The sequence below is a fragment of the Rhinichthys klamathensis genome, unplaced genomic scaffold, assembly GCF_029890125.1.
Source record: "Rhinichthys klamathensis goyatoka isolate OS25496 unplaced genomic scaffold, OSU_Roscu_1.1 h1tg000133l_1, whole genome shotgun sequence".
Lineage (NCBI taxonomy): Eukaryota > Metazoa > Chordata > Actinopteri > Cypriniformes > Leuciscidae > Rhinichthys > Rhinichthys klamathensis.
Genome location: NW_026606668.1, coordinates 2,438,882 through 2,560,519, shown reverse-complemented (window position 1 = coordinate 2,560,519; position 121,638 = coordinate 2,438,882). Strand labels below are relative to the sequence as shown.

The following is a 121,638-nucleotide window of genomic DNA, read 5'->3' as shown; positions in this document are numbered from 1 at the left end:
ACACTCTATTCCAATGCCTCAAATACTTTTGTTCAGATATACAATATGACCTTTACATAATCTTATTTTATAAAGCTTAGTTCTATTTGTAGGATGAGGTTCCTTTTTGTTGTTATTATCACTACAAACTCTATTCTGAATGGCGCATCCCTTGACACACTGTACAGAATTTGCAGTGAATTTTGTTGGTGTAACATAATGCAAAAATTACTTTTGTCAGTGTAACATAATGTCAGATTATTCTAGGGTATATTAAATAATATTCTAGACTTAATTAAACCAGTTAATTTAATTAAAGCACATTTTAGGTTTTAGCCATGTTGTTGTCAACTACAAAAAAATGAAATAAAGCTGAAATGAAATGAAATGAAATAATAGATGAAAAACTTAAACTTAAAAAAAAACTGAAAGGGAAATAATAAATGTTGCTTCGGCAACTAAGATAAATAAATAAGTTAAAATTTTAAAATAATCAAAAATAATATAAAATCGAATAAAAATTACAAAAGCACATACAAATGACTAAAACTTTAATTAAAATGAAACCTGAAAAAAGACAAATTCAAAATATTAATAAATAATAATATTATATATAAAATACTAAAATAACAGTTTTTAGCCTTCCTGACTTTTCTTAAAGTGATAAACTTTGTCTATTTTTTTTTTTTTTATATGTTTGACTATCATTTGGTACCTTATCTAATGCAAATTTAAAGAGCAACAAAAACAAAGAATTATTATGACATTTTATTAATATTATATCATTTTTAGACAACTTTGCTTAAAGCTGAAAGAGGCCAGGAATTCTTTGCCTGCATGTGTTCCTTTCCAGTAAGCTGTTTTATTCCCCTGCGAATGACAGAGTTGAGGTGGTAAATGTTGTAGAAGTTGTATGAAATACCTTCAATGTTTCTTTTCACAGAACCACCTGCTTCATTTATGTTGGTGTTTTTTTTAATGTTCTTGACGAGGTTATACCTAGTTCCTCATTTTTTTGATTAGGAGCATGGAGGGAATTTGTTTCGAGGTCAAACCCAGAGATGACCCAATCAAAGATCATCCTCTCTCTGCCCTTACACAAACACTTCCTGGATCAGTGGATAAGAGGAAGAAAGAGGAAGGGGAAGAGGAGATTAAGTACAGGCTAACTCTGGTTGGATCTTTGGCCATCCATCCACAGACCACCATGACCATGCTCCCCTGGGTAGTGGCTGAGATACGGAGGCCCCGGCCGGGGGAGAAGAACGGAAACCATGAATTTAATGGCACTTACTCTCCAGAGGTCAGTTTATTTATACATGTTGGAAGAAAATACTTTACAGAAAAACACAGCAATGTAAAGCCTAATTGTAAATGTATTGTAAACATATACACTACTGTTCAAAAGTTGGTGTCGGTAGTTTCTTATGCTCACTATAAAAACACAGTAAAAAACGTATTATAATTTCAATTAAAAATAACTGTTTTCTATCTTAATATGTTTTAAAATGTCTGCAGTTTCACATGATCCCTCAAAAATCATTTTAATATGCTGATTTGGTGCTAAAGAAACATTTCTTATTATCAGTGTTGAAAATAGTTGTACTGCTTAATATTTTTATGTAAACCATAATATGTTTTTCTTCAGGATTATTTGATGAATGGAAAGGTCAAAAGAACAGCATTTATTTGAAATATTTTATATAACGTTAACTGTCACAATATAATACATCCTTGCTAAATAAAATTGTTAATTTCTTTAAAAAAAATCTTACTGACCCCAAACTTTTGAATAGTTGTGTATATGAAACATCTTGTAGAGTAGAATTATTGAAGACGGTGTGTACAATCAGGGACACAAAAGTGTTTTTTTATTATTTAGATGAATACTATGGCATAGTATAACAGTATTCGTGTACGTACATAGAAGAATACCATGGTAGCACCATAGAACTATTTTTTCTTCTTCCCTCTGATGGTCCAAGGTTCGAGATCAACCTGTGGTATTGCAGATTTCAGCCAATTCAGTGAGCTGCATTCTGGACACGGCAGGACCGGGGAAGCCATGGGACCCATTGCAACATATGGTTCTGTTTGATCACAGGCCACATCGTATCACCAAACTCATTCACAACAGCCAGGAGCCCAGCTATTTTGGCTGTTTGCTCAGAGAGGAGAATAAAGCAGCCTGCTATGTATTCCGCTGCCAGGACCAGCTGAAGGTAAGGAGACATTTTTGGATTACTGTAGCTGCATTTGAACTCTGGATTGATTCATTAATATGGACTGATTAATGTGAACTTCAAATTCAGTTAAGCTAAATCGAAATGTAATGGACTCCAAGCAGTGTCACACAATTCTTTGTGGACTATGACAAAACATTTTGTAGTTTTGAGTTTGTGGCTCTTAGAACTGTTAGAGGGTTTGCCGTATAGGTGTTATTTTCACACATAACTTTGAAGTGAATCTCTTTTGATGAGGGAAAGCTCAGAGGTTTAAATGTCAATCCTCCCTCCTAATGGGTGTGTGCATTTGTGCAAGTATGAGTTTTGTGTAAATAAGATATAGTACCATAACAACACAATGACAATCAGAGAGAACAACTAATTTTATTTTTATTTTTTACCAGAGTGGAGCCCATGCATAACATTCCGTCACATGGTGGGTCGATGCCGTGCTATTAATATGCGGTTGCTAAGGTGTTTTAGTGGTTGCTAGGTGACTTCTTATTGGCCCACCCCAATCTTAAAGGGATAATCCACCCGAAAATGAAAATTTACTCACCCTTATGTGGTTTCAGACCTGAATGACTTTCTATCTTCTGTGGAACACAAAAGAAAGATATCTTGAAGAACGTTTTGATCTATTGAATTCTATTTTATGGACAAACAGAATATTTTTTCAACAGACTTTTATGTCCTTTTAAGTCTTGAGGCCAATTCACACCACACAGACAAACACCAACAAAAAAGTTGGTCGTTGCATTTAGAATTTTATGAAAAATAACTCTCATGTTCACACTGCCGTAAAACGGAGGTTTAACATTAACTCAAAGTATGAGCAATAATAATTGTGATTCTTGCCTTAACAAGCAACCTTAATCATAAAGGTAAATGAAAAGGTACAAATTTCACTAGGTTATAAGGAAATGTAAGACAGAGGAATAGTGTATTCTTCACATAAAGGTTAGCACATGTGGCTAACCTTATAAAAAGCGCTTCATGTGTATGTATGTGGGTTTACGAGAGAGACTGATTCTTGTTCCAAATGTGTTGTAACATGATGGCCAGTAGCACATATTCATTTAGCTGTCTGTCTGTAATAAAGCTAAAACCCAGTACAAATCAAAACAGGTTTGTGAAATAAGAGTAGCCTATAAGGTGTCTTTATTGTAGTGATAAACAATGGTGGTTTATTACAATGGACTGATTGTTTTTGAATATTGACTCGTAATGATGGATTGTCTGAGATATAGATTGTGAAGCTTCCTTCATAAACCTGCATTTAGGCAGGATGTAAATCTAAGTTGTCATAGTAACCATTTCCTGTGTCAGTGAGCCAACCGCAATGTGTCTACGGACTCTCTGCGACTGTCTATTGACTTGATAAACAAGACAACGAGATAGAAAAAGAGATAGACAGGTGTTCATGTCACTGTCTTCTGACCACCTGTCACTCATGTGCTTCCACTTCCCAAAATCAGTGTGTGCGTGCATGTCTGAATGACTGAGATTCAGATCATAGTGATGTTCCCTCAACTTCACACGCTCCATGTTCTTTTTTTAAACTGAAAAACAACAAATGACCTCTTCAACCATAAATTATTTTCTATCAGCTTTCATGTCACCAGCCAATTTAAAATAACTTAATTCCATTTACTCTGCCTTTCATGTGAGACCCTACAGCTGTGCTTAAGCTCAACAGCTTAGCTTAGCATATAGCTAACACCTTTGTATCGTTTCTTGTTGTTCATTATGTCTTTGTAATATGGTGACAGCTGTGAAAAGTCACATTTAAGCTGTGAAAGTTTGTGAAAGTTACATTGTAGTTATGGATAACTTAAAGTCACGATGAAACAGAAGAAGCGACAGATATATTCGTCTGTATTGTGACGTCCTAAAAATGGCAATATTTTTCCTTTGCGTTCTTTTGCGTACACAACACCATTGTCAGAATGTTCCCAGTTCACATGGATCCACGAAAATGACAAAAAACAGTGAAAATATTTTATAGACTGGATGGAGTTTTGGTTCCTTGCCACTGTTGCCTTGGCTTTTGGCTTGCTTAGTTGGGGGCATTTAATATTCAACAATATTATTGATCTGCCTTACTTAAGGTGGACGTTGATGCAATTTTCTTCTAGAAACAAACTTCGTTGTATTATTTTCATGTTATCACTGTGAAGCTGCTTTGATACAATCTGTATTGTAAAAAGCGCTATATAAATAAAGGTGACTTGACTTGACTGAACACATAATACGCATGTGCATGATGTCACAGTTTTCACAAATTCACGTTAGTGTAGTTTACACAGAGACTTTAATGACTTTATTGTAGAGACACGGAGACTTTAGGACATCGTTGTCACAGTCTGTACAACTTTTTGTTTCGCAGGTGTTGAAAAAAATTATTTTTGACCAACTCCAGTTTTTTCTAAAGTGCAATGGAATTTCTGAAAGATTTCAATCTGGTTTTAAGTCTGGTCACAGTACTGATTCTGCCCTCTTGAGAGTTTTAAATGACATCTATCTATCCACGGACACTGGTGACTCCGTGGTTCTTGTACTCTAGATCTATCAGCAGCCTTTGACACTGTTGACCACTCTACCCTGATATCCAGTATTATCTGGGGATAAAAGGTATCGTCCTCCAGTGGTTCCAGTCCTATCTCTCTGATCGGAATTTCCTTGTCAAGTTAGGCAATTTCTGTTGCGCATCTAACCTGTGGTCTTCCTCAAGGATCTATCTTGGCGCCTTCTCTCTTTTCTCTGCATATGTTACATTGGGCACCATTCTAAAAAGACATGGGGTATCTTTTAACTGTTATGCGGACGATACACAAATGTATTTACCAATTAAGAGAAAGGATCCTTTTGCTTTTTCATCATTACTAAGTTGCCTAGATGAAGTTAAATCTTGGCTGGACCAATTTTTTTTATTTTTAAATGAAAACAAAACCGAGGATCGTTTTTGGGCCCACTGTTAATTCTCAGGCTGATTCTGCTTTTAGATCTTCACGTGTACGGAACCTGACCGTTTTACTAGATGAGTCTTTAAACTTTGACAAACAAATTTCCTCTGTAATAGGCTCTAGTTTTTATCAACTTCGTCTTCTGTCTAAAGTCAAACCTTTTCTTAATCATAAAACTCTAGAGATGGCTGTTCATGCTTTTATCACCTCACGTTTAGACTACTGCAATTCACTTTACTGCGGCATTTCAAAGTCTCAAATTACTCGTCTTCAATTAGTGCAAAATACTGCTGCAAGATTCCTTTTTAATAGTGTTCCTTTTTAAATATAAAAATAAAATGAACTTGAACTTTAACGTATGAGTTAATCTGATCTCATTGGTATGTTTTCATACGGTACGCGCCCCAGTCACTGTTAGTTTTAAGGGTTGGGTTAGGGGAGGACCATCATGCTTTTTTCAAAAAATCGTACATTTCCGTATGATTCACATTGTATGAATTTATACGTAATTATACGTAAAAAGGATTCTTTATTCACCTCAGAAATCTAGCAAGATTGCACCCTAAATTTCTCTGTAGCTGAAAAGCTGATGAAATTATTTGTTGTCTCTCGGATAGATTACTGTAATGCCCTTTAAGCCAGAGTCTCTAAATACACACTTAATAATCTCCAATATGTACAAAACTCTGCCGCCAAGATCCCGACTGGGACCAGGACATGCATGCAATCATATTACTCCTGTTTTGGAGTCCTTGCACAGGCTCCCGGTCGGGTTCTTTGTCGATTTTAAAATTATGATGCTGAGCTGACATACAAAGCATTACATGGCTTGGCTCCTCATTATTTGCAATGCAAATCCCTTACACCCCAAATCGCAGACTACACTCCTCACAGTCTAATTTGTTGACTGTTTCACAAACCCGCTTAAGATCTATGGGTGACAGGGCTTTTTCTGTCTAAGCTCCTACCCTTGGAACTCTCTTCCTCTTGAACTCAGGAAGCTCAGACCTATGACATATTTAAAGCTCAACTCAAGACATATTTTTTTAAAACTAGCATTTTGCTTGTTGATGCTTATTTTGTGCACAGCGATTTGAAGCTGCTTTTAAAGGCTCTCTATGAAATAAAATCTATTATTATTAGTAGTAGTTGCCACCTTGATAAAAATCAATTTTATCAGATTTAGGTTAAACAAGAACACATACTAATGACATAGCCTACAGTTGTGAAAAAAAATCTAAATTTATATTAAATGTTATAAAACAACATGTCTCACTGAATATATTTCATTTGGGGAATTTGAAAGAGTCCCTTCATTTGTTTAACTTGTGGGGTCCAAAAGCCTGATTCTTGCCTGAATCTTTTTTTTTTTTTTTAAACCTAAAAATAATTTAATTTAAACCAAAGTTATGTTGTAAAATGAAGAAATATTTAGAATGGGTCACTATATCTAGGTCACTAAGCAAAAAATAAGCATGCGAAATCCTCTAAAGTATTGTTTTTTTTATTATTGAAGTACAAGATTCTTTGAACCATTCTCAAATTATGCTGGATAACATGATAGTTAGCTTCTGTCATTAAAGCAAATGACAGGTTAAAAATGTATAGGCCTATTTAATATTCAATTAAACTTTTTACTTAAATTATTAAGCTTAGCTATAATATAATAGCTATGTGATGAAAAATATTTTACTAAATAGGAGAAAAATGCTATATGTTAATACAGTTTGTCAGATTATACGGTGTTATAATTTGTGATGAAATGTATTTTATTAGGCTATTTAGAACTATTTCTGTTGTGACTTTAAAATCCTATCTGCCAGTGCCACCAGGTGGTGGTCAAATCCTGAACATGGAAAATCTCTTATGCATGGAGAGTCAATTATTATTTCAGTCAACACCTTTTAATATTTATAAATAATCTTAAACCCAGTGTAAACTAAACTAAATTATGCTCAATTTATATTGCAACTAGTAATTTTTCATCTCCCTTCCCATATGATCTAAACGAAAATTATTTTTCAAGCTTACAAATTAGCATTTACCACTGAACACAAGATAGTTTACTGACAAGCCGTTTGTATTCCCATGGATGTGATATGATCTGCTACCTCAGTGTAGTTTTCTCGCAACATCATGTGAATGTTACCGTCACATCCCACTGAGCGCCGCTCAAACGGTCACACACACTACAAACTCCCACTAGTTTCACTTTCTCCATGAGATCTGGATGGCTGAAGCGATGAAAGCGCGCTTTCACATCTTTCATTTACTGCGGAGGGATGTGAAAAGCGAGCAGGAGACAGTGAGTACCTTTATAAAGTTTCTTTGGAATTTGTTTAGTTGGAATTGTATGTGTGTTAGCATACTTAGCTAGTCGGTTAGCCACTAATGAGAGATTTTAGTGAACGTTAGCCCATTGCACCATAATTTACTTTATTTTTATTTAATTAAATTATACAGTTTTCTCTCTCGTGAAAAGTGAATAACGAGTTGTTTATGTAAAGCATTAAAGTAACGTTACATCTAGATAATTAACTTAGTAAAGTTGTCTTGGCTGTGTTTCAAAAACTTACCGAGCTGCCTATCAAGACAGCATTTCTGGACATTGATTCAAATGTTCATGAAGATAGTGATGCCCACAATGCTGTCAAGGTAGGTAGGTCACTATGTTTTGAGACAGGCAGTCTATCTGCTAACGTTAGTTTTTTAATAAAGTAATATTCAAGTATTAGGCTATATTCAAAAAGTTTATTTGTACTAGCCTATGGTCTAAATCTAGGTAAACAAACACTGTAAATGGCGGTTATTTGAGAGGTCAACTGTAACAGTAGCTGTAATAGTCCTTTATCTCTATGTAGAAAGGGATTTGTTGAGATGGTTTAAAGCAGTTTTGCAATGTACTAAATTCAACATATTGTATCAAACATGCTGAAAAATGACTCGAACAGAGATAAAGTTACTGTTGAGAATAAAAGGGTGGTGCAGTTTGTTCAGTTCAGTAAGTGTTTTCATTCAAGCAGCAGTCTGTTCCTATATAGACTAATGACACTCAAGGCATTGTGTAGAGTAAGATTGATGGTGTGTCAGAAACATCAAGAACAAAATGGGGAATGTGCATGGGAAATGTCAATCATTTACATGGACTTTAAAGCTGTTTTTGTTCATGAATGAAAGAGGGCAATTAATATAATTTATCATTTTTCTCCCAGCCTGCCATAATATGTTGTGTGTTGTTCACTTTTGTAGAGTTCATTTGATTGTTCGGCTCTTTTAACTTTTTAGATGTGTGTTGCTCAGTGTAGTTTCATTAGGTTTTCCTTTGTGTTTTTGTGCTGCCAGTAATTCTTCAGTAGTAGCCTAAATAGAACCACTTCATTTTTAGGTGTGTTGTCACATGTCCCGCACTCGGTGGCACCTCATGTGACCGGTGCTCCCTCCTTCTTTTAAAGAGTTACTTAACCTATGTGTCAGTGTATGCATACTTTTTAAGCTTTTAATTTTTAACACTGAACTTGAAACCCTATAGTGTTGTGCATGTGTGTTGTTCTTGCTGTGGAGAAGGGCTGGGTGATATACAGGACAGTCGCAACAAATATTATATTTTTCAGCTTTGTGACAATTTCAAAATGTGAGCAAATACAGCCATTGTTGCAAAAAAATGTGCAACAATGTGCAACAAAATGTGTCATTTTCATTTATATGCAGCAATATAAGAAAGCAGTAATATTAATGGTTGAATTGGAATCATGAATCAATTCATAAATGAATCATTAGTCTAGTCCAAGTTTTACATTTACATTTATGCATTTAGCAGACGCGTTTATCCAAAGCGACTTACATTGCATTTTAATGAACACATTTACATTCTTATCAATTCTTGCTTTCCCTGGGAATAGAACCCGACATTGGCATTGCAAGCACCAACGCTCTATTGTTTGAGCTACAGGAAAGCTTTTTTGAGCTATAAAGTTTTAATGGAACTCCATCCATCCATCCATCCATCCAACCATTTTCCTGCTTATCCTCTCTAGGGTTGTTGGTTTTAATGGAACTATTCTAATTATTTTAATTTATTTTTATTTTGTTTTATTAAAATAAAATAAAAAATGTTTTATTCAATTATTCACATAAAAGAATCAAACTTTGATCGAAATAATTGAACTTTTAAACTATTAACTATTAGTCTGTCATTTAAATTGTTTATTGTTTTGATAGCCTAAATGTTGTTATTCACTTTTTTTTTTTTTAAGCAAACATTTTTTTACTTTTTGCTAACTTTTTAATTTTTCTTCCCGGTTTTTATCTTTGTTTATACTCTGTAGCACTTTGGGATTGTTTTTAACTATGAAAAGTGCTTTGCAAATAAAATATATTATTATTATTATTATTATTAAACAAAATTATTTGTAGGTCATAAAAATGCATGTACATTCTAGTAGTAATTATACAGTAATGATGTTTAAAACTTTTCTATAAATAAATATAGCATTTAGCACAACTGATTCCGGACATTGCATCCTTGCAGTTTATCTCATTATCATATGACTAATTATGCTGTTTTAGTTGAGTGGTGGTTGTGGCGATGAGATTACATCATTGTCTAGTATCTCCCTTCTTTTCCTGTGACTTAATGACCTCAAAAACCTGAACTTTGAGATTGTGGTCTTGTGAGTGGGTGTGCTGTGGAGTAATGGGCAATGTATGCTGGAAATCATTTTGTGTTTTCACACAGTTGTTTTAAAAGTCTATAACAAAGTAAATATGACAGATACATTCATGTAAATATTTGTAAAATGTCACAGATTTAAAGAGTGTTAAAGTAAATTATCTTTGACATTTGTTTGTCCCTCTTTCCCCAAAGTTTTCCAGCATTGTGTGTGTATAGGTGTGTGTGTCTGGACAAAGTCAAAGCTGTTTTTTTTCTCCGGGTTGGAGCTGTGTGGGATTTCCCAGACTCCCTTGTGTTCTGTCTATCTCTCTCCCCCTCACTTGTTTAGATGTTAATGGGTTTGGTGTGTTATCAAAGTGCTGAGACAAGCTATTTTTTTTATGATTATGCCAACAGTAAAGATGTTTAAGCTGTTTGTGAGTGTGACTGTCTAGGTATTTAGTTAAAAAGGTTGACTGTTTGTTGACTGGTTTAAGTCTCTGGTTTAATGATCTGAGCTTCACCAAAGCTGCTCGCCACTTTCACTCTTCCATCGCGGGACAGGAGCTGTTTGTTAGGGTGTTTTCTGCTCTTCTGTGTTAATGCCAAGCTGAAAGGGTACTGACTTCTCTTTATTTTTGGATTACTCACTGTTCCAGCCCTCCTGACTTCCTCTATGTGAGTGAGTGTGTGTGTGTGTTACTAAGTAAGAACAGACCATGTGTTTGTCTGTCTTAAGTGTTCTTGGGCACAGAAAACCATGGCTGGTTGTTCACGACAGAGAGGGATGCATATAAGCACAAGTCATACTGCATCAAACAGTGAAATATGTGAAAAGTGGCTAACTTTGAAAAAGTGCCGTTCACATCATTAACATGTCTAGAGAAATTTCATTTTGATTGAATTTCTCTAAAGATGTGTATTACCGTAAGTGAGAATTGAATCATTAAGAATAATGGGAATAAAAAAAAAACCCTCAAGTATCCAGATGCATGCATTACAGTATGTCACAATACAAAAAATAATCCTAATTGTCATTATTTTATTATTTAAAATATTTTTTCCCCATTTTATTTGGTTTATATGACCTAGACCTTTTCGTGAGATTCACCCATGGGACACATGCCAGTAGTTCCAGTCTTTGGCAGGCTTGTATCTTTAGGCTGTAAGCAAACCTCCACACAATCAAACACTGTTACCCGAGATGAAGCCATCCCAGAGAGAGAAGAGAAAAGGAGGAGGAGGGTATGAGAGATTGTAACTTTGCTGTGTTTCTGAAGGTGATATTCCTAGAAAGATGTCATGGTGCGGCGCTCTGACTGAACCACATTGTTCTGAATCAGCATGGGAGGCGGAGCCAGAGTCTGCCTTAAGTCCCAAAACAGAGGAGCAGTAAGAGAGGGAGTAACATAAGAGAACAGAGAAAGCTTTGAGGGACTTGCGCTTAGCATTTGAAGGTACAGAAAAGTGAAGGTGAGGACGCAGGAAAGTGAAGAAAAGAGATATAGCTGAGATTGAGGGATGAGGGAGAACACAGGAAGGTGACGATCAGGTTTGGACATGCCTTCTCTGCGTAGATGGCTGAGTCAGGTAACTTATATGAGTGTGAGTGTGTCAAGGTCATTTTGTCCATTGTTGTCATTTATCATCACAGCATTTCCAATGTAAAGTAAATATCCGTATCATTTTATTTGTTTTTAAGAGTCTTTAAAGCTTTGCTGTTTGCTGGTCATATGCTTGACAGCATGGTTCCCATTGGTGTCTTCTTCATCGATTAGGCTGAGAGCAAAACTTTGACCCTTGAAGCATCTGAAGTTCTGAACTGTGTTGTGTGGTTAGTTAGATGTCTTATTTTTGCCTTTTCAACAGACATTATAGTCTGCTTATGCATAGTTTTAGATAGCAGCCAATTATTTTCTGATATTCCTGTTTGCAACAGGCTGTTATGCAAGACAAGTCTTGTTGATACTTGAATATGCAAGTTCATCATCTTTGGCACAAACGCTTGCAACCTTGACTTATGAGATTGTTAACAAAAAGAAGTGTCTTGTTTGAAGCGGACTGAAAGTCTAGCCTTTTTCAGGTCTGTTAAATATCATTAGACCAGATCTTCTGCTTTTTCCATTGCAGAACATCATTAACTAGAGTTCTGTCATTTTCACCATTAATCCAGCGTTGCAGCCTGTGAGATCTGTGAGAATTAAGTTGTTGGTCAAATTTATTCCCTTTCATTTGTTTTCTTCTTGTCATCCTCTTCTCATAAAAGATGGCCAATGAAATTACTCTCACACTGTGGTAGCCAATCAAATTATTTCCTTTAAACGCTGCACTAAATAGATTAAACCAATTTTTGGGTGAACTAACCCTTTAAGCAAGGTAAAAGCAGATCTTAAAATTAGATGAGGCATTACTGTAGCTTTATAAAATGCAATTATACAGATAAAAGCTATTTTGACTGGTCAAAATTGGTAAAAGCTTACGAATCCAAGTTCCGATTTACTCAATGGGCATTGGGCAATGACAGATCTAAGTGTTAAACTGCCTGCTCTGGTTTCAGACTGGATTTGGATGGGGTTTGAAGTCAACATGAAGTCAAACTTGGTGGTCATTTATACCTACTTAAAAGGACAGTTCACTCCAAAATGCAAATTCTTTCATCAACGACTTGAGGGTGAGGAAATGATGATAGAATTTTCATTTCTGGGTGAACTATCCCTTTAATACATGTTCCTAGTCGTATCGTGTACAGACAGTTCATCGGTGCATGTTACCCCCTAAGAAAAAATAAAATAAAATAATTATCATGAATTGATGGATAAAATCATGATTTTATCTTATATGGAATGTTTTATTTCAATATGAAATATGTAAAAGTATGAAAGTTAAATTGGTATAAAGATCTTATTTCGGATATGATAGCATTAGACAATGGTTGATTGTACTTTTGGATTCACAGTAAGACTTTTAACACCTTTATCTGATGAAGAGAAATGTGTTGATCATGATGAGTCAGTATCCATCACAGTATCCTGTTCTCGCATCCTGAAATTCTGATGATCAGGCCCAACCGTTTTACATAAACATGCACACACTTTGACTCACACATTAGAACATGCTGAATCAGACCCAGGCACATAAAAAAGATAATGCTTTGTTTGATATCTACATTCAACCACATGCACTGGATTGCTTTCTGACCAGTGCTCTAATGAAAAGCACTCATTTAGAAACATTCAGCTGTGCGATTGCTTTGATTAGCCAAAGGGTTTGTACTGGACTGCCCACATAGCAGCCTTTTGAAGAGTTCTTTAGCTGATCGCATGACTGGGCAACATCTCCACATGTACTGAGAGTTTAATACGTTTAAACCAGCACATATAATCACACCAGTTAACTACACTAGTTAACTACGCTCTCTTTTCTAATTGACTAGTCACCTTCTTTCCCTGTGTGTGTGTATATCACTGTGGCTACAAAACATATTTGCACACTATAATTAAAATATCAAACTAAGTTGCATCTGCAAACAAATGTTGCAAGAGCTTTTCTGAGAACTAATTTCACTTTTAACCAATTTCACCCAAGGTCATTTGTTGTAACATTTGAGAAGCAGAAAGTATCCAATTTGTGTCTTCATTTTGAACAGAATAACTATTGTTTTTGTGATTCAAAATGTAACAAATGTTTTGCTTGATGCAAAAATGCAACTGGGTCATTCCGTGTCAACTCAACCAGAGGTCCATGGCTCAAATTTCTGATTTAGTTAATATTTTTTTCTGTAGTAATCAGGAGTAATCCACTATTTTGTAGAGGGGTGTCAAAATGGCAATCTTCACCTGAGATTTGGATCTAAATGAGAGGGGTGTAAAATGACTTTAGAAAAATGCCAGCATCATTATTTTATTTTTACACAGAGATTTGTAGGTCTATTAGTAAAATCTGTTGACTTTATAGCAATCTTTGTTTCATTATATGCCAACGGTGAAAACAATAATGATCAAATAAAAAAATTTTAGTCAGGGAAGTTTCTGAAATTTGGTTGATTTGACAAGGAATGACCCAACTAGCTTTAGATGTTGTCTTCAGGCATTCGTATTGCTTTGATTAGTCGACTACTTGTTCAGACAACCTATAGACTAGTCAGTTTTGAAAATATGTAATTTTGCTGATCGTATGCATCTTGCTTTGATATCTTTTTAATGCTGTGTCATTTGTGTGTTTTTAAAGGCCCTGTTAGCGACATGTCCACCAACCCGATTCTTGCAAACCTGAGCATGAAAAATAATTTACAGGCAGAGAATGGCTGGTATGGGTTACGTTTCCTATACAACGACAATACAACACTGCTTAACTACCATAGTACAATTCTTCATTGAAGAAATCAACTAGCTAGTCACCACTGTTTCCTGAAACCGTATTGTCGCAAATTTGTTTGCTCAACAACATTGGTTGATGTCACACAGGTGTAAGAGTAATAACTTATTTTTTATTAATCCGCTTGAGACCAAATTAAAAGGGATAGTTCACTTTGAAATTAATTTTTGATATGTTTTAGCTTACCTCAAGGGCATCCAAGATGTAGGTGTCTTTGTTTCCGCAGTAGTTTCAATTTTGATAATTTTAGGTCAAACCGTTCTTGTCTGTCAGTCATATAATGCAGGTCTATGGTCACCACCTCAAAGAGCATGCACAGAGAAGTCCAAATTAAACATGATTTAATGACTTGTAAATGTAAGTACACATTGATGGCCTAAGACACGAAACGAGTGGTTTGTGTGAGAAAACGAACAGTATTTATATCTTTTTTACCTCTTGTAAACACAGCCACGTCCAAGTGATCTGAGGGTGCGGGCGCTTCGGTCTGTGCGTTACAAGAGGTAAAAACGATATAAATACTGTTCATTTTCTCACACAAACCGCTCGTTTCGTGTCTTAGGCCATCAATGTGTACTTACATTTACGAGTCATTAAATCATGTTTAATTTGGACTTCTCTGTGCATGCTCTTTGAGGTGGTGACCATAGACCTGCATTACATGACTGACAGACAAGAACGGTTTGAGCTAAAAATATCAAAATTGAAACTTCTGCGGAAACAAAAACACCTACATCTTGGATGCCCTTGAGGTAAGCTAAAACATACCAAAAATTAATTTCAAAGTGAACTATCCCTTTAATGCCAGATTTTTTGCTAACATTACAGGCATGGCAGCTGAGGACTAATTCTTATTTTTTCTCAGTTATTTTTTTAATTTCCAGATTCAGTAGTCTTTTTCTTACATAGGCCTACTAGAGCATGTACGCACGCACATGCACACTTCAAAAACGACGATTTAGATCTCTTGACAAACTAAAAGACGTAAATACAATTTTTATATTATTCAAAATGAAAGATATAAATTGTACTGAATGTCAGCAAACAATAAGCTATGCTTCCAACCACAGGTCGATAGTTGTTGTTTCCATCACGCAACTTTGCAATGCTGTTTGCGAATATTCGTTGAAACTATGGTTTCGGGAAACACTGACTCGTTGAACAATGTCGACAACGACAGAACTTGTGACCATAGATGGATATCGATGCTTTTGGGAAACGCACCCCTGATTGTTTTCTGATATGCAAGAAAAGCGTGGGCCATTCCCCAAATGTTTATTTTATTTATTTTTTGCTCTTTACAGAGAGCATGTGAAAAAATCAACAAAATCGGTTACAGCATCTTTATCTGGGACGTGTCCAAGTTTTGGTGCCACTGCACATACAGTCAGCCTTCCAGAAGCCTACTACGTAGTACACTGTTTTTGACCCTTTAATAATGTTTATTGCCCATGAAAGACTATCCAAAGTGGTGGCAATATTATATTTTCTTAGTTATTGAATGACAATACAAGAATCACTAGATTGTGTTGGAACTACATTGAATTTCTGGTCACATGCCTGTCCCATTCAGTGCTTATGAAACAACTCCAAATTGAGCTTGTACTATAGCCTGAGGTATTTTCCCAATGTTCACTGTTTTCTACTGGGCCAGCCTGTTTGACTTTTTGTTTTTTTTCTATGGATGTTGCTGAAATAGACTTTAACTTAGTTCTGCATACCAGTGAATTAAGATTTGATTATCAGAAAAATAAACTGTAGCTAAATTCTGCAGCTGTCTGAAGCAGCAGACACACTCTTTTTGCCCTTTACAGAGAGGTGACCATTTTTGCTGTAGTCATTCATTGAATTAGATCTGAAATAGCATGTTTTTAATACCATGATTTGTCTTGATAAATATAAGTACATGAGCATGATGGGATAAATACAGTGTAAACATGTTATCAAAGTTAACATGCATAAGTACACCTGACTTACATTAACTCAACCTCTGCTTGCTGAGAATAACAGAAGGCTCAGCCTTTGCAATTGAATAGATCCCTCTATTTTTTCGCCCTATTAAAAAAGGATTTTTCTACAGTCCTTTTTTGAAAATGCCCACCGTGGAGAATTTTCTGGGTTAGTGGTAAATTCTCCAGTAGTTTCACTCTTTTTAGATTAGTATCACAGGAAATAGTTATAGAGTGGTATTGCTTTGTTAGTGCGGAATAGCCTTTCTGCAAAGGAATTTAAATGTGTAGCTTTGTTACTTTTATGCATACATAAACAACTAGTCCAACCATTTGTCTTATGGACAGAAATGATACATGAAATTGTGTGTCTTTTGTGGTGAAGATGTATCAAATTCTATCATTTTCAATCTGATAAAGCAGGAAAAACAACTGAGGGATCATGGACCCAAGCCATATCATCAAAATGTAGTTAATTATTGTACATTGTTAATTTTTTTGGATCACCGTATTCTTTGACACTTCACATGAGCATTTTAATTATTCTCTAAATAATCTCATATTCATAACAGAGAAAACTATAGTAATTCACAATGCAAAAATACACCATGTAAGACTTCTAAGAGATAGCACAGTTCTTGTAATATAACAAAGTATTATCTTTATAATAGTCCTAGCTACTATGAATATTGTGAGGAAATGAAGTGTGAGTCTATCTGTCATGTTTCTCAATATGTTTTTAAACTAAAAGTGGTAGGCTAATGTTTTGCAAGACGTGGTTTCGGGCAGGTGTGCTTAAGTGTCTGTCACATTATCACAGATATTGAGGTTCATACAGTAGTTCTGAACCCTCTGCTTCTGGAGTGACATTTAGACTCAATTTTATTATGGTAATGTAACTGAAAGCTAATGAAATCATATTCCCTCCACGATTGTAATGATGTGCAATGGAAAAGATTCAGTGGATGATTCATGGAACCGTTGATGCCAATGCCAGCCCTTTTTTTTAGAGTATGGCTGAGGCTGACTGAGAGTAGAGAATACAGTTGCACTGGTAACTGAAAACTTTTGTGATGCATATTGGTCAGAGTGACTAGTTTACACTGTTTACTTGACCTCATTCTTTTTCTCTTTCACGTCTGTCCTCCAGGTTCCAGAGATCATCAGCACTCTCAGACAGGCCGGCAAAAGTTCTGCCCGACAAGAAGACACTACCTCACCTCTACCCAGCAACGATCAGCCAGATGCCTCCTGCTCCACGGCAATGACGGCCGATGCAGCAACAGCCTTTTCTAAGAAGTTTGAGGTGTTGTTCTGTGGGCGAGTGGTGGTGGCCCACAAGAAAGCACCACCCGCGCTGATAGATGAGTGTATTGAGAAGTTTGGACGTGTCAGCGTCACAGGCTCACTTGCAGCAGGCATCAGGCGGGCGTTCTCGCTCAATCAGGTTACACTCAATTTTTTTTACAATTTTTTTATTCCGAACACAATACTAGATTGTGGTTATAATACTAGATTAAACTTTCTGCACCAGGGGTTTTTACTGATGTAGAAAATCCTTTTGTTATGTGAATGTGATTTAGCATAAGCTCATAAATATCCTTTTTTTCTTCTTTTTTGTTAATATTATTGTTTTCCATATGTTAGAATCTTATCATTTTTCAATCAAAACTATATAATTAAATAAAACATCCCTCCCCACACTTTATGGACTTACTTTTCTAGTCATTATATTATATTATATTATATTATATTATATTATATTATATTATATTATATTATATTATATTATATTATATTATTTAAAGCAATATCATATTTTATATTTATTATATAATATTAAACGTCTACTTTTAATATTTATATTATATCTATTTTCATAGCACCATTTTCGTGACCATCCTAAAATTTCAAATATTTTTTAAGTACGTTTTGTCCTTAACTGATAATTGTTTCACTTCCAGGTGGTCAATGGAACAAACGAGGGAGCAGATGGAGGTGGAAAACGACCTCTATTTTTCAAAAGAGATCAGAGTTTTCCGTTTCTGCAAGGGTTGGATGAGAATGGCCTATCACCGGAGCTCCAGCGACGAGCAGCAGATGGAGCCACCGGGGTCCAACCCACCAGCCTACAGGAGAACAGAACCATGCTGTTCACAGTGAGTGCCACACACACACTCCCTCACACATGCAAATATAAACATCAGAAGCAGAGGTAGGAATGTGTCGATGTTTGCTAACCGCCACAACAGTAAAAAGAGCAGCAGAAGAAGAGACGATATTTGCACCAACCCAAAATAAGGGCGTTTCTCAATACCAAGTACGCAAAGTTTGGACTTGCGTCCTTGGAGGTTCGGACTTGCCAAGTTCAGCTTAGGAGTACAAACTGACGAGGACGGGAGTACGCAAGTTCTGTGATTCTGCAAATGGAACAGCAGCGTTTTTGATAATGTCACTCACCTCGCTTTGGCTACTCCGGTTATCTGTATGTATATTTACAATCAAATGGATATCCATTATATAAGTATAAAGTATAAGAAGAATAAATAAAGACATGCAAACAATTTAGTCAACTACTTCAGGTGGGACTAAATGCTGCTAGGTGGAACAGACTAATTTGCAATACTGTCTGCTCAAAATAAATGAAAAGAAACCTAGCATTGGGGATTTGTTGCTTTTTCCTGTTGTACCGAACTCGTATCGAACCGCGACTCCAAAACCGAGTTATGTACCAAACCGTGACTTCTGTGTACTGTTGCACCCATATAATATAATGATTCTTTTTGTACTGATACTTTAGTTTAAATCAGGGGTCGACATCCAGGTGCGAGATATCTGAATTAAATGCATGCGCCTCTCTCACTTTTTTGCTCACGTTCCGTTTTTAGAGTTAATTTAATGAAAAAGCTAAGTGTTGTCTCAACATATATTGGGATGTGTTGCTTATGGGTTAGTTGGCAATACACATTAGTAGTTTACCGTCAGCATTCAGCAAATACGCATTTATATAATTTAAACAAATCTTTGAATATCTAATAAACATGTTATTTCACAAACCTTGCAGAAGTAGTTGAATCCAGCTGTCAGATATTCTGAAGTGTGCATTTGTAGCCTGCATGAACATGTTCTCTGTGCATGACAGTCGGTCTGTATGAATTGAATGCGGACAGGAGAAGACTTCAGCTTCACTGGAGACGCTCGATCGACGCGCTATATTCAGTTGCCCACTTTCATATGTCATTTTCACTGTGTGCTGTATGTAAAATTAGCGTCTATATTTGAAAAAATATGATTCCCAGTGCGCACAAACGTACCAGATTACTGAGTGCCGTGTTGGTTACAGTGCTTACTTTTTATTCATATTTTTCAAACAATTTCTCTATTTGTGAAAAAAAACGTTAGATTAATTAGCTGCGAAGTACTTGGTAGCCTTGTCCGCCTAAATGAATTATAAATAAACATAAAAACTAGTAGGCTATTTGCAGTATATTAAATTGTTTTTGACCTAATTATTTTGCACTGAAATGACACTTGAGTCTGTCGGCTCTGACAGCGTTGCATCACGTGCAACTGTGCAATATTATAGCCTATGATTTAAAAAAAAAAGTACAACTAATGATATCAGCACAAGAACCGTTGAGGAATATGCGACATAATTTAGACAATTGTTTTTGTCATATGTTATAATCCATGTTGGGGAAGTTACTTTTAAAAAGTAGTGTTACTCGTTACTTCTTAAAAAAAGTAATCCATTACTTTACTTAGTTACCCCATCTGGAAAGTAACTTATTACGTTACTTGTTACTTTTACGTTACTTTTATGTTGCTTGACTTTGGGCAGAACCCAATATCTGTTCCTAAATGCAGGGCTTAAAGTATTCCGGCACCGTGACGGATCTCCGGCGTGCGGCCGTGAGGAAAAAATGATTATTTTCGCATGCGATTCATTTTTGTCCAGCTTTAACTGTTAAAATATTTAACGCAAAAACGCAGCATCCGTTCTTTCTGTCATCCTTTATCTAGGGCTATATGACCATGTTCTTGTTCACGCAAATGCTTTAAACCACTCATGCGCGACAAGACAAAAGAGAACGCGCTGTCAGTGAATGTCCTCCTGACACACGCGCGCACACACACACGGCGCACAGAAAGGCGCGCGCCAGTATCGAGTTCTCTTTCACGCTTGAACGAACAATAACACACACATTTATGCCAAAATGTCAGTTTTGTCGAGTAACCTCACAAGAACAGTCTTAAATGCGTTAAATAAAATCTTAAATGGAAGTAAATAGTAGTGAGAGAATGAGATGCATGAGATCCTGTCAGCAGCGACAGATCTTAAAGTGACAGGAGCCATTAATTATGTATGTCAGTAAAGTTAACCTAAAGAACAAAGGGAACAGAGAAAATTACTAACTGCTCTTGACTAAAGAACGCTTGTAGCTTTGATAAGGATTAATCTATATTTCATTTATAATTTATGCAGTGCAGACTGTTTTATAACCTTATTCAGTTTCTGTACGGTACAGGTAAATGACATTTATTATGGGTTTAATGAGGATCGTCTTAAGTTCACTTAAATTAAAGGTTTTTTATATTTTTTGAAGCCTAATGTTTAAATTTTGGGGGAAAATCATTTTCATCGAGACATCAGTAGCTATAATTTAGTGATACTGGCTTTCATTCATAAAAAGATGGCATTAAGATACAGCTTTAATACTTAATAAATGGTGCCATTGAAGATAAGTCCGTCTGCCAATCCCCCCCCCCCCCCCAAAAAAAAGTTCAGGCTCAGGAATTTTTTTCACTTTAACCCCTGTAAATGTGTATGCCTACATAAAGTATGGCATTGGGTTGGGCTAATCCAAAAAAGTGAAAACAAGGGGGGTGCTCTGAAAACACCCCCATTAGCAATTAGTGCTTTCCACCTGATGAAATTAACACGGCAAAAAATCGACCAATCAGAATTTTGGTAGAGCCTGAACGTATCGACCAATAAATTGACTAGTCGACTGGGAGATTACAGCCCTACTGTCGACCACTAATACACAGTCCTTCACTGAGGTTACTAAGCATTCACAGGGTCACAAAGAACAACAGCTTTTATGCCTTTGTTTAGCCCAGGCCCTTTTGTTTGTTCTTATGTGAATCACATCTAGATCCATTTCACATTGACCTTTTCACATAAAATCTGCTTTCCTAACATAATCCACAAATCGGATTTTAGTTGAAATGCTATCTTTTTTCATGAGAAACTTGCAATCCATGATTATATAATGATTCTCCCAAATATTTCATTGATATGTTACATGGACATGTATAACACATAAACATTACTCAACATTATCTCTAAAGCCATGTAGAAACCTGTTTGGACATCTGCTAAAGGCTTTCAAAGCAGCTCTCTTCGTCTTACTATTTCTCTGTAGAGATACGGCACACAATTAAACATTTTGAAGTGTGTGTTCTGTGGTGTTTTTAACATGGCTTGTGGTAATTGGGATGCTTGCAAGTGTGTGAGAGGTAAGCATGCCTTAAGCCTGTGTGCATGCATGGTCAATTGTGCAGGTGTGTATCTGTATGTGGCTCTTTTATGGTCATTTTTGAGTCACACTATGAGGCAATTCCTCTGTCTCTTCCTCTCTCATTCTCATTTTCCCTCTCTGTCTGTCTCTGTCTCTAATTTGAATTCCATGTTCCTCTCCCCTAAGTAGAGTGTGAAATGGTATGTCAGTGTTGTAGCCTGAAGCACATGTTGAAGCCTGAAGCACATATATATTCTCATTAAACAAGTCTCTGCTAAAATCACCACTGCTTCGATTCACACTAATCTGTACTCCTGCAGTGGCCTGAAAGTATTTGGACACATAAATCACACTTAAAAATGTATGGTTGTCATTGCATTACATCACAAAATATCAAACCAATTGGCATATGTTTTAATGAAATGTAGTACACTTTTCAAAAGAAATAAAAAAAAAACATTTCACAATTTTTAAAAAAAGATTTTTTGATGTTATTTGAAAGAAGTCTTATGCTCCACAAAGGCTGCATTTTATTTCTTCACAAATAAAAACAATAATATTGTTAACTATTATAACTAATTAAAATAATGGTTTATATATATATATATATATTTTAAAATATAATGTATTCCTATGAAATAGAAATGTTTTGTAATATTATAAATGTCTTTACTGTCACTTTTGAACAATTTGATGCATCCTTACTGAATAAAAGTAAGAAAAATCATACTGACCCCAAACTATTGAACTGTAGTGTTTAAAATGGATATAAAATAGAGTAGAGGTTTCCACCGGCTTTAAACTGTAGCCCGAACCCGATCCGTACCCGAGATCATTTAACCCATTATCATTTAACTCCGAAGCAAAAGAGAAAAAGCACATGCTTACCCATTTTGACACTTTTCTGGGTGAACATTCATTCCTCTGGAACTCAAACTTCAAAACAAAGTTTGCGCACAGTTTTTTTTCTTTAAAACTATTTTACGCATGTGCTCTTGTTCTCGCGTAGTCTTCCGGTCACAACACGGCAGACACCTCGCAAATCTATAGTTTTTGTTTAGTTCAGAACCCGAAGCTATTTATAAAACATACACCACAAAACCTTGAAAAACCCGCCGGGCTCGTGTCGGGTAGCAGAACTTTTACATTAGAAAACATTCTACATTAGCAGAAAATTACATATTTTACATATTTACAAATGACATACTGTGAAAAAAATTTCTTCGTGCCTTAAAGTAGCTTGAATGTAACTCTACACCCTTGCTTCATTTAGTATAAGCAGATGCATGAATATGCTAATTATCCCCGCCTCCACTCACTCACACCAGCTCAGAGATCCACTCGCTCAAGTTACTCAAGTTACTGTAGTAAATGCTGCACAATGGTATTACTCTTTGCCACGGTGGACACATAACTGTAATTAATATGATTTGATTTTGTTCCCGTTTGCCATCTCAGTCTGCCTTCTAAAAAATCAGCCTAGAAACACTTTGAACATCATAGAACGTCAGTGGAGAAAGGCCTATAGTTCATCATAACATCGTAATATACATCATATACATAATGCACCCGCAATACTTCATACCAGCAGAAAAATATACAAAGATAGCTGGCTTCTCTTGAGACTCCCCTGCTTCACAGAATAGTTAATGATGCTAATGCCCGCCTGCACATTGACATGATTGGTTCAAGGTAGTTTGTGACGTAAGAAACAGCATTGATTTCACACCGCGTTTTTGAGACTGTCTTTGGTTCACTGCAGTTTTGATGAGAAAATACTCAGTCAGCAATGGTGCACATGGTTTGTCTTAAAGCAACACCAAGTAACGTTTCCTCTGCGGTCGCCCTACAGGTTGGAAGCGGAATTGTCCATTACCGCTGTCGTAAATAATTTAGCCTACCGCAGCCTACTGATTTTTTACTTTTACCACAATTAAATCAAATAAATTGTATTTATTTATTTACCTTTATTTTAACAGGAAGTCTCATTGAGATTAAAATCTATTTTACAAGAGAGACCTGGCCAAGGTATCAGCCAGACAATAAGACAACATTTTTAAATACAAGTACACAATAGAACAGAAATATTAGAACATGTATCCTCTCAACAAAAACAATCACAAGCCTCCATTATCCCTAAATTCTTTTTATGATGCCTTTAAATTCACCAATAGACAAATTTGTCTAGTTTTAGATATTTTTGCTAATTATTCCATGCCCAGCCCAGGATGGAGGAGGCTGCATGCATGTATAATATGTCACCATAGTCAATCACAGTTTCTACAAGTTTCTTTTTGGTATTAAAAGTAAAATTTGAGTTTCCTGATTAGATTAGCAATATAGGCAATTAGCAAAAAGTTTATCGTCTATCCAAATGCCCAAGTACTTGTAAGATGGTTCCCTTTCAATAGTTTTACCATCAGATGTAGAAATGCTAAGGTTATCAAGTACTTATGAATGTGAATTTTTTTGTGAACTTTTTTCTGTGAATATAAAAGCAATTTTAAGCTCACCAGAGCACTTTGCAATGACTGTTAGACCAATTAATTCATGATTTGTTTGATGTAGTTTGATTAGTGCACATGAACAGGTTTGTATTTATATGGCGATTCACTGGGGTTGCACCCTTTTATATTGTTGTCGATTGTTTCAAAGGCACACAGAGTTAAAATGGGGATTGTGCTGAGTAATATATTGTTAAAAGATGCACACTGCAAGATCCGATCAGCACTTCCTGTTTCTCTGACTGGAAGCTGTCAGCTCCTCAGCAGGAAATTACATGGCAACAATGAGAGCAAGTTAAAAAACAAGTTTTTTAACTTGCTAACTTAACAAAGTAAGCAAGTTAAAAAAAAAATACTGAATTGCCTGCAGCAGCAGCCCCGGTGTTATGAAATTACATTGTGGTCATTCTGTTCCAGTTTTATTTGTTTGTTCTTTTCTTGATAAGGAAGTCACATCTAATATTTTTATCATCCACAGGGGAAGAAGTGTGCACTTATGTTTTTAATGCTCTCTAAAGTTGTGAAGTCAGTGATCCTATCTATGGTAACAGGATAGCATTTGCCCATAAATCAAAGCAGTGTTTCCTGTACTTTATTCAGTGGCTGTGCTGCAAAATAAATGATATTTTAGCCGAGTTGTGAGTTTGGAGTCTGAATTGGATGTATTATTATAAAGGACCCAGTCTCTCTCGTCACAAAGACAACACAAGTTTCCTGGCTGCACGCAGAAAGCAAACATACAGTGTGACAAGTGTTTTATGAACAAATGATTTCAGTTCTAAATAAAAAAGTTTCGTCTGAATGAACATACGGCACTTGCTGACTTGATGTTCATATGGCAATGAATTTTGATTCAGTAAATGGTATTTTAATTAGAACAGTACCTAAAGTATTATTGTATTTTAATGTGTAGCCAGCCATTCATTATAGCAAAATAAACTTAAAAGGGTGAACAGAGAAAATAAGCAACAACACAACGTTCTCTCTCATCTCATTCAATATCCTGGATGAATAAATGCTTGCTGTATCTAAAACTATGAAGTTATGATCTCATCTGTTACACTACAGAGGAAAACTGGAGGCGGGTCAAATAATATAGTGGTTGCACAGAGATCTTGTCTCACAGAGAAAATATGTGCATGGTTATCTGGTGAAACCCAAAACACACACACACACACACTGATTTGAATTTCAAACATGTTGTTTACTCTGTAAAAAAGCCTCAGCTCTGACATCATTTGGTCAGCATCCCAGGAAGAGCTATCATTAACGGCTTTGAGCGCACATGCATATATTTACTCTTTGAAAGGAGATTTTCACTCTCCATCATTTTTATCTACACATACACATTAATTTATTAATGTATGTCTGTCTGTTGCAGATTGGGCGCTCTCAGATCTTTCTTGTAAGTCCCGACACTAAGAAAGTGGCCATAGAGAAGAGCTTCAAAGAGATTTCCTTCTGTTCTCAGGTCTGTTTCATCATGTTGATGCTAAGCTGTTGTTGTGGCCAGTTAATTATCTTATGCCTACATAATGACTTTTAGTTAAATAGAGATCTGATCAACAATCGGCATGATTGAGCAAGACCTCAAGCAAGCTGAATTCCTAGTGTAATTAACATAGCTGTAAAGAAATCATCCCTTTGTCTTTGCACTTGTCTAAACCTGTTTTCTAAATATTATTATCCATATGCTGCATCATAGTATCTAAACAAGTATTTGACAAGTATACAAGTATTGTTAAAAGTATTTATATACTTATTTTGGGGTCAGTCATTGAAGTAATTGATAATAAATAAGAAATGTTTATTGACCAGCAAATCAGCATATTAGAATGATTTCTAAAGGATCATTTGACAAGAAATGGCTGAAAATTCAGATTTGCCATCACAGGAATAATTACATTTGAAAATATATTAGGAAACAGAAATTTTAATTTTAATAATATTTTACAATATTACTGTTATTGTATTTTTGATCAAATAAATGCAGTTCTTTCAACAACATAAAAAAAATCTTACTGACCCCAAATCTTTGAACGGTAGTGTAGTTGTCTAGGTGACCCTTTACATGTGGCTCCTTGGCTCTTTTTCCCCCTCATGAATTTCTTTTTCTTTTTTTAGGGTATTCGTCACGTGGACCACTTTGGCTTCATATGCAGGGAGTCGGTGGAATGCGGAGGCTGCCAGTTTGTTTGCTATGTTTTCCAGTGTGCTAACGAAGCTCTGGTGAGAATCATGGATGAATAGATGGCGGGATGAAAACATTGTTTCCATCTGATGAACGTATTCAGAATAGTTCCTTTAGAGAGGACAGAATAATTAGGATATTTGATAATGGTCTTTTTCAGTCAAGTGAGGTTGAAAATACAAAGTGCTATGAAACATCAGAAGGAAACTATAAGTATGTTGGAGATTATTTTGCACGGATTGTTTTTAAATTGAAGGCTGTCTACTCGCCTATCGCTATCTTTCTAACATCGGCTGATTGTTGGTTATCTTCCGTTGGACTTTACCTGGACTTCCCTGTCGTTCAGTGCTGCTACTGCGAGGCATATTCCTGGGGCAGCCACTCAGCTGTCCTGATGCAGTTTGGCCTTGAGCCTAGGACCGCTTCCTCTGTCAGCTGCTTCCAGCTAGTCCTCCATGACTCATGCACCTCACTGCTATGTTATGGACCATTTTCTAGCTGTGCCTGATAACTTTCCATCTATGTTTGGCCAACGGCTAGCTCCAGGCTAAACCTTTTGGCTACCGGCATGAAGCTCAAGTATTCCATCTCGCAGCTGCTGAATCTTAACAACCGCACCATTGCTGCCATTAAAGAACATGGACTTCTGAGCCGACCGCGATATATCCACAGAAGTTCCCGTGGAAAGTTTATTTACCATCAGCCTGGCCGCTCTGCTTCAGCCATTCCATCCATCTGGACCACTGTTGCACGTCTGCCGCGTCATCAGAGCAGTGTCGGTGAGACACTGTTCTCTTAACCCCAGTTCTCGGTGTTAGTAACACGGGAAACACCGCGAGATCTCTGCACGCTCTGCTGGACAGCACGGGAAACATCGCAAGATCTCTGCACACCAAGCAGGACAGAAAACGTGGAGTGGAATCCAGTGTATTATGGCCTTTAAATGGATTCACTATCTCATCAACGCTTAGAACTATTTTATACACAATCCCTCACAAATAAATCATCTTTTATACAAGATCACATCATAGACGAGGGATTAGACCTTATGTGCTTAACAGAAACATGGCACCAGCCAGGTGTTTATTCAGCATTAAATGAAGCCTGTCCCCCTGATTATAGCTATCTTGAGAAAGCTTGCAGTACTGGTCATGGTGGCAGCTTAGCTGTAATACACCAGCAGAAATTCGAGCTGTCCCCCCTCTCTCTGCCTACACTGTCCTCATTTGAATGCCTTGCATTTAAATGTAAACCCCCTTTTCGCATGACAATACTTCTTATCTACCGGCCCCCCAAACCATACTCAGTTTTTATTTCAGAGATGCATGATTTTCTCACAACACTGTGCACCACTTCAGCCAACATTATAATAATTTGAGATTATAATATTCATGTAGACACCCCCTCTTGTCATTTTGCAGCTGACTGTCTTAACCTCCTACAACATGTTGATGTCCCCACACATTCCAGGGGGCATACTCTTGACCAGGTAATTTCAAACTCCACCCCCATTTGCAACTTTCCTGTGTATGATCTGGGTGTGTCTGACCACAACTGCCACTCCCCCTTTCTTCACACCAAAAACAATCGTCGAATCTGCTAAAGGGACCTGAAAAACATTAACCTTGACACCTTGACCATAGACCTCCAGCATCTCTCCGCTGCTGATTGCTCTTCAGTCACTGAGTCGGTTGACTTCTACAATTGATCTCTGAGCAGTCTTCTAGATCTCCACACCCCTGTCAGAACTAGAACTGTCACCTTCTCGCGCTCAGTCCCTTACACCTGTGAACTGCGGAAGATGGGCTACAGCTGGGCGTGTCCTTGAGTCTTAGACAAGCTTATAGAGAACATCAGAAGGCCTATGCAAAGTCCTTGAGAGATGCACGATCACAGTTCTACTCTAATATCATCAATAATAACCATGGAAATTCCAAACAACTTTTCTCCACTATAAATTGCATCCTTAAACCGCAAACCTTTTATTCAGAAGCCCACAGAAGAGAGGTGCAATAATTGTATCACTTTTTTCAGACAAAAAGTAGACACCATTCGCTCTCTCCTTTCGTGCTCCTCTGCCTTACCTGTCCCGACTGTTGATCCACATCCTTGGACCTTCCAACCATTCTGTTGTTTTTCTGACATCTCACAACGAGAGGTTGAGGACCTCATCAGAAAGATGAAACGGTCCACCTGTGCCCTGGACCCTTTTCCCACAGCCTTGGTCAAATCTAACCTCTGTGTCATAAGTCCCATGATTTCTAAGGTCATCAACCTCTCCCTCCAGACTGGCCATGTTCCAGCTACACTGAAAACTGCTGTCATCAGACCACTTCTCAAAAAACCCACCTTAGACCTAGACGTTTTTGCCAACTACAGGCCCATCTCCAACCTTCCTTTCATTTCCAAAGTACTGGAAAAATGAGTTGCTGCACAGCTTCAGGTCCATTTAAAACAAAACAATTTGTTTGAGATATTCCAGTCTGGTGTCCGTTTTGGCCACAGCACGGAAACAGCTCTGGTCAGAAAAGACCTGCTGATGACAGCAGACGCTGGCTCCCCATCTCTTCCCATCCTTCTGGACTTGACTGCAGCATTTGACACTGTGGATCATAACTTTCTCCTCCATCGTCTACACTCCACTATCGGTCTATCTAACTCTGTTTAGAACTGATTTTCATCCTACCTTACTGGGAGAACTGAGCATGTTGCCTTGGGAGAGGCTAAATCCTTGACACACAACGTTACCTGTGGTGTCGCTCGGTGTTCGGCCCCACCCTGTTCATCCTCTATATGCTCCCCCTCGGCAGTGTCATCAGCCGGCATGGAATTTAATTTCACTGCTATGCTGATGACACTCAACTCTATCTCAGGACAAATTCAACCCCCTCCGCTCCATCATCCACTGTGACCACCTGCCTGGAGGAGATAAAGGCGTGGAGGAAGCAAAATTATATGCTCAAAGACAGAAGCTATTCTAGTCAGTACCCCACATTAGGTCCGGACATCTCACATTACCAGCAGTAATTTCCCTGGCCAGGATATTCTACTTTTAACATCTCACTTTTTAACAGTCACCAACCTGGGTGTTAAAATGGATTCTCATCTGAACTTTGATGTACATCTGAGTAAGACCTCCTTATTCCACCAAACTTACACTTACTCTTGCATTTGCGGAAAAGGTCGTCCTTTGTCTCCTCTAGACTGGACTACTGCAATGCGCTCCTCATCGGGATCCCTGACAAAAGCCTTAAGAAGCTGCAGTAGATTCAGAACAGCACTGCTAGGATCCTGATGAGGGTGCTCAAATACGACCATATCACCCCCATCCTCAAATCACTTCACTGGCTTCCTGTCTCACTCAGGATTGAGTACAAGGTGTCCCTCCTCACACACCAGTGCATTTATGGTGAGCCCCCCCATAAGTAGGTATTTTTACTTTTTATTTATGTATTTATGTATTTATTTATGTATTTATTTATTTATGTTATTATGTATTTATGGTGAGCCCCCCCCCCCCCACCCCCTTACCTTAAGGAACTCCTCATCCCACAAACATCTACACGTGTCCTCTGTTCTGTTTCAGCATATCTTCTGAAACCCCCCAGGACCAAGCTCCGTACTATGGGAGATTGGGCTTTCTTCCCAGCCGCTGTGGATGCTTTTAAATGCGGCCTTAAAACTAACCTTTTTAGAATGGCTTTTGGTTGATTTTTAATTTTGGTTGGTTGTTTTTAAATTGTTGCACTTTGGGATTTTGCTTTAATATAAAGTGCGTTACAAATAGAATGTATTCCTATTATTATGTTAGTGTTATGTGTATTATAGTATTATAATACTATAATATTCCTATTATAGTGTTATGTTAGTGTTATAGCACAGAGAACAATGCTAATTTACAGCCAAATGGAAATGACATGTTGCAAATGTCAATTCCTTCATGAGATTTATAACTATAAATAGTCAGAATATTTCCACAGGATGCAGGTATTGTTTTTTAAACTGTTTCCAAACGGTCAAGTTAGATGCTCAGAGCTGCTCTGTGTGAATGTCACTCTTTCATGTTCAGGTGGATGAGATCATGTTAACTTTGAAGCAGGCGTTCTCTGTGGCTGCCCTTCAACAGAACAGTAGGACCCAGAGTCAGCAGTGTGACAGCTGTCCCCTGCAGCAGCTGCACAAACTGTGTGACAGAATAGAGGGTGAGATGTCTACTTTTCGTCATATCACTCAAGTCTATCATGTTTTATCGGCGTATCAGCCCATTTCTCTTTCTTTTTGTATCTCTTCATGTTTTCCACCTAGGGTGATGAAAGGGATAGTTCATCCAAACAGTAAAATTCTACCAGCACTTCTTTTTTTCCCCCTTGGATCATAAAAAGAGATATTTTGAAAGAATGTCTCCATTTCTTTTTTCCATATATTGAAAACACACTATTGTTCAAAGGTTTGGGGTTGATAAGATTTTTTAAATGTTTTTGAAAAGTCTTTTATGCTCACCAAGGCTGCATTAATGTGATCAAAAATACAGTTAAAACAGTAATATTTTAAATTATGACTTAAAATTAACTGGTTTCTATTGAATATATTTTTAAATTAAATTTGTTCCTGTGATGAAAAGCTGAATTTTCAGCATTATTACTCCAGTCTTCAGTGTCACATGATCCTGAAGAAATCATTTTAATATGCTGATTTGCTGCTCAATTATCTTATTATCAGTTTTCATAACAGTTGTGCTGCTTAATATTTTGTGGAAATGGTGATTTCTTTTATGAATAGAAGAAAGTTCAGAAGAACAGCATTTATTTGTAATAGATTTATTTTTTGCAACAATGTGTAGGTCTTTACTGTCACTTTTGATCAATTGATTGTGTCCTTGCTGAATTTCTTTCAATTAAAAAAAAATCATACAAATCTGTATATAGTATCTTTATAGTACTACTTATGAGTTTCTTTTGCACTTGGTCACTACTATATGCTTTCATTGTATGGAAAAAGCAGTCAGATATTTTTTTAAAATACAGTATTCCCTTTTGTGCTCCATTTGAAGAAAGAAAATCATACCGTTTTGGAATTAAATTTGGATTAATTATGACTGAATTTTTTTTACGTTTATGTGAATTATTCATTATAAACACCCCAACTTAACCATAATGATGGCAGAATTGATGCATTGTTTATTCAGAACATGAATTAGGAGGTTACAACAGATTTTTAGTTCCCAGATTTCATTTCAGAGTTCTGCGGGCTGCAACAGTGCATACTTTGTGCTTGGCATGACACTGTATTTATGTGCAGGTCTACATCCATCCAAAGCTAAGCTGGAACTGCAGAAGCATTTGGCAGGTCTGGATAATCAGGAGCAGGCAGCTGTGTTTGAGAGCACCATGGTGAGTTATTTCAATTTTAAAACCGCTATAACACATTACACAAATACGCTTTAGCTCCCCAGTTCCCTGGATTACCAGTGTGTGCCAAATCCTTTAAGTGTGGCATTCAAGGAATGTGTGCTTTTCTGTTCAGAGGGTGTGACTGGTATAAATTAAACCAGTTTGTCCACTAGTCTAACATCCTGAAACCATAGTCAACCTGAACGACTGAACATTTATCAACCTGATGAATGGACCGATATCCTCAGAGCGTCAAGTGTTTTTCTTTTTTACTTGATAATTGTTTTTAATTTAATATCAGCTTTAAGGGTGCAACAAACAGAAAGTTGTCTTTACAATATTGATTATAATATAATTGATTTAAATATGCCCCCGTTTACACATAACTTTTATATGTCTTTAAAAGTTTTGATAACCTTAAAATGCTCAGACTAGTTGAAATTTGTGCTTTTGTGTAATAAATAGTGTAATAAATGAGTAATTTTGCTGAGTAAATTCCTTCTGCTCTCTGTTGGTCACATTTCCCACTAACCGTGAGTGTGTTTTGTAAGATTGCTGATGCCACCTTGTGGAAGTTTGGAGAAATAAAACCTTTGTTTGTGTGTTTGAACAGAAAGCCAGGCCTAAGTCAGATCAGGAAGAGAATGAGTTGGTTGTGTCATGTCTTAGACGACTGTATGAGGACAGACAAAAGACACACACACACAACAGACAAACAAAAAAGGTACACCACCATTTAATTATTTAAAATCCTTATGGACATATGAATGTTTCCATTATGTTAGTCTGTTACAAACTTGAATATTACAGCTGGGATCTTGGAGTATTGGTTGTGGATGCCTGTTCGTATACAATACTGTGTATACATGAATGTGTTTGACTTCTCAGGAGGTTGCTGTGAATGCTGAAAGCAGCACGAGTTCCAGTCGTGTGCGTCTGGAGGAGTTCAAGACTAGAGCAAAAAGGTCCCTCACCGAATCACTGGAGGGGATCTGGAAGGTATGTAAACATTTTATGTATTTGGAACATTTTGGCCCTCTCTACATTTTTTGTGCATCTAACATTCAAAGAATGCAGGCCTTGTATGTGTAGCACGATATGTGCTGCAGGGTCAATAGGTCCAAATGAACAAAAATAACTTAACTATGATATGGTTTATCTATATACATATAATTTATGGAAGATTTTATGTCTCCATGTAATAGGGCAGCAGTAAGTCCAAATCCCAGAGGGAGAACAGTGAAGGAGAGAGCAACTCCTCCAGCTCCACCACACTGAACGGCACATATCAGGTCTGCACAACACTCGCATCATCAATATATTTTCTGTCACATTGTCATTTAGGACTGGATAATATTTTGAATATTCACAATCAATTTGGGATGATTTTGTTGAGGATGTAAAATAAGCAAAATATTCTAATATTTGCTTTTTTACTTTGCAAAAGAGCAGAAATAGATCAAATTTGCAATCCTTGTTTCATGACTTGCATCTATGAAAAAACTACAGTAAAACATTAACATTGTGAAATATTTTTACAATTTTAAATAACTTTTCTATTTTAATATATTTTAAAATGTTATTTATTAATGTGATGAAAAAGCTGAATTTTCAGCATCATAACTCCAGTCTTTAGTGAGTGCGTTTACATGCACGTTCTAAACCCATTATGCTTAAAGGTGCTGTATGTAACTTTTTCACTCTACTAAAGCATAAATATACCATGTTTGCATATATTGAGGAAACATGCTCATGCTTCACATACTCTTTTCTCTGAAAAACACTTCTACAGCCAGTTATTTTACTTTGAAATGTGCGTTTCCAGGCTGGAATGTTTGTTATTGTTTTGGTCTGTGATACTGCACGTTGCCAATTTCCATTGTCCATTGCGCTCGTTCCTGTTGCATGTGCACAATCTGGAAACCCGTGTGAGCGCCGTCCAGTCTGAGGAGCAGGTGGCGATCTCCGAAATCTTGAATTCGACTGCAGTACCTATTTCGACCACTAGTTGTCATTCTTACATACTGCACCTTTAAAAAGCCAACAATGCATGTGATCATGTAAACATGTTAACCCGTTTTCCTTTATAAACCGATAGTCACAGCTAGATTTTTGCCGATTTCGCCCAGCATGTAAACACATTAACCTGCTTTCTGTCTTCTTATTGAAGTGCACATGTGTGATATGTGACAGGACATGAACGCGTCCTTACTGTGGATTTAAGCACATCCAGACAGAACAAGCGTTTTGCAGTAAGGGAGAAAGAAATATATTTCAAACTCAGATTTTTTCTTGACCCAAAAAATTATAAAAGTGCTCTCATCTCATGCAGGTGAAGAAGTGGTTCAGTCAAAATGCTGCATCTGTAACTGCATGAGAGGATAATATATGAGCCGCTGACATGTTGTGATACTCTTCTTCGGTTTTTAACACTAGAACGGCCACGACGGTCATTTTGACCATTTTGAATTTTATATCTGCAATAACTTTGTTGAAAAAATAAATAAAATCCTGCTGGTACCTGACTTTTCCTAAAAGTGTCTGTATTTTCATTTAAAATGTTTTTAATATAAATTACACATAAAGCAAAAAAACAAATGTACATATTTACCTATTTCGGCCATAGACGGCCATAATGACCGCACTGAATTTCGCGGTATTCTTGTTACATTTCTCGCGGTTGACCGTTGTCTGTTAGGAACTATGGTTAGGAAATAATCAGAAGATTCAATTGCAAAATGACAGATATGTTTATTGAGAGCTGGTCTGATGGTAGAGTTAAGGTGTAGGCTACAAATGTCTGGTATGAAGCCCTTGGCAGCACAGGGACGCTGCGTGAAGAACCAGGAGTGCTGAACACGGGATGACAGAAAACGGATACAGGCAGGGAACAAACACGCAGGAAAAATCCACAACGGTCTGACAGACAAAGCCTAGGCGACAACAGTAACACTAAAACGGGTCGAATCGCTGATCAGTTGCAGCTGGCGCGTTGATCAGAGCGGGCGTGCTTATCAGCTGCAATAATGAGTGATCACGCACACACACACACACACACACACACACACACACACACACACACACACACACACACACAAGACGCGAAAGGAGACAGCGAATTCATAAACCGTGACTCTCACTGTCAAAAGAATATCTAAATAAGATACTTTTAGTTGTTATTATCTTGTTCTGAGTTATGTTGAATGGATATGGAAATATAGCTATCTGTTGTGAATATGCGATAATTACGGGCTACTGATATTATTATTTATAAATGTATAATTAAACTTTTTTAAATGTACAGTTTGGTGTTATTTTGTTTTTAAAAGATATCATAATACAATAAATGCATTAATCTCTCAATTGGGTATTTATCATTAAAGATATAGAGTTTGCAATCTAACGGTCAAAATGACCGCTTGTGGCATTTCTAGTAGTTATGGAATTCTGGCACTTCTAGTGTTAACGTACATGTCTTTATTTAACATCACAACCGACATAACAAATGAAATACTCAGGGTCAGATATGCATATTATGACGGTTTGACATCACTGCCGGGAAAGTTCCTGATTTATTTATAAAGTCATGTAAAAGTGGTTTACTTGCGTTGTCGGCTTATTGGTTTGCATGTAAACCCGGATTACAGGTTTTAAATAAGGATTTTTTAATAAGCAGATTTTTGTGAGTTATTAGCGTACCGTACTGGTGAGCATGTAAACATGCTCAGTGTCACATGATCCTTCAGAAATCATTCTAATATGCTGATTTGGTGCTCAAGAAACCTTTTTTATTGTCAATGTTGTGGTGCTTAATATTTTTGTGGTAACTTTAAAAAAAATTCTGGATTCTTTGCTGAATAGAAAGTTAAAAAGAACAGCATTATTTGAAGTAGAAAACTTTTGTAACATAATAAATAGCTTTACTTTCATTTTTGATAAATTTAATGAATCTTTTCTGAATGAAATAATTTCTTAATAATTAGTAAAATTATTGTGAATGGTAGTGCAAAATGTGTAGGATAAAATGACCTTTTAGTCTTTTATTCAGATTATTTTATGGTCAGCACCTTATTAGTCCATACTTTAAGGGATAGTTAACCCAAAAACATAAATTCTGTCATAATTTACTCACCCTCGTGTTGTTCCATACCTGTATGACTTAAGTTCTTCTGTGGAATACAAGAGAAGGTAATTTGAAGTATGTTGATAACTTAACAGTTTTGTTTCCCATTGACCTCCATTGCATAGACAAAAATAACTTTTTTTGTGTCCAGCAGAACAAAAAAAAAATGCATTCAGTTTTGAGGGTGAGTAAATTATGACAGAATTTTCATTTTTAGGTGGACTATCCCTTCATCTGTGGTAATCTCTAGGAACTTAATGCTTTTATATAATGGTATCAACAGCAATATGATTTATAAGTGCTAATAATCACAATAAGTATTGTTAATTATTAGCGTAACTGTTAGCTATTTACTGTTTTACAACTTTGTATTTCGGTGATTTTAGAGCTAGAACTATCTGTCATATAAGATGTCTTTTCCTCTAACAGTTATAATCACTTACATGAACTTACTGCCTTTAAAAATCGTCTTTACAAGCTTTTTTGTTTCAAGAATGATTTATTCCATCAGAGTTGTTGACATTTTCTATTTTGTTTTTTAAGGAAACATCACTGGAGGAGCCCCTCTGCTCTCTCCTAACCTCCAGCCCACTCCGCTCTCACAATTCCACAGGGGATCTGAAGCATCTAGAAGGCTCAGCGAGAGGTCAGGAGGATCCTGAGAGCCCGCCTCAGGGTTTCAGGAGACGCGCAAGCACGATTAGTCACTCTCCCATGCTGTCGTCCTCTGAGCCAAGTCTCCCCCCTCTACAACCAACTGCCGCCACCAAGCCCAAACTGGTCCGACACTACTCCGTCAGCACAGACTCCCCACACCAGAGCAAGTGAGACAGTGTGTGTGTGTGTGAGCTAGATGATTGTTTTGTTTATTGTACATATGTTTAGTTTGTGTCTGTGGAATGATATTTAAGAAAAATGCGATTATGAGATAACTTGTTAAAAAATGCAATATTCGATATGCTATACAATAATCATGAGTAAAGTAAATTAATATTAAAACATATTTAAAAACTGATAATTATATAACCAACATAGTACAGTTTTCCAAACAGCCTTTTTTCAGCCAAAGCCTTCATGTAGTCTTGATCAGCTGATACTGTGTGTTTTTTTTTAAGCTTTAACTTTTAAAGGGATACTCCACTTTTTTTGGAAATAGGCTCATTTTACAGCTCCCCCAGAGTTAAACTGTTGAGTTTTTACCGTTTTTGAATCCATTCAGCCGATCTCCGGTTCTGGCGGTACCACTTTTAGCATAGCTTTGCATACATCATTGAAGTGGACAAGACCATTAGCATTTCTCAAAAAAAAATGACCAAAGAGTTTTGATATTTTTCCTATTTAAAACTTTACATCGTGCACTAAGACCGACGGAAAATGTAAAGTTGCGATTTTCTAGGCTGATATGGCTTGGAACTATACTCTCATTCCTGCGTAATGATCAAGAAACTTTACTGCCGTACCATGAGTGCAGCAGGCGTAATGATATGACGCAGCGCCTGAAAATAGGCCACCTTCCTTCAACACAACGGAACTATTTTCAGGCGCTGCGTCATATCATTACGCCTGCTGCTCTCATGGTACGGCAGTAAAGTTTCTTGATTATTACTAGAATATGGTCATTCAGAATAAGGCATTAATATGTGCTTTATAAGTACTAATAAACAGCCAATATCCTAGTAAAAGGCATGCTAATAAGCAACTAGTTACTAGTGAGAATTGGATCCAAAACAAAAGTGTTACTCTATCTCTTCAGCAAGCCTACGCACAAACTGCCGCAAATGAAAATGAAAGTTCAGCGTTGTCCTGGAGCTCAACAAACAATCGTCTTCATTAACAGTAGTGAGACTAAATGATCTTACCAGTGCTGATGCAGCTTTCTCTCGTATTGCGGTGTTTGATCTTGAAATTAGCTGATGATAAATAAATCCCAGCCCATATCTGTTGCTTTCGTTGACGTGAACTCGCATCGTCGAATTTCGCATATAATGCTGGAATTGAAGATCGGATTTATGTTTGTTGTGCGGAGACACATTTATGTGGTCAAGTGTAAATGTAAGAGATTTAACAAAACGGATGGCTATTCGATCAGTAAAAATGCATGATGACCAAGTGTAAATGGGCCTAATAAATAAATAAAAAAACATTGCAAACCGTAAGTGTGATCTATATTATGATATTTTTCCATATGAAGCATAGACTTTATCCCAGCCAACTTTATTTAAGTTGTGTTTTCTAGTTGTACATCCAATCTGTGACATAATTCAAACAGAATTAAAAGTTGAATATTTGAATTTTGTACATGTACAGGTATGTACAACATTTGTTAAATTCAAAGTCTGTTTGTTTGTTTATCACAGTGGCAGACTTTTGTCAATCAATTACTGTGGGTGGTATTTTTGGAGGGGGGTGTGTGGAAGTTTCCTATTTTTACATCATCACATTTCTTAGTCTGTAATGTGAATTCAGTTCACTGTGCTCCACTTTTTTCATTCTGTGTTTCTCTGCTTTTGTATTCCTTTGCACCCTCCTTTATCTTGTCGTTCCTTTCTGTATTTTCATCAGTCCTTCCTCCCCTCCGGCTTCTTCCTCTCCCGTGTGTCAACGGCCGTTGAGGCCTCATACTTTTGCTCATGATCTTTCCACCCGGCCCCTCAAGCGGAGGTGAGGTGTGTGTGTGTCTGTGCCATCTCTTTGTTCTACTGTCATTCACAAACGCGTCAGGGTACTTTTTTTTCCCATAAAATTGTTTTATTGTCTGTCTTTCTCTGAATTTTCTGTGCTTTCTGTGTAAAAGTTTGTGTGATAGCACAATGGGGAATTTCACTTAAAATGAAATGCACTAACAGGCTGATACTGAGTGCTGGGTTGTTGAGGACGCAGGAGACTACCATGATGTGGCCTGTTAGTCCTCTCTTCTACATCAGTACTGCGGCCTCGATTAATATAAATAAATAAAACAAATAAAATACCGTCAGTTTTCTGTGGGCATTAATTGCGTCAGGAAAAAAAATGCTGTTGTTTCTAATTCTGGTGCATAGAGCAAGGTTTGCCCAAAAAAATGACATCAATTTAAATGTCTCAAAGTCAACATAATGAAAAAAAATGACCCCTTATTTATTTTATTGCACTTTCAATATTTGATCAGTTTATGTTTGTCTTTATAAACTTTCTCCAAAAGATTAGGCTTGCATCGATATAAAAATTCTGACTGATAGCGATAAGTCATTCATTATTTTCATGTTATGGCCAATAACCAATAAATGGCCAAATGTGATTCTATTTTGTCTAAACAAAAAAATAAAACACTAAAAATAAAAATCAGTAATTTTACCTACATAATTTATTATTATTATAGTGTTTAACATCCACTTTCCACAATCCAGTCAATTCCTGGTGAATAAAAACAAATCCCAGTACTGGTAATATCATTTTTAATTCAATTATTTATATAATTAAATAATTATCATTATTACAGTCATATCTTAGTATTATTTATATACTTATTTATAGTATTTATTGCTTTTTTGTATTTTGCTTTTATTTGTATTTTTTTCACTTTATCTTTTAGTAATTTAATGTGCTTTTTTATAACTATTTGTTTTTTAGCTTTCTTTTTAGCTTTAATTTATTTAAACTTATTTCAGTTAGTTGCCATGGCAGAATTTCTCATTTTTAAGTTTCTCATATGATATTAATATTTTATTTTATTTCAACTTTATTTCAATTATCGCACACAATTTTTAGTTGTAGTTAACAATAACAACAATTTTCAGCATTATTACAGAAGTGTATTATATTATAATAATTAATTAATTATTATATGAATAAACCACAGGGTTTTGCCCACTCATTAAGCACACATCATGTGAAATCACCCCAGTGTGTTCTCAATTCTGCTCCAACAAGTGCAAGCTAGAGTTTGCTTTTGTTCTGGTTTCAGTGACTCTCTGTGTCTCACTCCTTTACTCTGTGGCCTCTGTCTCTCTCTTTCTCACGCTCTATCTCTCAGTCCATCAGGGCTGAGTGGCTTTAGAGCGAGATTACACTCCTCCTCCTCTGTTCCAAATTTCCTCAAATTTCTGGCCCCTGTAGTGGAGAGTGATGATACCTGTGACTCTCAGAGGAAGAGGTATTCTGTTCTTTTTCACATTCTGCCAATCCATCCATCTTTGGTCTAGGATTGCTTTTAAACAGATTTGAAATTTTGTTTGGTCTTGTGAAATGGGCTTTCGTATCAAATTAAATATGTTGTCTACTCTGACAGAAGTCTGTGACTCCCTTTTACTGCTGTCTGTCAGTGTTTGTGTTTATTTGTGAATGGGTGCCTATGCTTATTTATTTCTGTGTGTGTGTGTAGTGACGTGGCAGCCCTGTCCAGTCCTGGTGCGGTGTGTGTCGTTGGGGATGACAGTCCATTACGTAGCCGGAGACACTCCTGGAGACAACAGATTTTCTTAAGAGTCGCCACACCACAGAAGGGCTCAGACACCAAAGGTAATATTTGCCCTACTTATGGACACCATGTAGGTTACATCAATATAAAACATCACCTATATCAACTACACAGTGACAGTGTACAGTGCATTAAGTGCCTCTACATGCTGCAGTTACTGTTGGTGTCCTCCAGGTGGCGCTCTTGCTCTTAATGACTCGGTAAAGAACTCATTGGTTGAGTTTGACAGCTAACAGCCTATTTGGACTTGATGTATCTTTTGGCAGAGAAACAGAATTACATTGGTTTATGACTCTCTTCATCCCCCCCCCCACACACACACTCAGACATGACTCTGTCAATGTCTCGCTTTTCTTCTTTTCTTGACCTGTTTTGTCTTTCTTTCTTGAACTGCCAAAACAGCACATCAAGTCTGCTATTTTGAAATTGGTAGCTCGTTACACTTGGCAGTACTTCACAGTAAATGTTGATACAGATGTCAAAACACCCCTCAGGTGTGTGTGAGTGTGAATTAGAGAAACGATCATTAATTATAAACACTGTTGCTGAACACTTTAGGCCCAAAACATTAAATGCCTGGAAGTTATGGTGATGTAAAGCACAGGTTTAACAGTTGTTACAACCCAGTGCTTTTGCTAAAAAAGGCCAAGTGTGTTATTTCTGTGCAAAATGACCCATCTGTTTGAATGGCCATCAATCAATGTAGAACTTAATTGGGATTTTTTTTGGGTGCTTTCACACCAGAGCGTTTATTTCGGAAACTGGTGCGTTTTCTCCCTTGGTTTGGTTCGTTTAGACATGTGAACAAGGCAATCATGCTCGGATCCGCAACAAAACAATCGCTCCAAAAACCGCCTGAACGAGGATTGCAAATGAACACTGGGACGGTTTGCTTGAGGTGTGAAAGCAATCCAACCCAACGGACCAATGAACCAAATAGTATTATAACTCATAACGGGAAATGTGATATATAAATAGCAGTAGTGTCTGATTCTGTGAGTGAGCACATTAGTTACCACAGTTGAAAACCAAAAAAGCACCTCTTCAGCTTAAAATGTTGTTTAATTGCCCTTCTCCGTGTGAGAATGCTGTCCCGATGAAGCCGTGAGTCCTGCTCTAGCTGCATTATAACATTCGTGTAGTAGTAGAAACAAATTTATTCTTCAGGATAAACCCCTTGAGATGCATCATCTCGTTTTCAAGGAGGTCCTAATACACAAAAATTAGATAACAGAAGACAAAACTTTTAACTAAACAAAACAACAACAATAATCACCTTATTCAAAACAACAAACACACCACTACAAAATTAACACATAAAATATATATAAATATACAGTGTAGTGTTTGCCTGTGTCTTCTTGACACAGTTAACCTCTAGACAGCGCTGGGAGATCTAGAGAGAGCGCGTTTGAATTTGCTGCAGTATTAATACAAATGTAGTATATAATTTAACAGCGGGAATGATGACTACATTCGTATAGTGTTTGCGTGTGTCTCGACAGTTACAAATAAAGCCACAATAAGTTTGTAGAGCAAACTTGTCAATCATCTTGATGGATGACGCAGAGGAAACCAATAAGAGGACAGGTGTACTTGCATGTAACTTTCGTGAACACATTTTGGTAAGTTTTGAAAGGTTGCCTTGTGAAAGTGAAACGTAACAAATTAAGTCTCTGTTTCGGAAAAAAACAAACGATCTATAGGTGTGAAAACACCCTTTAAGAAATAGCTTATCCAAGTATAAAAATTCTGTCATTTACTCTTGTCATCATTAGACTTTTGTTCATCTTCGGAACAAAAATTATTCGTAACAAAAATAAAGCTATTTTTGATATTCTCTCATAATTTTTGTCCATCTTTTAAAAGTGTATGTAATTAACAAGTAAAGTGGATATAAAAAAATCTACACACCCCTGTGAAAACAGCTGGTTTTTGTGATGTAAAAAAAATTTGTATTGCGCTTTTCACAATACATACTGTTTCAAAGCAGCTTTACAGAAAATGCATGTGTCTACATTATAATTTAGAGTGGTCTGTTATCAGAGGTGACTGTGACCAAGTAATGCATTTCAGAAATGTACATATACAAATCATGCAGTTAGCTAACTTCATGTATAAATTCTAGGCAGAAACAATGAGCTCAAATTAATTATTACAAGTTAAATAATATCAGATATGATAAATCATATCAGAATATTTGCATGTTTATTGTAAAAATTATAATCTATGCAATACCATTTCAAAGTGACACATTTAAAAAAAAAAAACCTTGCAATAAATAACTGCATAAGGCCCTGCTCACATTTCGCGTCTTTTGCGCACTCAAGTTCGTTATTTCAAATGTAGGCGCGCAGTATGCGCTCTCATGATGGAACCGACGCGGTCGCGGTGCGACGCGCTCGTTTTTTACAAGCGCGTCCGCGCCGCATCGAGATAAAAACATCTCAACTTTTCAGAATGCCGCAAGCGCACCATAAGCGCACAGTAGGTCACGTGACAAGAACCAAGCGGAGCGCAACCGCCCTAGCGCTTTGGAAAAAGGAGAATGCGGCGCGCCCAGCGCTTTCTACGCGTTTTTAGGCGCTATATGTGAATCCGGCCTAAGGATGCACACACCTGAACTACTACTTCATTGAGGCCCCCTTTGATTTTACAGCACTCAGTTTGTTTGGATAGGAGCCTATCAGCTTGGCACATCTTGAGTTGGGAATATTTTCCTAATCTTCTTTGCAAAAAAAAGTTCCATATCTGTTAAATTGCGAGAGCATTTCTTGTGCACGGCCCGGTTCAGGTCCCCCCACTGATTTTCTACAGGATTCAGGTCTGGGCTCTGGCTGGGCCATTCCAAAACATTATTCTTGCTTTGCCGAAGCCATTCTTTTGATGATTTAGATGTGAAAGTGATTCCCTTCACCTTCACTAAAGCCTCATTTCCAGCTGAAGAAGAGCAGCCCCAAAAAATGAGGCTACTACCACTATGCTTCACCATGGAGCCGTATTTTGACGGCAAACATACCTTTCAAATGTGTCCAAAAAGTTCAATCTTGGTCTCATCAGACCATAACACATTTTTCCATATGGTTTGGGGAGACTGGATATGTTTTTGAAAAGTTTAGCCGGGCTTGGATGTTTTTTTTTTTTTTTTTTTTTTTTTTTTTTTTTTTTGTCAGACAAGGCTTGTGTCTTGCCTCCCTGGATGGCCTATTTTTGATAATGTCACTGTTGTGCCATACAATCTAATGCCTTAGAATTTTTTCTTGTAGCCATTCAACAATGATATGCTTTATAAGCTCTTTGTGGCCCATGGCACTTGTTGTATCATGCAACCAAGAACATGTCAGAAAAATCTTACAAGAACAGCTGAGATTTATTTGGAGTTAATCAGTGTCACTTCAGATAAAGGCTGGTGTGTACCATTTCACATGAGCTTGATGATTTATTAATTCTGAATCTGAACACAGACACATAACTATTTATAAAACGGTGTGAACATTGAAGCTGGGTACACACTGTTCGATTTATAATAGTCCTTTATGACCGTTGCTTGTCAGACTGTACGGAAATGATCCCCGCTGTAAGCCATGTCACACTGTGCGATCTCGGTTGTCATTAATGTCAGGCTGTACGGCAGTCAAGGCAAAGGCAAGGCCGTTAAACACGCAAGAAGACTTTTCAATCCGTGACCCGTTCAGTTATGTGGGCTACATTTACATGTGGTTTAGAAATGGTGGCTAGAAGACTAGCATTAATTTTGATCATGGCTTCTCACTCCTATTGGTTTTTTATTTAACGTTGTCATAGGAGAAGCCACGCTGCAGGACTGCGTCAAATCTTCGGACACTTTCAGAATAAAATTTGATCGCAATGTTCATTAATCGGCTGTTGGTGAACATGTCAAACTAACGATCAAAGACTTTAGATTTTTGCCTAGGATCCGAGGAATCTTTTAGAATTCACAAAAGTTTTCTTAGAGGGACAAATCATGGCCAAAATCATACAGTGTGAATCCGGCTTTATGCAGTTAGGTTATTTCAACCTTTTTTTTTTATCTTTTTTTTTTTTTTTATCTCTGAAAGTTGTCACTTTAGGTTTAGGGGCATTGCATAGGTTGTTATGTTTACATTAAAGGTTTAAAAGCTTTTATTCACATATTTGCATTGGTCAACTCAACATCAAATATGGTAAACAAGCTCAACCGAGCTTACGTAATGTGCCAGAAAAGCCTAATTGGTTCTTGCTGTTGTAACACACATTTGAGCTGCCGTTTACCATATTTGATGTTCTCTATTTATTGGGTGTACTGTATGTATGAATGAAATACATTATTTTCATTTTTGGACGAACTATCCCTTTAAAAAGGTCCTCATGACACTTCAAGCTGCTTTTTTCCATACAATATAAGTGAGTGAGGGTGCTTTGGATGCTGACAAGATCCAACAATGTCCTTCTCCTTCACCAAATCTGTGAAATCTCATTTGCACTCCTGCATATTCAAACTTGGAACAATGGATTCATTATTGTGGTCCCAGTTTGGTGGGCCCAAAATGGCAGTGGTTCCCAATCTGGGGTCCACACCCCTCTTACACGTCTACATCGGACATACATCGACATAATCCATAGTTATGTCGACTGTGTTTGTGTGCTCAATAAAAAGGTTTTCAGTATCTGATTCTGGGGAACTGGACGAATTTTGAATACTGTCATTTACAGAAAAGTGTGTGTTGATGTAAGTGCAGTAATATGAGTACACTTCCTTAAAGTAAAATGCGTGCCAAGAGGGCTGTTGTTGTATGTGTGTGTGTTTCTCTTGTGTATTTGGGTGTGTCTTGACAAGTGTGTCTCTGTGCTGAAATAGTAATGTTCGTGTTAATGAGGTAATATATGTGTGTGACGTGTGTGTGTGTGAGTTGGGTGTGGTGTTTTGCAGGAGGTCATGTTGACAGACATCTACAGGAAAGCACCGGCCTTATTGACCCACTTACATGTGTGTTTGCACACTCGCAAGGCGTTGGTCTGGGCAGAAACACCACTTATTTGCAGAGGGTGTGGCCAGTGTGCGTGTGTGCACGCGTGTGTGTTTGCAGAAGGAGTGACCGGCGCCCAAATGTCCGAGTGCGTCAGTGTCCGCTGTAGAAATCTCCACACATACACTCAAACACATGTGCTACTCCACCCCACTGGAACTGGGTCAGATGTGTGTGCGTATGATTCTGCACATAAGAAATTGCTGTTTTGACAGAAGTTTTATGGACCTTCTGCTAAAAGCTATGAATTATGCGATGTAGAGACATTGACTGACCAAGACCAAATGTGATTGTGTGTGTATGGAGGCACTTCAGTTCTCTCAGTGTCTTGAGAAGTTTGTTCATAGCGTACTTGACTTGTATACAGTATATTACTTTGTGTATGCAGGAATTTCAAGGATTGGGTGGGAATTAAGTTCTTTGTCCATCCGCCAATTTTACTATAATTTTATACAGTGTTCCAAATTATTATGCAAGTGCCATATCCGTACAAAAACATTCAGATTTAAAAATGTTCAAACAAAGTGTTTTTTCGTTTGATTACTCATATCTTTTAGATAACTGGTATCAATCTCAGACAGGTTTGTTAAGTAGTTTGCCTGGTCTTTTTAGGTAAATGGAAAACCTATTTACTGTAAAGAGGTTGTTCCACATTATTAAGCAATTTGCGGTTCTCATGCAATATGAGAAAACTACTAATATTTTGTGAAAACTGAATAGAGATTATCAAATTATCAAAAGATTTGTGAGTGATTTAAAACACAGAAGAACTCTGTCAGGAAAAGGCTTATTAAGGAAAGTTTTTTTTATTGTATTAGAAGGGAAGCTATAATAAACCACTCTTGAGCAGCAAACAGGTATTTGAAGCTGCTGGTGTCTCTGGAGTCTCAACCCCCTCTCCATGCAGGCTGGCAGTTGGATGGTTTTTTCAGGAACAAGTGGATAGTTGATTTTTAATGTCGGCCTAAATCGCATCGGAGGATTATGTTTATTCAGCGAATTTGACCGCAAATTGTTTTGTAAACGAGGCACAGTGTAATGGAGAGTTCGCAAAGAATCCATAATAAATCCATAATCAAAAAAAAAAAAAAAAAAAACCTTGTCATGACCCCTTTAAAGGTCCCCTGACATGAAATTTTCACTTTCTGAGGTTTTTTAACATTAATATTAGTTCCCCTAGCCTGTATTTGGTCCCCTCGTGTCTAGAATTTTCAATCGGTGTAAACCGAGCTTTGGCTATTTTTCTCTTCTCTGCAGCTCAGACGCGCTGATCTTGAATCTCCTCGTTATGACGTCATACCGAGGAAAGGTTACCTCCCCTTTCTCTGCTTTGCCCGCCCGGAGAATTTGGCTTGCCCATGAGAAAACGAGCTAGGAACAGGAAGTACGAATGCGCCGGCGCATTTGAGTTTTTCCTAGAGAAATAGCTTTGAGATTTGAGTTTTTCTTCGAGAGATATCATGGCTTGCAAACGAGCGAAGCATGGCAGTTGATCAATGTTTGGATGTACAAATGAACACAAAAGTATTTTTTAGTTACTTCATCCGAGCCTCTGAAGAAACAATGGGTTAATTTTATTTTCTCTGGAAATACGCCGACACAACTTCCCAAAGTTTTGTATGGTCCAAACATTTCACCGACGATTGTTTCCTCAACTTGATGAACGTCTGAAAATAAATCGATCGAGCTACCAAGCAACAATTTCTGATGTGTAGCCTAATTGTTCAAGTTCAGACAGGTAAGTTAATCTTTCTCTCAAAATCGTTCAATTCTGTTTATGCATCAGTAAGTCAAGCCAGTGACTAAAATATCAACTTCACATCGTTTCTTTTAGTAGGATGAAAATAATATTATTTAAATTCTGAACAAATAATACAGAAAGCGATCAAAGAACAATCTTTCCACACAGCGCGAGTTTATCTGGACAACTCGTTATGAAATCAATGACGCACGTTACACTGCACAACGAAGCTCTTACTGTATTAGGTATTTACATCGTGTTTGCATTGGGGAAAGCATTAGAGAGTGCAGAAACTGCGTTGCAAAGATAAGATCTTCATGCTCGCGATCAACAGACTGTCATCTGCTTGCTCAATGCTCATCACGGCAACATTTTATGTGATGGGAATAGATCTAAATACTTTAAAAACTAATCTCAATAGCTGTAATAGTAAAAACGTATAATAGCTGTAGTAAAAGTATTTGAGAAAGTTTCGCATGTAATACATAGCTATTTCATATGCAAGCATGTCAGCCAATCACAGCAGTGGGCGGTTCCACTGAATCCCACAGCAGACACGCCCCTTCAAACAGAGCGTTCAAATCAGAGGCTAAAATCAGGCTAGGAAAATTGCCTTTTATTTCTAAATTATGACTATTTTTGATCTAAAAAACATACTAACATTATAAGGGCAACCTAGGAAACATTATAAAATAATAAAATAACCCCATGTCAGGGGACCTTTAAGAGAATGTATTTTAACATAAAAAACTTACATATTTCACCTTTAGTTAAATTAGTTTTAGAAATGCTCTATTCACAGTTAATTATTCTAAGTGAATGTATGCAAAAAAGATTAAGCAGTATTTTGGTATTTGGCTTGTGATCTCAAGATGGCAGCCCCCATGCAGCGACCTGCTCCATGTGAAATAAAACTGCTTTTATTCTACTGATACTGTTTGACTGGAGTCTACAATCATATCAGTGTAACATATTTTTAAAGTATAACGTTTTTTTTACTTTGTTCTATTTATTTCTTTACGTGTGAACTTTTTAATGACAAAAAAAGAACATAGTTCTCTTTGCAAGACTTTTTTTCTTTGATCCACTTAGCTAAAACTGTAAACTTTCTCCTCACTCAGTTGTTGTTTGGCGAACAGTTAAGATTTCTAGTTTCTAACATTATGGTAGGTTTCCTGTCCAATTTTGCAATGAATAAGGATGAGTACACATGACAATTACAGTTACATTTACTGTCTGTTGCTAATATATACAGCCATAAATATTTGGCATTTCGAAATGTCACAATAATTCAGTGAATCTGAAGTGTTTTGTGACCACTGGAATAAAGAAAAGTAGGGGAAAAAACTCCCTTACATTTTGAAAATCGAACACGGGTTTGAAAATCCTGTAATCTTATGAGCCTTAAAGGCTGTTCACACTCACCAATTCTCACTGAAAAAGCTTCTGTTGTCATAGACCTTTCTGCAACATTTGTATTTATGCAAATGAGCCTTATTGCTGGTGCTGTCTGAACTGTACATTTAAATCCAGTCAATATTTGACATTTTTATCTTTTTTTTTTTAAACTGGGTGGGAAGACAGCTAAACTACAGCAGGTTTAGACAAGATCTAGTTGCATATATTACAGGAGGGAGATAAAAGAAACATGTGTTGTACAGTGTGTTGCTGAATGTCGTTTTATTTCAACACTGATTTGATTTTTCTTCCCCCTGTAATTTGCACCTCTTTATAAGGTGATCGCACATTATGTTTATTCCATGAATAACAGTACATTTTAGTTTTGCACATTTTCTCACTTTGTAAACAAAAGAGGTATTTTGACGTCTCGGATCCACCCTATAGTTTGGGTGGCGTTCGTTTTATTTTTAACACCTCTGCCTGTACTCATGGACACGTGTATATGAGTGTGATGTGTGTTTGTCTTTCTGTGTGCGTTTTGTGGTTTGCTCTTTTGTTAAGTGTTTATTTTTACAAACATGAGGGTAAACTACAAAATCTTGTGGAGGACCTGTTATCAATACACCAGTCGTTTATTAAAATGTGGTGAAATTACAAACTCATTTCAGGTTCTTTTAGTATCACCTTTTGAGCTGCTTACTGTGACTGTTAACTGTGGATGGTTTTAGTAGTTATAGACATGAATTTAAACATGTATTTTGTGTAGGCTTATTAGCCTATCTGAGTAATTTTGAAAATACATGAATGATTTTATGATTTTAGATTTTATATAGGTGATAATAAGTGATGGTGATGTTGGTAATTGATATAGGTGTTGTTGATTTAGGTTTTGTTGATTTAGAGAGATGTTTTTTTTTAGAATTGGTAACTACTCTTGGTGAAATTGCTTGTCTTGGCGAGACATTCAAGTAAACACAATCATGTTTGTCTTAAATGATAGTTAACAGCTGTACATTTTTTTTTACCGATATTTAAATGTAAGTAGTATTTTTTTTTTTACCTTTTATTACTTATGTTTTGAGTGTTTACTTGAAAACTTGGTGAAAACTTTTCTCATATTATTTGTCTTATTTGTAATTTCTGCCTGTCTTTATTTTATTAGTTTATGTAGTTCCTTGCAACACAATTTACTTGGAGACATGCATAGTAACAAAACATACTGGTAATAGATCCTACAATATGGCCAATACTCGTATAGACAGAGCTTTTTACTGAAGCATTTTACAGTCTTTTACCGACTACATACCAGAATGCAGAATCTTCATTGTTTTTGGTATTGACTGCTAAAATGATGATATAATGACAAACGTAGACATGATGATATTGGTAGTTTATGTAGATGTTATGTAGATGATGTTGGTAGCTAGTAATTTATCTAGGCAAACGTTGGTAGTTCATGCAGGTTGATTTTTGTCTTATGACAAACTGTTACGTTTTTCTTTATTTTTCAGAATCCGCTTTAGAGGTTGGCAGCAGAATGGCATTGGGGGGTGGGGACAGCACCCTGGGGGCGGTGCCAGAGGAGAGGAGAAAGACGAGTGGGGCAGAGCTAAGAGAGTTATGGAGAAAAGCCATTCTTCAACAGATCCTCCTCCTGCGGATGGAGAAAGAGAATCAGAAACTACAAGGTAAAACACAAACACATATGCAGTGACTCATTGTGAACACTTTCATTCAGCATGCAAATGGCCAAGTAATCCAACTAACATTAGGATGCCTTTGCAGACTCAATTAACAAAAATGAAATCAATTATGAGACTAATTTTGTATTTATTTTTTTTGGTAACGCTTCCTTTTACAGTACAGTACTTGCGTGTACTTACAGTGTACTTACCTAGAAAGTACTGGCTAATATAAGGTAAGTACATGGGTTAGGGGTAGGTTCAGGGTTAGTACCTAGTTATTACCCAGTAATTGTAATTATTATAATAGTAAGTACATGGGTAACAGGACTGTAAAAGGATGCGTTACCATTTTTTTTTTGTTGGTCAAAACAATAATCCCACTTGTTTTCCAATTAACTCTAGTTTGTTCACCATTGCATTATGGTCTTTATGTTAGTTTAAGTTTATTATTATTACTTTTTCTTAATGTTAATATTATTCTGCCTGTACAATATATATATATATATATATATATATAACATGCTTTTGTGAAATCGCAACATCTAGATTACTAGGTATTACGTGGCAATAAAGCTTAGTTTGTTCTTGCCCTTAAGATTTATTCAATTAATGTTTTCAGCATTAAAAATTATTTCCCTTCTGTGGTCCTTTGGAATTCGTTAGATGGATGATTTGTCTGGTTTACATTCAGCCGGCATACACAAAAGCATCTCCCATAAACAGTAGCGCACACACACACTTCTGCACAACTCGGCGCACCCATGCGCTGCCATACCTGGAAGTCCCTGCTGCAGGTTATGAGATGATCATGAAAGGTAAAGAAGTTTTCTGGCACAGATGCGTTCTGATTTGGGCGTGCTCATGATTGGCAGATTGTCACGTCCTGCCCTGCCATGCTCAGTCATGATTCTCATGACCTGAAAAAGAAAGAACAGAAGCTTGAAAAGAAAGCAGCCAGACCCATTGAATAGGGTGTGTGCATATAAAAGTGGGTCAGGAGGAGTGCACTGGGAAGACTGTCTGCCCTACTTCTAGCCTGTTTTTATTACCACGTTTCTTCTCAATCACAAGACATTTGATGTTTGACACTTTGGAGACTTCTATTTCTGTTTGTGTCTTTCTTTTTTTTATGGTTTCTTTTTTTCCCATGGGTAAGGATGGGTGGGGAGGGAAGGGTATTATTCTCCGGTTCCTGAAATTTCCCTTCTTGCTGTTATATCTCTTCCTGTGTTTGTGTGTGTGTCTGAATGAGAATTCTCACTGGTGCAATAAGAGCGATTACACTTACTCGGCTTACTACAGCTCGATTTTAATAACATAACAGCAAATGACAATAAAGCAGATATAAATGAAAGACCACATTGCAAGGAGAGCACGATCATGCAGGTTTGCACTGCACAACATCAGGAAGATCAGGCCCTTCCTAACGTAGAGCATGCTCCACAAATTCTCGTCCAGGCCCTTGTCATTTCTAGGCTGGACTATTGCTATGTTCTTCTGGTTGGACTTACATCATGTGCAACCAAACCTCTACAATTGATCCTGAACGCAGCAGCACGACTGGTCTTCGATGCACCCTCCTACCTCCACTCGCTCTTATGAGTCTACATCCCCTCCAGAAGCCTGAGGTCAGAAAGCGAGCGACGACGCCTCGTGGTACCTTCACTGAGAGGCACAAGATCACTTTCCAGGATGTTTTCGTTTAATGTTCCTTGCTTGTGGAATGATCTTTGCAACGCTACCCTGAACGCAGAATCCCTGACAGTATTCAAGAAGCAGCTGGAAACTCATCTCTTCCGCCAGCACTTGACTGCATCCCGCTGTGCTTTAATCTTTAATCTCTCCCTGTTCTAGCTTGTACTATTCTAAACGATGCCTGAAACTTTGCATTACCTGCACTTCTTGTGTTTATTGGCTCTATATGATGAATTGCTTGTTGTATTCCTTATTTTGTAAGTCGCTTTGGATAAAAGCGTCTGGTAAATGAATAAATGTCAACGAAAACAAATATGGACTTCACACAATATACTTTTTCCCAATTCTGTGTAGCACTAGGAGCAGGATTTCATAACAATGGGTTATACGACTAGTTCAAACTTTTAATATGGACGTTAATGTTCAAAAGTATGGAGTTAGTAAGATTACTCGTTGCTTTTTTCATCAAGCATTCATTCAATCAAAAGTGATAGTAAAAACATTTATAATGTTGCAAAAGATTTCTAATTCTTTTCAAGTATCAGTTTAAACAAAAACTATTAAGCACAAAAATACTGAGCATAAGAGACTTCAAAAACATAATAAAATCTTACACACCCCAAACTTTTAAACAGTAGTATATATGTTTGTGTTCGGTAACTAATATGTAAAACCAACTTTTAATTATAGTAATTTTTGATGGAGAAATAAACAGCTTGATTATGGCAATACAAATGTAATGTATCTCATAAAAATTTATTTAATAATAGCAACAAATACTATAGTTTATAGATTTTAATTTATTTTCATGCTGGTTTTGGGCTATGTGACTCTTAAGCTTAAGAGTTAATTTATCACATCAGAGCAGATAAATGTTACTGAAAAATTCATGCAAATATTAATTAAATGAATTAATAGCAAATAGTAATTAATTAATTGCTCAGTGGTATCATGCTGTTGTTAATGTGCTATTTCTTTAGCTCCACCATATTTATTCTGCACATTTTCAGTTTCTTAACCTTTCATTCGATGTGTGTACAGCATCAGAGAGTGATCTGCAATGCAGACGACTGAAGCTGGACTATGAAGAGATCACTCCATGTCTGAAAGACGTCACTCTGGTCTGGGAGAGAATGCTCAGCACCACTGGGAGGTCAAAGGTCAGATTCGACACAGAGGACATCCACACAGCTGTGGGACAAGGTGACTAAAATACACACACACACACACGGATACATAAGAATGTTGAAGTTGATGTGACAGTGAGTTGCATAAGGTTGGGCATCAGCCTATTCAATGAATATTTTGTCACCTGGATTAACTAAACTAAAACTGACTATTGAGTGAGGATTATGTAATATTTAGTTTTAGACAGTTTATGTATCAGTTTTCAGTTTAGAGAAGTGTCCATTGTGATACCTGTGTGAATTTGTTATTTTGAAGCCTTCAATTGACTTTTCCTGGAAAAAAAAGTTAATTATTGTTATTCATATTTGATGGTGTATGCCAAATATGTGCGTGAGTGTTTGATATGCATAGATAGAAGAGCTGTCTCGTTGATGGTCAGTTTTTTATAGTTGTAGTTCTGCAGAATGTTATTGTGAATGGTGAGCTTGCATGCACTAACGCGCACACACACCTGTTTGAGTTCAGTGGAACTGTGGCATTTGCATGAAATGCTCACGCACACCTACACATACAAAGATGTTACACATAGTTTACCATGCTATCACAATAGATCTGGTGTAATTCTTCACACAGTGATTTATCATACTGATTTATGTATGATATACTGCGGTGGAGACAAAATGATGAGTGTTTGCAATTCTGTTTGGTCACGCTAGTGGGACAGACTTTTCACGAGGAACCGTGTTTTAAGCTTGTGGTTGGTTTTTGGATTTGTGATGTTTGTAAATGTCATTTTCTGATGCGTGTGAATGGGGATGCGTGTTACCGTTTTACGTCAGTCCTTGCCAATGTTGACTTTGTCCTCTTAAAGTGATTGAATGGACTTCCATCTACATGTCAGATGAGATCACACATTACTGAAAAAAATCACTCACAAACTGTGGTGTTCTGCTCAAGGCATGTAAACATTCAAAGCTCCATCGAAGATCCATCAATTAATCTCTTTCTCCTCTTCGCTGTTTTTCTCTCTCTCAGGCGTTCCTCGTCAGCATCGAGGAGAGATCTGGAAGTTGCTTTCAGAACAGTATTTGCTGAGGAAGGAGGGGCCCAGCGCCAAACCTCCTAACAATAACGCTCCTTATAAAGAGCTTCTAAAGCAGCTCACATCTCAACAGCATGCCATCCTCATAGACTTGGGTTAGTATTACAAACACAATGGGTCTGTGCCAAAACCTAGTGAATTGCATTGCTGCCTACAGCTTACATAGGCACCATCTAACTAAAATGAAACCTCATAAGTGACCAAATTTAGGACATTCTTGATAGGCAACAACTGTGCTTGATGCACAAATATAGCTCCTCTCGTGAAGCACACAGGAGACTTGGCCCACAACTGATTCCGATAGAATTATACATTAGCATGTGTCTATGCTAACAATTCAGTATTTTTTTTAAACAGTGGTTCTCAACCAGGGGCCCGGTATCCACTAGGGGCCTCTGCAAACTTACAGTGGGGCCACAGTAAGACTTACAATTATTTAAATTATTTATATTTAGTTATATTAACATAATCTTTATTTAGATGCTCAAATAAAGATGTACATCATTAAACTGGTATTTTTGTGTGTGTTTTTGTTTGTTTATTTTTATTACAACAGCTTAAATAGGAGGGCCTTCAAATATTGTCTTGGACATAGTGGGACCGTGAGGTCAGAAAGATTGACTGTTCTAAAAAAAAAAAAAAATAGAATTCTAAAATGTCGGGTTAAATTGTAAATAAAATAGATAAAATGTAGTTATTTATAAATGTTATTTAAAAATATTTAAATTTACTCTTTGGGATCGAATGAAAATAAATTGTGTTATTTATTATGTTAATATACACTACTGTGTTAAAAAATGCTTGGGTCAGTAATATTATTATTTTTTTAAAGAAATTGATTTTATTCATCAAGGATGCATTAAATCGATCAAGTGACAGTGAAGACATGTATAATGTTACAAAAAAATTATTTCAAATAAATGCTTTCTATTCATCAAAGAATCCTGAAAAAAGTATCATGGTTTCCACACAAATATTAAGCAGCACAACTGTTTCTAACTTTGATAATAATAAGAAATGTTTCGTGAGCAACAAATCAGCAAATCAGGATGATTTCTGTCTGAGGGATCATGTGACTCTGTAGACTTTAAGTTGAAAATTCAGCTTTACCATCACAGGAAAAATTTACATTTTAAATATATTAAAATAGAAAACAGTTATTTTAAGTTGCAATAATATTTTACTGTATTTTCGATCAAATAAATGCATCCTTGGTGAGCATTATAGACTTCTCTCAAAAACATCCAAAGATCTTACCGACCCCAAACTTTTGCAATGATTTGATCAAATTAACCACTTAATGTCCCCATTAATTTTAACAATGTGTGATATTATTGTTTTCAATAATGTCAAATGCCCTTAAAATGCTGTATTGATAGGCAGTTAACTAGGTTTTGGAACAGAGTTACTGTTAACCTTTTGTATAGTCTGTAGTTGTTTGTTGCCTTTGAAGGTTGTCAGTTATCCAGGTCTTTTGTTGAATGTCTATCAGATTTATTCTAGTCAACTGGATGTATCTCGCTGTTGCTCAAGATGTTTTGCCTCTCAGAAATGTCTTGAGAAAGATATAAACTTGTCCGTTTGTAAGATAACTCAACTCAGTTAATTGTTGGGCTTGCTTAATGTTCCGCTCTAGCATGCCGAAAAACAACTATTCTGCTGTTCTATGTCTTAAAAACACACTAACTTGTTCATTCTTGCCCTGGAATGTTTTCAAAAATTGTCATTTGAATATACACAAAAGTCTCTATTGTTTGCAAAATGATCATTACCTCAGTTATTATAGAGAACAACTTCTGCAGAACCTCAGGCTAAATGAATGGTTGAGACACTAGCAGAGATGGACAGATGTGAAGATGGAGAGATTAATGGGGAGGCTCAGACAAAGAAAGGGAGGTGTTAGGCTCTCAGCACAGTGACAGCGGGAAGAAAGAGAGATAGATATCTTTACAACACAGGAAGACACCTAATCTTATAGGAATGTATATTGTTTCTAAGACAGGAACATAAAAGCTTATTCTATGCAGTACTGTGAATTCCTATATTGCAAGATGCTTGCATAATTCATGTTCTAAACATTTCCATACATTCGAGGTAGTCCAAGTATTTAAAGGTATAGTAAGATTATTGTGTCATTAAAGTGAGTGACACCATTTGCCATGCCCATTTTTATTTCATCTTATACTTCCAAAAGCAAATGACAAACTTTTCTTCTTCACTAAAGTACAAATCTACAGTTGTATACATTTAAACAGAAATTGAGATTTAGTCATAAATTTGGGCCAGATTACTGCCATCTGGTAAAAAAATTAAAATAACATCATGCCAGGTCAAAATCATGTTATGACAATAATGGCCTGTAAATGACTGAAGTGATCTATGCAAACACCTGGGGCCTCATGTACAAAGACTTGCGTTGAATTCATACTAAAACATTGCGTACGGACAAAGCTGTAAATGTGCGTACGCACAAAAAAAAGCAGATGTATGAATCTCTGCACGAAGGATCCCACGCATATTCTCTTTGTACATCCCAATTAACGTAAAATTGAGCGCACATGCACGAGCACAACGCCCCACCCAGTCTCCTCCTCCAATTAAATTAATTTAAATATGGTAATTAGTCCAATTTGGCAAAAGAAACCTGCAAGAACATGGCTAAAGCAAGCAAGAAACGAAATTTCACTGAAAATGTCTTCTATGTGAATATACAGTAAAGTGTAATTAATTCCTGTGATCAAAGCTGAATTTTCAGCATCATTTCTCCAGTCTTCAGTGTCACATGATCCTTCAGAAATCACTCTAATATGATGATTTGATGACCAAGAAACATTTTTGAGTATTATCAGTGTGAAAACACAGGTGTGCTTCTGCTTCATATTTTTGTGGAAACCGTGATATAGTATTTTCAGGATTCTTTAATGAATAAAAACTTAAATCAAACAGATATAGAAATCTTATAATCTTTTGTAACATTATAAATGCATTTACTCTCACTTTTAAACTAATTCAATGTGTCCTTGCTAAATAAAAATATTACTTTCTTTTTTTATCTTTACTGACCGAATTAATGAAGTTTATTTTTTATTCCTTAAGCCAACGCTGCCATTGCTAGACGGATTGTATCAATTTGGACATTTATATATGTTCTTACTTAATTGCATAATAGAATATTTTAATAAAACTCGTGTGACAATAATATGTCAAATAATTTATCAATTACAAATTATAAGCAATATCTGACAGCTGGTGGTGCGATAGAACAATTCGTAGTGTAATGTTTGCCAGTTCACTTTATTGCCTCTATGAGTCGCCAACGGACAAAAATCACGACAAATGTATGTACGCCAGACATGAAGTTTACTTGGAGGAACGCACATTCTTACGTTAATTTCACTGTTAGTACATCTGGCCGTGAACGTGAAAGCTGACGTACGCCGTGTTTTTGTGCGTACGCAGTGTTGATACATGAGGCCCCTGCTGAGTAAGAATTCTAGATTTTATGCTTTAGTTATATATTTGGATATTTATTTATACATTATCCAACTATTATTGGTTTACAGATTCCCATTTATTTTATTCTCACTCTCAAAGTATGTGTTAGGTGTGAAAGTTTTGGATTTTTTTTAGTCTCACCCATTTATGTCTGTGTATGATTGTCAACATTGTGGCTGATAGATTTTATTCAACACAGCTCTGTGATTGGGTCTTTCCCATTCATTACTATGGTCCCCAGTTTTGATTGCAAACAGGAAAGAGTATTGTGACTTTAAGACTCACTTATTTTTATCAGATTGCATATATAAAAAAGTCACCAAGTTTTGAACCACTCAGATTGAGCAAACCATTTTTTATTAAATCAACAAAGTGAAATTGGTCAAAAAAGACAGAACAGCTTAGGAGGGTAAATATCCCTACAGATTTAATGCATTTAATGAGTCATATCATTGTTTTAAATATTGTTTTCAATAATGTGAAATGTGTAAATATCTGTTAACATTGCAAAAATTTGTTTTAGGGTTTATTACAATTTAAAAGTAATTTATTTTGGGGAGACAATTAAAAAAAGAACATTATTAGTATAAGAAAAAGTCTAGCATAAAAAGTTTGCAGATTTCACTTAGTTTGGTATCTACTTATATAACACAATGAAATCAAAACCCTGAAATGTGACTTAAGTGTCAAAATACTGTACTTGCCCTCTGTATAAACTTACATGGGAGCGGCACTGTTGGAATATAAGCACATACAGTACTGTAGATATGCCTCAAATGTTTACTGAAAAACTAGCAACTGCCTTTGGTTGATGATGCTACATGTTTAATATTTGAGTCCTGGTCTGTCCTTCTGTCAGTTGGCTAAAGTGCCATACACCCATTGGATTAATCTCTGAATAGGTCTGAACACTGTAAAAGCAGACGGAAGTGAAGGAGATTGAGCTGAAGGGGGAGGGGGGTCATATGTCTCTGCCAACATCAACAAGAGCAGCAGCATTGTTTCATTTAAACTGCACTTTAAAAAAACGAATACTTGAATGATTATTCCTCTTCCTCTCCCAGGACGTACATTTCCCACTCATCCGTATTTCAGCGCTCAGTTGGGGGCTGGCCAGCTGTCCCTCTATAATCTACTGAAGGCATATTCTCTACTGGACCCAGAGGTGGGTTACTGCCAGGGCTTGAGTTTTGTGGCCGGCGTGTTGCTGCTCCATATGAGTGAGGAGGACGCATTCCACATGCTCAGATTCCTCATGTACGACATGGGGCTACGGAAACAGTACAGACCTGATATGATCATACTGCAGGTACAGTAACATTCACATGCTAACAAATATATCATCAAATGTTATTTTTTCCCACTTATTTTTTACACCTAAAGAGTGCTTTTGACATATGTTCAAAATGATGTACACTCACATGAGCTGAAGACTGCAGTCATATCAGTGGCCTTTATTCTACATATCAGTGGCCTCTATTTCCTTCACGGTGGCTGCAGTGTTTAATCACATGACCAGCCAAGTAGTAGCAAGCAGTACATTATTTTTCCATGGAAGAAAGCAAGTCAGACGATGTGGAACAACATGTCGAATAAATGATGACAGGATAAAGCCTTTTTAAATCACATTTTCTTGTAGGCATTTAAATGAGTTGATCTGTGATTGGATAAATGGTGAATTCCTTAGACAATTACTCAATTTTTTTGTACACTACTGTTCAAAAGTTTGGGGTCAGTAAGATTTTTTTAAATGAATACTTGTATTCAGCTATGATGTATTAAATTCATCAAACATGACAGTTGAGACATTGTATATTGATTGTCCAATGTCCAGCCAAATGGGTTTTCACACTCTGTTTTTCATATCTGAACATAGTTGAGAGACAAACCCATATATAAGAGGACAGATCATTGTCCCATAGACCCAATGTCAGTCATAACTTTTCCTAAAAAAGTAGTTCCTGCGTTTGGCTTTGTACGAAAGTATTCCTCTAGTTAAAGAGTTTATGGGATAGATTCTTTATGAAATCTTAACTTTAGCATGATCTCATTATTGTTTTTTTTTAAATAGTTCTGTTCACTTCCTTTTCAGTAATGTGTTGCATATAAATCAAATAAACTGTTAAACATAATTAATCACATAATATATCAACTTTGACACCCTCCCTCACAGCTAAGCATGTAAGAAGAATTAGATCAGATAACTGTAAGAGATGCCCAATAAAAACACCACAAGTAACCATCACGGTTTTTTAATGTTCATCAGATGAGAGATGTACAGTATACACAGTTTAGTGTATTCCACAGTATACCAGAACTCTTTATCCATGATAATCGGATGTTCTTTGTATTCTACTGACTTCTGTCTTGTGTATTCTCTCTTTCTTAGATTCAGATGTATCAGCTGTCTCGTCTGTTGCACGACTATCACAGAGAGCTGTACACTCATCTGGAGCAGTACGAGATCGGCCCCAGTCTGTACGCCGCTCCTTGGTTCCTCACTGCCTTTGCCTCGCATTTCCCACTTGGATTCGTGGCGCGAGTGTTCGGTGAATGCACACACCCTCACGCGCACTTTCATACGCACACACACTCGCAATACTCACTTTCCCAATCTAAATGAGTTCCTCAGAATACCCATTACCACAGTGCTTTTTACAATTATACATTTAGCAGAAGTATTTATTTAAAACAGGGACAGTCCCTTTGGACAAGTTCCTTTCTCAAGGGCATTATGGTTGTAGTTCATGAATTGCATACAACCTACAATCCTTGGGTTTTGTTACGACCTCAGATGTTTAACCACCAAGCCACACCAGCCACAGATAAAAAGCATCTTTTATTTAAGTAAAATGTAAAAACGAAAGCACGTTTGGAGATGTGAGCAGGCAGATCAGATAGTGATGCATTACCAATCTCTCAATTTCCATAGAAGTGTTTATGAAGATGGCCTGCATGTTTGGCATATTTTTGTTGTCTCGTCAGATACTGTGGAACACATACTGTACACAGCACATTCTCTCTCTTTTGTCGTTACCAAATACATTTAGGGGCACACACATGTCTGCTTGTACACAAACATACCCTGACCGCAGAGATATTAATGAAATGTTGCAAGCTGGCACTGGGTGCCAGGGTGGTTTTACAGGTTGGGGAATAATTTTTGCATCTGGGTTTTTCACTTTCTTTGTTATTTGTCTCTTTTAAGTGGTGCCTGCTATTGCACATACTTTCTCAAAACCCATAAATCTTAGTATTTAACTTTGGTTTAACACGCCCTGCACTGTTTGTTCTACAGACATGGATAATGTCTTAAATCTTGCAGCTTATTATGCTGTTATGTTTGGAATCACGGTTGCGATTTTCACAATTTTATTGTTAACTTAAACTATTACAAATTTCTTTGTGATAATGTAAATAAGTAGTTAAATAAACATTTTTTACCATGTAATAATTTATAATTTTATGATGTATTTTTTATACATTACATTTGAAAACGCAACCGCAATCTGCACAGAATTTTTTTTATTCCCACTGTATAATTTGCTGTATGAAAAATTTGGTTTAATCCAAAAGTTCCAAAAAATCAAAAATATAGTTTTGCTATAGTAAAATTACTTTCTACATCAGGGGTTCTCAACTCTGGCCCTCGAGGTCCACTAACCTGCCTGTACATTTCTAGCAATCCTAAAGACCTTGATTAACTTGTTCAGGTGTGTTTGATTGGGATTGGGGCAAAACTGAGCAGAAAAGTGGATCTCGAGGGCCAGAGTTGGGAACGCCTGGTCTACAAATGGTATAGTTTCCAATGTTACTAGTAAGAGTTTTTATATATATATATATATACACTCACCGGCCACTTTATTAGGTACACCTGTCCAACTGCTCGTTAACACTTAATTTCTAAGCAGCCAATCACATGGCGGCAACTCAGTGCATTTAGGCATGTAGACATGGTCAAGACAATCTCCTGCAGTTCAAACCGAGCATCAGTATGGGGAAGAAAGTTGATTTGAGTGACTTTGAACGTGGCATGATTGTTGGTGCCAGAAGGGCTGGTCTGAGTATTTCAGAAACTGCTAATCTACTGGGATTTTCACGCACAACCATCTCTAGGGTTTACAGAGAATGGTCCGAAAAAGAAAAAACATCCAGTGAGCGGCAGTTCTGTGGGCGGAAATGCCTTGTTGATGCCAGAGCTCAGAGGAGAATGGCCAGACTGGTTCGAGCTGATAGAAGGGCAACAGTGACTGAAATAATCACTCGTTACAACCGAGGTATGCAGCAAAGCATTTGTGAAGCCTCAAAACACGCACAACCTTGAGGCGGATGGGCTACAACAGCAGAAGACTCCACCGGGTACCACTCATCTCCACTACAAATAGGAAAAAGAGGCTACAATTTGCAAGAGCTCACCAAAATTGAACAGTTGAAGACTGGAAAAATGTTGCCTGGTCTGATGAGTCTCGATTTCTGTTGAGACATTCAGATGTTAGAGTCAGAATTTGGCGTAAACAGAATGAGAACATGGAACCATCATGCCTTGTTACCACTGTGCAGGCTGGTGGTGGTGGTGTAATGGTGTGGGGGATGTTTTCCTGGCACACTTTAGGCCCCTTAGTGCCAATTGGGCATCGTTTAAATGCCACGGCCTACCTGAGCATTGTTTCTGACCATGTCCATCCCTTTATGGCCACCATGTACCCATCCTCTGATGGCTACTTCCACCATGTCACAAAGCTCTAATCATTTCAAATTGGTTTCTTGAACATGACAATGAGTTCACTGTACTAAAATGGCCTCCACAGTCACCAGATCTCAACCCAATAGAGCATCTTTGGGATGTGGTGGAACGGGAGATTCGCATCATGGATGTGCAGCCGACAAATCTGCGGCAACTGTGTGATGCCATCATGTCAATATGGACCAAACTCCCTGAGGAATGCTTCCAGCACCTTGTTGAATCTATGCCACGAAGAATTGAGGCAGTTCTGAAGGCAAAAGGGGGTCCAACCCGTTACTAGCATGGGGTACCTAATAAAGTGGCCGGTGAGTGTATATACATTTGTTGCTGAATAAAATTATTCTGAGGTATCAACTGACAATCTGCCCTTCTCCATTAATCATTTCAGAGAGCTGAAAATTCATTGTCTCTCTTTATCCTACTTTGCAATCTCTCTTATCTTCTATGGGAACGCTGAAGTTAATTATGCATGATAATCACAATTGCTGATGCATGGCGACTGGCGCTAACTTTGTTTTGCTTAACCATGGTTCCATGACAGTGTGTGTTGTGTGATTATAAGGTTGAATGTCATTGACCTTGTGGCACACGAACTCGCACGGCTCTTTCCAAGGTTAATCGGTTGAACCATCTTGGAACCTCTCATTTTATTCTCATCTCACACTAACTTACACACATAAACATTTCTGTTTGCAATCTTTTGTCTTCACACACACATACAATGCAAACACACAACTCTCAACAAATCTACTGGAGATTTTCAGTTGCAGATTTTTCTACTCGAAGTAGATGTAATAAAGAAAAATTTAATATAAAAACAATATTATATATGAACCGTTACGGTAATATCTTTGCATATATTTAGTTTTTAAACACTGATCAACAAAATAAGAAGGTACAAAAAACTGCATGATGTTTTCTTCTTCTTAATATGCTATTTCACATAACATGTTTACATATAGTCCACATGACAAAATAATTATGGAATTTACACATACGCCCTAATTCAAAACTTTACATACACATAGACATGCTTAATACGGTAATTAACTGGATGATCAATGACTATATTGTATATTTTGTGTAGTTGTGTAATCATGAGATGCAAACAAGGGACTCATAAACATAGCTTATTCAGGGCAGTACTAAATAAAAAATATAGTAGTTAGTAAATTAAATATCCTATATGGAATAATCTACAGAAAGGTGTGCATTAAACTATTTTAATGAATGATGTTGAGGCAAAAACCTGCCCTCTGGATATTGGATATTTAATTGTATATGCTTATTTTCTGTTTTATTTTCCCTTTTACCTTTAACACTCACTTTAAGGTAGTTTATAAATGCAAATAATTTAATAAAACTGATTAGCAATTCTCTATTTATTTTTTTAAGTGATTTTTTTTTTTTGTGACAAAATGGTAAAGAATTTTGGTATTGGTGCGTCCCTAATATATTTATTATCAGGCATGCTGCAAATAGACTATTGAACTTCAGTTGTGAGCATATATTATATTATATTATATTATATTATATTATATTATATTATATTATATTATATTATATTATATTATATTATATTAATACCTGTAATATATTATATTGCAATGTAATTTTGCATATTGCAATTGAACATAGATGCCTTCAAATGGATTCCTTGATGTAAACTGAACAGTATTTATTGATTTTATATCTTCCAGACATGCTGTTCCTTCAGGGATCAGAGGTCATCTTCAAGGTGGCCTTGAGTCTACTTGGTAGCCACAAGCCTCTGATTCTCCAGCATGACAATTTAGAGTCAATTGTCGAGTTCATCAAAACAACCTTACCCAATCTGGGCCTTGTGCAAATGGAAAAAACAATCAATCAGGTAATATATGTGTCGGAGTTATCGTGCATGCCTCCACCATACCTGCATTTCAAATAGACGTACGACTCACATCAACACATACGCACTTACTTTCGCTAAGTGTCAAGGCAGTGGCACATTTGGGTGTGGATGCTTTTGTGGTGACACCAATATACGTGTCTTTCCCTACACAATCAATGCATACTCGTGCTTGGGTGTGTCCTGTGTTCATCTTCATATGTGGTTTTGCATAAGTACTAGTTTCATCATGAACTCGGCACAAATAATAGATGGAGTTAGTAAAGTATGGGTGTTGCTCAGTGTGTGTCTGTGCATGTGCGTGTGTGTGTGTCTCAAATGATTCTTGCATGAAAAAGTGTTTCATGCAAGACAATTACCAGGAGCACTCTTCTTTCTCTTGAATATTTTAAAGGATGCCCAACCACGCACAATGAAAAGATATAGCAGAAAGAAAATTAAGCACGTTTTTACATTTTTGGGAGTTCTTCTTGGGATTGGTAAATACATTTTAGAGTAGTAGACACACAAAGTGGTTAATGTGACCTGTGTATTACGTCTTTCAAAGCCAAATGATTGCTGTGTGAGGAACAGACTGAAATTTACACCTTTATCCAATGAATATCTTTTTCTGTCAAGTAGACAGTGATGTAGGATAATGATAAATGATGATTTTGATGATGAATTTTAATTTGATCTTAGTCTAGAATGAGAATCTTTTTAAACATGTTACAATTTATCTATTTTCTTCATATTTAAAATGTCTACCCTTTTTAAATTATATAAATATAAAAATAAGTTTTTGTGCATGTAGTTCCACTGCCATACAAATGACTCCATTATAGAATCACCAGGATAGCAATTTCATTGAAGATGTCTCTGTTTGATGTCAAGGAAGTGTGTATGAGCACCCTACACTTTTAGGAATTTATGAGGCTCTAAAATGGCAGTTGTGAAGAGTGCGTGTGCGTACACACACACGCACAGTGTATTTTTTTCATATTTTCATTTTGTTGTTTTTGGATGTTGGATGGAGTTTTTTAGACCCCCTTCATCTTATAACTGAAGTTTACACACACACATACACACACACACACACACACACACACACACAAAGAAACATGCTTTGACTTGCCCATCTTTGACCTGTTCATCTTGTATATTTGTACATGTTTCCATGTAGGTGTCTGAGATGGATATCAGTAAGCAGCTGCAGGCCTATGAGGTGGAGTATCATGTTCTTCAGGACGAGCTCTTGGATGGTCCCTCCACTCTCAGCCAATCACAGCGAGTGGCCCAGTTGGAGAAGACCAATGGAAGCCTCCGACAGCAAAACTTAGACCTCCTAGAGGAGCTACAGGTGGCTCATTTTAACACAAGCAGAATCCCTTTATATATAGGCATTTAGATAAAGGCTTATTCACGTGTTATCTGAATTTTCTAATTGGAATGGATCTTTTTTCATTAGTATGATTTATTCAGCTGTTTCAATTCAGCATCAGATGATGTGTGAATAGTTTCCCTTCAAAAATTCTTCCTGAATATTTTGTACCGCTTTTTCTTTCTTTTTTTTACATTGCATTTGACTTTGACATTATCGTCTTCCATCAGGTTGCCCACGCTAAGATCAGATGGCTGGAGACTCGTGTGGACGGCCTGGTGAATCGAGAGGCTGAGCTACAGTCGGAGGTAAAGACTCTCCAGCAGGAACAGACAGAGCAGCAGCAGACTGTATCCAATCTCAGAGATCTCCTCAGGAGTCTGGGTATAAACAGCCCCTCTCCTGAGCAGGACAACCTCACCAACACAAGCAACAACCAATAACTGGCAGTGAGGATACAGAGTCAAGTCTTTAGAAACACTCAACTGTCATCACCAGTTGTGCTATCAACCTCCTCCTGTAAATATCACGTCTGTCATAATCCTATTGCCTCTGTCGTTCTCTAAACAAGCCATCTTAGCGGAGGGTTTTCAGGGCACTGAAGTTTCTTCACCTGAGATGATCTTGAAGATCTTATCTTGGTATTTCTCGCCAGAACTGATCAAACAACCTAAACGATCAAAGCATTAAACAGCTCAAAAGAATAGCTGAGATGCCTCTCTTTCTGGTTCTTACAGCTTTCGTAACTGGCTTTTACTTTATGGACAGAGAGGTTTTGGATCACTATTTTTTAATAGACACTCCCTGCTGTTGTTTCTGTGTTTTTAACACGACAATGACCCCAACAAAGCCTCTCCATGGTAGATTTGATTGGCATTCAGACATTAGATTAGATTGACAGTTCCCCAGCAAGCACTGAACAGCCCTCTGAAAGGCTACGGATAAATGCACTCTTGCTGTGCAGTGTAATATTTGCACCGTTCTTATTTCGTGTGATTGTTTGTGTTTGTGTGTGAGCATGTATGGATGTGGCAATCAACCATTATATTCCAGTGCAATATAAACTAAAAAAAGACAACCCTCTAGTACACTCTAAATCTGCACAATCTTCTGTTCTAACAGAAACCAAAGAGGAGCTTCAAAATCTGAGTGCACTTCCATAAACAGAGAAATATCTGTTTCATCCTTTTCATTTTTTTTTCATCTGAATGCTGCGGATTTACTCTATTACCCAGAAATCATTCACACTCAACAGAAAATCCTGACTGACACATTTACCAAAATAAGATTAAAACAATTTAAGCAACATACGGTCCCTTTCATTATTACTCACAAATGCAAAACTTCACATATAAACTCAGTATCCATCAATTTCTACGTGTTTTTTGGATCATTCGGATTTAGTGGTTTCCAGTGATGGCGTTTTTAGCTACTTGGCGGCACTGCTGTTGATATGGTATCCAAAGCCAAAGACCCTAATGATATTTTAACATGTTCTCAACAACAACAAAACCTTCAGGTGCTTTTATTTGTGCTAGTGTGTTTGTCTGAGCACACTGTACGCAAGTGTCTGTTTTAAACGAGTTGTCACCTCTGTATTTTAGCGTGATGTATTTTGGGAAAAGGGTTGTGAGTGAATGAGGAAAGAAAACAGATCACCTTGATTAATTCGCGTGACAATATGCCCTTACCTTTTGACCTCTTGTGCTTTTCTGGAGAATTCCATTTGTTTTTCTCAGTGTTGGAAAGACAGGGACACTGTTAAAACATCATTCTTGATGAAGTGCTTTATTTTATTGGTTTTTATTGAGAGTATTATTCTTATTATATGCATTAAATACTTTTTAAATTGTTTGATGTGAGTTACGTTGATTTACTTGATATACAGCGTTGGTTTCATTTCGGTTGTGTGTGTGTGTGTTTCGCTCCAAAGAGCAATTCCATGTAATACTTTGTTGAAGGATGTTCTGTTGACTCATTTCATTGAACAACATTGCACTTGGTTTTAACGATCTACAGTGAATATTGAGAAAGATTTCTTCAGGAAAGCATCTGTAGAAGCTTTTCTGTAAATTAAATTCTCCACATGCTTCGGCTTGTTAAAGTGAGGTCACGTTTGCAGTTGAGCTAAGCTGCCTTTTCTTTCAATGCCTGTAAGACACTTGAAGAGGTGAGTTTGTGTATGTGTGTGTGTATATATAGTTGCAATCAAACTTATTAAACCCCCTTGACCTGGAAGACATTTTGCTGCAGAGAACAAAACTTTATGAAAACAATTAAACAAAGGAATCTATTATAAAAAGTTTATTCATACAAATTTGAGTGATTCTGAGAATGTAAAGTTGATGAAAGAAATCTAATTGGTTCTAAGCATTCATGTACAAAATTATTCAACACCCAAAAAGTAAATTTTTTGCAGAATCTTTTATTCTTTATAACCTCCAATAAATTCTGCCTTTGAGAGCTTAGAAGTTTCGGTCACCTCTCTGCTGCAATCTTGCCCCATTCCTCACTTCAAAAAGCTTCCAGGTCACTGATTCCAGTTGGTTTTCATGTTACCACTGCTTTCCACCAAATATTTACGATGAGAACATTGTACGACTGATCTCTGATCCAAGCTTCAGTAGATTTGGATGTATACTTTTGGATGGCTGTCCGTCCATTGATCACCAAGCTTCAGTCTCTGCACCGAAGACATCACCATCTTTACCAAAATCCCTTGATATAATTCATGATTTCCTCCTACAGTCGAGATTTCCACTATCTGCAATAACAAGACTAATGTTTGACCATGCATGGGCTAAAATTATGCGATTGTAACAGCACAAGCTAATTCAGTTTTGATATAAAGTTTCCAAAGGCTTAATTGTAAACACAATTTTGTACCATACCATACACATAAGTGACATAAAAACAGCAGTGTTGATTAAGACAGCTGTATTACAAAAAATTCCTTTAAATCAAAAGCATTACATTATATATTGACATTTTTATTTTGCCACTAAACCGTTATTGAAGCAATAAAAAAAAAAACTATCTTTAGAAAAGCTTACATTTGTAAATTATTACAGTCTCCGGGGGTTGAATAATTTTGATTGCAACTGTGTGTGTATATACACTCACCGGCCACTTTATTAGGTACCCCATGCTAGTAACGGGTTGGACCCCCTTTTGCCTTCAGAACTGCCTCAATTCTTCGTGGCATAGATTCAACAAGGTGCTGGAAGCATTCCTCAGGGACTTTGGTCCATATTGACATGATGGCATCACACAGTTGCCGCAGATTTGTCGGCTGCACATCCATGATGCGAATCTCCCGTTCCACCACATCCCAAAGATGCTCTATTGGGTTGAGATCTGGTGACTGTGGAGGCCATTTTAGTACAGTGAACTCATTGTCATGTTCAAGAAACCAATTTGAAATGATTAGAGCTTTGTGACATGGTGGAAGTAGCCATCAGAGGATGGGTACATGGTGGCCATAAAGGGATGGACATGGTCAGAAACAATGCTCAGGTAGGCCGTGGCATTTAAACGATGCCCAATTGGCACTAAGGGGCCTAAAGTGTGCCAGGAAAACATCCCCCACACCATTACACCACCACCACCAGCCTGCACAGTGGTAACAAGGCATGATGGTTCCATGTTCTCATTCTGTTTACGCCAAATTCTGACTCTAACATCTGAATGTCTCAACAGAAATCGAGACTCATCAGACCAGGCAACATTTTTCCAGTCTTCAACTGTTCAATTTTGGTGAGCTCTTGCAAATTGTAGCCTCTTTTTCCTATTTGTAGTGGAGATGAGTGGTACCCGGTGGAGTCTTCTGCTGTTGTAGCCCATCCGCCTCAAGGTTGTGCGTGTTGTGGCTTCACAAATGCTTTGCTGCATACCTCGGTTGTAACGAGTGGTTATTTCAGTCACTGTTGCCCTTCTATCAGCTCGAACCAGTCTGGCCATTCTCCTCTGACCTCTGGCATCAACAAGGCATTTCCGCCCACAGAACTGCCGCTCACTGGATGTTTTTTCTTTTTCGGACCATTCTCTGTAAACCCTAGAGATGGTTGTGCGTGAAAATCCCAGTAGATTAGCAGTTTCTGAAATACTCAGACCAGCCCTTCTGGCACCAACAATCATGCCACGTTCAAAGTCACTCAAATCAACTTTCTTCCCCATACTGATGCTCGGTTTGAACTGCAGGAGATTGTCTTGACCATGTCTACATGCCTAAATGCACTGAGTTGCCGCCATGTGATTGGCTGCTTAGAAATTAAGTGTTAACGAGCAGTTGGACAGGTGTACCTAATAAAGTGGCCGGTGAGTGTATATATATAGTATCATATTAAATGGTATTAATATTTATCCAAATTATTTAAGGATTTATGTTTACATTTATGCATTTTGACATGCTTTTATCCAAATTGACTTTATTTTTTAATGCATTCTCTGGCAATTAAACTTGTTGCTTGTGCCGTGCTCTACTGTTTGAATGAATATACAATTAAAATATTTAGAACTTTTTATTATTAATATGTTGACAAGTAATATCATAATTGTCAACAATAAACTGCTACATCAGTGATCACTATAGATCAGTGTTTCTTAAAGTATTTAATCATTCTTAAGTGAAATTTTCTATATGAAAATAGTTAGGAATTGATGTAATACAACATTGAGGATAAGCAGAAAACAAAATGATATGATTTCACTTAAAACCCCTGGATATCACTGAGTCTGCTTGTTTCTGCGTATTTCATGTTTTTAATTGAAATTGAAATTAAATCTGTATAATATAAATGTATACAGATTTATCATATAAATCTGCATAAATTGCAATGTCTTTAGACATAAGATAAATTGGTAGATTTAACAAATATAGTATATTGGCTCTTATTTGAGTCCTGAGCCAAAAGAAGTTTCCGAATCCTGTTATAGGCCATTAATAACTTAAAACCATATTGAAGCAAGTGCTTTCATCATGTGTTTGTTTTGGATGTGAATGTCGCCATGTGTTGGTCTTATTCATTGCCTATGCCTAACTGCACAACATTCATCAGTGCTCATCAAACATTTCTTAAACCATGAGCAAATACAGTGTATACTTTAACTTAAGCCCTGGAATCAGTGGAATCTGTGTGATGTGTAATAGCCCACAACTTCCAAAACCAATGATCAAAGTCAAACGACAGCAGACACACACATTACTTAATAACAGCTGGGTGTTTAGATAGGCTACTTCTGCCTAAAGTGAGGAAGCCACTTATCTGGGCTGTTTTATAAGTTGATTTATGACTAACTAATCTTTTGTGTGTAATAATAAGTGTAGCAATAACTTTGTTTTTCACAATTATGTTAACTAGAACAAAGACATTCTTTGATCAACTGCTGTAGAGCCTGTTCCTTAGCTGCCACGTTTCCCAATCTGTGTGATCTGTGTACGTCAAATGAACTGAGTGAGTGAGTTTGCTTGCCAAGTGCCCAAATATTCCAGGTAAGTGCCAGTTAAACTCAGTTTAACCATCTATAATACATTCAGAACAAAATGCACTAGCACACACTCCCACTCATTTTCTCACCCATCTTTAATTTCACTTAAATCTAGCTCTGTTGTTTTGCGTATATGCTTTTCTTACACATCTTTTCACAAAAGAGGCGTTGAAATAGTTGCTGGTGAAACCACCGTTCCATTGTTCTGCTTCCTCGTCACCTTTCATTCACGGTAGGCCTATACCTTTCTCACCTATTCTTCCACTTGGCAACACTAGGCCTATATGTGATTTGTAGTTTTTGCCAACTTGTGGTTTTGCCACACATCCGTCGTGCTTCACTCACACCACACTGTCTGTAAGCAGTTTGGAACGGCACAGCCTATCAACAGTTACTCCGGGTGCGTAAGATTTCGTTTACACTTCATTTTAAGATGTCTTTGTTACACTGTAATTATACATTTAACTACTGCGTAATATTAAGTATTAAAGGAACACTCCACCGTTTTTTTGAAATTGGGGTTATTCACTGTCTCCCCTACATTTAGATAGGTGGGCAAACGCATTTTTGTCTCAGTGCATGCATTGTCTTAAGGCTTCATTATACTTCTGCGTCAACTCCACGGCGTAGCTACGCCATCACTCCTACGGCGTCGTGGCCGTTTTATGGTTCTGCGTCAGGTTGCGTTGCATCGCGGTGCATTTCAACGCCAGAACGCTAGGGTGGTGTGTGCTTTGCGAATCTCTTTGCTAGTTTGTTTTGGTTCCGTGCGCCGGTTCCGCTTTCGTTTCCATTACCCTTCAAATTGCGCGAATTGAAATTGCGAATTGAAAATACGCATTTCGCAAAAACTCCCGTTTATCGCAAAAAAAGATTTTACACTCGCATGAGGAGGTTTTTCAGGCAATTTGAAAAAGGAATATTTTGAATATATTTGAATATAATATTTGGAAACAGGTTTTGTACATTTACAGTCACCTGCCTTAGAAGACGCGGTGTGTTTGGGGTCCGTGTCCGCAAATAATAATAATAATCATTATTATAACATTTATTAGGCTATGTAGAAGACGCTTCCCAGCAAACATTGGTCCGACGGCAACGTCGTGTCCCTGGCCAAAAATAGTTGCGGTCAGGACGTCATAAATCGGTAAAAAATGTAACACAGAACATTTCCTAAAAATGCATGCAGATACATTTGTACATGTCTACAGTTGCATGTATAATTGTTATTTTAACTTTTAGCTCGTGTAGTTATTTTTAGTGTATCGGGTGAGAGGACGTCACCTGGCGACGTCTTTTACACGTGCATTTATAGTCCATCATGACCCTCTATGAAATCCTTGTTAAATATGCAAAAGCTGCGCTTAATCCTCGCATGGTTAATACTGCAATAATTAATGTAGTTGCCCATGAAGTTTTTAAGAGGTTGTGAAGAAGACGTCCACTGGCGTCCTTTACACGTCTAGTCAGGCTGTGAATACTATACGTCCACTGGCGTCTTTTGCACGTCTAGTCTAGCAAGACAGAAAAAAATTATCAGGATTTATAATTCTTTATAAAATACACGATTTATATACAAATGAATATATATTTACTTTATCTTGTTTTTTTAAATTATAATCACAAAATGCACAGTATAGCCTAGTGATTGCAAAGCCACTGCATTTTAGTCATTATTTTAACCTGTTGTACCTGATGTATTCGTTGTTATTTTTTTATGGAATTTATATACATATAAAACAGAAATATACCCGGTCACCATTTATGTCTGAGTTGGATATAATTACCCAAACCCTCTGCCCAAACCTTAAACTGTGCTGCCAAGATGTAGTAACAAAAGATCTCGCGATATTACAAAATCCTGCGATGGGATTATCTCGCGAGATGTTAACACGTTCTCCCCATAGATTCTGGAACTTTGAACAAACACGAGGAGAGGATGGAGTTGTGTCGATATTATTAAAAATCTACTGTTGGGTAAGTACATTTTGTATTAGATTAACGTGCTTGAGTTTTACTTGTGTGACATGAATGAACCGAAAGAAATTATGCCCACATTGTCAACTGAAATTTACTGAGTTTGGCTAAAATTAGCCAGTAGGCTAAAAGTAACTTTGAACGTATACAACAACGGTAACGTTATACCAAGTATATTGTTTAATGATACAGTCATTACTGTAACTTATTAATGTAGCCTTTTGAGAGTTTCTTTCAGAAAGTAAATTATCTGAAATGGAATGAAATGTTTAGCTGGATTTTAACATGTATGTTTTCAGTAACTGCTTTAAAAATAAAAGCAGAACATATTTTATACAATAAAATAAAATGTAATGCATGTTGATTACCTTTTTCTAATGTGTCATTCATGATTCATTCATCTTGTTCCATGTTTTTTTATTTATTTAGCTGTAGACCATAAAAATATTTTGAAAATAAGTGCATATCATTTACCTAAAATTTTAATTTAATAATAATTTTATTTATTTAAATATATATATATATATATATTCTCTTCCCTTAGATGCTGTGAAGAGGTGGAGCCCAAATGCTACAGACTCTGAAATTGATGCAGCAATGGCAGAACACCTGAAACAGGCTCCATGAACAGCTGGTGGATACAAAAACTGAGCCAAACAATGTGTTTTTAAACGGATAGTTTCCCCAAAAATGAAAATTGTCATCATTTACTCAACCTCATGTTTCAAACCTGTATACCTTTCTTCATTGAATTTTCATTTTTGGGTGAACTATCCCTTTATATAATAATTCAGTATTTTGTAATTGGTATTTTAGTTTGGTTAACAAATGTTAAACATTGAAAAAATATTAAGATACGTTTTGGCTGTTCAAGATCAATAAAATGGGCTAAATCAGAACATGCTTCTTTTTTTCTTATGTCCACAAATAATGTGTTCTTGTTTGTGATGTACACGTGATTAAAACGTTTTATTGACGGTCAGGTCTGACTGGACCAATTTTGGACCTTTTTAGAACCTTTGTCAAGATGTGTAAACTTCAAGACTTGATTGCCTTTCACGATGTTACACAATATGTGTGTGATTATTTTAAATGCAGGCTTATATACACTTAATTATGCAGCAACACATTTAAACACACAAATGACGACGCATTTAGACGTCCAGGGACGCGCTGAAGAGACGTGGAATTCACGGCCAGAAAAGACGTGTAATTCACGGCCAGAAGAGACGTGGAATTCACGGCCAGATGACGTCAAAGACGTCGGCTCAACTTTCATTTTGGAACTATTTTTCAACCATGACGGGACGTGTCGGACGGACGTCTTTTCAACGGTCATTACACGTCCAAATGTTTGCTGGGTTTTATCCAAAAAAGGAACAAAGCAATTCGTCACATCTCATTCAAAATACAGGTTGGACAATAATAATAGGCAGGGCTAAGATTATCACAAATAAACACAAGCTTTTGACGCATATCCAAGTGTGTGTGCAGAGTGCGGAGCGCTCACTGGATGGCAGGGAGGCTCGGGCGCGAACACTTGCGTTTTCCTATCAACGGTGGAAACTACTTAAAATACTCAATCATTTCTGGTCATACAGAAAATAATAATACATTATTCGCAACTTCTTTTATTTGCGTAAACTCACAATAACAACTAAACGTTTTGCTTTTGTAAAATAAAATAAAACAATCAGGCGCGCTCATGGTCTCCGTGAACTGAAGCGCGAGAACTGAAACAAAAATAGCCTATGTAGGCTATTGAAATGTCCACTTTAAAACGAACAAATTCGAATCGAAAGCTAATACCTTCTGATTATAGGTGCATTTCTCTCTAAAGGTGCATCCGGAGATGGAGATATGTTTTTAGCCGACATTGATTTAGAAAACAATAGTTTATTAATAAACAATTAAAATGCCTCGTTATTTTTTCAGAAACATTTATTATAACCTATATCTCACCTATAAATCACCTTTCTGTAGGCTCTGTGGTTACCCAGCAAACATTTGGACGTGTAATGACCGTTGAAAAGACGTCCGTCCGACACGTCCCGTCATGGTTGAAAAATAGTTCCAAAATGAAAGTTGAACCGACGTCTTTGACGTCATCTGGCCGTGAATTCCACGTCTCTTCTGGCCGTGAATTCTACGTCTTTTCTGGCCGTAAATTCCACGTCTCTTCAGCGCGTCCCTGGACGTCTAAATGCGTCGTCATTTGTGTTTAAATGTGTTGCTGCATAATTAAGTGTATATAAGCCTGCATTTAAAATAATCACACACATATTGTGTAACATCGTGACAGGGAATCAAGTCTTGAAGTTTACACATCTTGACAAAGGTTCTAAAAAGGTCCAAAATTGGTCTAGTCAGACCTGACCGTCAATAAAACGTTTTAATCACGTGTACATCACAAACAAGAACACATTTGTGGACATAAGAAAAAAAGAATCATGTTCTGATTTAGCACATTTTATTGATCTTGAAAAGCCAAAATGTATCTTAATATTTTTTCAATGTTTAACATTTGTTAACCAAACTAAAATACCAATTACAAAATACTGAATTATTATATAAAGGGATAGTTCACCCAAAAATGAAAATTCAATGAAGAAAGGTATACAGGTTTGAAACATGAGGTTGAGTAAATGATGACAATTTTCATTTTTGGGGAAACTATCCGTTTAAAAACACATTGTTTGGCTCAGTTTTTGTATCCACCAGCTGTTCGTGTTTCAGGTTCTGCCATTGCTGCATCAATTTCAGAGTCTGTAGCATTTGGGCTCCACCTCTTCACAGCATCTAAGGGAAGAGAATATATATATATTTAAATAAATACAATTATTATTAAATTAAAATTTGAGGTAAATGATATGCACTTATTTTCAAAATATTTTTATGGTGTACAGCTAAATTAAAAAAAAACATGGAACAAGATGAATGAATCATGAATGACACATTAGAAAAAGGTAATCAACATGCATTACATTTTATTTTATTGTATAAAATATGTTCTGCTTTTATTTTTAAAGCAGTTACTGAAAACATACATGTTAAAATCCAGCTAAACATTTCATTCCATTTCAGATAATTTACTTTCTGAAAGAAACTCTCAAAAGGCTACATTAATAAGTTACAGTAATGACTGTATCATTAAACAATATACTTGGTATAACGTTACCGTTGTTGTATACGTTCAAAGTTACTTTTAGCCTACTGGCTAATTTTAGCCAAACTCAGTAAATTTCAGTTGACAATGTGGGCATAATTTCTTTCGGTTCATTCATGTCACACAAGTAAAACTCAAGCACGTTAATCTAATACAAAATGTACTTACCCAACAGTAGATTTTTAATAATATCGACACAACTCCCTCCTCTCCTCGTGTTTGTTCAAAGTTCCAGAATCTATGGGGAGAACGCGTTAACATCTCGCGAGATAATCCCATCGCAGGATTTTGTAATATCGCGAGATCTTTTGTTACTACATCTTGGCAGCACAGTTTATGGTTTGGGTAATTACATCCAACTCAGACATAAATGGTGACCGGGTATATTTCTGTTTTACATGTATATACATTCCATAAAAAAATAGTAATGAATACATCAGGTACAACAGGTTAAAATAATGATTAAAAGGCAGTGGCTTTGCAATCACTTGACTATACTGTCCATTTTGTGATTATAATTTATAAAAACAAGATAAAGTAAATATATATTCATTTGTATATAAATCGTGTATTTTATAAAGAATTATAAATCCTGATAATTTTTTTCTGTCTTGCTAGACTAGACGTGCAAAAGACGCCAGTGGACGTTATTATTCACAGCCTGACTAGACGTGTAAAGGACGCCAGTGGACGTCTTCTTCACAACCTCTTAAAAACTTCATGGGCAACTACATTAATTATTGCAGTATAAACCATGCGAGGATTAAGCGTAGCTTTTAACAAGGATTTCATAGAGGGTCATGATGGACTATACATGCACGTGTAAAAGACGTCGCCAGGTGACGTCCTCTCACCCGATACACTAAAAATAACTACACGAGCTAAAAGTTAAAATAACAATTATACATGCAACTGTAGACATGTACAAATGTATCTGAATGCATTTTTAGGAAATGTTCTGTGTTACATTTTTTACCGATTTATGACGTCCTGACCGCAACTATTTTTGGCCAGGGACACGACGTTGCCGTCGGACCAATGTTTGCTGGGAGAGGGCTCTGCGGGGGTACGCCGTCTATTCGACGCAGAAGCATAAAACAGGCTTTAGTCTGGCAGTGCCGCCGCTAGCTTAGCTTAGCATAATGAATGGAATCCTATGTTGCCAGGTAGCATGTCGTTAGTAAAAGTGATAATTTTTTTTAAAAAAAAGAAAGAATTATTGTGGCCTGCTTATTCACAACGAGTACAAATAGCAATGCAGATTAAGACTAGGTGATTTCCTAGGCAGAGATTGATTTGGGACTATATTAGGGGGAAGCACAGGCGAAGCACTGCTACTTGGGCGCAGAGATATCACGCAAGACCTGAAATAAAGCTTGCCACAAAGAACCGGCGAAAGTAATGATTATGCATGAAATATTTGAATTGTTGATAAAATTGATAAATTGATAAATTTGACGATGCAGACTCGCCATTTTCGCAGTAGTGAACGCGCATATAGAGAGAAATGCACACGCGCCGGCGCCTCTGTGTCTTGATTATATTGTCCACTATATTTGCTTCTTATTTATTAATCCAGGCAAATTTGTTGATGAAACATTGATTAAAATGAAGATACAATTTATACAAAACGAAATAAACTTTAAAGAAAGGCTTTCTACAAAACAAAACTTAATAAGTGGTCAAAATCTGACCCATTCCAAATGATTTCCGATATATTGGTCATCTTATGATCCTATCTTACTCCTCTCATGCAGTTCCCTTTTCATATAATCAACATAGATGAAATAAAGAAAATAACATTATATTATTTAGACATAAATGTGAAATGTATGTTTAAGTTTTTTGCTCACATGCTCTGGTGTGTATAGCCTATACATGCAAGTGTCCGTGCGTGTGGTGGAGGGGTGCGATTTTCGAATATTATTTTTGCTTGAAAATTTCGTTTTGTATAAAATGTATCTTCATTTTAATCAATGTTTCATCAACAAATTTGCCTGGATTAATAAATAAGCAAATACAGTAGACAATATAATCAGGACACAGAGGCGCCGGCGCGTGAACTGGAGCGCGTAAATGATCCGAAACTCAGCGTATAAGCTACTTGCCTCACAGACCTGTATATCTATAGAAAGCTTGAAATGTGAACTTTTAAACAAAACAATTAAAAACTAAAAGAAATTGGCTAGTCTCTGCTTATGTAGGCTAATTCATATGAAGTGTGCATTTCTCTCTATAGGCGCGTTCACTACTGCGAAGATGGCGAGTCTGCATCGTCAACTTTATCAATTTATCAACATTAAAACATTTCATGCATAATCATTACTTTCGCCGGTTCTTTGTGGCAAGCTTTATTTCAGGTGTTGCGTGATATCTCTGCGCCCAAGTAGCAGTGCTTCGCCTGTGCTTCCCCCTAATATAGTCCCAAATCAATCTCTGCCTAGGAAGTCACCTAGTCTTAATCTGCATTGCTATTTGTACTCGTTGTAAATAAGCAGGCCACAAGAAGTAATTATTGTTATTCTTTTTTTTTAATCACTTTTACTAACAACATGCTACTTGGCAACATAGGATTCCATTCATTATGCTAAGCTAAGCTAGCGGCATGCACTGAGACAAAAATGCGTTTGCCCACCTATCTAAATGTAGGGGAGACAGTGAATAACCCCAATTTCAAAAAACGATGGAGTGTTCCTTTAAGTTTGGTTTAGGGTTGGTTGCATGTAATTATGCATACTTTATAGTTATTACTAGTAACTACAAATAACATATGTAACAATGACATTGTAAAATAAAGCGTTACCAAGACTTGGGCGATGGGCTGTACTCAAAGTGAGACGGTACACTTCTATATTTTGAATTTAATTAACTTGTCTTTACAATATCACATCACGTTTTTTACACAGAGTATAAACGGGTTTTTCTACATAATCTATTACTGCTATACATTTAATATTTTATCATACTTGGTTGATTTGACGTATATATGATGTGTTATACAGCAACATTTAATCTTTATAATTTAGGGTGCGTTTAAAAAAGAATGTAAAAGGCTTGTTTAAAGAGGATAGTTATAGAAAAGCATGCCTTAGCAAGCACCACTAACTATCTAACGTTTTTATATTTTGTTTTCTGCTTAAAATAAATGCATTGAAAGTGTAAAAACTACTAGACGAGTTTATCTTAGGAGCACATGCAGAGGGCAGAGAAACACGTACACTCATATGGGGTGGTCAGGAAACAATCTGCCCTGCCAATAAGCTTCATGTGCACAGAGGAAATGTAGCCCAGGACAGCATCTGAAAACACACACACACACCAACTTTGCTCTTAGAGACACACCCAAACCTCCCTGGTCTTATTTCAGCCTATCCTGAGAAGGCCCTGTAGTGAAAAACACTGTATGGCGGTTCAGGACATTGAGGTCACATCCGAAAATGTGGCAAATGACCCATTTGGTGACCCATCCCTCCCTTTTCTTTCTCCCTTTCCTTCTTTTTTCTATTCTCCTGTGTCTGATGCAATGCAATGTTCATTGGTTCCAACACCATGTGCATCTGTTGTTTCTACTGCAAAACTGATACAAAAGGTTCCTGGCAAAAGACGGATGAAAATCATACAAATGCAAATATTTCACCACTACTATACATACTGCTTGAAACGCCTCATAAATCTTTTCCCTCAATGTATAGGTGGTCCATTTTTTAAAGCTTCTTTAAGTCATCTTTTTGTATAGAGCTTATATTGTCACAAAAACTGAAAGTGCAAGTAAAACATTGTAAAACGAGCACAGGCAAATGTCTTCTTTCGATTGTGGGAGTTGTATGGAATGTGTTCAGAACTAGTTAGTGTACATCGCTTCAGTTTGTTGGCCTAAATGACTTGCTATATTCCTTATGTTATTAAGCACCACACCTAGTTCATGCAAATATCTCAGGGTGTGGTGTCACAGCAGAGACTGTTAATCAAGTTTCATTTGATTGCTTTCTATTCAAAAGAAAATTGCTTTGCATTTGGGTTTTGATCAGGATAAACGTTTCTAAACCTGATCTGACAAAAGTAGTTCTGAGGGAAATTTCTCAGTAAAAACACATTTCAAAGACAAAAGTTACATTTAGTAAATGCCTGTTTGCGCTTGGATACATTTTTATAATTATTTAGAATTTTATCTTCTATATACACACACATATATATATATATACACTCTAAAAAATGCTGGGTTGTTTCAACCCAAATTTGGGTCAAATATGGACAAACCCAAATGTTGGGTTAAAAATGTAATTTAAAATTTTAACCCAACTTCAAGTATACCATATATATATATATATATATATATATATATATATATATATATATACACACATACATACATACACATAGATTATTATATATACACATCATGTGTGTGTGTGTGTGTGTGTATACATTGTTTTGGCCAAAACCATGATTTAATATTTTTAAATGTTATGTTATGTTTTAAATGTTTGCTGCTTCATAAATAAATGTTTTTGCATTACCTAATTGTTTTACCAACTCATGGAATAAAAATAAATAAAATGGCAGGTTCCATTGTGACAAATTAGACCATAGACTTTTCTTTCTTTCTTTCTTTCTTTCTTTCTTTCTTTCTTTCTTTCTTTCTTTCTTTCTTTCTTTCTTTCTTTCTTTCTTTCTTTGAAAACATCATTTGCAACAATTACAGATTGACACCTTCAATACAATTTTTTTTGAGGAAGTCTTTGTTCAGTACATTCCATTATGTTGGTTTTAATGAGTGCTTTGTGTCATTTGTGATTTATGATTTTCACAGGGATGAGTTGGTTAACAGAGACCTAATTAATGCCTCAATTAACATTGTCACATTTACAGCCTTGCTCTCGGTTGAGCCAGCTAAACTGAGTGACTAAGATATGACTCACTCAGCAAAGCAGAATCTGAAACCGTCTCTGAGAAGAACTCTATTGAAGTCAAACTGAAAATAGTAAACTTTCGTAGGAAAGTAAAAAAAAAAAAAAAAAAAAAAAAAAAATCTTTGTGTTACTGGAATGTAGAATTTCTTCTCCAAAGTTACAACCATGAAAATCCTGAAACTAGAACAGATCAATACTGGCAGTGATTTATATTTTTACCTGGCTTGTTAAATATATATATATATATAAAAAACTTACATTGTGTTTTGATAAGACCTCTTAATCTACTGAATAAGCCTTTAAGCACATAACACAGATAAGATAAATGACAGGCAAGTGTAAAGGGAACAAATTACCTGTCTTGGACAGATGCCATGTGTTTATGCAACTGCTATTTTCGAGGTTTCTGCATGACACCATACATTTTCTTCTCTAATGCAAATTAGGCAGATGGGTGGAGTTGCAGCTTGGAAAGTAACAGGACCTGTGAAGACATGAGAGGCATTTTCTTCCTCCAAACACTTACTTAAACATGTACAGCAAAACCATGTTATCATGCTATCATAATTTTAAAACAACTGTTTTTTTGTTTTAATATATTTTAAAATGTCATTTATCACATTACTCCAGTCTTCAGTGTCACACGATCCTTCAGAAATCAAGAAACATTTATAATCATCAATGGGGTTTTTTTCTCCAGCATTTTTGATGAAGAAAAAGCTCAAAAGAACAGCATTTATTTGAAATATATATAAAAAAATATTATACTGTTTTTTTTTACTGTTGCTTTTTGATCATTAATTCCTTGCTGAATGAAAGTATACATTTCTTTAAATACAATTGCTACTGGCCAATAAAGCACTAGATAAAGCTACAATCCAGCACGCTCTTTAAAGGTATAGTTCACCCAAAAATGAACATTTTGTCATCATTTACTCACTCTCATGTTGTTCCAAACCTGTATGAGTTTCTTTCTTCTGTTGAACACAAAAGAAGACATTTTACAGAATGTTGGTAACCAGGCAGTTGACGGTAGCCATTGACTTAAATAGTATTTTTTCCTACTATGGAAGTCAATGACTAGCCTACTGTCAACTGTCCGTTTGATTACCAACATTCTTGAAAATATCCTCTATTGCGTTTAACAGAAGAAAGAAACTCGTACAGGTTTGGAACAACATGAGGGTGAGTAAATGATGACAAAATGTTCATTTTTGGGTGAACTATCCCTTTAAGGTCTCAAAACTCTGGACTCTTGGTTGTAGGACATCTAAGTCCACTAAAGGAGGGAGAGTGTTTTCACAGTTGGCTCCTAAACTCCGGAATAGCCTTCTTGATAATGTTCGAGGCTTAGACACACTCTCCCAGTTTAAATCTAGACTAAAGACACATCTCTTTAGCCAAGCATCTCATAATGCATCTCATAACCTTGCACTCCAATTGCGAATGAAGATCTATTGCTTGAAAGTTATGAACAGCAGCTACTCTATTTGCTTTTTGTTTCTACCTCGGGATGGGCATCCAAGATTACGTCAGCTCCAGTTTGGATCCAGCCTCTTAGAAAGACTTTAGATGACCCAAGACCTGTGAAGAGATGACGCCAACTCTGAATCAACAAACACAACTGCTAAATTTTACATTGCAATCATTAAGATCACAATTGCTTTAATGAGATCATTGTTTCTGCCTTAATGAATAAATGATGTTAGCTAACTGCATGATTTTATATTATAGAAATGTACATTTCTGACACAGTCACCTCTGATAACAGATTACTCTAAATAGTAATGTAATTTAAAAGTAGTTTCCTGTAAAGCTGATTTGAAACAATATTGTGAAAAGTCCTATATAAATTAATGTGAAATTGAATTTAATTGAATTAATTGTATGTTATTTCATTTTGGATGAGCCACCATTGTACCTTTATTAAGTCGATGTATGCACGCACGCACACGCGCGCACACACACACACACACACACACACACACACACACACACACACACACACACATGTTGGTGCAACAGCATTATGAGGACTCTCCATAGGCGTAATGGTTTTTATACCGTAAAAACTATATATTCTATCCCCCTACACTGCCCCTATCCCTAAACCTACCCATCACAGGAGACATGCAGCATTTTTAATTTTTTAATAAAACATTGTTTTTTTATGTTTTTTAAGCCATTTGATTTATGAGGACTTTTGAAATGTCCTCATAAACCACCCATAAGTTGTAATACCAGTGTAATACACATGTCATTATACAAATTTGTGTCCTCATAAATCACATAAACCAACTCACACACACACACACACACACACACACACACACACACACACACACACACACACACACACACACACACACACACACACACACACACACACACACACACACACACACACACACACACAAACAGATAGGCCTATTGATACTTTCTCTGGAAGTCACACCTTTTTTTTGTGTCTGTTTATATCAAGAATCACCATGGTGATTATAGCCCATTACTGTCAAGACATTCTCTTGTCAAGACTTGACATCTTTCTTCCTCACAGGTCTAATTCATTCATTTTGTTTCTTTGTTTTTGCATGTCTCTATAGATATCGCCAAAGTATGTTTTGTAAAGAATAGACATAGAAATTGTAAATATAAAACTAAATTTACTGCAAAAGAGTTTGTTGGGAAAAATGTTTTGGAGAAGATGAAGTCAAATATTACATTGGCTAATATGTACTATACACACATGATAATGACACATGAATGGCATGTTATGACAGGTCCTTCAGGCTATCAATTAAGCTGACACACAACTGATTATAGAACTTCTCGTAAAATGGCTTAAAATATGCCAAATAGTGGTGTTTTTTTTATTCAAAATGGCAAAAGATTTCTGTGAGTTTATGTTTAAGAGATAATTTATAATATATAATAATATAATCTATGGAAAGTCCTCTTAAAACACATATGCAAGTATGTGTGTGTGTGGTCCTGGGGGACATTTTGATGTCCCCACAAGATGGCAATATCTGAAATCCTTGACATTGTTGGGACATTTTTTGTTCCCCATGAGAAAAACAGCTTATAAATCACATTAAGTGTAACAATTCTGAAAGTTTTCTGTGATGGTATGCTTAGGGTTGGGGATAGAACATAGTTTCTATAAATATCATTATGTCTATGGAAAGTCCCCATACAACATGGAAACCTAACGTGTGTGTGTGTGTATGCAAATACACAACAATGTAATACCTTAAATGTTATGCTAAACCCAGGTTTGGAATTTACTTTATCATCCTCTTTGAAAGTAAGACACACCCAACCTAAATACTATTCAAAATGTAGGCTAAATCCAATTAGCATTGCACTTGAAGTACGGAGCCCTTAAGGTGACATGGTGGTGTTAAAAATATATGAGATGTGAAGAAAAAGAAGTCTGCTTTTTCGCCCTCTGGCAAATTTTGCGTTCCCGCGAGAAACCTTGCGTTTGCTTGAAAATGTTTGCGTTTACTTGAAAAGCTTTGCGTTCGCTAGTGAAACATTGAGAGACCGAAAAGGCATTGACAAATAATTTTTCATTTTCTTCTTCTTCACCATGCCCCCTTTAGGGCTCCGTGGGGTAGACTGAGTAGCCCACATTTGGGACACGTGTAGGCCTACAGATGAAGTACAGTTGTCACGGTTCTTGAATTCACTGTCTCGTGTCATTGTTATTGTGCGTGTGTGTGTGGGCGTGGTCACCGATCACTACACCTGATCAGCGGCGCCAGCTGCTTCTGATCAGCGGTGCCTACCGTAAAACTTCAAATAATAGCCGAGTCCCAAATAGACGCCTGTCTCTTTTACACGCCTGGTGTGGCTGCAGGTTTGGGTAAATAAAGGCCGGTCTCAAATAGAGGCCGGGTCTTTTTTTTAGTTTCGGGTTGTATTTAATCCTCTAAAACCGCCAGATCGCCCGCTTTTTGGCGGCCGCCAAAGCACATTTTTGTCCCTCCAAAGCCTTTTTTTGATCGATGAGTGATGTAGAATAGAATGACTGCTGCGCTTGACAGGGCGCGTTACGAGCAGAGAGAGAGAGAGAGAGAGAGAGAGAGGAGAGAGAGAGAGAGAGAGAGAGAACAGATAATATATATTAGAGAGAGAGAGAGAGAGAGAGAGAGAGAGAGAGAGAGAGAGAGAGAGAGAGAGAGAGAGAGAGAGAGAGCCCCGACCGCGCGCGCGCACTCTCCCGTCTTCAAACAACACGAGCGCTGTCTTGCTCTCTCTCCCTCGCGCATATTAATCAAAATCAATTGACGCGATAGTAAAAGGTCGGAAGACCGCAGTTTCACGTGGAGCATTTGGAGATTTTTTAGAGATTAGAGACAGGCCTATACACTCAATGAACGACATCTCAACACTAAATTATAAAGGCCTGTCTCATATAGACGCCTGTCTCAAATACAAGCCGGTGCAGTTCGACGATTTGGGTAAATAAAAGCCCGGGCTACTATTTGAAGTTTTACGGTATATATGCTCACAGTTTCGTCTTGTCTTTGTCAGATCGTTGTGGTATGTTCCTGGTTGTGTTCCTGTTCCTGTTTGGCGTTTTCCTGTGATCCTCGTTCCCGTTGGATGTGTCTCGTCGTGTCTTCGTTTCCTGTCACCATCATAGCACTTCGGACTCACAGATTTCACCTCATCAGTCATCCAACAACAACCCGGTTGCCCGTCGAAGTTCCTGCGTCACTCTCCCGCCCTGTGTGTGGTGTTTGTGTGAACCTGACCAACTCTGTTTATTCTAATAAACTGTTCTTACCTGCTATTGCTTTCTCTAGCGTTCTTGTGACAGAACGATCTGACCATCATGGAGGCAGCAGGTGGTTCCGCGATCAGCTTGGAGGAAATCATCGCTCGCAGCATCACTCATATGGACACGCTGGAGGAGAGCATCTCCAACACGGGGTGGGCGGTACAAGCTCTAGTGGCGCAGGTGTCCGAGCTCACCCAGCAATTCCAACATCTGAGGGGTCTCACTGCACCACCCACACCGCTCGTTCAACCCACACCACCTGAGGCGAGACTCCCCAGTCAGAGCCTCGTCTTCCAGTCCCGGAAGCGTATTCCGGAGAACCCACGTTCTGCAGGGCATTCTTGACTAGATGTTCCATGCACTTTTCGCTTCAACCTCGAACCTTCTGCAACGAAAGATCCAAGGTGGCTTTCGTTTTGACGCTGCTGACTGGGAGAGCGGCGCTATGGGGAACGGCAGTGTGGGAGAACCAGGACCCATGCTGTGACTCGTTGCTGAGAGCAGATGAGCAGCTGAGCATCTATTCATCAAGCCAACGTGCAAACTATCGCAAATCAAAGTGAAAGTAAGTCGCAGACGCTTAACACACAATCATCTACATTAAAAGTAAAGAAATGAAATGATCTTATCAGGGCTGTTGCTGCTCTCTCTTATTGCGGTCTTTGGTGGTCAAAAAATGCAGCTCATATCTGTTGCTTTCTGTGACGTGCACTCCATTAAATCTGCATATAGCGCGGGAGTTGAAGATCGGATTTATATCCGTTTTGCAAAAACACATTTATGTGACCAGGTGTAAATGGAATCGTTTTGATAAATCAGATAGCTATCCGATCTGAGAGAACGCATGAAGTGGCCAAGTGTAAACAGCCCGTAATGTTATAGCCAGATATGACAGCGCTACTGCAGCACACATCACCGCAGATGAGCAGAGCATCGTTCATCAAGCCAACGTGCAAACTATCGCAAATCAAAGTGAAAGTAATTGTCGCAGATGCTTAAAGGTACAATATGTTAGAATTTTGTAATAAAATATCCCAAAATCACTTGCACAGTGTGATATATTTCCTGCAGTTGTGTACTTACAATATCCCAAAAGTCTCCAAAGATTTTTTATTTCAGAGAAATTCCCATTTTAAATAAGTGGCCGTCCCGGAAAAAAATTTCGCCTGTCAATGACGCAATATCCGCGCTATCCTCGGTTTCCGTTCATACTGCCATAGCCATGACGTAACCATGGCGACAGACGTGGACAACTGCGTAGTGCGTAACGTTGAGCTGCATGCAGTTCTTGTTTCTTTCAAACATAGACCATGGCAAGCAGACTTTGGGACAAACAAGGAGAACTAAAATGAGGATCAATATCAGCGTGGCGTTTTTGAGATGCCGAGAGCTCCACGTCCGCGACTAACTTGGACTTGACAGCTTTATTAGTCACGACTTGACAGCTTTATTAGACAGGTAAGCAAATGTACGTAAAACAAATCAATGTTATATAACGTTAGCTCAACATGATGAAATGTTAGAATATGATCAGTATGTTATTCTAACATTGATCTAGCTTACTGCTAGTTTCGTATAGCAAACGAACTAACACGTAGTAACGTTATAACATTATAACTTTCAACACACATTGAAATGCCGTTTAGTGTGATAGTGTAACGTTAGAACAAGTAAAGCAGCGCTGCGTTACCTCACAAGTTTAGATCGTCTAATAAACTGACCTGTGTGAGTAATCCAGCACGACGCGGGTAGTTCGGTAGAATTAAATGTCCTTATTCCTTTATATCCCCGGGACTTGCGTGTGATATCTGTCTCTTTAGCAATCGCGACCTGCTTCATACCACTGTAATGTTAAAAAACATGAATGTTTGCACTCATCCATAAACATTATTAGATCCATCAGCTTGACAGCAAGTCCCATCATTCAGCTCATCACTGCATCATCAACCTACGCCTTTGTTATTGTTGGAAACTGCGCCCTCTTGTGGCGAAAAAAACAACAACTTCATATTGTGCCTTTAACACACAATCATCTTCATTAAAAGTAAAGAAACGAAATGATCTTACCAGGGCTAGCTGCCACTCTCTCTTATTGAGGTCTTTGAGTCTGAAATTAGCTGATGATCAATAAAATGCAGATCAATATCTGTTGCTTTCGGTGACATGACCTCCATTAAATCTGCATATAGCGCGGGAATTGAAGATCGGATTTATATCCGTTTTGCGAAAACACATTTATGTGACTAGGTGTAAATGGAATCTTTTTGATAAATCAGATAGCTATCCGATCTGAGAAAACGCATGAAGTGGCCATGGTGTAAACAGCCCCATTGATAGTGGGAAATTTGGAAGACGTGCGTCTCTCCACTCCGAAGATATCGGCAAAAGTTTTTTTCATGTGTTCACTTCACCATGTCCCTTTCACATTAAATATCTTATTATCATTTTATGACTGTTAACCTTACAATTGCAAACGTATTCTCTAAAAACGGACATATTTCATGACATTGTGTCATGGATGGTCATTACATAATTTGGAGAAATGTGCGAGTAGGTCATCAGCGTGGGACGGTTGAGACACAATAGAATGTGGGCCTACTCCTGGTGGCCACATATGCCACAACTGTGAGTGACCATGAAACGGTAGTCTTTTTTCTTCTGTTTTTGTTGTATTTTGTATCTGACTGAAACAACGGGAATGAATGAATTTGAATTAAAACATTTTGCACAAATGCCATTTTTAAAAGTTAATTACATTTGCAATAAATGGTTAGCCAGCTTTAGAGCAAGGTGTGTCAACTGTACCATGGTCAAGTAGCCTAACTGTGTGCACAGTGCACACTATATGGGTACAGTTGAGACAAAAATGCACCTTATGTTTATGAGCTAATTGTGGAAATTATAAACTACTTATGTATATTATTGATTTGTGATATTTAAGTACTCAATCAAAGGAAATATGCGAAAAATCACTTCGTTTCAACATCTAGTTTTTGTGTAGTGATGAAAAAAATTTGTCTCTACTGTACTCAGTCTACCCTACTAAGGAGTCAATAATATGAAAAATAATCAATAAAATTAGATAAACACGGGAAAAAACAAAAACAAATACTAAGTGATAAATGGTGTGCCATGTTTAATATTCTTTCATAATATGCTTTTATTCATTTTTGTGCCCCCTCTTGTATTTTTTTATCCTTTACATCTCCTGGTAAATAATTTTCAATAGATAAATTAGGCTTCTTTATATATTTTTTTTCTAGTTGACTATTGAACTATAACTTGTTTATTGTTTGTCTTTCTTTATATCTTATGTTTGTTAAAATTTGCAATAAAAAAGGTGAGAAATGGTGGTAGAACTTGATGTCAAATGATGTCACTTATTGATTATATAATTTAAAGTGAAAGTTCACTATTATTTTGAGATGAATTAGAAGTCGGATAGAGAGACAAATAATCATCCTGTTCTAATTAAAATGAATGTTTTTTATATAAATGCGATTAATCTAAACAATTCCATCGAAGCATATTTTCGTGTTGATGGTTCATTTGGTTTCATGGAATGACTCATGCCTTTTCATCTCTGTATGTTGAGTGACAAATCAATTTCATTGTGTTTGTCAGGCAATCCTTAAATATGTTAAGCAGGAGCTCATGTTTACAGAGGCAATTGACTTGAGATAGACTGAGTCCTCCACTTCTCTTCCCAGGAGGTTCTTATTCTTCAGAAACGGTTTTGGGTGTGGTCCAGGCTTTATCATAGCTGTCTTCAATAACCTTTTAAAGGGTAAGTATTGCTTAAGGGGTGGGTTTTAGTCAGGTCTTGGCCACGTGTAGCAATTTACATGAAATCAGAGCTGTCTTTGTGAAATATCTCAACATAATACATTTCAGCTGTCATTCCCAATGCTCACTTTGTCATAATGGCGTGTTTAACCTTTTGTGTATGTACTTGCATGTGACAGACATAACTTTTTCACCTGCATTTTGCCAAGAGCGAACCTGTGAACAGAAAGTTCAGGAGAATTTATCGACTACTTGCAGAACATGTTAAACCAGGATGAGAGTTTGTAAAGCACTTGTATAATGTTTGCTGGAACATGGAAACTGTCATATATATATATATATTTATGTATATATATATATTTTTTTAAACATATTTACACAAAACAGCACACCCAACCAGAGTTAATTCCCTCACTCTGATCTGAATCTCTGAATTAAATCAGGACAACTGAAAGCATTTTGTTTGTTAATGATTCTCATAAATTCTCACTGCAGGCAAACTAAAATGCTAGAGGTAAGATTAAGTTTCATGGTTTATAAACAATCTCTAAACAATGACATTCTCTCCTGGCGGCATCACTTTGCCACCAACCCTGTTTGCAATTCATCATTTTAATAAACTATGTGTTGCTGTGGAATAACTATCAAGTCACTGTAAATGGGGTTGATTCTAGAGGTGCCGACTTAGAATTAGAACAGATGATATCTGTTTTATCTACTGTAAATCAAACATATATATGGTTACATATGCTATTTGAAAGTTTCCATTCAAAAACTAAAGTGTTTAAACACTGAAAAAAGTGTACGATTTACTTTAAACAAATTTCACGAAATAAATAAATTTTTTTTTTAAATCAGGTATTATCTGTATAGGGAATACCTGGACCACACACATACATTTTGAGTTTCATGTTTTATGGGGTCTTTCCATAGACATGATGATTTGTATACTGTATTATCCTCTAACCCTAACCCTATAACCATCACAGAAAACTTTCTGCATTTTTACATTTTCAAAAAACATCACTTAGTATTATTTATAAGCTGTTTTCCTCATGGGATACACTATTTGACATCTATTTGAGTCATATGATATGTAAAATGATGCATTCATATTCATAGATATTATTCTTCAAACTTTCTTGCTCTGTGAAAGTAAGTGATAGTTTTTGCCAGCACTGTAGAATGTGCAGAAGAATACAGCAACTTGCTAAGCATAAAGTGAATCTTGCATTGTCTTACAGCAGAGAACCAAAAGAAGAAAAACATTTCCCTTAACCAAGCATCACTGCCAAAACTCCTGTAGCTTTTGTTTGATTCAACTGTTATCCGTATTTTCTCCAATCACTTGTGGTCTTCGTAAATTACATAAGAATCCATGTAAACATTCATTGGCTGTACATTGTGAACTTTCCATTGATTGTTAGTGTGTTGTATCGAATCTATTCATTTTATTGTCAACAATTCATCCATTTCTATTTTTCCCTTTCTAATTAAACTAAGATCTATAATGTTTAAACAAATCCAGTCAAGGACTTTCTGTAAAGCTCTTTGAAACAATGTGTATTGCGAAAAGCACTATACAAATAAATTTGACCTGACTATTAACAATCAAACAAAAAAACAGCAATAATAATAATACAAGTAAAAACTACACTGTTAACTGGCTTATGATCATGTTTCAAATATTTGCATTTTATTTTTGTCACCATCTAATTTTCTTCTTTTTTTTCCAACATCATCTCAGCCGTGGGGGTTTTGTAAGTTTCAACAGAACATTCCACTGTGTGCATGTTTTACAGAGAAAATAATGTGGGTGTTTGGTTTCATACTGTATATGCTAAACGTGTATGTACATGTGGATGCACGTGTGTTCAGATATGTCTATATGTTCAAATAGTTTCAAAATAATTGGTTAAAGGGATAGTTCACCCAAAAATGAAAATTCTGTCAGTAATTACCCTCATGTTGTTCCAACCCCGTAAGACTTTCGTTCATCTTCGGAACACAAATAAAGATCTTTTTGATTAAATCTGAGAGCTGGATCACTCCTCCATAGGCTTCTAAGGGATTGAAACTTGCCGGCCCAGAAAAGTTATTAAAGACATCGTTAAAATAGTCCAAGTGACTATACAGTGGCTCAACCATAAGTTTATCAAGCGACGAGAATACTTTTTGTGCGCAAAAAAACAAACAAAAATTACGACTATTTATTAAACTATTTATTTTCTTCTGCGTGGGCCCGAGTGAGTTCACGTAGTGTAACAGCGCAGCAGTTCTGTGTTGTACGTCACCACGTAGGCTCACTATTGGCCGACGCTGGTCATGTGTGTGATGCGTGAGCCTACGTGGTGACGTACAACACAGAACCGCTGCGCAGTTACACTACGTGAATTCACTCAGGCCCACGCGTGCAGGAGCAGGAATGATCCAGCTCTCAGATTTCATCAAAAATATCTTAATTTGTGTTCCGAAGATGAACGGAAGTTTTACGGGGTTGGAACAACATGAGGGTGAGTAATTATGACAGAATTTTCATTTTTGGGTGAACTATCCCTTTAAGTTTTTAACAAAATATTCACTTATTTATTAATGGATTTCATTTGCAATCTGAGCTTCCTCCGATTCCTCAGAAAACAGCTCTGTAAATTGACACTACAGAAAAATTACTTGTAAAAAATACTGATTATTGAAAATCATTGGAATCTTTCTTGTTGAAGGCATTTTATTGTATTGTTATTGGCCATTGAGAAAGCCAGTTTTATTGTTCACAAAGCCCTGAATGAGATAAGATAAGTGGAAATGTTCCATCCTCCATGACATCATGAGATAAATTATCATTGGCTGGAAGAAATGAGTCTATGATGACATCATGTCCTTCATGAGATCATGCTTAAAATAACAGTCTAAAAATATTTTAGCATTCTATTTTGGACTCACAGAAGTTGTAAAGTAATTAGCTAACTAATTTCAAGAGTGTTTAACTTTTACTTTATAACATGGTGTAAACCAGATGAAAGCACAGAGTTTCCTGAGCATCTTTTCTATTCCAGATTTTTGCCCAACTTGACTGACCTGGAAATTTGTTGTGCAAGGTATTTACAAAGCAAATGACGCCATCCGCTATTGTTTCACTAATTAATAATTGAAAAACAGTCTGTCACACAAATATCAGAATTCTGAAAATCCTGCCAATAGCTCTAGCTTCTTCATAGACGTAATGGTACAAACTGTACATTCTCTCCCCTTAAGGCCTGTTCTATGGCGGCATAATAATAGGCTTGTTTGAGATGAGCAAAATCTGCGCAGAACCGATCACCGGTGATCAGCGCGAGATGCATGCCGGTTAGAAATGTGTCCGAGTGCGGTCCGCCTTGCTCTGATGTCATGCTGACGTATGTCAAAAAACCATCGCGACCGCAAGGCGCACGTGTCGGATTCTGCATTCGCGCGCAAGGGGGTAATCCATCGACCGGAAGTTGAAGCCGGCCGGGTGCCGCCATGTTGTAGCAGAACTTCACTTGCGTTAGCATTCCCATTGACTCCCATTCATTTTGGCGTCACTTTGACAGCGAATAACTTTATATCTGAGGCGTTTAAAGACTCCATTTGTCCATCATTTATTTATAAAGAAACACGACAATGTATAAAGGGCTCCATTACCTTCTATGTTACATTATGGCCCCCTAGAAACAGATTTTGGAAAAATAGGCTAACGATTGCGTCATAACCACTCGACTCTCTGTCGCGCTGTACAGAAATTACCGTACAGACAGGAGGAGAAGCTCGCAGGCAATCGGGGGGACGTCCCGTCAAGTGAGAAGCCCATAGATAATGAGTCCATAAAAGCAACGGAATACTTACTCCTGCTCACTCACGATAAAGGACTCTTTGCTCAAGTTCCCCGTCTCTGCAAGATTAACGTTGGCAATTTTCACGCACAGCTACTAGAAGATTTACGTCTGTCAGACAGGTTGCTCACGTCATCGAGCTTAGTTTGAGTCGGTTTGAGTCTGCGCGTCAGGAACGGAAGTGCTCAAAAATCGCTAAAAATGGGCTTCAACTGTCTCAACTGAGTTCCAATGAGATGGCTCTGTCCACTTCTTATACTGTCTATGGTCGCGCGCAGTTGCTCTCTCCACCATCACCGACTGCGCTGATCAAAAGCATGATGGGAAACGACTTGCTGACGACACAGCTATGCTCATTGGTTTAAACAACCGTGATGTATTGTTCTCTTTTAAAATGTTTTATTATGTTTTATGTGTATGCATATGTTATGTGTGAATAAACTCTCTGACAGTGCATATGGGTGATGTCATTTTTATTAAAACAATGTAGCCAATATAAAAAGTTAAACACATGTCTGTATTAAAGAAAAGAATGATGGATAAACACGTATTTGGAATGTAATTAAATAACAAGTAGCCTACTTTGGGTGTCTTGTTCATTATATTTATTTTCATATAAAAGCAACAGAACTTAAATTACATCCAGTTTATTAGCAACACCGTGCACGAGCGTGAATCCCGTGAATCCCGCGATATCAGTCTTTGATCTCACAGGTGTCTGATCCTCTGCGAGAAGAGAGATCTGTCCGGGTTGCCTGCGCTTTTTTCACTCCTCCTCTCACTGCAGCCGCCTACTCTCGACTACATTTCAGGTGAGGCAAGTATGGCGGCATAATAATGTCAATAATCGCGAGAAGATTTGAGATCCTCGCGAGAGGAAATGAGATCCGCGCGCGCACAAGCGAAAGCCGCACGCGCGCATATTACTTTTGCGCACAGAATTTCTCTGCTCACGCGAGCAGGATCGTAACCCGCAAGGATAAAATTGTGCTTTGAGCGCGTGCAGAATCCCATGTACAAGTCCTTGCTCTGCTGCTCGCGAAACTCTAACCTGCTCGCTCGCTCGCGGTTAATCTTTTTGGCAGTAGGTGGGCGGATCCAGTCGGCATCATTTCACTACACATGATTGGTTACAGTTCCTGTCCTCTGTGATTGGCTGTACCATTTCGCTGTGTGCCAAATTATTCAAACATGGAAAAACTTTATATTACTGTTCAACTGTGACTTTATAATTTCCAGTAATAAAACATTAATTTATTTCACGTCTTAAGTTCATGTAGTAGAGAGATTAAAGGCTCTTCCCTGGTTGATATTTCTGTATTATACATTCTTTATTCTAATATTCTGAGAGTTTTGATTTCCATGAGCTGTAATCATTGGCAGAACAATTCAGATAATTTACTTAAGTAAAAGTAATATCACACTGTAAAATTAAAAAACATGAATGCAGGTATTGAGTATGAAGTAGAAATAGATGTGTAAAAACTCATTGTACAGTAAAATGTTCCCTGTCAGTCACTAGTCAAGTTTCCATCCACTTGTCAATCGAATTATCTGAAGTTCGGTAAAAAAACCCTCATGAGAATAAATAATAATAATAATAAGGAAACACCTTAAAATGTCTCAAATCAATTCGATATACCAATTTGATCGCAAAACAGCATGTGACGTCATTACGCACAGGTTTTTATTCGCTTTAAAGCCGTTTGATGGAAACACACTTTCACCAGCTTTATTCGCATGAGGTTTTTTACCGAACTTCAGATAATTCGATTGACAAGTGGATGGAAACTTGACTAGTCTCGGATCTCATTTCCTCTCGCGAGGATCTCAAATCATTTTGCGATTATTGACATTATTATGTCGGCATACTATTTTTGTTTTACATTAAGCGCCATCTAATGTCAGGGAATGAATTTGCATGTTCACTCGGCTCATCGTCAGCGAAAATCGCTTGGGTGTGAACACAAAAAACGCGTTGAAAAACGCTGACGAATAACGCGCGCCGATATTCGTCCCGGTGTGTACGGAGCTTACACTAACCCTACACCTAAACCTACCCATCACACAAAACTTTCTGCATTTTTACATTTTCAAAAAAACTCATTCTGTATGATTTATAAACTTGTTTCCTCATGACACGAGTACACACACACGCCTATTGCGTTTTCATGTTTTATGGGGACTTTCCATTGACAAAATTATATTTATACTGTACACACAGAAAACTTTCTGCATTTTTACATTTTCAAAAAACATCACGTAGTACCTATGATTTATAAAGTGTTTTCCTCATTTGGGACCAACGAATTTCCTCACAAGGACCAGGACTTGGATATTGTGATCTTTGTGGGAACATTTTGGCCCCATAATGTTTACCAGACACACACACACACACACACACACACACACACACACATACCTACTTAACCACAATGTGAGGACGTATGACTGGGAACCCTACCTTTAGGGACACCCCTTTCTGAAGGGTCTAGAGACAAAAGAAAGACATGACTGCACTTCTGGAGAAGCTGTCATCACACTTATCACTTGATTTTATCAATAAAAGCCTTCCTTAAAGACCTGACATTTTGCCTTCACTTTAGGGACAGTATTTTTTATGTCCATTTTGGGGACATTAAACACAAACTCTGGTCAAGTCATACTTTGAGGACCATGGTGATACACAAACTCTGGTTAAGTCATACTTTGAGGACCATGGTGATACACAAACTCTGGTTAAGTCATACTTTGAGGACCATGGTGATACACAAACTCTGGTTAAGTCATACTTTGAGGACCATGGTGATACACAAACTCTGGTTAATGTATACTTTCAGGACTTTGTTGAGATGTTATATTATTTATCCTAAGAAGACAGAAGTAGAATATTACAATTCAAAGTTCCAATACTGGACACTGAAATCAAGCTAGTGCAGAGATACAGGTGTGAGAGAGTAAACTGGGTTTTTCATTTCTTCATGATCACTGTAAATGGGTAGTCTACATTTTTGTCTGATTTGTAGCTTGAGATCAAGTGCCTTTGTCTCAGTCGGGGAATGACAATTAACATTCAGAAATATTATTGATTTGACTGTATTGACTATCAGAGAACAAAAGATGAACATAATTGTTGAAATTTGCAAGTTATTTTATGTATGTGAAGCTGCTTTAAAACGATCTGTATTGTATAATGCGCTATAGAAATAAAACTGACTTCACTTCATGGCAGAGAACACTTCACTGGCCACGGCCAGCATCCCTCTAGTTAATTTAGCATCGACTGCAAACTAATCATCATCACAAAAACATCTTAAGGGGTTTTCCTCACCAGAGTCATCTTTGGCTACTCACTGGGGCTTTATGACATTAGGCATTTCTTCTGTAAAGTGTAGTAACTGTCAAAGAAAAACTTTATACAAATAAAAATAGTGATACACACTCAGATTAAATGGCTCTTTAAGGACTCTAATGACACACACACTCTGATTAAATGACTCTTTGGGGACTCTAATGACACACACACTCTGATTAAATGACTCTTTGGGGACTCTAATGACACACACACTCCGATTAAATGACTCTTTGGGGACTCTAATGACACACACACTCCGATTAAATGACTCTTTGGGGACTCTAATGACACACACACTCCGATTAAATGACTCTTTGGGGACTCTAATGACACACACACTCCGATTAAATGACTCTTTGGGGACTCTAATGACACACACACTCCGATTAAATGACTCTTTGGGGACTCTAGTGACACACACACTCAGATTAAATGGCTCTTTAAGGACTCTAGTGACACACACACTCAGATTAAATGGCTCTTTAAGGACTCTAATGACACACACACTCAGATTAAATGGCTCTTTAAGGACTCTAATGACACACACACTCCGATTAAATGACTCTTTGAGGACTCTAGTGACACACACACACTCCGATTTAATGACTCTTTGGGGACTCTAGTGATACACACTCCGATTTAATGACTCTTTGGGGACTCTAGTGATACACACTCCGATTAAATGACTCTTTGAGGACTCTAGTGACACACACACACTCCGATTTAATGACTCTTTGGGGACTCTAGTGATACACACTCCGATTTAATGACTCTTTGGGGACTCTAGTGATACACACTCCGATTAAATGACTCTTTGAGGACTCTAATGACACACACACTCCGATTAAATGACTCTTTGAGGACTCTAATGACACACACACTCCGATTAAATGACTCTTTGGGGACTCTAGTGACACACACACACTCCGATTTAATGACTCTTTGGGGACTCTAGTGATACACACTCCGATTTAATGACTCTTTGGGGACTTTAATGACACACACACTCCGATTAAATGACTCTTTGGGGACTCTAATGACACACACACTCCGATTAAATGACTCTTTGGGGACTCTAATGACACACACTCCGATTAAATGACTCTTTGGGGACTCTAGTGATACACACTCCGATTTAATGACTCTTTAATATTAACAGTATTAAACATTGTGTTGAAAGTACACATTGCAGTTAATGACAGAAATTCAAAAAGATATAAAATAAAAAAATAAAAAAGAACAATGACAAATCTAATAACTTGGAGGTGGGAATGATTCTCAGTGTCCAACTATCCTCTGTGCTTCCTCCATCCACCCTTCTTCAAAATCTCTCTACTATCTCCTTTACATTTACTCATCCTTTTCATCCTCTTTCCATTCACTCCCTCTTTTCATCGTTTACATCAGCTGTGTTGGACATTGCCGTGTGCAGCCGGGAGAAGCTGAAAACTGAGACGTGAGTCTGACACTTTCTGCTTCCCGTAGTGACGCTCACGATGTGTTTGCATACTTTAGCACAGCTGAAGTGGAATAAATGCATTATTTGCCAAATACACAGATATTTCAGGGACGTTTTCATGCACTACATGAACCGCTTAATACAGCATCTGTTTGAACAAGAATAAAGTTCTTTGGAAAAGCCTCTTTCCAAAGTTCTTTAAACCTCCTTAGAAAAAGGGGCAACTTTGCCCACAACACAGATGTGGTGAGACAAGGACATGGGGAGATGATTGCCTGCTACCGTCCAAAAAATAGACAAAGAGCCAAAGAATGTATTCACTGCATTTACTGCCAAGGGCTTTATAACAAGCGTAGCCTTTGGAAACATATCAAAAACTGTCCCCTGAAACCTAAAGAGGATGATGCCCTGGGCCGGAAAAGAGTTCGATCTCTGTGCTTTAAACACACCAGTCGGCTTAGAAGTGAGCAAAGGTTTCAAGAAAATACTGTCCTTTATGAACTATGAAGTTTCGCGTGTAGTTCATTCTGACAGATCCATCATGCAGCTGGGGGAGCACATGTTCAACAGGATGGGGTCTGATGTGACCAAACAGAGTTATCTGGCTACGATGAAGAGAAAAACTCCTACCACATTCCTTCTTTAGCTCTCAAACTTGGGCATTCTTTAATCAAGATCTGTAGCATTGTTGAGAGCAATGCCATGATGTATGGAGATCATGATCGTGCTGAGTGTGCCCGAGACTTCAGGAGAATACACCAGGCAAGGTGGAATGAGTACATTTCTGCTGGTGCTATAACTACATCGAAAGAAGCCAAGTGGAACACACCACAGATCATTCCTTTCACTCAGGATGTCAAAGTCCTGCACACACATCTTGAAAAGAAACACGATGGGCTCCTAAGTAAGCTCAGAACTTGCCCTTCTGCTGACAGCTACTCTGCTCTAGTCCCAGGTCATCCCGAGGCTACATTGTATCAGTTTTATTTTGATAAACATGACAATATAACATTGCGACTACATGAAAAGAGCTTTCACTGTTATAAAAAACAGATTTGTGAGCATTAGTGGAACTGAAGCTGTGAGAATAAACACATGATCGTTGTCATGCGGAGAATCCAGCCAATCGTGGATCAGTTGTGTTGTCATCAGAGCTTGTGAGTCGCTCTGGAGAAACTGCTCTGGCTGAGTCTTCCTGCTCTCCAATCGCTCTCAGCGGACTCTGATGTCATACGGCAGTCACACGGCTTCGCTGTCTGAAGTCGGACACGAGTTCTAACCATCATGCACTGCTTCAAGTCAGCCGCCGATCAGTCTGTGCAACGCTGCATGAAGTCCAACAAGCCTTTTCTCTCCTCTCCTCCCTCTTTACATTCTCTCCCTCTTTCCATCCCCTTTACATTCACTCCCTCTTTCCATCCCCTTTACATTCACTCCCTCTTTCCATCCCTCTTTACATTCACTCCCTCTTTCCATCCCCTTTACATTCACTCCCTCTTTCCATCCCCTTTACATTCACTCCCTCTTTCCATCCCTCTTTACATTCACTCCCTCTTTCCATACCCTTTACATTCAAGGGATGGAAAGAGGGAGTGAATGTAAAGAGGGATGGAAAGAGGGAGTGAATGTAAAGAGGGAGTGAATGTAAAGAGGGATGGAAAGAGGAAGTGAATGTAAAGGGTATGGAAAGAGGGAGAGAATGTAAAGAGGATGGAAAGAGGGAGAGAATGTAAAGAGGGATGGAAAGAGGGAGTGAATGTAAAGGGGATGGAAAGAGGAAGTGAATGTAAAGGGGATGGAAAGAGGGAGAGAATGTAAAGAGGGATGGAAAGAGGGAGTGAATGTAAAGGGGATGGAAAGAGGGAGAGAATGTAAAGAGGGATGGAAAGAGGAAGTGAATGTAAAGGGGATGGAAAGAGGAAGTGAATGTAAAGGGGATGGAAAGAGGAAGTGAATGTAAAGGGGATGGAAAGAGGGAGAGAATGTAAAGAGGGAGGAGAGGAGAGAAAAGGCTTGTTGGACTTCATGCAGCGTTGCACAGACTGATCGGCGGCTGACTTGAAGCAGTGCATGATGGTTAGAACTCGTGTCCGACTTCAGACAGCGAAGCCGTGTGACTGCCGTATGACATCAGAGTCCGCTGAGAGCGATTGGAGAGCAGGAAGACTCAGCCAGAGCAGTTTCTCCAGAGCGACTCACAAGCTCTGATGACAACACAACTGATCCACGATTGGCTGGATTCTCCGCATGACAACGATCATGTGTTTATTCTCACAGCTTCAGTTCCACTAATGCTCACAAATCTGTTTTTTATAACAGTGAAAGCTCTTTTCATGTAGTCGCAATGTTATATTGTCATGTTTATCAAAATAAAACTGATACAATGTAGCCTCGGGATGACCTGGGACTAGAGCAGAGTAGCTGTCAGCAGAAGGGCAAGTTCTGAGCTTACTTAGGAGCCCATCGTGTTTCTTTTCAAGATGTGTGTGCAGGACTTTGACATCCTGAGTGAAAGGAATGATCTGTGGTGTGTTCCACATGGCTTCTTTCGATGTAGTTATAGCACCAGCAGAAATGTACTCATTCCACCTTGCCTGGTGTATTCTCCTGAAGTCTCGGGCACACACAGCACGATCATGATCTCCATACATCATGGCATTGCTCTCAACAATGCTACAGATCTTGATTAAAGAATGCCCAAGTTTGAGAGCTAAAGAAGGAATGTGGTAGGAGTTTTTCTCTTCATCGTAGCCAGATACAACTTCATTGGTATTTAGGCTTATGTTGAACTTTATTCTTGTACAAACAGACGCTGTATTAAGCAGTACATGTATTGAATCAAAATGTCTCTAAAAAATATCTGTGTATTTGGCAAATAATGCATTTATTCCACTTCAGCTGTGGTAAAGTATGCAAACACAGCACAAGCGTCACTACGGGAAGCAGAAAGTGTCAAACTCACGTCTCAGTTTTCAGCTCCTCCCGCCTCCACACGGCAACTCTCACCGATCGGTTACATCCAGCCACAGCCCATGTCCAACACAGCTAATCACTCTTCACTTTATCGTCTTTACATTCTCTCCTCCCTCTATAACAGAAATATCAAAAAGTTTAACATGGCATTCCATCCAACTTCTTTGCAACTGAACAAAGAAAACTGAATAATGAAAATTGATTATCTTACTATCCTCTCCTTCTTCATTAGCTTTCTTATACTCTAACTTTTCACTTTATATTCTGTTTCATTCCATCCTCAAAATATTTCTACACCTTTATCCTCATTTCTTTAATTTAGCTCCATTTCTTACAAAAAGAGCATAATATGCAAAGTGTTGAAGTGTTTATGGCTCTCTACAAACCACCCTTTCTTTTAAGAGTCGTGATCCTGTTCCGCACATAATTTTTCACACCAGTCCATGTTCGCTGCTTCAAAGCTTCTGGCTCTGCGTGAATGCATCTTTCACAGTCTTGCTTACCAGGAACTTTGCATGTCTTGATGAACTTCATCATGTGTCTCTCTACTGCTTTTACCTCACTGTCCTCCCATTTCTTTTTTGGAGCATTTGAAGAACCTACGAAATAGTTAGTTATATTACAGTAACTTTAAAGTCTCATTACACATTCTCATTACAACTAAATCAGTGAGTAAAGACCAAATCAAGATTGTGTCCAAATGTGTTGATTATTTGAATTTGGCTGGATATTGCTGCATGGAGCTAATTCATGTTTATTTGATTATTGTTGTTTGTGTAGTTTAGATATATTTCTTACCTTGATCCTCCTGTGAAACAGATTGATCAGATTGAACAGGTTGATCAGTCTCTGCTGGTGCTGTTGTCTGAGATAGGTCACTGTAGTCCTCCTCATCACTTGACATGGAATCACCTTGGGCCTCAACTAATTCATTGACAAAAAAAATAACACTTTATTGCTTATACTTAGCATCTGTGACATGATCACATACATTGTTTTTCAAATATGTACAGCAAAGATACACAGACAGTCAAAAAATACTCATACCATTTGGGTCGATTTCAATGTCATCAAGTTTCTTTCCTTTGTAGTCAGACAGTGTTCCTTTCTCCATGGCCATTAGGACTTTACTCATTTTTGCCAGCTGCAGTGTTCCCTCTGGTAACCGGTAATACTGTCTGTGGATTCTGATATCGTGACCAAGGAAATCAGCCAGTTGGTCTGCTTCATTCTCATCAAGGTTAAGAATTTTAGACATGGTTGCTATGTGTTTCCTGAGCCTAGTTGATGACAGTGCTTCAGGGTTCTTTATGCCACATTCGCAAGCAGCTTTGTTGATGCACTCTCCACCTCTGTAGGCTGACATTGCTCCACATCTGGCAAACATAAAGGGATTCTCTGCTGGAACACCACAAAGCTCCCGCGTTTCAACGAGCAGCTCCATGGCAGAAACCATGGAAGGCTTGAGGAGCACAGGAACCTTTCTGCCTCGTTTACCCCGGATCTCAACTCTTGTGAAGTGCAGACACAGCTTCCTCTCAAACTCAGACAGACAGATGGCAATATCTTCATGTAGCTCAGAAGAATCCCTGCTTTTAAAAGCTGACAAAAGCACACGGGATACCTCACCTTCTCTCCTTCGGTTGAACAGGATGACCTGGGACAGTGTGACCTTGGCTAGAGCAGAGTAGCTGTCAGCAGAAGGGCAAGTTCTGAGCTTACTTAGGAGCCCATCGTGTTTCTTTTCAAGATGTGTGTGCAGGACTTTGACATCCTGAGTGAAAGGAATGATCTGTGGTGTGTTCCACTTGGCTTCTTTCGATGTAGTTATAGCACCAGCAGAAATGTACTCATTCCACCTTGCCTGGTGTATTCTCCTGAAGTCTCGGGCACACTCAGCACGATCATGATCTCCATACATCATGGCATTGCTCTCAACAATGCTACAGATCTTGATTAAAGAATGCCCAAGTTTGAGAGCTAAAGAAGGAATGTGGTAGGAGTTTTTCTCTTCATCGTAGCCAGATAACTCTGTTTGGTCACATCAGACCCCATCCTGTTGAACATGTGCTCCCCCAGCTGCATGATGGATCTGTCAGAATGAACTACACGCGAAACTTCATAGTTCATAAAGGACAGTATTTTCTTGAAACCTTTGCTCACTTCTAAGCCGACTGGTGTGTTTAAAGCACAGAGATCGAACTCTTTTCCGGCCCAGGGCATCATCCTCTTTAGGTTTCAGGGGACAGTTTTTGATATGTTTCCAAAGGCTACGCTTGTTATAAAGCCCTTGGCAGTAAATGCAGTGAATACATTCTTTGGCTCTTTATCTATTTTTTGGACGGTAGCAGGCAATCATCTCCCCATGTCCTTGTCTCACCACATCTGTGTTGTGGGCAAAGTTGCCCCTTTTTCTAAGGAGGTTTAACTGAAATGTTTTGGAAATGCTACTGCCTTTATAACCCCCACTTCGATGCGATGGACAAATTCAAGGTGTCTTGTCATTTTTTTAATATGGCTTAGAGCAATAAAGGCAACACCGCTTCTTGTTGTACGCCTTCCGTTCCTGCTTTGGTGATGGCATTGACTGAATAAAAGTCTTGTCACCAGAAAAGGTGCTTGTCTCTTTAGTTTGGCATTTAATCTTTTTTGGTGATGTTATAAATTGATCCGATGAATCACCTGCCTCTTTGGGAGATGTTGGATGTATCAGATTCCTCTGAGCTGATTTTTGGTATGTAGTCAACATCGCTGTAGTCTGTGTCACATACAGCACTTCCTGAATACTGAATGAGAGAATTTAACACTTACTCAAATAGTACAAAATATTTTTTTCTATTATATTTTTTAGTGATCACACGAGTACACCACTGCCAGAATCTAACAAAACAGGGAGTATGTGGGCATAGTGTACATGGCAGTGGTTCCTGTAACATTAAATTTCATCGTATTGTGGATACTGGCAAGCAAAGTCCTAATTATGCAACAAAAAAAAATTAGCATATAAAGTATTACATGGCAAGTCACATACCTATCTTTTTCTTGATGGCCTTAAAGAGGGTATCTGGAAGAGGAGAAATACAAACAAATATTAATAATATATAATTTCATTAAATCTATCGCTAGTTCTACCAGTGCAATATACTCCGACCATCCCAATAATTCAGCCAATGATTCTACCCACCTCCCTTAATGAGTGTGTCTCAGACACCTGTGATGAGTGAACCACAGGTGTGGATGCAGCACAGGGCGAAGATAAGGGTGGAGCAGGAGAAGGTGTAGGCGATGAAGGCTGCGAGGATGAGGATGATTAAGGCTGCACAGGTGAGGATGATGAAGGCTGCGAGGGCGAGGATGAGGATGATTAAGGCTGCACAGGTGAGGATGAGGATGATGAAGGCTGCACAGGCGAGGATGAGGATGATTAAGGCTGCACAGGTGAGGATGAGGATGATGAAGGCTGCACAGGCGAGGATGAGGATGATTAAGGCTGCACAGGCGAGGATGAGGATGATTAAGGCTGCACAGGCGAGGATGAGGATGATTAAGGCTGCACAGGTGAGGATGAGGATGATTAAGGCTGCACAGGCGAGGATGAGGATGATTAAGGCTGCACAGGTGAGGATGAGGATGATGAAGGCTGCACAGGCGAGGATGAGGATGATTAAGGCTGCACAGGTGAGGATGAGGATGATGAAGGCTGCACAGGCGAGGATGAGGATGATGAAGGCTACACAGGTGAGGATGAGGATGATGAAGGCTGCACAGGTGAGGATGAGGATGATGAAGGCTGCACAGGCGAGGATGAGGATGATGAAGGCTGCGAGGGCGAGGATGAGGATGATGAAGGCTGCACAGGCGAGGATGAGGATGATGAAGGCTACACAGGCGAGGAAGAGGATGATGAAGGCTGCACAGGTGAGGATGAGGATGATGAAGGCTGCACAGGCGAGGATGAGGATGATGAAGGCTGCACAGGCGAGGATGAGGATGATGAAGGCTGCACAGGCGAGGATGAGGATGATGAAGGCTACACAGGTGAGGATGAGGATGATGAAGGCTGCGAGGATGAGGATGATGAAGGCTGCACAGGTGAGGATGAGGATGATGAAGGCTGCACAGGCGAGGATGAGGATGATGAAGGCTGCGAGGGCGAGGATGAGGATGATGAAGGCTGCACAGGCGAGGATGAGGATGATGAAGGCTACACAGGCGAGGAAGAGGATGATGAAGGCTGCACAGGTGAGGATGAGGATGATGAAGGCTGCACAGGCGAGGATGAGGATGATGAAGGCTGCACAGGCGAGGATGAGGATGATGAAGGCTGCACAGGCGAGGATGAGCATGATGAAGGCTGCACAGGCGAGGATGAGGATGATGAGGACAGCTTGAAATATAATTTGAATAAAAATATTAGGTCTAAATTAAAAGCAAAAGGACCAAGCAAACTGTTAATTGATCAAATGAATTAATAATAAAATAATTAACTGTTAATGGGCGTTGATCACAGAATAGTGTGATGATGTTCACAAATTACTCACCAAACAAACTTTTTGTGATTGCTGTTTGGCAATCATGTGTTCCTTTTCAATTTCTGCTCTGTTAAAACGTTCATAGCAATCTTCATGATGTTGTCTTAATTTTGCCAATCTTGATTGAAACCGCTTCTGCAGATATATAAAGAGGTATTTAGCTTAAACAAGAATAAAATGTACATTGACAATATTGAAAACTGTGGCACCCAAAGAAAATAAGACAAGAACAAACACAAACACACTCTAGGGGTGAACAAAAAATAAACAAACATGTTTTGTACATTTCAAAGTAAAGATCATTAATAAAAATTATTTTATATCAACATTTGACACCCTAACCAAACATTTATACAAACTTTACGTACAAATTGTGACAATAGTCACAATAATAGTTACATTGGTTCAGACATTAAAACTCGTATAAACTATAACTAGTTTCACTTCAGAAGTAAAACCAGTTTACAAGTTGAACGTGCAAGGACAACGTAAATAAAAGGTAAAACAACGATGTCGGACGATTTTGAAGTTGGAGGAGTAAATGAGTTTTTCACCCTACATTTCTGAACCGGAACACGCGTGACCTTTCAACCTGATTACATAATGTGTGGATCATCACAGCTAGTGCAAGACCAGCATTTGTGGTTAAAAAGTATATAAAAAATTTTTTTTAGAATACTGAAACTGACATTTGGACCTTAACCCGTTGGACCCTATTGAAGTCATTATAATGAGAAAAATCCTGGAATGTTTTCCTCAAAGCCTTAATTTCTTTTCGACCGAAGAAAGAAATGTATGAACATCTTGGATGACATGGGGAGAGTAAATTATCAGGAAATACTATTTCTGAAGTGAACTAATCCTTTTACAAGCAGAGGTGGGTAGTAACGTGCTACATTTACTCCATACCATTTAAGTATTTATGTTAGTTTGTTTGTTTTAGAGTAGGTTTAATTGACCCTTCGCTAAGCCCCGCTCTCCTTAGTTACTGTTGCTACGCCTGTCAAGCTTTCGCGGCTGCCACGTCTATTACAGTGTGAATGCACCGGTGTCAGACATTCCCAAGGAGATAATTAGTCATTTTTGGAGAACAGGTGAAATATCTGAGAGAGCAAGACAAAAGGGACAGCAGTATGCATTCGAGGGATATATCCGCGACATAATATGCAACAGATTAGAGAATAATTTCATCAAAATTGAAGCTAAAGCCTATAATGTTAGGTCCCAGCGCAAGCAGCAGTCGCCTCCTTAGCAGACCATTCACATGGGAAACACACAAATGGCGGAACAGCTATGTTCATGCACAGCAGAGTAAGTGCAATGTGAAAATAATCTAATAATTACAAATCAAACTGCTTATCCATCAATCTAACACCGGGAGAGCCGCGATCGGATTGGGGTAAAGTTACAGGGGTAACGTTAGTAGGCCGTCGATTAACAAAATGCTGAAATATATTTTAAAGTATGTCAGTGAGCCTCCGTCTTGCCTTTAATCGTCTTATTTTACTTTCAAATATATGCATTATGAACAAAGAACCGCCATTATTTCCAAGCAATAGGCGTTTTTTTTTTTTTGTTAATCCTGTCGTCATTTAGTTGTGAATGGGTCTCCACACTGCTTGATCCACGCCCGGGATTTCTCCCCTTTGGCTTTTAGGTTTCGGGAAGAGAAAAAATGCCACCCCACCGTCCAAACTTTTATAATACCGGGTATCAGATTTGCACAATCCATACGCACAACGCGTCGGCATGTTTCCCTCGCTCGAAAGCTTGACAGACCTCCCGTGCCTAGTTACGGTTGCTAAGCCACGATTGGCCAGTGGCGGTTTTCGGGCAAGGCTTAGCGAAGGGTCAATTGTGGGTACATTTTAATTGCATTTCTAATGACAATTGTTTTTTATTTTGTATCATTTGAAGCGTTTACACACATGTGCTGGATGAAGTGGATATGCACGTACAATCAACTAAAACCAAACCTTCAAATGCATCCTATGGTTTGCCAGCAATAAAAATCTTTTCTAGTTGAACACCTGAGCACCAGCTGTTAGTGGTTGCCTGTGTTGCGTGTTCATTATACTGTGGGCGGAGCAATGAAGGGAGGCGTGTGTTTGTTTAGGTGTCGATTTCAAATATCAACAGTGTTTCTGAGGAATCACCTACTGCACCTTTAACTAGCTGGCAGTAAACATCAGTAGATAGCTCTGCATGTATGAGATGGTTACCGTTTTATTCATTGATGTTCTTGCTTTGCCTGAGTGCTTATGTGGACCGTTGCTGTTCACCTTGTCCAATCCAGGAGAGGGAACAGAAGCTGCACAATGGGGCTGGATGTCAGAAAAGAAACCAGGGAATAACAAAATCAGAAATATTTGTGAAGGACAGAAAAACGTGTTCACGATAATTCCTCTAGCTATCCTACACTTTATCTATCATTTCTTTCACACACATCTCTATGCTGAAATAGTCAATAATATAATGATACAGATGTTTTAAAGTGGACTTACCGATTTCTGCGGGCCCAAACTGCTGGCTGGCTTTTTATCAGTAGATTCTGCTGATGCTTGATTTAAAGGCTTCAGAAATATGAGACCACAATCACATGGTAAATAATCAGAATGACAGTAAAAGATTATCATGAATGAATTACTGATCAATCTCTTTAGCATTTTCTTGATAGTACCTTGACTCGCCATGGCCAATCTGAGTCTCCATAATTGTAAGTGATTTCTTCTCCTGGTAGAATGTCTCGTACAGCAAAGAGACACAGGTGAGGTTTTCTGCTCACTTCAACGGTTCTCATTTTGCAAGTAGGATTTCTGGTCTGACCGTTAACAAGTCTTCCCAAAGAGAACCCGTCTTCTTTAGATGCATCCATGCTATAAAGACATACAATTATCACTCAATACTTGTAATCTTAGAATATATATTAGAAATGTACAGTTATTTTCTAGAAGTGGTTCTGAACCCCAGTCCTGGGAACCCACGTTTCTGCATATGCTGTATGTCTCGTGTTTTAATCCACCTGATCATCATCAGAACACAACTCTATGAACTCAACCGAGTGTGTCAGGTGAAGGAGACATACAGAATCTGCAGAGAGGGTCTGAGAACCACTGATCTATATGATAGTGTACTGCAACATCCTCTCAGCTCTCAGATAACGGCATCTCAAATTAACCATTTTGTTCTCTTTAGGGAATACAGGGAAAACAAATACTGATGACTCAAGGAAACTGCACTCAGTACTCTTGTCAGTTCATGGTGAATTTTAAGTATTAGGGTGTGTTCACACCTGGGATGTTTGTTTAGACTGTTAGTGCGGTTTATTTGAATAAGTGTGAACGCTGCCATCTGAAACCTGGTGCCACCAAACAAGCGGACCGAGATGCTGAAAAAATGGGTATCAGTTGGCTTCCAAACGAACTCTGGTGCGGTTCGAATGAAATATGAACGTAACATGGACCAGAGACATGTAAACGAACCAAAAACACGAAGATGTGACCCTAAAAAGGGCAAACTGGTCAAGCATAACAGGTTCAACGATAGAAATGCCAATCTGGGGCCGTATTCACAAAGAATTTTATCTTACCACTAGGAGTACTCCTAAATCGCACTAAAATATTTTAGCTAGGAGTTTTCTCTTAAAAGTTATTCACAACGCCTTTCAGACCTACTCTTAGTAAAGAAAAATGACAACTCCTAAACTAAGAGTGAGTCATCGTTGCTATAGATGACGTCACTTCTCATGCACGAGCTTCCTCGCAGTGATCACGGTGATTGGTTGTTAGATGACAGGGCCATCATGCGGAACATAACGCAGACGCAACAAATCATGGAATTACGATATCTAAATATGTCTGTGTCCTACACAAAATAATAATAGTAATGTCATCGAAATGCATATATAATGACATGTTTGTGCAGGCTCCAGTGAAGTGCAATTCTAAAAAGGCAGAGAGAGAGAGAAAAGTGGTGAATTAAATTAAATCAATGTAGCCTAATACCCCAATGAAAACCGTCACTTGCCTAATAATGAAAAACGACACTTGCATTAACACTTGCTTGGTTAATTGACATCATATTAGCCTAAATAGAAAAATAAACTTAAAACAAGGAAATGTTGCTCCTATTGAAGTAATGTAACTTTGAATGACGGTGGATTATGAACTCGCCAAAACGGAAAAGAAAGCCAAACTGGACGCATGATCAGTAACTGCTGCTGGCCCAGTTAGTGCTAGAAAAAAAAAACATAAAAAAAGTGAAATTCGGCACTGGGATATGAAGCAAAACTAAGCGTGAGAATGGGAGAGTGTTTGCAGATCAATGCAGCATTCCCGCTTGTGTCGCGGACCCCGGACGACTGCGAGAGGCGGTGGTGTGCGCTACAATCCTTTGTGAATTGGTCTTAGTGAGTTAGGAGTCCTCTCGACTTCTTTTAAGCTGTCCTAGACTTAGGTGCTACTTTTAGGGCTAAAATGCTTCGTGAATTACTCTTAGTGAAAAAAATTAGGAGTCCTAAAGTTACGAGTGACACGCCCATTATTTTTAGGAGTTGCTCCTAAATTCGCCAGTTAGGAGCTACTTTTAGCCTTAAAATTCTTTGTGAATACGGCCCCTGAACAATAAGCAGACCCGGACCAAACGAACCAAGCGAACAGAACTACAGGCATGAACACACCCTGAGTATTTTACAGGTCCAGATATTTTAGCATCCCTACTACATCAATCCAACAGTTCTTTACTCACCACCAATTTCTGCCATGCCACTGAAAATCAAACAGGAACGTGTTCTCAGCTTCAGTGTAGTGTTCAGATCGGTCAAGACTCTCCTCTGAACTCAGAAGTTCACCTCTGTATTCAAGAACAAAATCCCCTGTGAAGAAAGCTCCAGTGGTGAAAACTCCACGCCCTGAAGAGGAGAAATATATTAGCTGCAGCTTCTTTAATGTCCACTTTTATTTTGATTATTACTGAAAGTTCTCAACAATACGATGTACATTATATGATGTAAAAGGGAAATTAGTGTAGGAAAATAGTCAATAGCCAGGCTAATCTCGAAGTATGCTTTGCTTATACTTTACATTATACTTTCAAGTCTTAAAATTATACAGTTAAAATTTCATTCATTTTCTTACACCAACATTATTATCATGTCTATATATTGTTAAGAACAAAGTGCTGCGCAGCGCAGCACGGTTCGGCTCAGCTCGCTTCGCTTTTCCACTGCGTGGTACGACTCGATCCGGTTCGGCTCGCTTCGCTTTTCCACTGCGTGGTACGACTCGATCCGGTTCGGCTCGCTTCGCTTTTCCACTGCGTGGTACGACTCGATCCGGTTCGGCTCGCTTCGCTTTTCCACTGCGTGGTACGACTCGATCCGGTTCGGCTCGCTTCGCTTTTCCACTGCGTGGTACGACTCGATCTGGTTCGGCTCGCTTCGCTTTTCCACTGCGTGGTACGACTCGATCCGGTTCGGCTCGCTTCGCTTTTCCACTGCGTGGTACGACTCGATCCGGTTCGGCTCGCTTCGCTTTTCCACTGCGTGGTACGACTCGATACGGTTCGGCTCGCTTCGCTTTTCCACTGCGTGGTACGACTCGATACGGTTCGGCTCGCTTCGCTTTTCCACTGCGTGGTACGACTCGATCCGGTTCGGCTCGCTTCGCTTTTCCACTGCGTGGTACGACTCGATCCGGTTCGGCTCGCTTCGCTTTTCCACTGCGTGGTACGACTCGATACGGTTCGGCTCGCTTCGCTTTTCCACTGCGTGGTACGACTCGATCCGGTTCGGCTCGCTTCGCTTTTCCACTGCGTGGTACGACTCGATCCGGTTCGGCTCGCTTCGCTTTTACACTGCGTGGTACGACTCGATCCGGTTCGGCTCGCTTCGCTTTTCCACTGCGTGGTACGACTCGATCCGGTTCGGCTCGCTTCGCTTTTCCACTGCGTGGTACGACTCGATCCGGTTCGGCTCGCTTCGCTTTTCCACTGCGTGGTACGACTCGATCCGGTTCGGCTCGCTTCGCTTTTCCACTGCGTGGTACGACTCGATCCGGTTCGGCTCGCTTCGCTTTTCCACTGTGTGTTACGACTCGATCCGGTTCGGCTCGCTTCACTTTTCCACTGCGTGGTACGACTCAATACGGTTCGGCTCGCTTCGCTTTTCCACTGCGTGGTACGACTCGATACGGTTCGGCTCGCTTCGCTTTTCCACTGCGTGGTACGACTCGATCCGGTTCGGCTCGCTTCGCTTCGTAATCAAACAAATTACTGTTTCCCCCGTTACAACGCCGTTACCGTTACTGACAATAAAATGCGGCGTTACCATAGCCTAATTAAGCTATGGTACCACTGAAGCGGTTTTCATCCGAGTAGGCTCTCTCTCCGCCATAGGACCTGCAAAGTTTTTTCTCTGGTGTGTGTGTGTGTTTATGAGGCGCCGGACTGGACAAAAGCGAAGCGAACGCCGCGAGCGCGCTCGACAGTGCGCGAGAAAGACCGAGTGTGTCCGAGCGCGCGCTCGACTGCGCGAGAGAGACCGAGTGTGTCCGCGAGCGCGCTCGACAGTGCGAGAGAGACCGAGTGTGTCCGAGCGCGCGCTCGACTGCGCGAGAGAGATCGAGTGTGTCCGAGCGCGCGCTCGACAGACCGAGTGTGTCCGAGCGCGCGCTGGACAGTGCGAGACGAGTGTGTCCGCGAGCGCGCTCGACAGTGCGAGAGAGACCGAGTGTGTCCGAGCGCGCGCTCGACAGACCGAGTGTGTCCGAGCGCGCGCTCGACAGTGCGAGAGAGACCGAGTGTGCCCGAGCGCGCGCCCGACAGTGCGAGAGAGACCGAGTGTGTCCGAGCGCGCGCTCGACAGTGCGAGAGAGACCGAGTGTGTCCGAGCGCGCTCGACAGTGCGAGAGAGACCGAGTGTGCCCGAGCGCGCGCTCGACAGTGCGAGAGAGACCGAGTGTGTCCGAGCGCGCGCTCGACAGTGCGAGAGAGACCGAGTGTGTCCGCGAGCGCGCTCGACTGCGCGAGACGAGTGTGTCCGCGAGCGCGCTCGACAGTGCGAGAGAGACCGAGTGTGTCCGAGCGCGCGCTCGACAGACCGAGTGTGTCCGAGCGCGCGCTCGACAGTGCGAGAGAGACCGAGTGTGTCCGAGCGCGCGCTCGACAGTGCGAGAGACACCGAGTGTGTCCGAGCGCGCGCTCGACAGTGCGAGAGAGACCGAGTGTGTCCGAGCGCGCGCTCGACAGTGCGAGAGAGACCGAGTGTGTCCGCGAGCGCGCTCGACTGCGCGAGACGAGTGTGTCCGCGAGCGCGCTTGACAGTGCGAGAGACCGAGTGTGTCCGAGCGCGCGCTCGACAGTGCGAGAGAGACCGAGTGTGTCCGAGCGCGCGCTCGACTGCGCGAGAGAGACCGAGTGTGTCCGCGAGCGCGCGCTCGACTGCGCGAGAGAGACCGAGTGTGTCCGCGAGCGCGCGCTCGACTGCGCGAGAGAGACCGAGTGTGTCCGCGAGCGCGCTCGACAGTGCGAGAGAGACCGAGTGTGTCCGAGCGCGCGCTCGACTGCGCGAGAGAGACCGAGTGTGTCCGCGAGCGCGCTCGACAGTGCGAGAGAGACCGAGTGTGTCCGCGAGCGCGCTCGACAGTGCGAGAGAGACCGAGTGTGTCCGCGAGCGCGCGCTCGACTGCGCGAGAGAGACCGAGTGTGTCCGCGAGCGCGCGCTCGACTGCGCGAGAGAGACCGAGTGTGTCCGCGAGCGCGCGCTCGACTGCGCGAGAGAGACCGAGTGTGTCCGCGAGCGCGCTCGACAGTGCGAGAGAGACCGAGTGTGTCCGCGAGCGCGCTCGACAGTGCGAGAGAGACCGAGTGTGTCCACGAGCGCGCTCGACAGTGCGCGAGAAAGGCCGAGGGTGTCCGAGCATTATATAGTTTGTTTATAAATAAATTACAAATTTCAGCATTAGAATAATCTCTGTAGCCTATTGGTATCATCTGCAACGTTTTAATTAATTTACATGGTTATAGAAATAAAATCTAAAAAATAGCTGGCAGGTAATGTTCTGGGAAGGTTCTGGGAGCACTTCTTGTTAAACTGTTTATCATTTTAACTTGCACTACAAAGTATTATTATTTATTCATTTTTGGTACATTTCTTAAGAAGCATAATTTATTTTTAGACTTATTTTTTGGCCAGCTGTGGTCTGTGCAATATTAAATATTAAAAGTTCTAAACCATCTATTATGTTTTATTGTTCTATAGTAATGATAATATTTTAAACAATATATTGCATTGTCCCACAGCAACATTACAATAGTGTAGATTAGTTTACAATGTTTTATAATAATAATTTATTCTATAGTGTCCATTTCATTAATTTAACATATTTAATATTGAGGGCAAGTTATTTGACTTTTTTTTTTCAAAAGTAACGTAATAGTTACTTTCCCTGGTAATTAGTTGGTAATTAGTCTCTTATATATTGATTTAACTCAGTTACTATTTGTGAGAAGTAACTAGTAACTATAACTAATTACTTTTTTTAAGTAACATGCCCAACACTGCGAGTATCTGACTGTGTATTTCATGTCATGTCAGTTGTGATGTTAAATAAAGTCCAAGAGTATTCCAGAATTTCAGCGGGAAACTTACAGACTCATATTCTCCTCTCATGCAGTATCGGATGCAGGATTTCGACTGTACCACTTCTGCATGAGATGAGAACACTTTTTAAGATGTTCTTGGGTCAAGAAAACGCTCGCTCTGACTGGATGTGCTTAAATCCACAATAAGGACACTTTCCTGTCACACATCACACATGCTCACTTCAATAAGCCACAGAACGCAGGTTAATGTGTTTACATGCCGGGCAAATATGGAATAAGGGGCAAAAATCTAGCTGTGTCAATTGGTTTATGCTTATGCCGTTTATGATGACCTTAGTCTGCGTTTACATGACCACACGCACTGTCTGCTTCTTGTGCATAATTGGGTTAAGAATGTGCAAGTAAACATTGACTTTGGGTTGATGGAACCAGAAGTGCAGAAATGCAACTGTTTTTGTTTTCGGGCTAATGCCTGCAGAATGCCTCTATTCAGGAATCTTGACTGCACAAAAAAATAAAATATAAAGTACTGTTTAACTTGTGAAACATGGATATTAGTTGGCCTAACAACCATATGACTCGCCTCACATTAAATTCTCAGTTTTGTAGGTTAACGTTATTACTAAACTGCTTAGTCATAAATACTTGCCTTTATATTTGCTGATGAACTGCTCTTGAAGCTCAGGCTTGTCGGTTTCACAGTGATGTGATGCTCAGCGTCCTGCAGAGGTTTTATACGTCTTTTATTTCCCAGCATGGCGACTTTCTTTCTTGAAATGAGTGGAAAAATTAAATTAAATATAATGTGAATGAAATAAACAAGCATATTTAAAAAATCTTGTTGATCTTACTGGAATTGTTCACCCAAAAACATATGTAATTAACATACAATTATGTTAATTGTTGTTCCAATTGAGCCTCATGTTGTTCCAAACCTGTGTTGTGTTTTTTCTGTTCAACACTAAAGTATATATTTATATTAGCCTATATCACATCACAGAGCTCTATTCAATGACAGCATGTGTGACCAGTCACAACAGTTGTACAATTCCACGTACAACAGGAATTTAAATTAAAAAGGCAACGTGCCAAAAAACATTGGTTCTTGTGTGTCTTGTGATATAGATATAATTGACATCAATCTACTGTATATTCATATCTGAATTAAGAGCTACAGCATACAGGAGATTTTCAGTCAATAACCAGCTAGATTCATAGGGACTATTTTTAATGTGCTTTTTGTCTGCTTTGGACTTTGAAACACACAATAAAAATACTATAAGTGTCTATGTACCATCATTGGGCAAAAAAAGCTTTGTGAAGATAAATAATAATAAATAAATAAATAAAACATTCCACTGAAAAAAATATTTTTGGGCAAATAATGTAATAATGTATTACATAAAATAATAAATATATCAAATAATAATGATATAAAAAATATATAATTTAATTATTTCAAATTACAGTTGCTATTTGACAACACTTTTGAGAAAAACAATGATATAGTAGGCTATCACTGACTCGGTTGTTTTGATTAATTTGTAGAATCTAAAGTACTATTATATAAAAATAACAAAATTATATTTACTGGGCAATGCCTACAGTAGGCAATAAACTTTTTTCCTTATTGCAACAAATCATCAAATTAGAAGCAAATTCAATACAATCAAGAAGTAAATAAAACCTTACGCAAAAAATAATTAAACCACTCAAATAAACCACTTACTTACTTTCATATTTCACAATGTATTTAGTTATCATGCATTTTCAGGACAAGACTTGATCTCACCTTTCCTGCGTGGTGGGGGGTTGTCATCTGTTTCGCGTCCCATTGTCACGTGTCTGCATTTCCCGGGAAAATACATCGACTGTCGCAGACTTGCGTCAATGACGTAGTTACGTATTTGGATTTCACGTTGAAATTGTGATTATATTTATTTGACCGAATAAAAAACTCTCTGATGACAAGAATCTTTGTTTTAATCACAATAGTGTTTCTTCAAACACACACACACACACACACACAAAAAAAAAAAAAACTGGTGGAGTAAGTAGTAAGTCTTTCTAGTGGACAGAGCACATGATCACTTTTAAACGAACCCAGAGGACTCGAACTAGGAACCAGTGCGCATGTCCGTACAAGCACAAGTTTAAAAGAGCATATAATGCCTAAATGAGCAACCTAGATCTCTTGAACAGACATCTTATTTTCTACTAATAGCATTTATTAATCAAAATAGTAAATTGATGTCTGCAAATACACAGCAGGGCTGATATTCAAGCTGGTATATATGTATCCAGTTTTGCACGAGTCTGTGTTGTTGTCAATTTATTTGAGTTAAGATGGGGGAGGGATGTGGATTATTTCGAGGCTCTAAATTAAACTTTAACCAGTACTTTAACAGCATATCTTCTTTTTATTTCTTTCATAAATTAATGGTACTTTACATTAAAGGGCGGAGAAGCTAGACCTGGTAAAAGTGCTTTAAAAACGCATAGCCACAACAGATTGTCATCTTTTGAGCAGCACTTGTTCTGCTTAGCTATCTACCTGTCTGTCACTGTCTGCCTGTTAGTTCAGCTGTGTCTGCAGTCAGTCTCAGTGCTGTGGGGGAAGGGCGCGCGCGCGATCAGTCTCAGTGCTGTGGGGGAAGGGCGGCTGATCACAGTGTGAGCAGATCTCAGTCAGACTGACAGTCACAGGCAGGGTTAGGGTTAGGGTTAGTGGAGATCCAATGGCTTTTCAAATCAAAGAAAGAACAAAATAATTCTGTAAACAAACATTTAAACGTGTCAGCTTGATTCATGATTCTTTTAAACAATTTGTTTTCTTTTGTATGACTACATGTAACTGCTCTGTCTGTCTATCTATCTATCTATCTATCTATCTATCTATCTATCTATCTATCTATCTATCTATCTATCTATTTCTTTTGTATGACTACATGTAACTGCTCTGTCTATCTATCTATCTATCTATCTATTTCTTTTGTATGACTACATGTAACTGCTCTGTCTATCTATCTATCTATCTATATCTATAGAGAGATAGATAGATAGAGAGAGAGAGAGAGAGAGAGAGAGAGAGAGAGAGATACAGAGCAGTTACATAGTCATACAAAAGAAAAAAAAGTGTTTAAAAGAATCAAGCTGACACGTTTAAATGTTTGTTTACAGAATTATTTTGTTCTTTCTCTGATGTTCATTGATATATAATGTACTAAGGATTTTGAGCAAGTTACAGGCTTTTGATGGTAATCTATTGTGTTCTGCTGTTTGTACGAAATGCGCTTTCCTTATTTGCAAATCTTAAGAATGATTCAAGAAATGTACTAAAGCGACTGATAAGAACTGTTTATAGAGGAGAGCAGTTACAGCAAACATCTCTCTCTCTCTCTCTCTATATATATATATATATATATAGAGAGAGAGAGAGAGAGACAGAGCAGTTACATATAGTCATATAAGAAAAAAAAGTGTTTAAAAGAATCATGAATCAAGCTAACATGTTTAAATGTTTGTTTTCAGAATTATTTTGTTCTTTCTTTGATTTTAAAAGCCATTGGATCTGCACTAACCCTAGCCCTAACCCTAACCCTAGCCCTAACCCTAGCTCTGCCTTTGACTGTGCCTTGTGTCACAAACAAGAATGTCAAAATGCTTAGTCATGTTGTCAATATAACTGTATCAGTACTTTTAGAAGTAAACAATGGCTACGATTTTGATGACAATGATTGAAAATACAAAAGACTGCACTTTATCTGTATGACACATATGCATGCGCAGAAGAGTACTCAACGGTCAACAACGTCACTTGTTTGCGGAAGTAGCTAAACATGAATGTCAACAGTGGAGCTCGTTTAGCAATATTAAAGTTATTTGTGTGGATGCGGAGTCGCAGCCAGGAGTGGTGGGATACTGATGTGAGTGGCTTCACTAATACAGAATTCATCAGTAACTTCCGAATGACCAGATCCACCTTCGATTATGTTTGAGCACCTTCGATTAACTCTGTCACGGGAAGAGACACGTCTGCGGCGGACCAAACAGTGCAACGCGTTGGAGTGTAGTGGCTAGCTACAGGTGCGTGCTATCGTACGATAGCTAACTTGTTTATCTTCTCATTCCCGCCTACTTCAACGCAGAATTATGACGTTTGTCGCATATCAATGGCGTGCGGGTCGGATACATGTGACTTGGCCGTTCAGATTGAGGTCGCATTTGAAAAGATCGAATACAGATCGGATTTGGACCACATACCCAAGTGGCCTGGGTCGCATTTGAAAAGATCGGATCTGTGTCGTTCAGACTGTCATGAAAAGATCAGATACAGGTCGCATAGAGGCAAAAAAAATCGGAATTGGGTCGTTTTAGCCTGCAGTGTGAACGTAGCCATAAACACACATGGCCCATTACTCTAGTTGAGACTGGACTCACATATATACTGTTGGTCTGTTAAAAAATTACAGTACAATGTCATTGCAATAAAGAAAAAGACTATTACACACATATGTACGTGTGTGTGTGTGTGTTACATTATGTCTCTATCACGTATATTTACTGTATAATGAACTTATGGTGAACAGTAGCCTAGTGAACACTGTCTGATCACACACCTGTTCTGTCTACAAACGCTTGAATGATTGAGGACACACACGTTTGTTCTCATGGCTCACCTTTCAACCCGCCTCGGCCATGAGGTCATGACTGAACATGATCTACATAGTGGCCCTTATTTCTTCAGAAACCTACATTCTTGGCCTGTTCTATCTCTTCCTCTGTTTTACCTCTGTATCACCACACATGCTTACTCCTCTTCTCCTCCTCGGCTGTTCACCCTGTTGTTCTTCCGTTCTCAGAGTGTGTATGTGTTGTGCTCTGTCTATATGCCAGAGGAAGATCATGAGATGCACTCTGAGCGATTATAGAGAACTGGTGATCATTGATTGATCTAATGCTTTACATTCCCCTTCATTAGTGAAATTCAGAATTCACATCTGCAATTCAACAATTCAGGACAAAAAAAGTCTAATAGAATTGTATAGAAAATATGTTTGACAGTTTATGACAACTAGTTCAACCATTCTGCATTTAATGACTTATGGAACTAATGCCTATATGTTTTGAGGGGTCTATTGCCTATATGTTTTGAGACTATTCAACAGAGAACCAGTATAATACATTTTGATAAACATGACATAAGCAATTAATAATGTAAGAAACAGCAGACACTTGTATATAAATTGCATGAATGTACCAAAGCATTTGCAATTTGTTCAAAAGAATGATAAACTGCTTTTATGATGTGCATTTTATTTATATTTAAATAGAAATACTTATGTTTAACAGGTTATTCAAATGTTTCTGTTGATTAAACAGTGACTAGATGATGATGTCTAAAACAAGAATTTTAGTTGTGATCTGGGAAATGCACCAAAGCGACTGAAAAAAACTTCAATATAATTATTATAATAATATAATATATAATTAGAATGTTGTAACTGCTTTCCTCTATATAATATAATATAAAGAGAATGTTGCATGTAAGTGCTCTCCTAGATATATAATATAAAATAATATATAAAATAATACAATATAATATATAATATAAAGATAATGTTTGCTGTAACTGCTCTCCTAGATATATAATATAAAATAATACAATACAATATATAATATAATACAATTTAAAGAGAATGTTTGCTGTAACTGCTCTCCTCTATATAATATAATATAATATAATATAATATAATATAATATAATATAATATAATATAATATAATATAATATAATATAATATTAAGAGAAATGTTTGCTTGTTTGCTTTAAGTGAATGTGTTGCTGTGGTAACGGACTCCCGCTTGTGCGGTGGGTGGGGGCGGGGCGGCGCCCGCTCACTGATATATGAGAGGGAACGGCAGAACGCAAAGTAGGAGAAAACACTTTTTAAAAAAAGATTACTCATAAAAGCAAGCGATTAAGCATGTTTTCACATCTTTTTGTGGCTTGTCTGTTTTTATTAAACAAACTCGGATGAATAAATCATCACACCCATATTGACAGATTTAATCAGTTGTTCCTCTGCTTTTGGAAGGAAATATGTAACGTACTTTTTAAATTCACATGACGTAATGTGTCTGTCCCTTCCCCGCTTCAAACTCGTTCCTACATGATTAATAAACTCCTATGTAAGTTACTGTACGTGCTGTATAGTCTCGGTGACGCGCAGCAGCGCGATCTTCACACACACACAGAGCAGACTCTGATGCGAGAGCAAAACTGCGAGGATTAAAGTTGAAACACATGCTCATATACATCATGAGAGCTCCTGCTGCTCAGGGCAAATTAGTAATTTTTTATTTAAATAATAATTATTGGCAATTTATCTATAATTGAATGTGGATTATCTGTTTATTTATTTATAATAATGATTTTTTTTTGCCTCCGCCATCTTTGTTGATGACGTAATGGCCTCTGATTGGTCAGATCATCAAGTCCCGCTCTCATAGTGGCTTCCTGCGCTCTGATTGGTCAGAATCCCCGAAGTGTGTATCTTTTCCGGAAGTGCAGTACTCCTAGAGGGCGCTGTGTTATACACACTTTAGTGGGGGGGCATACACACTTCACATACACAAATCACTTAAAAGTGATTTTTTGGGACAAGTGAGATTTTAAGTCTGGACACCATTTTAGAGTATGCTGAATGCCATTATATAGTCAAACAAATGAGGACATACAAAATGTCCTCAATTTTTGAGGTGGTCCTCAGTTTACTGGTGTGTATCCTGGTGAATGTACCCAAAAGGGACATAAACAAACACACACACACACACACACACACACACACACACACACACACACACACACACACACACACACACACACACACACACACATTTCACACCCTCTATACAATAATAAATAGCTATGCGTACAAACAAACTTGTGTGCTTGGAGTTTTGCCAGTTCCACTTCCACACCCCTAACTGTCAAAAGAAAAAAGAAAATAAATTCACAGTTGTGCAGTATTGGTATTGCAGGTGTTTGCGAAAAAGAGATATAGAGAGATGTGGGTGGGTGAGAAGGTGAGAGTGTTGGGGCGAGAGTAATTCTGGCAAAGGTCTGGTAATCTGAAATGTTTGCTTTATTA

General features: G+C 38.0%; 1 protein-coding gene across 5 annotated transcripts; it reads left to right on the top strand.

Annotated features, from left to right (window-relative positions):
• The first annotated feature begins 1,004 nt into the window (after window positions 1–1,004).
• tbc1d1 (TBC1 (tre-2/USP6, BUB2, cdc16) domain family, member 1) lies at window positions 1,005–66,419 on the top strand. Of its 5 annotated transcripts, XM_056256824.1 has the most exons (23): window positions 1,005–1,282; window positions 1,965–2,201; window positions 17,295–17,591; window positions 18,109–18,303; window positions 25,555–25,644; window positions 26,298–26,402; window positions 30,434–30,566; window positions 31,663–31,754; window positions 32,368–32,478; window positions 32,643–32,753; window positions 32,960–33,046; window positions 36,421–36,701; window positions 38,440–38,538; window positions 39,887–40,006; window positions 40,235–40,371; window positions 50,011–50,187; window positions 52,921–53,082; window positions 54,043–54,204; window positions 58,669–58,913; window positions 59,994–60,153; window positions 64,049–64,218; window positions 65,399–65,575; window positions 65,827–66,419. In XM_056256824.1, exons 1-23 carry the CDS (start codon window positions 1,007–1,009, stop codon window positions 66,037–66,039), a joined length of 3,837 nt encoding a protein of 1,278 aa, XP_056112799.1. In that variant the 5' UTR covers window positions 1,005–1,006; the 3' UTR covers window positions 66,040–66,419. The 5 variants fall into 5 exon arrangements, with proteins under 5 accessions (XP_056112799.1, XP_056112800.1, XP_056112801.1 ...); XM_056256825.1 differs by lacking the exon at window positions 39,887–40,006; XM_056256827.1 differs by lacking the exons at window positions 1,005–1,282; window positions 1,965–2,201 and adding an exon at window positions 7,320–7,475.
• Window positions 66,420–121,638: the final 55,219 nt, after the last annotated feature.

What these genes read in the sequence shown, in the direction of transcription:
- tbc1d1 (XM_056256824.1), top strand. Translation starts at nt 1,007, where the DNA reads ATGGAGGGAATTTGTTTCGAGGTCAAACCCAGAGATGACCCAATCAAA. An exon ending in ATGGCACTTACTCTCCAGAG is followed by an intron (nt 1,283 to 1,964) that starts GTCAGTTTATTT and finishes TGATGGTCCAAG; the next exon opens with GTTCGAGATCAACCTGTGGT. An exon ending in CACTGAACGGCACATATCAG is followed by an intron (nt 33,047 to 36,420) that starts GTCTGCACAACA and finishes TTGTTTTTTAAG; the next exon opens with GAAACATCACTGGAGGAGCC.